Consider the following 104,643-nt stretch of genomic DNA (forward strand, 5'->3'; position numbering starts at 1 on the left):
AGTTAAGAGCTGAATATCGCGTTTAGCTGGCTCTGGAAACCTGGAAACGCCGAATCCCAGACACAGCCTGGCCTTGAATTTCCAGTCATAATGCTGAGCACCACCAGTATCGACCGTTTCATTTTTATTTTGAATTTAGCTCACACTTTGTCAGCAGCTCAAAACAGTAGGTATTTGCAAGTTGAGATGCAGAGGTGAGATTGGAAAGTAAAATCATGTGTAAAGTCTGAGCTGGCTGAGCTTCAGTTGATTGGTTTAACTCATGGAATTCATTTTTATTCATATATTACTTGATGCTTGTTTTCCAGATGTAAGTAATTTAAGTTTGCACTTGAGGATACTGAAGGGTTAAATGACTTGGCCCCTGTTCTAGTCACTGTGCGCTACCTACAGATTATCCAACTTGCAGAATGAAAATACGCTTGGAAGACTGCAAAATGAGGCCTTTTCTAATTAAAGCACACATAGTACTGGAAATATGTAACTGCGCCTTGTCCCAATGTACACCCTGACTCTGCATCTTCAAAGGTAAACTGCTTTGAAATCTGCCCTTCACCTGTGAAACCGTGAATAGCACTTTACCTCTCTGAAAACAGTGGCCCCAAGGACGTGTGCCAATCTAGCCCTACCGTGAGGATGCAGTCTCAGCGACACAAACTTCTGGAACTGTGTACCTAGGCTGACTTCTCAAGCAATCTTGTGCAGTTATTTCTACTTTTTTGACTTCATTCAAAGGTCCCACTTTGGACAGTTTGAAATTTATCCCTTTCATGTGAGTGACTGGCTATGGGCCAGCAGCCCTAGGGCTTGATCGTGGAGCCATCAGGCAGTGGATTGCAAACCCATCCTGGGGTTTTTAGGATGTCCTCAATGAATATACATGAGACATTTGCATAGAAGGGAGGGTAGTATACATGCAAATTTATCTCCTGCATATTCATTGCAGGTCAGCCAGAAAAGGTAATTGGCTAGCTAAGGAATATTAGTGAAATCAGGAAGCCTTGCTGGTGGTGGTAGACTTTTCGCTCAGGTGCTGTATGGTGTCAGCCCAGGCCTTGGGGGTTCTGTTTCTGCAGTAGGCTGTGTAAGATGCTGCCTTTGCTTCTTTTCTCCAGCAGTGAGCAGAGCCATGTTTACAAAGCACATGGGGTTTGGAGAAGCCAGATATTCCTACTGTATTCAGTGTGCTAAGAACAAAAGCAGAGCGATCACCACTCTACATGGTACTTCATTAATCTACATGACAATGCAATGGCACTTCCCCAGCACAGAGCTGCCTTTTTCACTGGGGTGTGTGAACTAAAAGGTCCAATTTTTAAGCTGACACACTAAAAGGTAGCCCAGCCTGTAATGCATCATGTTTTCTCCAGGACCAAGAACCATAAAAAATCTATTTAATAAACCATGTCTGACGGAAATGAGTTTGTGTCTGATGGAGTAAAGTGATGTATGGGTATTTCAAGAGTCTGTATTGGGAACACTTCTTAATAACTATACTGCCAGTCTTTGCCAAAAGACACAGATCAATTAGTTAAGTTAATCTGGAAATGAGTGTGTGAAACCAGGCAGCAGCTATCAAAGCTGTGGCTATGATGATGTGTATTAAAGAGAGAGAAACAAAGAATGAGGATACTTACTGCTTTCCCAGGGATTGGTAGCAGGGAATGTTGCTACTATTTGGTTTTCTGCCAGGTATTTGTGACCTGGATTGACCACTGTTGGAAACAGGATACTGAGCTAGATGGACCATTGGTCTGACCCAATATGGCTATTCTTATCTTCCTACCACTGTGGAAGGGGTTTGTCAGACCACCTTTGGGAAATGTGTTCGCCGAGGACAAGCAGGCTGATATTCTCACGTGTGGGTGACGTCACATCATCCCCCGGAGGATTTTCAGCAAAAATCTGTAGAAGTCTCTTCTGGAGCGTTCCATCACGCGTGGCGTTCGTACTGCGCATGCTCGAACGTAGTTTCTCGCCCACCACGCGGTCATGCTCCTCAGTTTTATCTTTTCCGCGTCTGAGGAGACACAGAGTTCTTGTTAGTGCTTCGCGCTTTCCTTGGCCTTCGGAGTGAAGTTTCTTCGTTGAAGAGTGCTTTCTTTTCGTTTTCTTTAAAAAAAAAACAACAAGAAGAAAAAAAATTATTTCCTTTATTTTGTAGTGTTTTTCGCCCCTTGTTAATAAGTTTCCTTTATTTTTTCGTGCGACCGCTGTTAGGCCGCTCGGTCGGGGTTTTTTCTTTTCTGTGTCCTTTTTCTGACACAATCGCGTCTTTTGATTTCGCAGAGGCTATTTTTCCCGCCATGTCATCAAAGACGCCCAGTGGTTTCAAGCCATGCGCCTGCTGCAACCGGACCATCTCTGGCACTGATCCGCACTCTTGGTGCCTTCAGTGCCTTGGGCCCGACCATCGTCCGGAGAGCTGTAAGTTGTGTCTTAAGATGAAAAAATGCACCCAGCTCTCCAGAGAGGCCCAGAGAGAAAAGCTTTTTGGGTCCGGTACCTCGGCGTTGGTGGCTGCGTGTTCGAATCACGTCGGGGTCACCAATGTTTTAATATGAGGGTTCAGAGACCTCAAATCTGACTCCATCTCTAAATAGCACTAGTACTGAGGTAATCAAGAAGTTGTGAAGTTCTAAAAGGAATTGCCACTAAGAGAGACATTAGGTCTAAGGAAAAGATACCAGCCTTATGACAAACTGGATTTAGATTACAAGTTATACAATGCAGTGAAAGATAGCATGATACAGCAAAAGCATTTATACTTACAGCCTCTGATCATAAAGTGAAGCCCACAGAACATCATTTGGGATGAGGAGTTTATTTGCCAAGATACAAGTCAAATCAGTGATTGACAACAGGCACGTACAATCAATTATAGGAATATAATAATCCAGCTGCAAACAGGTGTTAATTAGTTCCTAATCTTTTATAATTTCTTTTACCAATTAAAGGTTTTACAAGGGAAAGCAATTAGGTAATTTGTCAATTCTGCTGGTCACATTGGTTTCCCTTGGAGAGAGAGAGTGGCAACCCTTCTCTCTAGCCTAAACCAGGAAATACCCTGATTTTTATAGGTGCCCTCAGGATATGGATAATATGACAATAGATATACCTGATTGGATCTATGCTAATGTCAGGGTTACCACTGGTTGGCTCATGCTAATGAGTAGCTTCTATCTTGCTAACATGGTTTTGTCTCTAGCTCGCTTGACCACAAATCTTAAGCAAGACCCTGCATCCAGCTACACCTTTCCTTTCTCACACCATGGCTGACCACAATGTCACTCTGTCCTTTGGACCCCCACCTTTGTGTTTCCTGTTGTTCTCCTTAGAGCTCCAACACTGGGAGTTCAAGCAAGAGTCACTCAGGCCTGTAAGCTTTTCCCTCATTTTAGAGCCTGAACCAAAGTCTAGGCAGGGGACCAAGGCTCATAGCTGTAGCATTTTTATACAGAGACCAGGTAAAGGCTGCCAAAAGACTGATGCACGCTGGGAGCAGTGATGCATCAAGTGGGTCTCCACCTGCCTCAGCGCCTCCTGCTTTGCAGGCCCCCCGGGACCGACCTGTATCGGACCCGGCCCCGAGGAGGCGTGTGGATTCCACATCCTCCTCACCGGTACCAAGGAGTCTCGATGTCGGGCGAAGGCCAAGAAGCACCATCATCATTCTCCTTCTCGACATGGTACCGGGAGCTCCGGGTCGTCGAAGCATTCGGCACCCGAGAAGCGTCGACGCCGAGAGGATCGAGCCACTGAATTCCTGCCATCTGAAGTACTTGACCTGGAAGGTCATTTTCTTGGTGGCTGTTACTTTAGCTCGTAGGGTCAGTGAGCTTCAGGCTCTAGTGGTTCATGCTCCTTATCTTAAATTTCATCATAACAGAGTAGTCCTCTGCACGAACCCTAAGTTCCTGCCGAAGGTGGTGTCGGAGTTCCATCTGAACCAGTCGATTGTCTTGCCAACATTCTTTCCCCGTCCTCATACCCATCCTGGCGAAAGCAAACTGCACACTTTGGACTGCAAAAGAGCACTGGCCTTTTACGTTCGCTGGGTAAATGTCTCGTCGTCCCCCTTCTCCCCCACTGCTAACTCCCGGCTCCGTTCCTTCTATCTCGCTGCTCCCTATGCCTGGAATAGACTCCCTGAGCCAGTACGTCAGGCTCAGTCTCTGGCTGTCTTCAAGTCTACGCTTAAAGCCCACCTCTTTGCTACTGCTTTCGACTCCTAACCATGACTCTCTTACTCATCACCCTCACTTATCACCCCTACCACTGCAATTTCCCCACCCCTAGCTGTCTGTTCGTCTGTCCAATTTAGATTGTAAGCTCTGTTGAGCAGGGACTGTCTTTTCATGTTAATTTGTACAGCGCTGCGTAAGTCTAGTAGCGCTATAGAAATGTTTAATAGTAGTAGTAGTAGTACGTGGAGCGGACAAGCCCCCACAGACAGTCCGCCCAGTTGTTTATTTCTTTTAATCCCAACAAGAGGGGAGTTGCTGTCGGGAAACGCACCATATCTAATTGGCTAGCAGATTGCATTTCCTTCACTTACGCCCAAGCTGGGCTGACTTTAGACGGTCATGTCAAGGCTCATAATGTTAGAGCCATGGCTGCGTCAGTGGCTCATCTAAGGTCAGCCACTATTGAAGAGATTTGCAAAGCTGCGACATGGTCTTCAATCCACATATTCACATCTCATTACTGCCTTCAGCAGCATAGCCGACGCGACAGTCAGTTTGGGCAGTTGGTGCTGCAGAATCTGTTTGGGGTTTAGAATCCAACTCCAACCCTCCTAGGCCCATTTTTATTCTGTTCCAGGCTGCACTCTCAGATGTTTCTTGTTTCAGGTCAATCTCTGTTATGCCCTTGCCGTTGCAAGGTCCAATTGACCAATGGTTATTGTTTTTAGTGAGCCTGGGGGCTAGGGATACCCCACATGTGAGAATATCCAGCCTGCTGGCCTCGGAGAATACCTGCTTCAGGTAAGAAACTTCGCTTTCTCCGAGGACAGCAGGCTGGATATTCTCACAATCCCTCCCACCTCCCCTTTGGAGTTGTCTTTCTTTTTGTCTATTGGATTCAACTGAGGAGCGTGACGGCGCGATGGGCGGGAAACTATGTGTGCGCATGCGCAGTACGAACTCTATGCGCGATGGAATGCTCCAGAAGAGACTTCTACAGATTTTTGCTGAAAATCCTCCGGGGGCCGACGTGACGTCACCCACACGTAAGAATATCCAGCCCGCTGTCCTCGGAGAATACCTGCTTCAGGTAAGAAACTTCGCTTTATTGTAAACAAGGATCAAACAGGGGCTTAGATGGATCAATACTAGAAGGAGAACTGAACTTTTTTTTTTTTTTTTTTGAGAAGATTGGCTGAAGTCCAGCTTTCTTACTTAGCATAAGAGTGGCCATTCTGGGTGAGACCAAAGATCCATCAAGCCCAGTGGCCACTCCAGGACTTAGCAGGATCCCCTCTTCCCAGAGCCTGTGTGATCTCCTATCTATGAGGCGGCTGCTTCACACCATGCAGAAAAATGTAATTGTAGTAACTTCCTGCAGCCCCCACTGTAGCTTCTGCCGCCTTCAGTCACTCAGGCCATATTTCCTCTTCCTTCTAGCCTATGAGTGGGCTGTGTCCTATTTCAGCAGTCAGAACTATGCCTCTGCTAACTACTGAAAGTTTAATGTAAAGAATCATATTATGGGCAAAGATGTGAAAGATTTAATGAAAGTAAACAGGAATATCAAATCTTTCATAAGTATATAAACATTACCATACTGGACATGAAATGAAAATGAGGATATTATAATGCCTTTGTATCGCTCCATGGTGCGACTGCATCTCGAATATTGTGTTCAATTCTGGTCGCCGTATCTCAAAAAAGATATAGTGGAGTTAGAAAAGGTGCAGAGAAGGGCAACGAAAATGATAAAGGGGATGGGACGACTTCCCTATGAGGAAAGGCTGAAGCGGCTAGGGCTCTTCAGCTTGGAGAAAAGGCGGCTGAGGGGAGATATGATAGAGGTCTATAAAATAATGAGTGGAGTTCAACGGGTAGATGTGAAGCGTCTATTCACTCTTTCCAAAAATACTAGGACTAGGGGGCATGCGATGAAGCTACAATGTAGTAAATTTAAAACGGATCGGAGAAAATGTTTTTTCCACTCAATGTGTAATTAAACTCTGGAATTCGTTGCCAGAGAATGTGGTAAAGGCTGTTAGCTTAGCGGAGTTTTAAAAATGTTTGGACGGCTTCCTAAAGAAAAAGTCCATAGACCGTTATTAAATGGACTTGGGGAAAATCCACTATATCTGACGATAAGCAGTATAAAATGTTTTGTACTTTTTTGGGGTCTTGCCAGGTATTTGTGATCTGGATTGGCCACTGTTGGAAACAGGATACTGGGCTTGATGGACCTTTGGTCTTTCCCAGTATGGCAATACTTATGACAGACCAAAAGTCCATGAAATCCAGTAACCTGTTGCCAACAGTGGCCAATCCGGGTCACAAGTATCCGGCAAGATCCCAAAAGAGTAAAACTGCGTTTATGCTGTTTATCCCTGGAATAAGCAGTGGACCTTCCCAAGTCCATTTTAATAATGGACTATAGGGTTTACTTTTAGGAACTTGTCTACTGGAGGAGTAGCCTAGTGGTTAGTGCAGTGGACTTTGATCCTGGGGAACTGAGTTCAATTCCCACAGCAGCTCCTTGTGACTCTGGGAAGTCACTTAACCCTCCATTGCCCTTGGTACAAAATAAGTACCTGAATATATGTAAACCACTTTGAATATAGTTGCAAAAACCTCAGAAAGGCGGTATATCAAGTCCCATTTCCCCCTCCCCTTTTTTTAAACCCTGCTAAACTAACTGCTTTTATCACATTCTCTGGCAAGGAATTCTAGAGTTTAACTACATATATAGAGAGAGGTCTATAAAGTAATGAGTGGAGTGGAACGGATAGACGTGAATCGTTTGTTTACTCTTTCCAAAAATATTAGGACTAGGGGGCATGTGATGAAGCTATAAAGTAGTAAATTTAATACGAATCTGAGAAAAAGTTTATTCACTCAGCGTCTAATTAAACTCTGGAATTCATTGCCAGAGAATATGGTAAAGGCGGTTAGCTCAGCAGGGTTTAAAAAGGGTCTGGCCCGCTTCCTAAAGGAAAAGTCCATGGACCATTATTAAATTGACTTGGGAAAATCCACTGCTTATTTCTGGATAAGCATCATAAAATGTATTGAGCTTTTCTGGGATCTTGCCAGGTATTTGTGACCTGGATTGGCCACTGTTGGAAACAGGATGCTGGGCTTGATGGACCTTTGGTCTGTCCCAGTGTGGCAATACTTATGTACTTATTTTGAGTGAAGAAATATTTCCTCCCATTTATTTTAAATATTCCACTTAGTAGCTTCATTTCATATCCCTAATTCTTGTACCTTTGGGAAGAGTAAAATAAGCACTCTTGTCCACCCATTCCACTTGCTATTTTATAGACGTCTATCATATTCCCCCCCCCCCCCCCTCTACAACTGTCTATTTTCCAAGCTGAAGAGCCCCAGTTTATTTAGCCGTTCATCATTTTGGTTGCCCTTCTCTGTACCTTTTTCAAATTCTGCTATATCATTTTTTAAACTTGGTGACCAGAATTGCACACAATAGTTGATATACAGTCACACCACAGAACAGTACCCACAATGTGTAAATGTTTGTGTTTTCATAAATTGCATATTGTGGAATTTTCCAGCACTTTGACTTCTGAAAATACAGAAAGAATGGGTACAAGCCACATCTTCATTTGCCCAATATACAACTTCCTACATGGAAGGGAGCAGAAGCAGGAATGGATCTGCTTGTTAAACTAGACCTTGGTGAGGTGGCAACACCATGGGGAATGGTGATTTGGATATTTTTCCCCTCATGTTTTTTCCTTCCAATGAATTCAATCAAAAGTTTGTTCTCTTGCTAGCAGCAAAAGAATAATAAATAAATAAATGCTACAAGTTACCAGTTCATATTAAGGTTCAGCTAAGTCACAGGGAACAGAATGAACACATCAACCCATGTAGCAATAAAATATCAGTAATATATTTGACTTGCTTAACTAATGATTTACAAATGTCAGTTTCCATTATGTCCCAAGGATCAGTCCAGACAAATGAGTTGTGACCATCTGCCAGCAGGTGGCGATAGAGAACTCTAATGAGTTGTGCCTCATAAGCTCCTGTGCTTAGCAACAAAGCCAGTATTCTCTGTCGCTGGCAGGCGGGATAGCAGCTCCTGTGTTTTGTGGTGACTTCTATGTGGCCTTCTGTCGTGCTTGCAGGTTCAGATGAGGTTAAGGAATAGATGGGTCACAGTAAGCTCTGGTAGACTAAGACTTGTGACACAGAAGCACTCACTCTCCCAACCTTTGCTGCATTGCATCATTATGATGCTGAAAAAAGAAGTACTGAGGTGGAACCAGAGGCAATGAAGGTAGCACAACCCAAGAAACATCCCCCAAACAATGACAGATTTGTGAAAAGCAGAAAATTCTTACTGCTAGAAGATAATGAGCAGATGCATTAGCTTAGGAACACAGTTCAAGGGTTCCAACCTATTGAAATGCCTGCCAGGATCCTTGGCTACCAGATGTACCGACTAGATACTGAATGTGATCCAAGAAGAGAGCAAGGCTTTAAATACTGATGATGTAATTCACTTGGGGACAAATGACCTCGCCACTAGCAAGTTTACAGCACAGAGAGCATTCCAGAAGCGTGAGGAGGGACTGAAAACTTTGGTTTGGACTGCAACTTTTTCCAAAGTAATTCCTAGCTCTTCTCTTCAGGGTTATCCACTCTATTGGCTAGCTTTGTGTCATCCGCAGAAAGACGAACCTTACCTTCTAACCCTTCAGTAATGTCTCTCACAATATAATAAATAGAATCAGCCCTAGCACCGACCCCAGTGGCACTCCACTATTCACATTCCTTCCCTCTTGGTGAATTGTATTTACCACCACTGTTAAATCAGCCTAAGCCAGAAATTAGTTTAGCCACTGTATTCTGGAGTAGTTGTAGTCAGGCCTTCAACTTGCAGCTGATCGGCGAGTATAAGGAATTGCAGTAATCTACTTAGGGGGAGTAGTGTAGCCTGTGCCAGAGTTATAAAGTCTTCTTTCTGTAAGGAAGACCTGATTGCACAGAGCTGCCTGAGCTTTAGAAATATCTTGCTCAGAGCAGTGACCTGTTTTTTCGAAAGTAAGGTTGGAGTCCAGAATTACTCCCAGTACTTTACAGGACCCTTAAGATGCTAAGACTACAGGAGAGAGGGGGGATCTCTGGGGCACCCCACAGCTGGGGTTTCAGCTGGATGATCTGTCCGTATACATCTTGACACTATATGATCTGTTCCTTAGAAATTTCTTGAAACACTTCAGCACTATTCCTGACAGTCCCATTTCAGATAACTTAGACAAGAGTATGGTATGATTTATGGCATCAAAGGCGGCTAATACATTGAACTGTAACAGCACTGGCCAAAGCCCTGCTGGGCTCGATGAACCCTTGGTCTTTTCCCAGTGTGGTACTTATGTACTTGTGATCTTTGTTGTAAGAACAAGGAGCAGTGTTTCTGTGCTGTGTCTTATGGAAAACATTAAAAGTTTCTACATAATTTTGCAGTTCATTTACTGAAAATTCTAGCAACTTTGCCATCCACAGGCTGCTTGTGACAGGACAGTAGTTTTCTGCCTTGGTCAGATCAGTGCTTGTATATTTAGGTACAGGGGTTAGGGCAATTTCTGTTAGAGAATCTTGGTAGCAATCTTGTTAGAGGTTGACATTAATGAATTCAGTGAGCCAATGTAATATTTCTGGTAGCATTTCAGCCAGCAAATATGAGGGACATATGTCTAAGCTAAATGAGTTTTTTTGAGAGCCTGATCAGGTTCCTTTTAAGAGTTGTTGAGGTGAGTCAAAGACATCCCAAGTACTGAAATGTCTGTTAGTGTGTTGCGGGATGGAATAATCACATGTTCTGAACTGGTTAGTAGAAAACTAATTTTTCTGACTTTGTCCTGAAAAGAATTGTGCTAGTATTTCTGCCTTGGGTTGCAAGAAGCTTGGTATCATCAATATATTTTTGGTATTGGTCATGTAATTTTTTTTTTTTTTTTTTAATATTTATGTTTTTATTGGAAAAATATTAATAGCAACAGAGACAACAGTCATCATATAGCAATCATGAATCAAACTTTCAAGAAACAAGGTCTCAATACAAGCACAACAGTTCAATATCATTCTCTAGTACAACCCCTTCCCCAAAAGCAATTCCCTCCCCGTATTATTGAATGCTCAAGAAAAGATCTGGATTCACAGTCCACAAAACATATGGGTCCCAAGTCTTGTGATATTGCAATAGTTGTCCTGTATGTAAAGCTGTCAACTTCGACATTAGATGAATATAATAGAGCTTCTGCATAATTACTCAAAGCCCTGTTAGGTGGAGGCTCCTCCATGACACTGCCAGGATCAACTTGCTAGCCACAAACATTTGTGAATCGAGGTGGTGAGTATGTTTCTTCACTCCTCGGGGTTTGAAGTGGAGAACACAGTATTCCATTTTTAGTTTATAATTAACTTTCGTTACACTAAAAACAAACTTTAGAACTCTGGTCCAGAATGTTTGGGCATGGGGGCACGTCCACCATATATGGAACATGTCCCCCTCCAACCCACATTGGCACCAGAACAAAGCCGAACCCTGGCGGAACATCTTAGCCAAACATTGAGGAGTGTAATACTAACAGTAGAGTATTTTGTAACCACTTTCCACCAAGGCGTTGGCGGTAGACAGCATTGTTCACAATCATAAGCCACCCCCCCCCCCCCCCCTTGACAGATAATATACAATAGGGTTACGATACATGAGGAGCGCTCTGTAAATTCTAGAAATTCCTCCTCTCCCAGGTCCTGTAAAATTTAAATAAGGTTTCAGTTGGGTTGGCTGAGTTAGTGATTTCTTGGCTATAAAATTCCTAGAAGCTTATATTCCTTTACTTCTTTCAACCAACTCCCATAGACCGAAATGTCCCTAATCCCTCTCCAGGTGTGCTCTGGACACCTGCAAGATTTTTTGGTTGCTAAAGAGTTGCAGAGCCAGGGATTTGCTACCTGTCCACTTTTTTTTTTTTTTTCTCTGACAGGGCCAGGGAGATAAAATTTCTAGATGTAATAAACAACTGCTTCTTGGAGCAGCTGATCCAGAAACTAATGAGGGTGAGCCATTTTGGATTCTGTCCTTAGTGGCGTGCAGGGCCTAGTGTGAGAGGTGGCGCTGTTGGGTCCCCTGGGAAACAGTGATCATAATATGATCAAGTTTGAGCTACTATCTGGGAAGCCCCAGCCTACATGTCTGAGTTAATCGACTTACCACCCAGAAACGCCAAAAGATCATCCCGAACTTTCCTCAACCTCCACTTCCCCAACTGCAAGGGCTTGAAATACAAGATGCTACACGCGTCAACCTTTTCTCACATGAGCACGCAGTTTTGGAATACACTGCCGCGCAACTTAAGAACGATCCACGAGCAAGCTTCCTTCCGCAGATTATTGAAGACCCATCTTTTTGAAAAAACTTACGGAAAGAGCCAAAACACATAAAGTCCACACCTACTGTTCATTAATGCACCATACATCCACTTCTAAACTCTCATCCCCCGTAATCTCACATCACTCATACCTTTACTCACAGAAATATGTATACCGTATGTCTTTATGCCTTAGTATTGCCCTTTAAGCTCCCATTGTCTCCTTCCAATGTTCAATGTTTGTGTTCCATTGTTGCACTCCTTAACGACACTTCGATTGTCTCGCATAATTCTGCACAATGTAATTCATAACCAATTTGTAACAAATTGTACTTCCATCATTCATTTCTTATTGTAAGCCACACTGAACCCGCAAAAAGGTGGGAAAGTGTGGGATACAAATGCAATAAATAAAGGAAATCACTGTAGCTGCACTTAACTTTTGAAAGGGCGACTATAATAAAATGAGGAAAATGGTTAAAAAGAAAGGATCGGCTGCAAAGGTTAGGACACTAAATCAGGCATGAACGTTATTCAAAAATACCAGCTTGGAAGCCCAGTCCAGATACATTCTATGTATTTGCAAAAGTGGAAAAAAGAGAAAACGTCAGCTAGCAGGGGTATAAGAGGCCATTACAGTCAAAAGATTATCCTTCAAGGACTGGAAAAAGAACCCAAATGAATAAGAAGCAACAGAAGCACTGGCAAGTCAGATGCAAATCATTAATAAAGGCTAAAAGAGATGATGAAGAGAAACTGGCCGCAGAGGATAAAACTCACAGTAACAACTTTTTCACATACATCAGAAGCAGAAAGCCTGTGAGGGAATCTGTGGGACCGTTACATCACAAAGGAGCAAAAGGGGCACTCAGGGAGGACAAGGCCATAGCAGGAAACTGAATGAATCTTTGCTTTTGTCTTCACGGAAGATGTAAGAGATCTGCCTGTACCAGAAATGGTTTCCAAGGGTGATGATGTGGAGGAACTGAAAAAAAATCTCAGTGAACCTGGAAGATGTACTGAGCCAAACTGACAAATTAAAGAGTAGTAAATCACCTTGACTTGATGACACATCCAACAGTACTCAAAGAACTCAAGCATGAAATTGCTGATCTGCTGTTAGTAATATGTAACCTGTCATTAAAATCGTCCATAGTACCTGATGTGACGCCAATTTTTTTTTTTTTTTTTTTTTTAAGGGTTTTAAGGGTGATCCAGGAAATTATAGCCCAGTAAGCATGATGTCTGTGCTGGGCAAGATAGTGGAAACGATTATAAAGAATAAAATCATAGAATACGTAGACAAACATGGTTTAATGGACACAGTCAACATGGCTTCAGCCGAGGGAAGTCTTGCCTCACAAATTCGCTTCATTTCTTTGAAGGCGTGAATAAACATGAGCCGGTTGATGTAGTGTATCTAGATTTTCAGGAAGCTTTTGATAAAGTTCCTAATGAGAGACTTGAGAAAATTAAAGTCATGTGATAGGAGGCAAGGTTCTGGTGTGGATTAGGAATTGGCTATTGTACAGAAACCAGAGGGTAGAGTTAAACGGTCATTACTCTCAATGGAGGAGTGAACAGTGGAGTGCCACACGGATCTGTACTGGGACCGGTATTATTTAACATAAATGATATGGAAATCAGAATGATTAGTGAGGTGATCACATTTGCAGCTGATACAAAACTATTTAAAGGTTGTTAAAACACTTGCAGACTGAAATATTGGAGGGAGACATTTGGAAATTGGAAGACTGGGCATCCAAGTGGCAGATTAAATTTAAATATGGGAAAGAATAATCTGAATCAGTTACCTGATGCTGGGGTCCACCTTAGGTGTCAGTGCTCTAGAAAAAGATCTTGCTGTCATTGTAGATAATACACTGAAATCTTCTGCTCAGTGTATGGCAGCCAAAAAAGCAAACACGATGCTAGGAATTATTAGGAAAGGGATGGTGAATAAGACCAAAAATACTATAGTGCCTTTGTATCACTCCGTGGTGCGTCCCCACCTTGGGTATTGCATTCAGTTCTGGTCACTGTATCTCAAAAAAAATAAAAAGATATAGCAGAATTAGAAAAGGTTCAAAGAAGAGCAACCAAAACAAGGGGATGGAACTCCTCTCCTATGAGGAAAGGCTAAAGAGGTTAGGACTCTTCAGCTTGGAAAAGAGATAGATGAGGGGAGATATGATTGAGGTCTACAAAATCCTGAGTGGTGTAGAACAAGTAGAAGTAAATCAATTTTTTACTCATTTCAAAAGTACAAAGACTAGCGGACCGGTGAGTCTTATGTCGGTGCCAGACAAAATGGTAGAAACTATTATAAGAACAAAATTAGAGCATACTCAAAAGCATGGATTAATGAGACAAAGCCAACATCGATTTAGTGAAGGGAAATCTTGCCTCACCAAATCTATCACATTTCTTTGAAGGGGTAAACAACCATATGGATAAAGGTGAGCCGGTTGATATTGTGTAACTGGATTTTCAGAAGATGTTTGACAAAGTACCTCATGAAAGACTCCAGAGGAAATTGGAGAGTCATGGGATAGGAGGTAGTGTCCTATTGTGGATTAAAAACTAGTTAAAAGATAGGAAACAGAGTAGGGTTAAATGGTCAGTATTCTCAATGGAGAAGGGTAGATAGTGGGGTTTCCCTCTGCTTTTTAACATATTTATAAATGACCTAGAGATGGGAGTAACTAGTGAGGTAATTAAATTTGCTGACAGTTATTCAAAGTAGTTAAATTGCTGGAAGATTGTGAAAAATTACAAGAGGACCTTACGAGACTGGGAGTCTAAATTTTAATTTATTATTTTTTTAAAATTTTTGTTATATTTGTACCCCGCGCTTTCCCACTCATGGCATTTGTATCCCGCACTTTAATGTGAGCAAGTGCAAAGTGACACATGTGGGAAAGAGGAACCCGAATTATAGCTACGTCATGCAAGGTTCCACGGTAGGAGTCAAGGACCAAGAAAGGGATCTAGGTGGTGTTGTTGTTGATGATACGTCGAAACCTTCTGCTCAGTGTGCTGCTGCAGCTAAGAAAGCAAATAGAATGTTAGGTATTATTAGAAAAAGAATGGAAAACAAAAATGAGGATGTTATGCCTTTGTATCACTCCATGGTGTGACCACCTCAAATATTGTGTTCAATTCTGGTCGCCGCATCTAAAAAAAAAAAAAAAAAAAAAAGATATAGTGGAATTAGAAAAGGTGCAGAGAAGGGTGATGAAAATGATAAAGGGGATGGGACAACTTCAGACTTCCCTATGAGGAAAAGGCTAAAGCAGCTGGGGCTTTTCGTCTTGGAGAAAAGACAACTGAGGGGAGGTATGATAGAGGTCTATAAAATAATGAGTGGAGTGGAACGGGTAGACGTGAAGTGTGTATTTACGCTTTCCAAAAATACCAGGACTAGGGGGCATACGATGAAGCTACAAAGTAATAAATTTAAAACGAATCAAGAGACATTTTTTCTTCACTCAACATGTAATTCAACTCTGGAATTTGTTGCCAGAAAATGTGGCAAAGGTAGTTAGCTTAGAGTTTAAAAAATGTTTGGCTGGCTTCCTAAAGGAAAAGTCCGTAGACCATTATTAAATTGGACTTGGGGAAAATATTTCTGGGATCAGCAGCATAAAATGTTTTGTACTTTTTTGGGATCTTGCCAGGTATTTGTGACCTGGATTGGCCACTGTTGGAATCGGGATGCTGGGCTTGATGGACTTTTGGTCTTTCCCACTATGGCACTACTTATGTACTTATGAGGAAGTTACATGGAAATATTTTTTCACTCAGTGAATAATTCAGCTCTGGAACTATTTGCTGGAGGTGGTAACAGTGGTTAGCATATCTGGGTTTAAAAAAGGTTTGGACAAATTCCTGGAAGAAAAATCCATAGTCTGCTATTGAGAAAGACATGGGAAGCAACTGCGTGCCCTGGGACTTGTAGTATGGAGTGTTGCCATGATTTGGGTTTCTGCCAGGTACTTGACACCTGGCTTGGCCACTGTTTGGAAAACAGTATACTGGGCTAGATGAACCTCTGGTCTAAGCCAGTATGGCTACTCTTATGCAACCCATATAGGTTTGCTTCTAGATGTATCAATATAAAGAAAGGCCACTGCAGTACAGGAAAGACTTCAGTGTTAACAGCAAAACTGCTGTCTGATACATCATTTGTCAAAAATCTCCTACCTTCCTTTATTATCTTTATATCTAAATATTTTATCATTTTTGCTCTTTTCTTTTCAAAGTCCAAGTTTTATAAAATAACTTAGCTTTTATAAAGCAGCTTTACTCTGCACAGCATAAGCTCTATGGAGCCCCTGTGTTTCATTGCACTTTTCTTCTTCAGAAGCTGCTGGCACCACAGTACTGGTTGTGTGGTTGAACATTGAAATTTGTTTGCTAGACAATTAATATAAAAGTTTAGTTGACAACAAAGTTGCCATGTTCTACATGAACATGTTGGGAGGGTTTGGATTTCTTCAATATTGAGAAGCCACCTGAACTGTCAGTGAGGGTCACATGCCACATTTCTTCCCAGTGAGCAAAACCAAATCGTAGACACCATCAGTTGCTGACTTCATCCAAATGAACCAGTTAACATACTAACAAATCAACTTTCACATACGGAAAGCACTGGACACAGATTTTCAGCACTTTTTATACCACAAGTGATCCCTGAGATGACTATACAGTTTCTCTCAAATTTACTGCCAAAGAATCTGGTAAAAGCAGTTAGCTTAGCAGGGTTTAAAAAGGTTTGGACAATTTCCTAAAGGAAACGTCCATAAGCCATTATTTGATATACCATGTTATAAGGCACCAAAACAGTTTATAATACATTTTCTCTTATATGTAGTTGTAACTACAAAAACAGAATTTTTCCAATTATAACATTTAGCCAAAATTAGCCTTAAAGCCAAGGATAAGGCTTTTTTGAAACTGTAAATAAATTTTCCATCTTCCTCGCAACTGATTCCACAACGACAGGCCAAGATAAGGTACACATAGGAAATCCGCTGCATATTTCTAGGATAAGCAGCATAATACATCCAGTTTTGCCTAGAAATGCTATACTAACAGAAGAGCACCACACAAAAAAAATTAACACGTTTAAAAAAATTTATTACATTTTTTAAAAAGTGATACAAAATTTAGTTTTAAAATTTCAATTTTCACTATTTTAGAAAATTTTCTTCAAGTAAATGTTAATTCTATTGATTTAAAAGAAAAGGCTTCCCATAAAGTGGTTCCCACACCTGGTAACGCAGCTGACACTGTTTTCTGTTGATGTTATTGGCACAGTGGGCAGTCTGTTCACTTTCATTGCTATCATTGAGCAGATGCATAGGCTTAGCCCACATCCAAACACAAAGCAATGTTTAGGCCAGTGGTTCTGAAACCTGGTCCTGGAGGCACCCCAGCCAGTCAGGTTTTGGGGGATATATACATGAATATTTATACAGATATTTGCCTCCACTGCATGCAAATCTCATGAATATTCATGTGGATAGCCCCAAACCCTGACTGGCTGGGGTGCCTCCAGGACCAGGTTTCAGAACCACTGGTCTAAACATTGCTTTGTGTTTGGATGTGGGCTAAGCCTATGCATCTGCTCAATGATAGCAATGAAAGTGAACAGACTGCCCACTGTGCCACTAACATCAACAGAAAACTGTCAGATGCCTTGGCAGCTCAAGCCACAGGGCAAAATGCAACACCCTGCCTGCCTTTCCCTTTCAGGCCCACTCCTACACACCAGAAATGGCACTGTTAGTATGATTAGAATTCCATATGACCTGCATGTAAGCTCCCCATACTCCCAGATCCACTGAAATACATTCACAAGCTGCACTTCTGTGGCTAAGATCCATCTACGGTGTGATATGTACAGGGATTGCCCAGCAGAAGATATTTTTCTTCATATCATCTTGAAGTTCCCACTTCACAACCAGTTTAATCTGTAGAGGAAAAGTAAACAAGCATGGTCTGATTTACATCCATGTACAACACTTAGCTATACCCACCAAGAAAAGAGCAGCTTTGAAAAGGAAGGCAGAACTCAACACCCCCAGAAAGAAAACAGAGCTCATTTAGGCAACACCACCCCCAATATATGTGAAAGAGAAAGGAAGGTAGAACTGAAACAGGAGACATGGAGAAGACAGTTCACATTTAAGGATACACCCAGGGAAGAGTTCACGTACACAAGGATATTCACTCTTCACCGGCAATCTGGTCACATAGCTGTAGCTGTTTCCTGCATGAATGGGGCAGAGAATGCCAGACTTACACCCATCAGCTTCTGGAATGGGAAACGGAATGGCTATGCCAGCCAGAATACCATATACAACAGCTTTACTGGACACACTCTCAACATCTAGAGGAAAAAACAAACACATATATAGAGTCTATACTGCTACTGCATAGTGTCCCCCCCCCCCAAAAAAAAAAAAAAAAAAAAGTCTCTTGCATTAGAAAGATGGTGCTTGTGCAACTTACTGCTGGAAAATGTGACATTGATTGTGTAGTCTGTGCCTCTTACAAGTTGGCAAGGCTCAGTGGGACATGGGGTCACATCCACAGCAACAATCTTTCCATCCACGGAACCTGGATAGGGAGAGAATGCAGTAAAACTGAACATCCCCCAAACATTTACTCAAAGCCCTCTTCTACATTCTGCTTCCATTCAGAGATGGACAAAAAAGGTCCGACATGAAAGCAATATTGACAACAAAAACCAACAGGTAAAATATGAAGTGGTCAGCCAGCAGGAGCCACCCACTCATTTTTTAATTAACTGGTGATCCTACTATTCTACAGCGATACTAGACATACGCAGCGCTCTACACTGGACATGAAGAGACAGAGCTTACAACATCATTAGGACAGACAAACAGGACAAATAAGGGAATTAAGGTGGGAATGATAAAACATGGGTACTGAACAAGTAAGGACTAGGAGTTAAAAGCAGCATCAAAAAGGTAAAATTATGTATAATCATACCTGATAATTTTCTTTCCATTAATCATAGCTGATCAATCCATAGACTGGTGGGTTGTGTCCATCTACCAGCAGGTGGAGATAGAGAGCAAACTTTTGCCTCCCTATATGTGGTCATGTGCTGCCGGAAACTCCTCAGTATGTCGATATCAAAGCTCCATCCGCAGGACTCAGCACTTAGAGAATTACACCCACAAAGGGACACTCTGCCCAGCTCACCACCGCCGAAACGGGGGAGGGGAATTAACCCAGCTCATCCCCACACAAGTGGGGGAGGGGAATCCGTCCAGCTCATCCCCGCGGAGCGGGGGAGGGACACCACACCCGCCGATGCGGGGGGGGATCTGGCTTATCCTGCAACCGCAACCGCGGGAGGAGCTGACTGACCCTAACACCGCCGAAGCGGGAGGGGTACAAAGCTGCCCTACAGCCGCACGAAGCGGGAGGGAGTGCCGGCAGAATTTATGTCTCAATCCAGCCCCGTAAAACGGGGGGGAGAGGAATGCAGCAGCTCACTGTAACACAAACTCGTCTCAACTCTTGAAGAATCCAAGTGAAAAAAACTTGAACACGAAGTCTTTCTGAAGTAACTGAAGACTAAACTTGAACCTGAAATGCAACCAGAATAAAAACAGTACAGATATCTGGGAGGGGCTATGGATTGATCAGCTATGATTAATGGAAAGAAAATTATCAGGTATGATTATACATAATTTTACCTTCCATATCATCAAGCTGATCAATCCATAGACTGGTGGGATGTACCGAAGCAGTACTCACCCAGGGCGGGACATTGAAATCCCTGACCTCAACACTGAAGCTCCAAACCGGGCCTCCGCCCGTGCAGCCACCGTCAAACGGTAATGCTTGGAGAATGTATGAGCCGAAGCCCAAGTTGCCGCCTTGCATATCTCTTCCAAGGAGACGGATCCGGCCTCTGCCATCGAAGCCACCTGAGCTCTCGTGGAGTGAGCCTTCAGCTGGATAGGCGGCACCTTCCTTGCGGCCACATAAGCCGCTGCAATGGCTTCCTTGACCCATCTTGCCACTGTAGGCTTAGCAGCCTGCAGACCCTTACGAGGACCTGCAAACAGGACAAACAGATGATCCGATTTCCGGAAATCATTGGTCACTTCCAAGTATCTGATGATGACTCGCCTCACATCCAGATATTTAAGAGCAGAGTACTCCTCTGGGTAGTCCTCCCTACGAAAGGAAGGGAGACAGAGCTGCTGATTCACATGGAAGCTTGGGCAGAAAGGAAGGCACTGTGCGAATAGTCACTCCTGCCTCAGTGAACTGCAGAAAAGGCTCTCGACATGAGCGCGCCTGGAGCTCGGAAACTCTTCTGGCTGAAGTGATAGCCACCAAAAAGACTGCTTTCCACGTCAGGTCTTTCAGAGATGCCCTTGACAAGGGTTCAAAAGGCGGCTTCTGCAATGCTCTTAGCACCAGGTTGAGATTCCACGCAGGCACCACTGAGTGCAGAGGAGGGCGCAGGTGATTAACTCCCTTGAGAAAGCGCACCACATCTGGCTGCGAAGCCAGGGAAGCACCCTTCAGGCGGCCCCTGAAGCAAGCCAGAGCCGCTACCTGGACTTTAAGGGAACTGAGCGACAGGCCTTTCTCCAGACCTTCTTGCAGGAACGCCAACACTGAAGAAATTGGAGCAGTGAAGGGAGAAAGTGAGCCTGCTTCACACCACGCTGCAAAGATACGCCAAACCCTGGCGTAAGCAGTAGAAGTAGAGCGCTTCCTCGCTCTTAGCATAGTGGCGATGACCTTGTCTGAGAAGCCCTTCTTCCTCAGACGCTGCCGCTCAATAGCCAGGCCGTAAGACCAAAGGGGGAGGGATCCTCCATCACCACGGGACCCTGATGTAACAGGCCCTGCTCCACTGACAGCCGCAGAGGATCGTCGACTGAGAGCCTGATCAAGTCCGCATACCAGGGACGTCTGGGCCAATCCGGACCCACCAGGATTACCCTGCCGGGATGCTTTGCCACCCGGTCTAGCACCCTGCCCAACATGGGCCAGGGCGGGAACACATAGAGGAGCTCTTGTGTCGGCCACTGTTGGAGAAGAGCATCTACTCCCAGGGATCGAGGGTCCCGTCCTCTGCTGAAAAAGTGCGGCACTTGGCAATTGGCCGATGACGCCATCAGATCTAGGCTCGGCTGGCCCCAGCGCTTCGTGATGTCCAAGAACGCCTGAGCAGATAGTTGCCACTCTCCGGGCTCCAAGGTATGGCGACTGAGAAAGACCGCCTTGACATTCATGACTCCGGCAATGTGGGCCGCTGAAAGCTGCTCCAGGTTCGCTTCCGCCCACTGGCAAAGATTCATAGCCTCCTTGGCTAGAGGGGCGCTCTTGGTACCTCCCTGGCGGTTGACATAGGCCACAGCCGTGGCATTGTCTGACAGGACCCGTACAGGCTTCAACACCAGTACCGGGATGAACTCCAAAAGCGCCAACCGAATGGCTCTGAGTTCCAGGAGGTTGATAGACCACTTTGCCTCTGCAGGAGACCAGAGCCCCTGCGCTGTCCTTCCCAAGCAGTGGGCTCCCCAGCCCGACAAAGAGGCGTCCGTCGTGACGACAATCCACTCTGGGGTCACCAGAGGCATTCCCGCAGACAACTTGTCTGTCTGCATCCACCAGCTCAGCGCCTTGCGCACTGCTGGGTCCAAGGGAAGGCGCACAGCATAATCCTCCGACATCGGAGTCCAGCGCCGCAGCAAAGATTGTTGAAGTGGTCTCATATGAGCCCTGGCCCAGGGCACTACTTCCATCGTGGCCGTCATAGAGCCCAACAGCTGCACATAGTCCCAAGCCCGAGGAGGAGAGGCTACTAGGAACTGGTCCACTTGAGCCTGAAGTTTGACAATCCGATTGTCTGGCAGGAACACTCTGCCCACTTGGGTGTCGAATCGAACTCCCAGGTACTCCAGGGACTGAGTCGGGCGCAGCTGGCTCTTCTCCCAGTTGATGATCCATCCCAGTGAGCTCAAAAGAGCAACTACCCGGTTCACAGCTTTGCCGCACTCTGCATAAGAGGGGGCTCGGATCAACCAGTCGTCCAGATAAGGATGGACTTGTACCCCTTCCTTTCGTAGGAAGGCCGCGATGACCACCATTACTTTGGAAAAGGTCCGCGGAGCAGTAGCCAACCCGAATGGGAGGGCTCTGAACTGGAAGTGTCGTCCCAGGACTGCAAAACGCAGAAAGCGTTGATGAGGAGGCCAGATGGGAATATGCAGGTACGCTTCCTTGATGTCCAAGGATGCCAGGAACTCTCCTGCCTTCACTGCCGCTATAACAGAGCAGAGAGTCTCCATGCGAAAGTGCCGCACTTTCAAGGCCCGATTGACCGCTTTGAGGTCGAGGATAGGCCGGACAGGACCTCCTTTCTTTGGTACCACAAAGTAAATGGAGTAACGTCCCTTGCCAAGCTGACTTTCTGGCACCGGAACGACCGCGCCCAGGCGGATCAGATTGTCCAAGGTCTGCTGCACTGCCACAGCTTTGACCGGAGACTTGCAGGGAGAGAGTACGAACCCGTCTTTTAAGGGTCGGCAGAACTCTAGCTTGTAGCCGTCTCTGATGACTTCCAGCACCCACGCGTCTGAAGTTATTGTGGTCCACTCGCCCAGAAACGAGGACAGCCGTCCTCCAACCTGCACTGGGGCGTGGACCAAGGCCCCGTCATTGGGTACGAGACCCTGGGGGAGGACCGGAGGGAGCACCTCCGGGACGGCGGTCTCTGCGAAAGGAATGCTGCTTGGGGGAGAAATTCCTCTTGAAGGAAGAAGGGGCAGAGGAGCCCGCTTGCCCGGGCGGTACCGACGGGCTTCCTGCAACTGTCCTCTGAAGGTACCGGGACGAGTACTAGCCCGAGCCCTGACCTCTGGTAATTTCATGCCCTTAGACGTGCCGAGATCGGTCACGATTTTGTCCACCTCGACCCCAAAGAGCAGCTTGCCTTTAAAAGGCAATCTAGCCAGGCGGGATTTAGAGGCGTGGTCAGCAGACCAATGTTTCAGCCAAAGCCACCGCCGCGCAGAGATTGTCTGAGCCATGCCTTTAGCTGAGGCCCTCAAGACATCATACAGCAAGTCTGCCAAATTGGCTAAGCCCGATTCCAGGGCCGGCCAATCAGCCCTCAAGGAATGATCCGAGGGGGAAGCCCGCTGCACCATAGTCAGGCACGCCCTGGCCACACAGGAGCCGCAAACTGAGGCCTGCAAACTTAAAGCAGCCACCTCAAAGGACGACCTTAAGGCCGCCTCCAATCTTCTGTCTTGGGCGTCCTTCAGGGCCGTGCCACCTTCCACCGGCAAAGCCGTTTTCTTAGTCACCGCAGTGATTAAAGAATCCACGGTAGGTCACAGATAGGCCTCACGTTCACTCACAGCCAAAGGATAGAGGCGGGACATAGCCCTAGCCACTTTAAGGCTCGCTTCCGGGACATCCCATTGAGCCGAAATTAAGGTGTGCATGGCATCATGCACGTGGAAGGTTCTAGGCGGGCGCTTCGTCCCCAGCATAATGGCAGAGCCAACAGGGGCTGAGGGAGAGACGTCCTCCGGAGAGGAAATCTTCAAAGTGTCCATGGCCTGTAACAACAGGTTGGGCAAATCCTCTGGGCTAAAAAGCCGCGCTGCAGAGGGGTCATCCGCTCCATCCGAGCGGGGATCTATCTCCTCCAAGGAATCCGCAAAGGACCGTTGGGAGACCTCAGACACGCTGCCCTCATCTACATCGGAGGCCTGGGAATCAACCCGAGGGCGTTACCTCTGGGAACCTCAACCTCTTTACCAGACGAGGGAGCAGGGGCAGCGTTTTGCATGAGGAAAGCCTGATGCAGCAGCAAAACAAACTCGGGGGAGAAACCCCCCAGACTGTGCACTTCCGCAGCCTGGGCAACAGCCCTAGACGCACCCTCAACCGGCGCTCGCAAGAGCGGGGGAGAGACATGCTGCGCATCCAAAATGGCGTCCGGCGCGACACTCCGCGAAGGAGCCGCGCGGGAAGAACGGCGCTTAACTTTAGCCGCTTTTGTGCCGTCGCCCAAAATAAGGGCGTTCATGGCATTAATGTCTCCAACCTCAAGGGCGGCCCACGAAGAAGCCGTCCGAGCCGCGTGGCCGGCCAAGATGGCGGAGGCGAGGAGCGGGGGATGGGCGTTTATGGCGGGAAAAACCGCCACGCCGGAGGAAGGACCGGGACATTCATCGGTCACTAAACTGTCACCCATCAAGGGCGAATCAGGCTGTAAAACCCCCGCATCCCCTCTAGAAGCGCTCCAGCGATCCGGGGAGCGACCCTTTGCGCCCTCGCCCTCCGACGCCATATGCCACGAGGAGAAGAATCGGGGAACCCCCTGCCCGCTATAAAAAGGTAAAATTACCTGCTTGCCGCTCCGAGCTGTAACGAACTGGTGTCCCAGTGAGTAGCTGCAATGAACGTTTAAATAAACGTCGAAATAAACGCCTTTAAGGACGTTTAAAATTTTTTTTTTTTTTAACGGAGCCAGCGGGAGGGGGGAGAAAAGGAGGGACCTGGCACCACCAGGTTTGCACTTGCTCAAAAGAGCCCTCAACCCCAGGCCTCAACAAAACCTAAGGATTAGGCTTGGAGGCCTAGCCAGAGCTGCTGCTGTGTGTGACCACCACCTGCTGAGATAGAGAACATACTGGGGAGTTTCCGGCAGCACATGACCACATATAGGGAGGCAAAAGTTTGCTCTCTATCTCCACCTGCTGGTAGATGGACACAACCCACCAGTCTATGGATTGATCAGCTTGATGATATGGAAGGTGGCCATTTAGCCTAGCTTTGAAGACGGCCAGAGATGGAGCTTGACGTACAGGCTCAGGAAGTCTATTCCAGGCATATGGTGCAGCGAGATAAAAGGAACGGAGTCTGAAGTTAGCAGTGAAGGAGCAGATAAGAGATTTACCCAGTGAACAGATTTCCTGGAGAGATAAGAGTGCAGAAGTACTGAGGAGCTGCAGAGTGAATGCACTTGTAAGTCAATAAATTGAGTTTGAACGGATAGGGAGCCAATGAAGTGACTTAAGAGGGTAATGAGAATAGTGCCACTGGCAGAATACAAGTTGTGCAGCAGAATTTTCAACAGATTGAAGGGGAGAGAGATGGCTTAGTGGTGGGAGACCTGCAAGAAGCAAGTTGCAGTAGTGTGGATAAGGGTTCTGGCACTGTGCTCAGAAAGAAAAGGGCAAATTTTGCTGATATTATAGAGAAACAGCTTTTAACTAGTCTGTTGAATATGTGCAGAGAAGGAGAGAGGAGTCAAAGATGACCTACTAAACATTAACTGCTAAACCAATAGTATTTTCCTCTAGACCAATTTTTTTGCCAGAACCAACTGTCTACAGTCCTTAAAATATTTAAGTGGTTTTTCAAGTTTTTGGAATACAATTTTATCTGGGGGGGAGGGGGGGGGGGAAGCTAAAAAAAAAAAAAAAAAAATTTAAAAACCTCCTTTGTCCACATCCAGATACTAACCAGTGCATAACGTTTTATATAGATAACATAATTGCTATACTGGATTAAACTAATGGGCCATTTAGCCCAGTATCCTGCTTCCTACAGTGGCCAATCCAGGTCACAAGTATCTGGCAGAAACCCAAATAGTATAAACATTACATGCTACCAATCCTGCGGCAAGTAGTGGCATCCCCCCCCCCCCATGTCAGTAACAGAATGGCTTTTCCTCCAAGAACTGGTCAAAACCTTTTTCTTTTTGAAATTTGTAATATTTATTGTAAATTCCCACTCAACTAAACACTATCTCCCCCACTATCATCCCTTTTATCCGTCATATCCTCAATCTTTCGCTTTCCACTGCGATTGTTCCTGATGCCTTCAATCATGCTGTAGTCACACCGCTCCTTAAAAAAACCTTCACTGGACCCTTCCTGCCCCTCTAGCTATCGGCCCACCTCCCTCCTCCCTTTCCTCTCCAAGATACTTGAACGTGCTGTTCACCGCCGCTGCCTCGACTTCCTTTCATCTCGAGCTATTCTTGACCTGCTCCAATCTGGCTTTCGCTCTCTTCACTCGACTGAAACGGCACTTGCCAAAGTCTCCAATGACCTGTTACTGGCCAAATCTAAAGGTCTCTACTCTATTCTCATCCTCCTCGACCTATCTGCTGCTTTTGATACTGTTGATCACACTTTACTCCTTGATACATTGGATTTCGGGGCCCTGTTCCTTCCTGGTTCTCTTCCTATCTCTCCCAACGTACTCTTAGCGTATACTCTGGTGGTTCCTCCTCCACATCTATCCTGCTAACAGTCGGTGTACCCCAAGAATCTGTCCTAGGACCTCTCCTCTTCTCCATCTATACCTCTTCCCTTGGTGCTCTGATCTCATCCCATGGCTTTCAATACCACCTTTACGCTGATGATACCCAGATCTACCTCTCTGCACCGGATATCTCAGCTGAAATCCAGACCAAAGTATCGGCCTGCCTGGATGTCTCGCCGCCACCTGAAACTAAACATGACCAAAACCGAGCTTCTCCTCTTTCCCCCTAAACCTGCCTCTCCTCTCCCCCCATTCTCTATTTCGGTAGATAACACTCTCATCCTCCCTGTCCCGTCTGCGCGCAACCTTGGAGTCATCTTTGACTCCGCTCTCTCCTTCTCTGCTCATATTCAGCAGATTGCCAAAACCTGTCGTTTCTTTCTCTATATTAACAAAATTCGCCCTTTCCTCTCCGAGGACACTACCAAAACCCTTACCCACACCCTTATCACCTCTCGCCTAGACTACTGCAATTTGCTTCTCGCTAGTCTCCCGCTCAGCCATCTATCTCCCCTTCAATCTGTCCAAAACTCTGCTGCGCGTCTTATATTCCGCCAGAGTCGCTATACTCACATTAGCCCTCTCCTCAAGTCGCTTCACTGGCTCCCTATCCGCTTCGGCATACGGGTCAAACTTCTCCTTTTGACCTACAACTGTATCCACTCCACAGCTCCTCAGTACCTTTCAGCTCTCATCTCTCCCTACACTCCTCCCCGTGAACTCCGTTCGCTGGGTAAATGTCTCCTGTTGTCCCCCTTCTCCCCCACTGCTAACTCCCAGCTCCGTTCCTTCTATCTCACTGCTCCCTATGCCTGGAATAGACTCCCTGAGCCAGTACGTCAGGCTTAGTCTCTGGCTGTCTTCAAGTCTAGGCTTAAAGCCCACCTCTTTGCTACTGCTTTTGACTCCTAACCATGACTCTCTTACTCAACACCCTCACTTATCACCCCTACCACTGCAATTTCCCCACCCCTAGCTGTCTGTTCGTCTGTCCAATTTAGATTGTAAGCTCTGTTGAGCAGGGACTGTCTTTTCATGTTCATTTGTACAGCGCTGCGCAAGTCTAGTAGCGCTATAGAAATGTTTAATAGTAGTAGTAGTAGTAAATCAACCAACAAAGAAGTTCACAACCACTCCACCATGAAGCCATAGGCCCCGCCTGCTTATCCCTACAGTTTGCACAAACTCAAAACCTTTTTTTTTTTTAAAGCCCAGATATGCTAACCACTGTTACCACATCCTCTGGTAGTGAGTTCAAGCTTATTTTTCTTTTTCACTAAAAAAAAAAAAAAGTTATTTCCTCCTATTTGTCTTTAAAGTATTTCCATGTAATTTCATCAAGTGTCCCCTAGTCTAAAAGAAAACAATAAATTCACTACCTGGTTCTCCGCGACTCAGGATTTTATAAACAATCGTATCCCCCTCAGCCATCTCTTTTCCAAGCTGAAGAGCCATAACTTCTTTAGCCTTTCCTCATATGAGAGCAGTTCCATCCCCTTTGAACCTTTTCTAATTCCGCTATATCTTTGAGATACAGTGACCAGAACTGAACAAAATACTCAAGGTGAGGTTGCAGTGATACAGAGGCATTATAATATTTATCACCCCTTTTCTAATAATTCCTAGCATCCTGTTTGCATTTTTTGGCCACTGCCGCACAATGAGCAGAATATTTCAGTGTATTGTCTACACCACCACCTACACTGCAGACTTCTAAGGTGGACCCTATATCAGATAACATATTGGGAAGAATAATCCAGATCAGTTATCACTTCACATTTGTCCACATTAAAATGTCATCGGCCATTTGGATGAGGAAAGACTCAAAAGGTTAGGGTTCTTCAGCTTGGAAACGAAACAGCTGAGGGGGGATACGATTGAGGTCTACAAAATCCTGAGTGGTGGAGAGCGGGTAGAAGTGAATTTTTTTTTCACTCTTTCAAGAAGTACAAAGACCAGAGGACACTTGATGAAATTACATGGAGATATTTTTTTCACTCAAAGAATAGTTAAGCTCTGGAACTCACTGCTAGAGGATGAGTAACAGCAGTCAGAAAAGTCCATTGTCTGCTATTGAGATAGAGATTTTTTTTTTTTTGTTACATTTGTACCCCGCGCTATCCCACTCATGGCAGGCTCAATGCGGCTTACATGGGGCAATGGAGGGTTAAGTGACTTGCCCAGAGTCACAAGGAGCTGCCTGTGCCGGGAATCGAACTCAGTTCCTCAGGACCAAAGTCCACCACCCTAACCACTAGGCCACTCCTCCACTCATGCCACTGCTTGCCCTGGGACTGGCACCATGGAATGTGGCTGCTAATTGGGTTTGTGCCCAGTATTTGTGGCTTGGATTGGCCACTGTTGGAAAGGGGATACTGGGCCAGATGGACCATTGGTCTGATTCAGTATGGTTATGTTCTCATTATTCCTCTGAATCTCAAGCAGTTATTAAACGTTGAACACCATTCCTGACACGGTCCACCTCTGAAAGAATCTTCTGCTTGAGGGGGAGCTCTGTAGCCACTTCATTCCAAACAAGCTTGTAACAAAAGATGCTTAGGGGTATGAAATCTCTCCCTTATCAGTTATTTTGTATAATTCTTTAAGAGCTAATAAAACAAGTTTCTGTACCGTAGTTACTCCTGAAACTGAATTGCATAGGGTGAATAATATTAAAGCCCACAAATATTCAGCCATTAAGTCAATCCTTTGTTAAAAATTGAATACTAGAACTCCTCATTTTTCTATCTTACGACTGGAGTTAAAGTAACAGTTAATGACAGCAGATAAAGTCCTGCAGTATTCATCCAGTGTGCCAAAGCAGTATACATTACTTAAGTTGGGCATGCAATGTGGGGCACAGACCTGCACCCAGAATTGGCCAAATACGTGATTATTGGTGTTATCAAGAGCTAATGGGCAGATAATAGTATAGTTATGCACAGATCTGCCCTACTCCCCTATTCTATAAAATAGACTTCTCGTGTGACCACAGGCATTCCCGGGATTTAGGTACACAGTATTTGCATTTCCACACCTAACAGTAGTTGGGAGCAAGCACTGATACAACCAGCCTTTGGCTGACTTAAGTGCTCGTACCAAACTAGTATTCCAGAAAGACAGCTCCACACAGCACTGCCCTTATAATATTTGTGCATCATCCCAGTAACTAATGATCAGCAACAGTTATGGAAACCCCACTTAAGTGAGTAAAGTGAGATTAACCGGACAGTTCTGCCAATGGGAGACCTTTATGTAATGACACTGGCCAAGGATCTGAGTCACAGTAACCAATTGTTTCAAATCAGCACAGGAAACCGGAGAAAACTCATCCTACATACAGCTGATTCAGCACAATTTCCCAACAAATTAAGCTGCTATAACTGCTTTAGGGGCCTTTTTACTAAAGGGCATTGAGCCATTAATGTAGTTAGCATGTGATGGAATATTTTGCAGTATTTTGCCTGTTTGTGCATTCCTAAAGCATGCATTACTGATTTTTTACAAAATACTTTTGGGACAGGGAATGTCATGGGCAGACAGTGGATGTGAAAGTGTTAACCAGCTAGAGCATTATACTTAACATCTGCTAACACTTCTTTTACATTTTAACAGACTTAATTCCTTGGTATAACAACCACTTAACAGGAGCAACTTGCTCTATAATTTGGGAAAGCTTTCTCTTCCGCTCATTTACTATATATCAATACCTATCTTAGCCATCTCTTTAAACGCTGAACTTGTTGATTCAATAAAATGTTCAGTATCAATCTTTCATCTGCCCCATCACCAGATATTAAAATTTCTCAATATCTGGAACAGATTGAAGTCAAGTCTACAGTGATCTCACCAAATCAATTTAGAAGTTCTTGTACCATTAATGAAGCAGGTCACATTCTGGATATATTATTTGTGATAGATATCAAGTATAGCGTTGTTCTATAGAAGGCCCAAAGATAGCATTTCTATAAAATGTCGCATAAGTATTTGGAGGATAATAAAAGAAAAAAAAATTAGACCTTGCCTGCTAATTGTCTTTCCATTAGGCATCCAGACCACTCAAAACATTTGTATTATGACCCACCAGCAGATGGAGCCTGGAAAACACCAACTCAGAATTGTATAAGAACCCTATACAATCCCCAGCCAGCCAGCTAAAACCCACAGTAACAACTTTCAGGTACATTAGAAGTAGAAAGCCTGCGAGGGACTCCATGAGACCGTTAAGATCACGAAGGAGCAAAAGGGGCGCTCTCAGGGAGGATAAGCCATAGCAGAGAAACAATGAATTCTTTGCTTCGGTGTTTACGGAAGAAGATCTGCCTGTAGCGGAATGTTTCCAAGGGTGATGATGCAGAGAACACAAAGAAATCTTAGTGAACCTGGAAAATGTACTGAGCCAAACTGACAAAGTAGTAAATCACCTGGACCAGATGAAATACATCCAACAGTACTCAAACAACTCAAGCATGAAATTGCTGATCTACTGTTAGTAATATGCAACCTGTCGTTAAAATCAACCATAGTACCTGAAGATTAGAGAATGGCAAATGTGACACCAATTTTTAAAAAGGGTTCTAGGGGTAATCCGGGAAATTATAGACCAGTCTGTGCTGGGCAAGACAGTGGAAACTATTATAAAGAATAAAATTACAGAACACAGACAAACAGGTTCAGCTGAAAGTTTTGCCTCACCAATTTGCTTCATTTCTTTGAAGGTGTGGGGAAGAGGGGTTGGTGGTTCGGAGGCGAGAATAGGGGAGGGCAGACTTTTATATGGTCTGTGCCAGAGCCGGTGATGGGAGGCGGGACAGGTGGTTGGGAGGCGGGAAAAACTGCTGGGCAGACTTATACGGTCTGTGCCCTGAGAAAGACAGGTACAAATCAAGGTAAGGTATACACATGAGTTTATCCTGGGCAGACTGGATGGACCATGCAGGTCTTTTTCTGCCGTCATCTACTATGTTACTATGTTATGTAACATGTGAATAAAGGTGAGCCTGTTGATGTAGTGCATTTAGATTTTCAGAAAGCTTTTGATAAAGTTCCTCATGAGAGACTCCTAAGAAAATTAAAGAGTTATAGGATAGGAGGCAAAGTTCTGGTGTGAATTAAGAACTGGTTATTGTACAGAAAACAGATGATAGGGTTAAATGGTCATTTCTCTCAATGGAAGAGGGTGAACAGTGGAGTGCTCCAGGGATCTGTACTGAGACCAGTACTAGTTCACATATTTATAAATGATATGGAAGGGGGGGTCACGTGATGCTTTAGAGCGAGGCAGACGTGAATCTGGGCTCTCCCGGTCCTCGACTCGAACTTTTGATATAACAGACCCTGCAAACACGAGGTGAGACGAAAACTTCGCTGTTGATTAAATCTGAGAGCTGCATGGACAAATATATGAGCGTCGTTTCAAAGACAATGCCCCCCAAAAGCGCAAAAAAAGAAAAAGAACCGGCGAAGGTGGCGGGGGGCCTAGAGGTCGGAACGTCACCACACGCCTCAGGGGCGTTCACGACAGAGCAATTACAACAGTTGGCAGAAGTGGTGAGTGCCGCGATTGACCCGAAATGGGAGAAAATTGCAGCGCAACTGAACGCATTGGAGTCACTCACCGCAGAAACAACGAAAAGGACAGGGGAGCTGGAACAGCGTACGGCGGCTCTAGAAGATACGCTGGCCCCCACGCAGCAAAGGCTGACCAAGATGGACGCCAAATTAGAGTTTTTTCAGGAGAAGCTTGACGAACTGGAAAACCGCTCCCGCCGAACGAACCTCCGAATAGTGGGGTTTCCAGAGTCCGTGGGAGCCTCAGTACTAATAACAGTGTTGGAGAAGTGGCTAACAACCGAGTTTGCACTATCGGACCACGCGGGGCCCTTGTGCTTGGAAAGAGCACACCGCGTGGGCAAGCAACAAGATGGCCGACGAAACCCCAGAACAGTGATCTTAAAAGTGCATAATTACATTCATAAGGATGAAATTTTGCGGGGATTTCGGCAGAAGCGAAATGAGGTTAAATTTGATGGGCATCAAATACTAATATTCCAGGACTATTCAGCTGGGCTCCAGGAGAAGAGGAAGAAGTACACTCACTACTGTAAGAAACTGTACGAGCGGAAAATCCAATTTATGTTGGCTTACCCAGCGGTGTTGAGAGTGAAAGACAACGGACGATGGAGAACTTTGGGAACCCCTGAAGAAGCTCAGGCATATGTGCAAAATTTGGAAACCCAAGAGCGGGACTCGAATAGCAATGACTGATTGTGAGCTTCAAATGAGGAATTCACGGGAACAGGAAAGTATCCATGTTTGTAGCAGTTAGAGCTGCAGGGTTCATATAATTTGATTTGTGTCTAAGTGAGGGGGGGACCGGGAGAGACAGAAACCCCTGAGACCCATCGAATATGGGCAATTGCTGCGAGGGAATTAGGGACTGGGGAGCAGAAGGGAATTGGGGGGAGAAATGGGAGGTTGGGGGGGAGGGGGGAGACAGACACACAGGCTGTTCTTAAAGCAATAAGGGATTTCTTGACCATACAGGCTGAGTGGTACAATAAGAATAACCTGAGGAGGGGGCGAAATCAAAATGGTGTGCAGACGGGGACCCTTAGAGTGGAGGCTGGGCACTCTGGGGTGACAGATGTTAATATCATTGTAGCGGTTCAGATTCAAACAACCAAGCATGCCCCCAAGTAAAGTCCGCATAATCTCCTGGAATGTGGGTGGCATCACCTCCCCCATTAAGCGAGCAAAGATCCTGGTGGCATTAAAGAGGCATGGGGCGGGAATAGCATGCCTCCAGGAGACTAGGCTCTCTCAGGAAGAACATGAGAAGCTGAAGCGCCACTGGGTGGGAGAGGTGTTCTGTTCCCCAACAACAAATAGAAGAGGAGGGGTTGCCATTTTAATCCACAAGTCACTAATGTGCCGAGCACAAATGGTATTTAAAGATGGAGAGGGGAGGTTAGTGGGGATCAAAATTAATCTGCAAGGTACAGAATTACATTTGGCTTCAGTGTATGGCCCTAACACCCCAGCACATTCCTTTTATGCCCAACTGTTAGCAAAATATAAGACCTTACCAACACTGCCACTGATTATGGCAGGTGATCTAAATCAAACAATGGACATGGAGCTGGATAGATCTAAGAAACAACAGCCGAATCTAAACCCCACTGCCTCCTTGCTACAGATTTTTTGTAGGGAAGTGGGCTTGTTAGACCCCTGGAGGATTTTACACGGGGAAGAGAGGGACTATACACACACCTCCAGAGCACACCACACGCAGTCCAGAATTGATTATATTCTTACAACACAGGACCTCTTTCCCAGGGTCAGGGACGCTCAAATTGGACCAGAAGAGATCTCGGACCATGCTTTGATCTGGCTGGACGTGGAAAATCCACAATACTTTAGGCAGTCCCCAGGGTGGAGGTTTCCAGCCTACCTGTACAGTTCAAAGGAATTTGCGGGTTACCTTCAGAAGAAATGGGAGGAGTATTCGACTAATAACCAGGCCCACAAAGAAGACCCAACTTTATTCTGGTCAGCAGCTAAAGCTGTCTTAAGGGGTGACATAATCGCCTATGTTAGCGCTCGGAATAAACGCCTCTCACAAGGAATAGTGGAACTAGAAAAGAAGTTTAGAGCAGTTAAGGGGAAGTATGCGAGAGCCCCAACCCAGGCAACGTATGAGCTATTGGTATCCACCCGGGCAGCATTAAATAGTTTATTACATGAGAGAATCACAAGGTCCCTGCTATATAGGAAATTTAATTTATACAAATTCGGAGATAAAGTGGGCGGGATGATGGCCAGGGTGGTGAAGGGTTCCCGGAAGTCCCATTTTATCCCAGCTATAAAAAAGCCCACAGGAGAAGTAACAACTAATATGGCTGAAATAGCACAGACATTCCAAGACCACTTTGCCGCATTATACGAGGCGAACAGCAAAACAGGGCAAACTGGGGATGACATAGGACAGTATTTACTGGCACGGGGGCTGGGGAAGATCCCGGCAGACCATGTGGAGATCCTGGATAGTCCAGTGACAGCAAAAGAATTGCAAAAAGCTATAAGTGCATTAAAACTGCATTCAGCACCGGGGCCAGACGGTCTGTCGGGAGAGTTCTATAAGTTATTGAAGATGCAGATAGTGAGTCCTTTGACCGAACATCTAAATACTGTGGTGGAGATGGGTCACTTTCCACAGCACACCAATTTGGCCACAATAAGCTTAATACCCAAACAGGGGAGAGACCCGCAACAACCTGGCTCCTATAGACCTATCTCCCTCATAAACGTAGAAGTTAAATTACTGTCTCGCATATTGGCGGAAAGACTGGCACCCTTGATACCAGATCTTGTTGGGGAGGACCAGGTGGGATTTGTACGAGGACGCCAGTCGGTACAAAATGTTAGGAAACTAATCATGGCCATGCTTGCGGAAGATGAAACTAATGCTGGTAGGATGATTGTGAGCTTGGATGCAGAGCGGGCTTTTGATCAGGTGGACTGGACATTCCTGTTTGAAACACTGGGACAGGTGGGTCTGGGGGGGTGGACCCTACAAGCCATACAGACGCTATATAATCAGCCACGGGCCATGGTCCGAGTAAATGGGGTCCTAACAGAAGCTTTTGAGATAAGCAAGGGCACGCGACAAGGATGCCCTCTTTCCCCACTTCTTTTCTTGTTAACTCTGGAGCCCATGCTAATTGCGATACGGGCAAATAGAGACATTAAAGGCATTCAAGTACATGGGACAGAACTTAAAGTCCTTGCGTATGCAGATGATGTTCTGTTGCTGCTAAGTGACCCTCAGGCCTCCCTAGACAATCTCTTACACGTTATAGACACATATGGCAAATTATCCGGCTATACATTGAACCAGACAAAGTCGCTGGCCCTGCCGTTGGATGAGGGGGTTAGGAGTACCTGGAGGGGGAGGCCCCCGATTCCTTGGACGACTCAACAATTTTGTTACCTAGGAATTACTATCCCAACAGAAATGGAGGCTCTATATGATAGAAATGTGAGACCCTTACTAAACACCACAAAGAGACTGTTACAGCTCTGGAGTTCATGCCCACTTTCATTAACGGGTAGAGTGGGGCTGGTAAACATGATAATAATCCCTAAATGGTTATATAAGTTCCAAGTGTTGCCAATTTATCTGAGAAGGAGAGAGGAAAAAGAATTGCACAGACTAATACAAAAATTTCTGTGGAATCAGAAAAGGCCTAGGCTCCCATTACATATCATCCAGAAGCCGAAGCCACAGGGGGGGATGGGATTATTAAACATACGCTATTTAGTCACCGCCTGTGCCATGAGACATATTAGGGACTGGCTGACAGGTCACCATCACTTTTCGGCCACCCAACTAGAGCTGAGGATGTCCCCAACTGCACACCTGGGATGGGTATTACATGCACCAAGCAGAGCACTCCCTGGGGGGCTGGGGAAAAATCCACTAGTGGCGGCAGCGCGAGCAGCATGGAAATGGCTCTGTAAAAGGTACCACTTTGATTGGATGGCGACACCCTTCCTACCTTTGTACCACAACCCTGACTTTCCGGAGGGCACCTCCTCGAAGACCTTTAATCGCTGGAGAACACTGGGGATCCAATATGTATATCAGCTGGTCTCCGAGGAGGGGGAAACCAAACCATTCACGGAATTACAAACGGAGTTTAAGCTCAGGGAGTCGGATCGCTTTGCCTATCTACAGGTTCGACACTACATCAGATCCCTGGGCTGGTCGAATCTAAGTGAAGACGTTCAGGACACACTGAGTTCAGATTTGACTTTGGGGGCGCAAACGGTGGTGCCCCTAAGGTATCACCACAGATCATTGCAGGACTCGACAGAGAATATAGATTTTCGAGCCAGCGCCCAACGCTGGGCTGGAGATCTGTTAGTAGAAGTAACAGAGGAGACATTAAGTAATTTCATCACTTCTATACATAAGTCTTCTATTTTTACTCGGCATTGGGAAATGCAATATAAATTTGCTCTAAGACTATACATCTCCCCAGATAGAGCGAGGAAAGCGGGCTTCGGTGGAGGTGGTGCCTGCCCATGGTGTGGTCAACAGATGGCCAGACTCGCCCACATGTTTTGGTACTGCCCACGAATCTTGCAACTGTGGACACAAATCTTGAGAGAGATTAAGAGATACTGGGGACGCACAGCACAGAGGCACCCTCTAATGCTTTTTGGAGAATATAAATATGTCAAGCCGGCTCCACCGGGCTTCCTATCTTTTCTACAAAGAGCGATGCTGATGGGAAAGAGAGTAGTTTTGCAACATTGGTGTAACACCAGAGCTCCCACAATTGGATCCTGGAGAATACAAATGATTGAACTTTTGAAGCTAGAGAGACGTGGTTATCTGGACTTGTCTACAGAAGAGGGCAAGAGGTTCCAGAAAACATGGGAGAACTTTTGGGACACGTTACAGCCCCTGGCAAGAAGCAAGATCTTAAACTGAGGGACCGAAATGAGAGATGCCACCCAGATAATTGATAAGACAGCCTGTGTTTGGGAAAGGGAGGGAAGGGGGGGCACTAATGGGAGGGAGGGGGGGATGTTGGGGGGGGGAGGGAGGAGGGGGATAAATGAAAACACTTGGCGTTGATAAAGTTACTGCTAGTTGCTTGCTGTACTAGTGATATTTCTAATGATTGCAAACCTTGATTGTATTCTATCAAGCATTATTTGTCAATAAAAACGATTTAATCATAAATGATATGGAAATGGGAACACGTGAGGTGATCAAATCTGCAGATGATACAAAACTATTCAAGGCTGTTAAAACATGTGTAGACTGTGAAATATTACAGGCAGACTTTAGGAAACGAGGGGCATAATTGAACGCCCATCTCCATGGGCGTCTATCTCCAAGAATGGGTGGGACAAACCATATTTCCGAAAAAATGGCCGCCCATCTATTTTCCAACAATACGTTTTGTGCCAGGCAAATGCATCGGATTTGTGCGGATTTGAGCTGGGTGGTTTTGTTTTTCAGTGATAATGGAAAACGAAGGTGCCCAGCTCAAAAACGAACAACCCCAAGGCATTGGGTTGTGGGAGGGGCCAGGATACCAACCGGGCACCCTAGGGGGCACTTTTACAAATGAACAAAACACAGTAAAAGAGCTCCCAGGTGCATAGCACCCTTCCCTTGTGTGCCAAGCCCCCCAAAACCCACTGCCCACAAGTCTACACCATTACCATAGCCCTAAGGGGGGCACCTACATGTGGGTACAGTGGGTTTTGGGGTTTTTTGGAGGGCTCAGCATTAACCAGCACAAGTGTAACAGGTGGGGGGGGATGGGCCTGGGTCTGCCTGCCTGAAGTCCACTGCACCCACTAACAACTGCTCCAGGGACCTGCATACTGCTGTGATGGAACTGGGTATGACATTTGAGGCTGGCATGCAGGCTGGGAAAAAAGTTGTTAAAGTTCTTTTTTTTTTTGGTGGGAGGGGTTAGTGACCACTGGGAGGAGTCAGGGGAGGTCATCCCCGATTCCCTTCGGTGGTCATCTGGTCATTTAGGGCACTTTTTTGGGACTGGTTCCTGAAAAAAAAAAAAGGGTCCAAAAAAAGTGACCCAAATTCTCGCTAAAAACGGCTATTTTTTTTTCCATTATCAGCGAAAGCCGCCCATTTCTGTTTGGCCGATAACCACGCCCCAGTCCTGCCTTCACCATGCCTCCGACACCCCCCCGTCAACTTTGGCCGTTTCCGCGACAGATTGTAGTTGAAGACGCCCAAAATCGGCTTTCGATTATACCGATTTGGCCGCCCACGGGAGAAAGACGCCCATCTCCCGATTTGGGTCAAAATATGGGCGTCTTTCTCTTTCGAAAATAAGCTGGTAAGACTGTGCATCCAAATGGCAGATGAAGTTTAACATGGACAAATGCAAGGTGATGCACATTGGAAAGAATAATCCAAATCAGTTACCTGATGCTAGGGTCCATCTTGGGGGTCGGCGCTCAAAAAAAAAAAAAAAATCTAGGTGTTGTAAATAACACGCTGAAATCTTGTGCCCAGTGTGCGGCGGCAGCCAAAAAAGCGAATAGGATGCTAGGAATTATTAGAAAAGGAATGGTGAATAAGACCGAAAATACTATAATTGTCTTTATATCACTCCATGGTGCGTCCACACCTCGAGTATGCCGTATCTCAAGGAAAAAAAAAAAAAAAAAAGATATAGCAGAATTAGAAAAGGTTCAAAGACGAGCAACCAAAATGATAAAGGAGGATGAACTCCTTTCATATGAGGAAAGGCTAAAGAGGTTAGGGCTCTTCAGCTTGGAAGAGAGCGAGATGAGGGGAGATATGATGGGGGTCTACAAAATCCTGAGTGGCGTAGAATGAGTAGAAGTAAATCTATTTTGTACTTGTTTCAAAAGTACAAAGACTAGGGGACACAAGTTACATGAAAATACTTTTAACACAAATAGGAGGAAATATTTTTTTCACTCAACGAATAGTTAAGCTCTGGAACTCTTTGCTGGAGAAGGTGGTAACAACAGTTAGCATATCTGGGTTTTAAAAGTTTGGAGACATTCCTGGAGGAAAAGTCCATAGTCTGCTATTGAGGGTATATATTAAAGTATTGTATACCATGTAAAATGAGTATCTTGTTGGGCAGACAGGATGGACCATACAGATTTTATCTGTCATCATTTACTATGTTTACTCAGCGGGAAGATGACTGTCTGCCCCTGCAAGGCTTCTGAACAGCAGCCCACCAGAGACCTAATGCTGCTGGCCACTTAAGGAAGCAGCATTTAACAACTTCAGCCACTACAGCTGACAGCTGGCAAAGATTTAAAGGGGCAGACACTGAAGTACATATAATGCCTCCCAATCCCTGGTCTCTGCCAAAGATGGATCCCCAGCCCATACTGACCTCCAAGGGCAGCCTCCTAGACACCACAGCTGCCGGCCAAACACCCTTCTGCCTCTCCTGTGGGCCTGGAGAAATTTAAGGAAATACCTCCTTACAGAAAAGGTGGTGGACGCATGGAATGGCCTCCCAGTGGAGGTGGTGGAAATGAAGATTCAAGAAAGAATGGGACAAAAGCATAGGATTTCCAAAGGAGAGAAAGACATAATAGATAAATGGATAGGCCATATGGTCTTTATCTGCAGTCATTTTCTATATCCCTTTCATTATATTGACTATTTGCTTCAGGCAAGTCATCTGTGCTCAGCTCTACTGGTGACAGCTGACTCTGAGGCTTTCCACCTTGCTGCACCATTTGTTTAATAGATGTGCTTATATTCCCATCTCTCAATCTTCATATCCTACAAATATTAAACCAAAATGAACATAATAAAATCATCAAAATGCATGCTCTGTCTGGCCTTAACCAAATGCAGTTTAAAATTCTACCTTTTCAGACTCCTCAACTGAAATGCCTATTTTTCTTGACTGGTTAAAATTAAGAAAGCCATCTTAATAGATGAAATTCCTGAAGTCTATCTTGTTCTGCATTTGTTGTATAAGCTGTAAGTACTAGAGGAGAATGCACCATGGACCTGGAATAATATGACAAAAGTGCTAATAGCCTGAAAAAAAAACCAGTTCTGTTTCTTGAACAAGCAGTTTTGTCTTGCTGTGGAGCACTACAAACATATTGCAAAATACCAGAAGTTGCATGCCCTGAAAGGAGATCTTGCAAGCAAACAACAGGACCAAGACCAGCCCCTCCCTGCATATGGGAAAGTCCAATAAACTGGGTAAACTGGGGGGGGGGGGGGGAAGACAAGTAAAACCTGGATCCTCCCTTTTCTAGGCAGTGTCAGCAGATCTTCACCTACACCCCAAAATGAAGCCTATCACTACCAGTGTAAGATGGGGAAAATCCACTGCAGCAGCATAAAATGTTTTCTACTTTTTTTTTTTTTTTTTTTTTTTTTGGGGGGGGGGGGGGGATTTGCTGCTGGGCTTGAGGGACCTTTGGTCTGTGCCAGTACAGCAAACACATGTACTTATGAAAAGCAGCCTCTGCTCTCACTCGCCCTGCAGCAAATGAACCTTCAGAAGAGCAAAGATATTGAAGCAGGTGATGCATCAGCTGCTGCCCACGTCTGTCTCCATAGCAGACTACAGACTTTTCCTCCAGGAACTCGGCCAAACCTTTTTTTTAAAAGCCAGACAACTTACAAAAACTACGTAAGCCACATTGAGCCTGCAAATACGTGGGAAAATGTGGGATACAAATGCTAAAAAAATAAAAGATATCCTGAGTGAAAAAGCTATTTCCACGTAACTTCCTCACTCACGTGTCCCCCATCTGTAAAACATCCATTTCCTTCTAACCCCAAAACCCCTTCCAATGCGCTCTGTTACCACAATCCTTAAAGTCCACCAGCTCCGCCCAGGAAAGAGTCGCCAAAGCCGCCAAGACCAGAGCCCGGAGCGCCATGTTCGCCTCACCTCAGGAAACAAGACGACGATGATGAATGATCATCACAGGACCGACGACCGCGCGCCCAACCACCTTCGCGTCATCCACCGCGACCACGCCCCCAGCCAGCCATGTCCCGCCTTTTCAACTGAAACCATGACTTCAGCCTCAGACTGACACAGGTCTCAGCTAATCAAATGCCGACAGACAGCGGAACGCTTGGAAACCAGACCAATCGTAGCCCTGCATGGCAGAGTTAGCGACCAGAGCGCGTGACGGCCGGGAGGGGACTCACAGGGATTGACAGGTGGCGTTGGCAGTTTGTCTGATCAGCTGAGCTCGTGCTTGCTCTTCCCGCCGCCCGCGTTGCGGAAGATGGCGGCGACGCTGCTGGCGGCACTTCTGCGGCCTCGTCTAGGTCTGAGGACCAGGTACCAACCACATAATAATATAAATAAATAATATAGGCAGCTTTACGTGATATAGATAAATCCACCCTCATATAATAATATAAATAAGATATAGGTAGCGTCTGAAGTATAAATAAATAATATTTATGCACGTTATGTAATATGTAAGTCCCCCATTATATGTGCATTACTGAGTGGCCTGGGGTTTACCCTGGAGTTGCTGGTGGGTGGGAGACTGGGGGGTGTCAAGGGAGGGAGGCCCAGCCCAAGGGGAGTAGTCATAGTAACATAGTAGATGACGACAGAAAAAGACCTGTACGGTCCATCCAATCTGCCCAACAACATAAATTTTCAGGGCACAGACTGTAGAAGTCTTGCCCAGCACTAGCCCTGCCTCCCAAACACCGGCTCTGGCTTCCTATCCGTTTCCGCATACAGTTCAAACTCCTCTTATTGACCTATAAGTGCATTCACTCTGCAGCTCCTCAGTACCTCTCCACTCTCATCTCTCCCTACGTTCCTCCCCGGGAACTCCGTTCACTGGGTAAATCTCTCTTATCTGCACCCTTCTCCTCCACCGCTAACTCCAGACTCCGTTCCTTTTATCTTGCTGCACCTTATGCCTGGAATAGACTTCCTGAGCCGGTATGTCAAGCTCCATCTCTGGCCGTCTTCAAATCTAAGCTAAAAGCCCACCTTTTTGATGCAGCTTTTAACTCCTAACCCTTGTTCACTTGTTCAGAACCCTTATTTTATCATCCTCACTTTTAATATTCTCTTATCTCTTGTTTGTCCTGTTTGTCTGTCCTAATTAGATTGTAAGCTCTGTCGAGCAGGGACTCTTCATGTTCAAGTGTACAGCGCTGCATACATAGAGTGGCCTAGGGGTTAGGGTGGTGGACTTTGGTCCTGAGGAACTGAGTTTGATTCCCACTTCAGGCACAGGCAGCTCCTTGTGACTCTGGGCAAGTCACTTAACCCTCCATTGCCCCATGTAAGCCGCATTGAGCCTACCATGAGTGGGAAAGCGCGGGGTACAAATGTAACAAAATAAATAAAATCTAGTAGCAAATATAGAAATGATAAGTAGTAGTAGCAACACCAAACAACAGCCGGCATGGTTAAAAACTGAGGTGAAAGAAGCTATTAGAGCTAAAAGAAAATACTTCAGAAAATGGAAGAAGGAACCAACTGAAAATAATAAGAAACAGCATAAGGAATGGCAACTCAAATGCAAAGCACTGATAAGAAAGTCAAACAGGGACTTTGAAAACAGATTGCATTAGAGGCAAAAACACATAGTAAACATTTTTTTAGGTATATTACTACTACTACTATTTAGCATTTCTATAGCGCTACAAGGCATACGCAGCGCTGCACAAACATAGAAGAAAGACAGTCCCTGCTCAAAGAGCTTACAATCTAATAGACAAAAAATAAATAAGGTAAGCAAATCAAATCAATTAATGTGAACGGGAAGGAAGAGAGGAGGGTAGGTGGAGGCGAGTGGTTACAAGTGGTTACGAGTCAAAAGCAATGTTAAAGAGGTGGGCTTTCAGTCTAGATTTAAAGGTGGCCAAGGATGGGGCAAGACGTAGGGGCTCAGGAAGTTTATTCCAGGCGTAGGGTGCAGCGAGACAGACGGCGCGAAGTCTGGAGTTGGCAGTAGTGGAGAAGGGAACAGATAAGAAGGATTTATCCATGGAGCGGAGTGCACGGGAAGGGGTGTAGGGAAGGACGAGTGTGGAGAGATACTGGGGAGCAGCAGAGTGAGTACATTTATAGGTTAGTAGAAGAAGAATATTAAAAGAAGTATATTAAAATCAGGAAGCTGGCAAAAGAATCGCTAGATGACTGAGCGGTAAAAGGGGCGATCAGGGAAGACAAAGCCATAGTGGAGAGAATAAATGAATTCTTTGCTTGGGTCTGCACCGAGGAAAACTTGGGAGAGATACTGGTGCCAGAAGTGGTATTCAAAGCTGACGAGTCAGACAAACAGAATGAAATCTCTATAAACCTGGAGGATGTAATCGGGCAATTTGACAAATTGAAGAGTAGCAAATCTCCTGGACCACATGGTATCCATCCCAGAGTACTGATAGAATTGAGGAATGAACTGTTAATAATATGTAATTTATCTTTAAAATCGAGCATGGTACCGGAAGATTGGAGGGTGGCCAATCTAACGCCAATATTTTAAAAAGGTTCCAAAGGGAATCCGGGAAATTATAGACTGGTGAGCCTGACTTCGGTGCCGGGCAAAATGGTAGAGATTATTATAAAGAACAAAATTACAGAGTATATTCAAAAGTACGGATTAATGAGACAAAGCCAACATCCATTTAATGCAAGGAAATCTTGCCTCACCAATCTATTATATTTCTTTGAAGGGGTGAACAAATGTGGATAAAGGTGAGCCGGTTGATATTGGTTGTCTGGATTTTCAAAAGGTGTTTGACAAAGTACCTCATGAAAGACTCCAGAGGAAATTGGAGAGTCATTGGATAGGAGGTAGTGTCCTATTGTGGATTAAAAACTAGTTAAAAGATAGGCAACATAGGGTTGAATACATAGTAACATAGTAACATAGTAGATGACGGCAGAAAAAGACCTGCACGGTCCATCCAGTCTGCCCAACAAGATAACTCATATTTGCTGCTTTTTCTACTTTGATTTGTACCTATGCTGTTCAGGGCACAGACCGTATAAGTCTGCCCCGCACTATCCCCGCCTCCCAACCACCAGCCCCACCTCCCAACCACCGGCTCTGGCACAGGCACAGACCGTATAAGTCTGCCCAGCACTATCCTCACCTCCCCAGCCCTGCCTCCCAACCCCGGCTCTGGCACAGACCGTACAAGTCTGTCCAGCACTATCCCCGCCTCCCAACCACCAGTCCCGCTTCCCACCACCGGCTCTGGCACAGACCGTATAAGTCTGCCCAGCCCTATCCCCGCCTCCCAACCACCAGCCCCGCCTCCTGATCTTGACTAAGCTCCTGAGGATCCATTCCTTCGGCACAGGATTCCTTTATGCTTAACCCACGCATGTTTGAATTCCGTTACCGTTTTCATTTCCACCACCTCCCGCGGGAGGGCATTCCAAGCATCCACTACTCTCTCCGTGAAAAAATACTTCCTGACATTTTTCTTGAGTCTGCCCCCCTTCAATTTCATTTCATGTCGTCTCGTTCTACCACCTTCCCATCTCCGGAAAAGATTCGTTTGCGGATTAATACCTTTCAAATATTTGAACGTCTGTATCATATCACCTCTATTTCTCCTTTCTTCCAGGGTATACATGTTTAGTTCAGCAAGTCTCTCCTCATACGTCTTGTAACACAAATCCCATACCATTCTTGTAGCTTTTCTTTGCATCGCTTCAATTCTTTTTACATCCTTAACAAGATACGGCCTCCAAAACTGAACACAATACTCCAGGTGGGGCCTCACCAACGACTTATACAGGGGCATCAACACCCCCTTTCTTCTGCTGGTCACACCTCTCTTTATACAGCCTAACAACCTTCTAGCTACGCCCACTGCCTTGTCACACTGTTTCGTCGCCTTCAAATTCACACTGTTTCGTCGCCTTCAAATGGTCAGTATTCTCAATGGAGAAGGGTAGATAGTGTGGTTCCCCAGGGGGTCTGTGCTGGGACAGCTGTTTTTAATACATTTATAAATGATCTAGAGATGGGAGTAACTAGTGAGGTACTTAAATTTGCTGATGACATAAAACTATTCAAAGTTGTTAAATCAATGCAAAGTGATGCACTTAGGGAGTCGAAATCCACGGGAGATGTATGTGTTAGGCGGTGAGAATTTGATATGTACAGACAGGGAGAGGGATCTTGGGGGTGATAGTATCTGAGGATCTGAAGGTGATGAAACAGTGTGACAAGGCGGTGGGCGTAGCCAGAAGGATGCTAGACTGTATAGAGAGAGGTGTGACCATCAGAAGAAAGGAAGTGTTGATGCCCTTGTACAAGTCGTTGGTGAGGCCCCACTTGGAGTATTGTGTTCAGTTTTGTAGGCTGTATCTTGCTAAGGATGTAAAAACAATTGAGGCGGTGCAAAGAAAAGCTACAAAAATGATATGGGATTTGCATTACAAGACATATAAGGAGAGACTTGCTGACCTGAACATGTATACCCTGGAAGAAACGAGAAATAGAGGTGATATGATACAGACGTTCAAATATTTGAAAGGTATTAATCCGCAAACAAATCTTTTCTGGAGGTGGGAAGGCGGTAGAACTAGAGGACATGAAATGAGGTTGAAGGGGGGGCAGACTCAAGAAAAATGTCAGGAAGTATTTTTTCACAGAGAGCGTGGTGGATACTTGTAATGCCCTCCCACGGGAGGTGGTGGAGATGAAAACGGTAATGGAATTCAAAAATGCGTGGGATAAACATAAAGAAATCCTGTTCTGAAGGAATGGATCCTCAGAAGCTTAGCGGAGATTGGGTGGTAGCACCGGTGGTTGGGAGGCGGGGCAAGTACTGGGAAGACTTCTATGATCTATGCCCTGAAAATGGCAAGGATAAATCAAGGTCAGGTATACATATAAAGTAGCACATATTGTCAGCTAGCACCCCTCCGTGCTGTCCGCTCTCACTTGAACACCTCTCCGTGCTGTCCTTCTTCGCCCGCCCAATTGGGGCTAATCCTCCTCCTCCTATTGCTGCAAGCTCCTGCTTGTTAGTATTCCACCACAGATCATGCTTCGTCTGCTAAGTTCACCCTAGCCGGCCGCCAGCCAATCAGCTCCAGGCCGGCCGGCCTACCGGACCGGATATCTCAATTCTGTCCCCTGGGCTTTCCCTTAGGAAGAGGACTGCCTCTACTTTGAGCAGACCCAGTATTCTCAGTTTTAGATAAGTCACAAAGTTACTTACTCCCTGACTCCTCTCCAGCCCAGGGGATGAAGCCAAATGCTTCTCTACTAGTCCTGTTCCGGGCACAGGCACCTTCAATCTATTTCCCTACCCCCCCCCCCCCCTTTGAGCATTCTAATTCAAAGTTCCCCTCGCCAGTTCAAATGTTCTTCAGTTCAAAGCTTTCCCTCTACTATATGAATCCACTCCTTGGGCTAGCAATTTCTACTTGCTAACCCTAGGGACCCACCTCCCTCATTTGTCAGCACTGCTTCCTGACAACCACCCACTCAGGTCTGGAATTCATACAGTTTTCCCCTGGACTTACTTTTCTTTAGCCCCTCTCCTGCTACGAGCAAAAGCTGTTAAGTCCATCTCCTCAGGCTCCTCTTCCCTCCTGCTGCTTGCCAGTCCATATGCTCGTTCACTCCCTCCCCCAGCAGGTGTGCCTCATTCCCCTCCTCAGACTTCATTTCCCAATCAGCCTCCTCCCCCCTGCCTCTCTGGGAAGGAAAGTCCTCCCCCTCCTGTTTCCTGCTTAACTCAGGCTTCTGGGGCTTGTAGTCTCTGTAGTCACCCTCTCTCCTCTTGAGCTTCCTATCTGGAAGGAGGGCCCCCCTTCTCCCTTTCCCCTTCTGAGTATCTACCCATTCCTCACATACCCCCCCCCCCCCCCTTAAGTGATTGCTAGCCCGCTTCCTCCTCCTACTCTCTCCTTCCGGGCTAGCAATCCTGCTCAGAACATCTACATGGGGCAGCAACTTCCCTGCCCTATGCTCAATGTGATATTGAAAGGGTTGCAATGCCAGATACCACCTCGTCAGTCTAGCATTGCTATCCTTCATCTGCGCTAACCACTTTAAAGGGGCATGGTCAGTAAACAGCTTGAATGGCCTCCCCTCCAGATAAAACTGACATTTCTGTATAGCCCATTTTACTGCCAGACATTCTCTCTCAATGGTTGCATACTTGGTTTCATGCGGGAGCAACTTTCTGCTCAAATATAGCACCGGGTGCTCTTCCTCCCCGTAAACCTGCGATAGCACTGCCCCCAACCCGGTGCCCGATGCATCCGTGTGCAGGATAAATTCCTTGTCAAAATCCACGGCCCTAAGTACTGGTTCCTCACAGAGTGCTTGCCGCAGAGCTACAAAAGCCCCCTGCTCTGCGTCGCCCCACCTTAACCGATTGGGCTTATCTTTTCTCAACATTTCGGTCAAGGGAACTGCCAAAGTAGCAAAGTGAGGAATGAACCTTCTATAATACCCCACTAGTCCCAAAAATCCCCTCATTTGCTTCTTGGACTCAGGACGGGGAAACAGTTGAATGCTTTCAACCTTGCCCTGCAATGGTCTTATCTGGCCATTCCCCACTTTATAGCCCAAATACTTCACCTCCCTCTGAGCGAAATAACATTTCTGGGGGTTAAGGGTGAGCCCTGCTTCCCGGAAAGCCTTCAATACCTTCCCCACCTGAAGCAAATGTGACCGCCAGTCCTGGCTATGAATGATGACATCATCAAGATATGCGGCCGCATAAGCTTGATGCGGTCTCAGCACCTGATCCAACAGGCGCTGGCAGGACGCCGCAGCGGAATTCAAGCCAAAGGGCATCCGCTTGAACTGAAACAGGCCGAGAGGCGTACAAAATGCTGTTTTCGGCCTGGCTTCAGCAGAGAGCGGAATCTGCCAATAGCCCTTTGTCAGGTCCAGCGTAGACAAAAACCGGGCTGACCCTAGTCTATCCAGTAATTCCTCTATCCGTGGCATCGGATACGCATCCGGGGTAGCGAGGGCATTAACTTGGCGGAAATCAATACAAAAACGCCACGTTCCGTCCGCCTTGGGCACCAGCACAACCGGGCTTGCCCAGGGGCTGTGGGATTCCTCAATCACCCCAAACCTCAACATTTCCCCTACTTGCCTATCCACCTCCCGCTGTTTTATGGGAGACAATCTATAGGGCTTCTGCCTGACCACCTTCCCTTCCTTGGTAGGAATATTCCTAATCAGCTGTGTTTCCCCTGGGTACGGAGTCAGCACATCCTCAAATTCACCCAAAAGAGCCCTTATTTGCTCCTTTTGGTGCCCCTCTAACGCCTCCCCTACGTGCAACTCCCCCTCAGAACACATCTCGGATATCTGGGGTCCTAGGTCCTCCTCCACTAAATCCTCCGCCGTGGCCCACCCCACCTCTCTGATATGCCAAGGTTTAATCAAATTGATATGATAAGTTTGTTTTTTTCCCCTCGCATTCCTCACCTCATAAGTGACAGGCCCCAACCGCCGGACTACCGTCATGGGGCCTCTCCAATTACCACTAAATTTGTGCGGATTGTCGGCGACCATAATCAGCACCTTATCCCCTATCCCCACTTCCCTTTCCCGGGTTTTTTTATCATAGGAAGCTTTCTGGTATTGCTGTGCAGCCTGCAGTTTGCCTCTAGAGTAGACCCCCAACCTCCTCAAGCGCCCCTTTAAATCCTGCAGATAGGATACTACGGTGTTATCTTCCAGCTCAGGGGGTACCCACCGCTCCCTCACTATATCCAAGACCCCCCTGGGTGCTCTACCAAAGAACAACTCAAAAGGGGACACTCCAAGGGAGGCCTGTACACACTCCCTTGTTACATACAGAACAAACGGTAGTAACTGATCCCAATGCTCCAAGTGAGGGCCCAGTCCCTTCCTAAGCAGTGTCTTCAGGGTCTTATTAAATCTTTCTACAAGTCCATTCGTCTGCGGATGGTATGCAGACGTACAAATGGGGACAATACCAAAGGCCTCCCAGACCTGGGCCAGCGCCTGTGATCTAAAATTGGACCCCCTATCCGTGAGCACCTCCCGAGGAAACCCTACTTCACAAAAAATGCGAATCAGTTCTGCAGCAATGACTTTAGCCGAAATACTACGTAAAGGAATGGCCCACGGGAAACGTGTGGCCATATCCATAATTACTAAAATATAAGAGAACCCCCGGGTTGATTTTTGAATAGGACCAATTATATCCATCGCAATCCGACCCAGGGGGACCCCTATCCGAGGCAATGGATGTAACGGTACCCTCCCCGGTCCCTGCTCTGACACCTTCTGACACAAAGGACAAGACTCACAATATTTTTCAACCTCTTTATAGATACCTGGCCAATAAAAGCGTCTTAACAACTGGGAAACAGTATTCTGGGCTCCTTTATGCCCTCCCAAAGGGTGATCGTGGGCTAACCGTAACAGTAGGTTCCTGAACCCTTGGGGCACTACTAACTGTCTCCGTCCATCCTCACCCACCCCCCCAACAATCACCCGGAAAAGCAGCCCTTTGTCCACCACAAAACCAGGTCCCTGAGCCCCTCCGCCCCCTTCCCTTACTCGCCCCCAGGCATATTGCAGCGTGGGGTCTGCCAGCTGCTCCCTCTCAAAAGAAGGGAATTGCTCCTTCAACTCCTCCGCTGCCGCAGGGAAATCAGTCTCCTGTTCCAGTTCCCTCATGGATACCGCTCTTTGGCGCTGAACTGTCTTCTTATGCCCCCCGGTATCTCTGGTTTTCCCTGGAGAACCCAATATCTCCATTTGAAAAGGAAATATATGGGATAAAGCCTGCTCCTGCCCCTCCTCCCCCTTCTGCTGCGCCCGGGTAACTACCAAACCTTCTCTCTCCCTTAAATACTGTGAGAATGGGGCCAGTCCCTTCCCAAGATAAGGGTTTGAGGCAACCTGGGCAGCACCGCCGCCCAGACCCAATGAGCTCCCAACGGTCCTACTATCCTCACATGCCGCAGCGGGTATCTAGTAGAAGCCCCATGTACACACTGTATAGTGACCTCCTGTTGCCTCCTCCCCACCCTCCCAGCTCCTTTCACCCTGATCTGTTCCCACAAGGACTGGGCCATCATGGTCTGATCCGCGCCGGAGTCCAACAGGCCTTCCACCTCCACCCCCATCACTTCCACTTGTTGGCAGAATTCCTGCCTGCCACCCCTTCTCCCTCCGGCCACCAATTGCAATTTAACCACACAGTCCCTCCTCACATGGCCCTTCCTCCCGCACCGATAACACATTCTCTCGTCCCCCTTACCCCCCTCCCAACTCCTCATGGCCTTTCCTTCCGGAGCCCCGCTCCCCTTAGGACTACCCAGACCACCCCCCGGCTGGGCCCCTTTGCGGGCACAATGTTGCGATTCTAGGAAGCACTCCATGCTTTGAATTGCTTCCTCCAGGGTTCCGCAACCTCGTTTAATCAAATCTACTTGAAACCCCCTTGGCAAGGACTCCAAGAACTGTTCAAGAACTAGATCTTCCATTATTTGTTGCATTGCCCTTCGTTCTGGCTCCAGCCACTTCCCCGCCAAATCACTTAATTTCTGAGCCAGTACCCTAGGCGTTTCCCCTTCTACCCACTTGAACTCCCGAAACCTCCTCCTGTACGCATGTTTACTTAGCCCAAACCTGTCCAAAATAGCTGATTTCAGCCTTGTATAATCTGTTATATGTCCCGTGGGTAGGGCCCGAAAGGCAGCTAAAGCCTCCCCAGACAGAGCAGGAGCTAGTCTTATCGTCCATTGCTCCTGCGGCCACCCCGCTGCTAACGCCACCCTCTCAAAGGCCCCCAGATAATCTTCAATATTATCCATTTCAGTCAATTTCCCCCACGGAAGCCAGTTCACCCCCACATGCCCTACCAGTCCAGGAGGTCCCTCGCCCCGCACAGTTGCACCGCTCTCGCCAGGCACCTGCCCTCTGCCGCCGCCTCGTAGGAGTTCCTGAAATAGGTCCAACAGGGGTTGCTGCTGAGCTCTGGAAGCCGCCAACGACTCCTCCATAAGTTTATGTGCCATTTCTTGCTGCTTTTGGAATTGATGTGTCATAAAGGCGAACATCTCCTTCGGATCCATCCCGACTACCTTGACCCTCCACCTACAAGGAAAAAGGAGAGAAAAAACACCAAGTGTGGCCTTTTCACAACACTCTTACTTCTCCCTCCAACCCCTCCCAGCTCCCGATATGCTCACCAGAAGCTGGAGGGTTTTCCGCCTGCGGGTTTAAGCTCCCCAGCTCTCTCGTCTGGCTCGATTCTCCGCCCTCCTCTTCGGCTTACTGGAACCAGGGCTCGACCGATCCCACCACTGCCACCATTTGTCAGCTAGCACCCCTCCGTGCTGTCCGCTCTCACTTGAACACCTCTCCGTGCTGTCCTTCTTCGCCCGCCCAATTGGGGCTAATCCTCCTCCTCCTATTGCTGCAAGCTCCTGCTTGTTAGTATTCCACCACAGATCATGCTTCGTCTGCTAAGTTCACCCTAGCCGGCCGCCAGCCAATCAGCTCCAGGCCGGCCGGCCTACCGGACCGGATATCTCAATTCTGTCCCCTGGGCTTTCCCTTAGGAAGAGGACTGCCTCTACTTTGAGCAGACCCAGTATTCTCAGTTTTAGATAAGTCACAAAGTTACTTACTCCCTGACTCCTCTCCAGCCCAGGGGATGAAGCCAAATGCTTCTCTACTAGTCCTGTTCCGGGCACAGGCACCTTCAATCTATTTCCCTACCCCCCCCCCCCCCCCCCCCCCCCCTTTGAGCATTCTAATTCAAAGTTCCCCTCGCCAGTTCAAATGTTCTTCAGTTCAAAGCTTTCCCTCTACTATATGAATCCACTCCTTGGGCTAGCAATTTCTACTTGCTAACCCTAGGGACCCACCTCCCTCATTTGTCAGCACTGCTTCCTGACAACCACCCACTCAGGTCTGGAATTCATACAGTTTTCCCCTGGACTTACTTTTCTTTAGCCCCTCTCCTGCTACGAGCAAAAGCTGTTAAGTCCATCTCCTCAGGCTCCTCTTCCCCTCCTGCTGCTTGCCAGTCCATATGCTCGTTCACTCCCTCCCCCAGCAGGTGTGCCTCATTCCCCTCCTCAGACTTCATTTCCCAATCAGCCTCCTCCCCCCTGCCTCTCTGGGAAGGAAAGTCCTCCCCCTCCTGTTTCCTGCTTAACTCAGGCTTCTGGGGCTTGTAGTCTCTGTAGTCACCCTCTCTCCTCTTGAGCTTCCTATCTGGAAGGAGGGCCCCCCTTCTCCCTTTCCCCTTCTGAGTATCTACCCATTCCTCACAATATGAGTTTATCTTGTTGGGCAGACTGGATGGACCGTAGAGGTCTTTATCTGCCATCATCTACTATGTTCCTATGAGGGGCATAATCGAACGTTGCCAGCAAAATAGGTCGCCGGCGATCTATTATGGCGGCGGTGCAACAGCTGGCCGGAACCATGTTTTCGAAAAAGATGGCCGGCCATCTTTTTTTTCGATAATACAGTTTAGCCTGGCCAAATGCCAGAGTTCGCCAGGTTTGAGATCGCCGGTTTTGTTTTTCAGCGGTAATGGAAAAAAATGCCGGCCATCTCAAACCTGGCGAAATTCAAGGCATTTGGTCGTGAGAGGAGCCAGCATTTGTAGTACACTGGTCCCCCTGACATGCCAGGACACCAACCGGTCACCCTAGGGGGCACTTCTAAAAATTAAAAAAATATATACAAATAGCTCCCAGGTCCATAGCTCCCTTACCTTGGGTGCTGAGCCCCCCAAATACCCCCAAAACCCACTCCCCACAACTCTACACCATTACCATAGCCCTTATGGGCGAAGGGGGGCACCTACATGTGGGTACAGTGGGTTTTGAGGTTTGGAGGGCTCAACACTTACCACCACAAGTGTAACATGTAGGGGGGGGGGGGGGGGGGGATGGTCCTGGGTCCACCTGCCTGAAGTCCACTGCAACCAACAAAAACTGTTCCAGGGACCTGCATACTGCTGTCAGGGAGCTGGGTATGACATTTGAGGCTGGCAAAAAAGTGTTTTATTTTTATTTGTTTAGTGTGGGAGGGGGTTGGTGACCACTGGAGGAGTATGGGGAGGTCATCCCCCATTCTTTCCGGTAGTCATCTGGTCAATTGGGTCACCTTTTTGAGGCTTGGTCGTGAAAATTAAAGGACCAAGTAAACCCGGTGAAATACTGCTTAACGCCGCTTTTTTTTTTTCCATTAGCCGCGAAAGCCAGCCATCTAGTAGCCACGCCCATGTCCCGCCTTTGCTTCGCTGCCGACACGCCCCCTTGCACTTTCACCGGCACAGCAACAGGAAAGCAGCGATGGTGTCAAAAATGCAACTTTCGATTATGCCGATTTCGCCGCTTTTGCGAAATCGCCGGCCATCTCCCGAATTATGTTGGAAGATGGCCGGCGATCACTTTCAAAAATAAGCCTGTATGTGTTATGTATGTCATCTACTATGTTACTATGATTGTGAAAAGCTATAAGAGGACTTTAAGAGACTGGGCGTCTAAATATAGTGGAATTAAAAAAGGTACAGAGAAGGGCGACGAAAATGATAAAGGGGATGGGACGACTTCCCTATGAGGAAAGTCTAAAGACTAGGAGACTGGGCATCTAAATGACAGATGATGTTTAATGTGAGCAAGTGCAAAGTGATGCATGGAAGGGTTGGAAGGAAAGGTTTGCCTTCTTGCGGATGACACAAAAATAGCCAATACAGTGGATACCCTCCTAGAGGAAGTAGAAACGATGTGAAGTGATCTCCGAATGTTAGAAGAATGGTCGAGAGTCTGGTAGTTAAAATTTAAAGGCAAGAAGTGCAGAAACCCGAAAGAGAGATACCGGATAGGAGGGGAGAGATCAGTAAGCTCGACTCAGGAGAGAGACATTGGGGTGTTGGTGTCTGAAGATCTAAAGGTGAAGAAACAATGCGACAAGGCAACAGCCATAGCCAGAAGGATGCTAGGCTGCGTAGAGAGGGGTATAACCAGCAGAAGAAAGGAGGTGTTGATGCCCCTCTACAAGTCATTGGTGAGGCCCCACTTGGAGTATTGTGTTCAGTTTTGGAGGCCGTAACTTGCTAAAGATGTAAAAAGACTGGAACAGGGGCAAAGAAAAGCTACAAAATGGTATGGCATTTGCGTTGCAAACCGTACGAGGAGAGACTTGCTAACCTGAACATGTATACCTTGGAGGAAAGGAGAAACAGGGGTGACGTGATACAAACGTTCAAATATTTGAAAAATGTTAATCTGCAAACAAATCTTTTCCGGAGGCAGGAAGGCAGTAGAACTAGAGGACATGAATTGAGGTTGAATGGGGGCAGACTCGGGAGTAATGTCAGGAAGTATTTTTTCACAGAGAGGGTGGTGGATATGTGGAGGCCTTCCCGCGGGAGGTGGTGCAGATGAAAACGGTAATGGAATTCAAACGTGCTTGGGATAAACACAAAGGAATCCTGTTTAGAAGGAATGGATCCATGGAATCTTAGCAGAGATTAGGTGGCGACGCTGGTAATTGGGAAGCGAAACCGTTGCTGGGCAGATTTCTACGGTCTATGCCCTGATCGTGACTGAATAGATATGGATGGGCTGGAGTGTAAATTTTAAGGGGTTTCAACGTTAGCTTCAGAACTTAGTACAAGAACAGTACTGGGCAAACATCAACGTTCTGTGCCCTGAGAATGGCAAGAACAAATCAAACTCGGGTATAAAGTATCACATACCATGTAAAATGAGTTTATCTTGTTGGGCAGACTGGATGGACCGTACAGGTCTTTATCTGCCGTCAGTTACTATGTTACTATGCAATATACGTAAAAAAATGTTTACTATGTGTTTTCACGTCCAACGCAATCTTTTTTTTCAAAGTCTCTCTTTGCCTTCCTTATCAGCGCTTTGCATTTGACTTGACATTCCTTATGCTGTTTCTTATTATTTTCATTTGGTTCCTTCTTCCATTTTCTGAAGTATTTTCTTTTAGCTCTAAGAGCTTCCTTCACCTCACTTTTTAACCATGCTAGCTGTCGTTTGGTCTTCCTTCCTACTTTGTTAATACACAGAATATATTTGGCCTGGGTTTCCAGGATGATATTTTTGAGCAGCATCCACACCTGATGTAAATTTTTGACCTTTGCAGGTGCTCCTCTTAATTTTTTTTCTCACCGTTCTTCTCATTTTATCATAGTCTCCTTTTTGAAAGTTGAACGCTAACGTATTGGATTTCCTGTGTGTACTTACTCCAAAGCCAATATCAAATCTGATCATATTATGATCACTGTTATCAAGTGGCCCCAGCACCATTACCTCTCGCACCAGATCATGTGCTCCACTAAGGACTAGGTCTAGAATTTTTCCATCTCTTGTTGGCTCCTATACCAGCTGCTTCATAAAGCAGTGCTTGATTTTGTCAAGGAATTTTACCTCCCTAGCATGCCCTGATACATTAACCCAGTCAATATCGGGGTAATTGAAATCACCCATTATTATTGTGTTGCCCAATTTGTTTGCGTCCCTAATTTCCTTTAACATTTCTGCATCCGTCTGTTCATCCTGACCAGGCGGACGGTAGTACACTCCTACCGCTATCCTTTTCCCCTTTACACATGGAATTTCAATCCACAGTGATTCCAAGAAGTGTTTTGTTTCCTGTAGAATTTTCAAAATTTGATTCAAGGCTCTCGTTAATATACAGTGCTACCCCTCTACCAATTCGATCCACCCTATCACTATGATATAATTTGTATGCCGGTCTGACAGTGTCCCACTGGTTATCCTCTTTCCACCAGGTCTCAGAGATGCCTATTATGTCTAATTTTTCATTTAGTGTAATATATTCTAACTCTCCCATCTTATTTCTTAGGCTTCTGGCATTCGCATATAGATATTTCAAGTTATGTTTGTTGTTCCTATTTACATCTTGCTCAGTACTTGATAGTGTTAATGTGCAATCTTTTGTCTGATTTTTATTTAAGGACACCTGATCAACTATGGTCTGTTTTGCAACCTCGCTATCGGGATACCCTATCTTCCCTGTTTTGGCTATATCTTTGAAAGACACCTCATTCCGAGCCATGTATTTTTGAATGACTGTCGACCTTCCCCCATGTTCTAGTTTAAAAGCTGCTCTATCTCCTTTTTAAATGCCAGCAGCCTGGTCCCACCCTGGTTAAGGTGGAGCACATCCTTCCGGAATAGGCTCCCCCTTCCCCAGAATGTTGCCCAGTTCCTAACAAATCTAAAACCCTCCTCCCTGCACCATCGTCTCATCCACGCATTGAGACTCCAGAACTGTGCCTATCTCTTGGGCCCTGCATATGGAATGGGTAGCACTTCAGAAAATGCTACCCTAGAGGTTTTGGATTTGAGCTTTCTACCTAGGAGCCTAGAACCTCTCTTGCACATTTTCCTATGCCATTGGTACCCACATGTACCAAGACAACTGGCTCCTCCCCAGCACTATCTAAAATCTTATCTAGGTATCTAGGCTGGCAAGTGACCATGCGATCCTCACGTCCACCAGCCACCCAGCTATCTACATGCCTAATAATCAAATCACCAACTACAACAGCCATCCTAACCCTTCCCACCTTGGTAGTAGCTCCTGGAGACATATCTCTCGGTGCACGAGGATATTGCATTCCTTGGTGTTCTGGTCCTGTCTACAGGATTACTTCCAGCTGCACCAGGGTGATGCTCTCCTTTTAGAAGGTCTCCCTTCTCCAAGGTAGCACAGGGGCTGCCAGATTGGTGGTGGGACTTCTCTACAATGTCCCTGTATGCCTCCTCTATGTACCTCTCTATCTCCCTCAGCTCCTCCAGTCTGCTACTCTAGCCTCAAGAGAACGGACTCGTTCTCTAAGAGCTAGGAGGTGTTTGCATCGAGCTCATTCATATGACATCTCACCAAATGGAAGATAATCATACATGTGACACTCAATGCAAAAGACTGAATAGCACCCCTCTCACTGCTGGACTACTGTCTGCATCTTATTATAGAGTTGTTTAATTAAAACTTCTCAAGGTACTAGGGATATCAGATGAATATAATGATCCTTTTGACTGGTGTAATTTGTAATTTATTTAGGGTTTGCTTCTTAGAAACTAATTAAATGTAATTAATTTTTTTTTTTTTTTACATTTGTACCCCGCGCTTTCCCACTCATGGCAGGCTCAATGCGGCTTACATGGGGCAATGGAGGGTTAAGTGACTTGCCCAGAGTCACAAGGAGCTGCCTGTGCCTGAAGTGGGAATCGAACTCAGTTCCTCAGTTCCCCAGGACCAAAGTCCACCACCCTAACCACTAGGCCACTCCTCCACTCCTAATTAAAACTCATCTTGCTGTCCTAATTAGAATAATTGACTATAAATGAATAGTTGAGCTAGGGGTGGGTGGGAATGAGGACTGAACCGGGCCCTTCTGTACCTTCTAGAGTATCTGTTAATGCTGTGGCAGAAAATTCAAGTTTTAAAACTATGGTGACTAGAGTATGGAGACTAGCTAATAAAGTTTGCTTGCTTTTTTATTTTTAAATTCTGTGTTTATCAATATCCTACAGTTCCTCTTTTAAAAATAACTTTCTTTTAGGACAGTTTAAGCTTTGCTAGTATCCTTTTTTTACTCTTGGCTGTTAAATTTCTACCTCTAGAGAAAGGTTCAGTTTAAAAATATAGGGAAAAGGGATTGTACACTATGGAAACTAGTTAATAATGCTTGCTTCCTTGTCATCAAACAGATGAAGCCATTATGTATGGGTTGTGTCCATCAACCAGCAGGGGGAGATAGAGAGCACTCAACTTTTCACAGTGCCTCATGGCCAGCTAGCTCCACTGCCTCTTCAGTATTCTCTATCTCCCCAAGCAGGGTGGCTGCAGCTTCTTCGAGCTCCATCAAAATTCTGCCTGGGGGTGGCTCCTGGCTTGCCAGTTGTTAGCCGGGGTGTTAGAGGCTATAGCAGCTTCACTTTGAAGGCACATAGGTCAGCCCTTTCCCTGCCTTACCCATGCCCCCCGTGGATGTGGACATATTAGCTTGCTTTTCCCTGTCCTTTCCCACTCAGTGGATGCAGGCACATTGGTTCGCCTTTCCCTGCCTTTCCCACTTATCTGAGCCTCCGGAGTGTTTTTATTTACCTCTTTTGCCTCTGCTTGCCTCACAACGTTAAATAAATAAATAAATAAATAATTAAAGTCGTGTCGTGCTTTAGCGCAGCGATCTTGGAAAAGAGGTTTTTTTCTTGAGATTCTTCTGCAGGACCGGAGCTGTGATACTCGGTCTAGTGAGGTAAGAGTGTTTTCTGACTCCTCCGGAGTGGGCCCGCGATCGGGACGTTTTTGGCGCTCACCGCCATTTTTGAATTTTACCGCCGTTTTCGGCGATGGCTGCGGAGACTGTAAAGCGCTGTTCTAAATGTGGCAAGCGCAAATCAGCAGTGGGGCTCTATAATTTGTGCTGTACAGATGGTAGAGCCAGCCCGAGCATGGCGAGCGGCGATCTTTTGCGCTCTGAGCTGGCAGCGGACGCCATTTTGAATTTTCCACATGGCACGGCCTTCGTTGCAACGGAGAGCCCTGAATCCGGGGAGGGGGGCCCCTCTGAGTGAGGCTAATAATAGAGCTGATAGCCCTGGGCAGGATCTGGGCGGTCAGGGAGCGGTTTTCTCCCCTGATTTTGTTTTAATGCTGCATAGGGCGTACATGCTTAAAAGAGCTTTTCCACAGGGATCTTCGGACCCTCTGCCTGCCCCCCCCGGTGGATCCTGGCCTTTTGGAGTTGGCTTTGCCTGTTTCTTATCCTCCTGATAAACGCAGAAGGGCTAATTCCCCTTCTGAGAGGGGTGCACCCCCCCCCCCCCCCCCCCCCCCCCCCCGTGGTCGGTCTATGAGGATTCTGAGGGGTGTGGCAGAACTTCTTGGGCTGAGGAGCCAGAGTTGGGTGCAGAATTGCCACAGGAGCTTGATGATCCGTCTGCGGTGAGGATTTTTCCACCGCAAGGAGCTGCCAGCGCTTATTTCAGATGCCTTACAAGCCCTCTCGATTCAAGATCCTGGGAGTGGCACAGCCTCCTCTGTTAATCCAAGGATGGCTAGTACCAGAAAGCCTGCTCGAGCCTTTCCTTTGCATGACTCCATCCAAGAGCTTATTTCGGCCCAATGGGCTGACCCCGAGGGACCTTTGAAGGTTGCCAGGGCTATGGGGCAATTATACCCTCTGAGTGAGGAACATTTGGCTCGCTTTGCAATGCCTAAAGTGGATGCCCTGGTCACGGCTGTGACAAAGAGAACTACCCTCGAAGGAGGTGTTGCCCTGAAGGATATTCAAGACCACAGGTTTGATTCAGCTCTGAAGCGGTCCTTTGATTTGGCAGGTCTCACTGTTCGGGCGTCTGCATGCAGTTGTTATGCTGCTAGAGCCTGCCTGGCTTGGTTACAGCAGGCAGTGGAACAGCCCGGTGATGGAGCGGAGACCTTATCTGAAGTGGCTCCGCGGATGGAGTCAGCCTTGTCTTTTTTGGCTGGCGACTTTATGATATGGTCAGAGCTTCGGCTAAACAAATGGCTGTAGCAGTGACGGCTCGCCACACTCTTTGGCTACGACATTGGGCGGCGGACATGGCCTCTAAGCAAAGGTTGGTGAAGTTGCCCTTTCAAGGCCTTCTCCTGTTTGGTGATGAGCTGGAAAACATTGTTAAAGGCCTGGGGAATTCCAAACCTCAGCGCTTGCCCGAAGATAGGCCGAAGCCTTCCTCTAAGGGCCAGGCGGTCCGCTCCTCTTACAGACCTCGCTTCCGTGAAGCTAGAAGGTACCGCCCGGGGCGTGCTGCTGGGTTCACTTCGCATGCCCGCTTTCAGCAGAGAAACTCCTTTCGCTCGGACAAACGTTCCGCAGCTGCCGGTTCAAGGCCTGGAGTTCAGGGGCGACCCTCTCAATGATGGTGCGCCGGCCTCCTCCTCGTTTCCCTCTTTTTTGAGGAGTGGGCCAAAATCTCCGCAGATCAGTAGGTCTTGGACCTGATCAGAGACGGATACCGAATAGACTTTGATGCCCCAGTGAGAGACGTGTTTGTGGAGTCCCGATGCGGTTCTGCCGCCAAACGGGCGGCGGTAGAGGAGACTTTGCACAGTCTGTGCCAGATAGGGGCTGTGACCCCAGTGCCTCCCGCCGAACAAGGTCTAGGCTGCTACTCCATTTACTTTGTGGTGCCACGAAAAGGCGGGTCTTTTCGCCTGATCCTGGACTTAAAAGAGCTAAACAAATCCTTAAGAGTGCGGCATTTTCACATGGAAACTCTGCGCTCCGTCATTGCGGCGGTACAGCCAGGAGAGTTTCTCATGTCTCTGGACCTGAAAGAAGCTTACTTGCACATACCAATTTGGCCCCTGCACCAGAAGTTTCTGTGGTTTGCGGTGTGGGGAAAACATTTCCAGTTTCAGGCCTTGCCTTTTGGCCTCGCCACAGCTCCCCGAACCTTCTCCAAGGTAATGGTGGTAGTAGCTGCCTTTCTCAGGCGAGAGGGTATCCGGGTTCACCCGTACCTAGACGACTGGCTCATCAGAGCAGACTCAGAAAAAGAGAGTCATCTAGCTACAGCCAGAGTGGTTTCAGTCCTTCAATCTCTGGGCTGGGTCATCAATATGGCCAAAAGTTACCTGACCCCCTCGCAATCTCTAGAATATTTGGGGGCCAGGTTCGACTCAGCCTCGGGCTATGTGTTTCTTCCCTAGCAAAGGCGGTGCAAGCTTCAGAATCAGGTCTGTCTGCTCCTGAGGATGCTCCGCCCGCGAGCTTGGGACATTGTCCAGCTGTTGGGATTGATGACGGCCACCTTGGAAGTGGTGCCATGGGCGAGAGCGTACCTGAGACCTCTACAGTATTCTCTACTTCAACAATGGTCTCCAGTATCTCAGGATTATCAGTGCAGACTTTCTTGGCTCCCTGCGGCCCGCCTCAGTATGGAGTGGTGACTCTCAGACAGCATGTTGCGTTGGGGAATGCCGCTGGCGCTCCCCGATTGGTGCCTAGTGGTGACAGATGCCAGCCTGAAGGGCTGGGGCGCACATTGCCAGTAGAAGCATGCTCAGGGTCTGTGGACGCACGACGAGTCGGAGTGGTCTATCAACTGCCTAGAGTTGAAAGCGGTGTTTCTGGCTCTTCTGGCCTTTCAAGTGATCCTGGAAGGATTGGCTGTCCGAGTGATGTCGGACAACACAACAGCTGTGGCCTACATAAATCGACAAGACGGCACTCAATGCAGAGCTCTAGCCGCGCAGGCTGAACAAATTTGCCACTGGGCCAAGCTGCATCTACAGTCCCTGTCAGCAGCTCACATTGCAGGTCAGAGCAACGTGCAAGCCAACTATCTAAGCAGGCATCAGATCGATCCAGCGGAGTGGGAACTAGCAGACGATGTATTCCTGCAGATATGTCCCAAATGGGGCAAGCCAGTGATGGATCTTATGGCGACCAGTTCCAATGCCAAAGTCCCGTGCTTCTTCAGCAGACGGAGGGATCCTCGCTTTGCCGGGTTGGATGCCTTGGCTCAACCCTGGCCCATGGGCTTGCTGTATGTCTTCCCTCCGTGGCCCTTGATAGGGCGAGTGCTCCTGCGGATTCGGCTACATCCAGGAGAAGTGGTGCTCTTCGCCCCGGATTGGCCCAGGAGGCCTTGGTATGCGGACCTCCGACAGATGCTGTTGGAGGCTCCCTTTCCGTTACCTCTGGTTCCGCACCTGTTGTCACAGGGTCCGGTGGCCATGGAGGACGCCTGCCACTTTGGTCTTATGGCATGGCGATTGAGAGGGCACAATTAAGAGATAAAGGCTACTCAAATAAGGTAATTTCCACTCTCCTGCAGGCCCGTAAGCGCTCCAATTCCGTGGCTTATGCCAGGATTTGGCGCCAGTTTGAAGTCTGGTGTGTTTCAAGAGCGCTTTCTCCGTTGCGGGCTCCTGTCTCGCCGATTCTGGACTTTTTGCAGGATGGTGTACACAAAGGCTTGACCTATAATTCCCTGCGGGTGCAAGTGGCAGCATTGGCCTCCCTGCGTGGCAAGGTTGAAGGCGTGTCCTTAGCTGCTCATCCAGATGTGGCACGGTTTCTTAGACGGGTGCTTCGGCTCCGTCCTCCCGTGCGGGCACCTTGTCCAGCTTGGAACCTGGGGTTAGTATTGAAGGCCCTTCAGGGGGCTCCCTTTGAACCGCTTCGGCGTGCTTCAGAGAAGGATTTGGCACTGAAGGCCGTCTTTTTAGTGGCCATTACCTCGGCGAGACAGGTATCAGAGCTCCGGGCGCTGTCCTGTAGAGACCCTTTTCTGCAATTCTCAGAGTCAGGGGTCACGGTTCGGACCGTGCCTTCCTTCATGCCTAAGGTGGTTTCAGCGTTTCACCTAAACCAGCCTGTTTTTCTTCCCTTCTTTGTTGAGGAGGAGTTTCCAGATTCATTTGGGCAGTTGCACCTTTTGGATGTGCGCAGGACTCTGTTGCAGTATCTGCGAATTACAAATTCTTTCAGGACCTCTGATCATCTTTTTGTGCTGTTTGCAGGTCCTCGCAGAGGGTCTTCAGCATCTAAAGCCACTATTGCCCGTTGGCTCAAAGAAGCTATCTTTTCAGCATATCTGCTGTCTGGCCGGGCTCCGCCTGAAGCCTTTAAGGCACATTCCACAAGAGCGATTTCCTCTTCCTGGGCGGAAACTGGAGCACTATCTCTTCATGAGATTTGCAGTGCTGCAACATGGGCTTCTAAGCTCTCTTTCGCCTGACATTACAGGCTGGATGTGGCTGCCAGGAGGGATGCGCGTTTTGGAGCACAGGTGCTAGCGTGTGGTGTGGCTTGTTCCCACCCTATTTAGGGATTGCTTTGTTACATCCCATACGTAATGGCTTCATCTGCTTGATGACAAGAAAGGGAAAATTAGGTTCTTACCATGATAATTTTCTTTCCTTTAGTCATAGCAGATGAAGCCATGAGCCCTCCCTGTATGATTGTATTGCAGTGATTCTGATTTTAGGTGCTGTTTGTATAATTATGGTACAGCCAGAGACCCCCCCCTACTGGAATGCTGGCAGGCCCAGTCATAGAGCTCAGGCTGAGTCAGAAATCTGATGGCTGACATAACTGGGAGCTTACTAGAAAAGTATGGCCTAGTTGTTAGCACAGATAGAGGCCTGATGGTAAAGCCAAGTGTAGTTGTCTGGCTTAGGAAAATGCCTGAATGACTTAAATTGGAAAGTTAGGTCAAGGAAAAAATGAAACAAAATGGAAGATTAGAGAATTAAAATGGAAACTATCAGTTACAAAGTGGACTTTTCTCTAATCTAAGTTAGAAAAACAAGTTGAGAAATGAATGCATCATGCCAGGTGCAAGGAAATGATTAAGAAAAAGGGGTGTCAACTTTGCAATTGGGCAAGATTGTGGTCAGCTAGCTTGGGATAAACAACTTAACATGGTAGCTTATGGGCCCCATTACTTAGAATGGAGATATGAGAATATATAAGGTGGGTAGATTTTGGGCGTGCCAGAAGACCTTCTGACTTGCTACACGAAGTGCTGTCCGGCCGTCCACCTATCTGCTTGTATTCCTGATCCTACTGTGTTATTGTGGTAAGATATAATAAAGGTAATTACCCTTGCTATCTGTCTTCTCTCCTTCTTAACTAATGAGTAGCAGGATGCTTAACCTCCTGAGCCTAAATTAGTTATGGGTAGGACCCTTACACATCTACTGATATTCACGGATATCAGGAGTCAGATGAAAGAGGTCATGTTAGAGAAATATATTTTAAGCCTTCTGGGAGACTCCCCTCGTCCATTTGGACACATGTCCATTGTGGGAGAGGGGCAATTCTTCCTGGGATAGAAAGGAAGAATAAAAACATGTTCTTGTTTCCTGAAGTTATATTCCTTCCTTGGGGAGTCGGAAAACAGTCTTCAGGATTCTTGTTACAGTTATAGGAGGATGAGTTCATTCCCTCCAGTTAATGCTTTGGGAGGATGAGTTTATTCTCTCCAGGAGGATGCAAGTATTCCCTCCGTTTATACAAAGTGGAGGACGAGTTTATTCCCTCCAGGAGGATGAGTTCATTCCCTCCTTTTTTGAGTTTATGCCCTTGTTAAGGGGCCATTATTCGCTGTGAGGAAAGTTCATGTTATTCCCATTGCGGTTTGCCATACTGCTTTGGAAGCTTCAAATACTGAAGAGGCAGTGGAGCTAGCTGGCCATGAGGCACTGTGAAAAGTTGAGTGCTCTCTATCTCCCCCTGCTGGTTGATGGACACAACCCATACGTAATGGTTTCATCTGCTATGACTAAAGGAAAGAAAATTATCATGGTAAGAACCTAATTTTCCCTTCTCTCTCTTTTATTTTTATTTTTTCTAAGACTGAACTGGGCCCTACTCTGCCTTCTAGAATCTATCTGTGGCAGAAAATTCAAGTTTTAAAACTATGGAGAAAGGGTATGGAGACTAGCTAATAAAGTTTGCTTGCTTCTTTAAAAAAAATTGGTTTTAATTCTATGTTTATCAATATCCTACAATTCCTATTTTAAACTCTAATCTTTAAGTTACCAAGCACAGAATAAAATAAAGTCACTTACCCACAGAGATGTCCTCTTCTCTCAGAACTCCTCAGAAAGAGAGTTAAGTGGGACCTTTCCTCTCAATATAGTTTGAATTCTAAGGAGGCTGTTTCAATCAAACCCTTTGAAGCTAGCCCAGTAATCAGATTGACCTTAGTAACCTTTGCAAATATTCTTCTTCCTCACACCTTTTTTAACACCTGATTCAGGACAGTAGTACTGCTATGCTACCTTTCCAGCAGGCAAGAACAGAAAATAACTTTCTTTTAAAACAGTTTAAGCCTTGCTACTATCCTTTTTATACTCTTGGCTGTTAAGTTTCTACCTCTAGAGAAAGGTTCAGTTTAAAACTATAGGAAAAAGGGATTGTTCTAGACTAGTCTGGTAGGGCTAAAGGAAAGAAAATTATTGGTTAAGACATAATTTCTCTAGTTCTAAACATGTAAGGGATAAGGGGATCATAAAATAGACATGTGCTTTTTGGCGTGGGAGAGAGTAGGCTAATGGTTAGAGCACTGAACTGAGAACCAGGGAAGGCAGGGTTCTTGGATAAGTTACTTAATCCTCTACTACCTTAGGTTCAGATTTAGATTGTAAACCCTCTGGGGACTGGAAAACTCCTACTGTATCTAAATGTAACTTGCCTTACTATTACTGTAAATGTGTGAGCTAAATGCAGATCCCTTTTCCTTGTTCAGGGTTATGCCTGTGGTGCCTACACCTTCTGTGTTTTAGAATTATGGCAGCAGTGGTCCAGGATTCTGTGAACTTTGCATCATTATTATTGGATCCTTTTGGATTTACAGCTGTATAAAAACACTCTTGTCTTCTGCAGATCAGTGGTGAGAGACCCTAAAACCCTGTCACAAAGTGTTGTTGACATTTGCCAGACCGCAATAAGATGGGAAGGCACATCAAATCCAGGAGAAACAGAGTCTGTACCACTAGGGGAAAGAATCCTCCTAACTGACAGCTGTGCAAAGGTGAGAGTCTGTTGTTTGTTCATTCTTGTTTTTGTTTCTGGCCCACGTCTATATTAGATTGTAAGTTTGAAGAAACAGAGATTCTATATTTGGTTGCACTATATACAGTTAATAATCATCCATAGCAGTGTGCAAGGATTATTTACAGACTGGAGCAGATGCAATGTCATAGGCACTCCAGCGATCTCCATTTGAGCCTCTTAAATGGGCTTCTGAGAAGGATGTGACTCTCAAGACAGTTTTCCATATCATCAAGCTGATCAATCCATAGACTGGTGGGTTGTGTCCATCTACCAGCAGGTGGAGATAGAGAGCAAACTTTTGCCTCCCTATATGTGGTCATGTGCTGCCGGAAACTCCTCAGTATGTTCTCTATCTCAGCAGGTGGTGGTCACACACAGCAGCAGCTCTGGCTAGGCCTCCAAGCCTAATTTTTAGGTTTTGTTGAGTGCCTGGGGTTGAGGGCTCTTTTGAGCAAGTGCAAACCTGGTGGTGCCAGGTCCCTCCTTTTCTCCCCCCTCCCGCTGGCTCCGTTAAAAAAAAAAAAAAAAAAAAAAAAATTTTGAACGTCCTTAAAGGCGTTTATTTCGACGTTTATTTAAGCGTCTATTGCAGCTACTCACTGGGACACCAGGTCGTTACAACTCGGAGCGGACAGCAGGTAATTTTTACCTTTTTATAGCGGGCAGGGGGTTCCCCGATTCTTCTCCTCGTGGCATATGGCGTCGGAGGGCGAGGGCGCAAAGGGTCGCTCCCCGGGTCGCTTGAGCGCTTCTAGAGGGGATGCGGGGGTCTTAAAGCCTGATTCGCCCTTGTTGGGTGACAGTTTCGTGACCGATGAATGTCCCGGTCCTTCCTCCGGCGTGGCGGTTTTTCCCGCCATAAACGCCCATCCCCCGCTCCTCGCCTCCGCCATCTTGGCCGGCCACGCGACTCGGACGGCTTCTTCTTGGGCCGCCCTTGAGGTTGGAGACATTAATGCCATGAACGCCCTTAATTTGGGCGACGGCACAGAAGCGGCTAAAGTTAAGAGCCGTTCTTCCCGCGCGGCTCCTTCCCGGAGTTTCGCGCCGGACGCCATTTTGGATGCGCAGCATGTCTCTCCCCCGCTATTGCGAGCGCCGGTTGAGGGTGCGTCTAGGGCTGTTGCCCAGGCTGCGGAAGTGCACAGTCTGGGGGGTTTCTCCCCCGAGTTTGTTTTGCTGCTGCATCAGGCCTTCCTCATGCACAACGCTGCCCCTGCTCCCTCGTCTGGTAAAGAGGTTGAGGTTCCCAGAGGTAAACGCCCTCGGGTTGATTCCCAGGCCTTGGAGGAATTTGTTTCCTCCGATGTAGATGAGGGCAGCGTGTCTGAGGTCTCCCAACGGTCCTTTGCGGATTCCTTGGAGGAGACGGATCCCCGCTTGGATGGAGCGGATGACCCCTCTGCAGCGCGGCTTTTTAGCCCAGAGGATTTGCCCAACCTGTTGTTACAGGCCATGGACACTTTGAAGATTTCCTCTCCGGAGGACGTCTCTCCCTCAGCCCCTGTTGGCTCTGCCATTATGCTGGGGACGAAGCGCCCGCCTAGAACCTTCCACGTGCATGATGCCATGCACACCTTAATTTCGGCTCAATGGGATGTCCCAGAAGCGAGCCTTAAAGTGGCTAGGGCTATGTCCCGCCTCTATCCTTTGGCTGTGAGTGAACGTGAGGCCTATCTGTGGCCTACCGTGGATTCTTTAATCACTGCGGTGACTAAGAAAACGGCGTTGCCGGTGGAAGGTGGCACGGCCCTAAAGGACGCCCAAGACAGAAGATTGGAGGCGGCCTTAAGGTCGTCCTTTGAGGCAACTGCTTTAAGTTTGTAGGCCTCAGTTTGCGGCTCCTATGTGGCCAGGGCGTGCCTGACTATGGTGCAGCGGGCTTCCCCCTCGGATCATTCCTTGAGGGCTGATTGGCCGGCCATGGAATCGGGCTTAGCCTATTTGGCAGACTTGCTGTATGATGTCTTGAGGGCCTCAGCGAAAGGCATGGCTCAGACAATCTCTGCGCGGCGGTGGCTTTGGCTGAAACATTGGTCTGCTGACCACGCCTCTAAATCCCGCCTGGCTAGGTTGCCTTTTAAAGGCAAGCTGCTCTTTGGGGTCGAGCTGGACAAAATCGTGACCGATCTCGGCACGTCTAAGGGCAAGAAATTACCAGAGGTCAGGGCTCGGGCTAGTACTCGTCCCGGTACCTCCAGAGGACGGTTGCAGGAAGCCCGTCGGTACCGCCCGGGCAAGTCGGGTTCCTCTGCCCCCTCTTCCTTCAAGAGGAATTTCTCCCCCAAGCAGCATTCCTTTCGCAGAGACCAGCCGTCCCGGAGGTGCTCCCTCCGGTCCTCCCCCAGGGTCTCGTACCCAATGACGGGGTCTTGGTCCACGCCCCAGTGCAGATTGGAGGACGGCTGTCCTCGTTTCTGGGCGAGTGGACCACAATAACTTCAGACGCGTGGGTGCTGGAAGTCATCAGAGACGGCTACAAACTAGAGTTCTGCCGACCCTTAAAAGACGGGTTTGTACTCTCTCCCTGCAAGTCTCCGGTCAAAGCTGTGGCAGTGCAGCAGACCTTGGACAATCTGATCCGCCTGGGCGCGGTCGTTCCGGTGCCAGAAAGTCAGCTTGGCAAGGGACGTTACTCCATTTACTTTGTGGTACCAAAGAAAGGAGGTTCTGTCCGGCCTATCCTCGACCTCAAAGGGGTCAATCGGGCCTTGAAAGTGCGGCACTTTCGCATGGAGACTCTCCGCTCTGTTATAGCGGCAGTGAAGGCAGGAGAGTTCCTGGCATCCTTGGACATCAAGGAAGCGTACCTGCATATTCCCATCTGGCCTCCTCATCAACGCTTTCTGCGTTTTGCAGTCCTGGGACGACACTTCCAGTTCAGAGCCCTCCCTTTCGGGTTGGCTACTGCTCCGCGGACCTTTTCCAAAGTAATGGTGGTCATCGCGGCCTTCCTACGAAGGGAAGGGGTACAAGTCCATCCTTATCTGGACGACTGGTTGATCCGAGCCCCCTCTTATGCAGAGTGCGGCAAAGCTGTGGACCGGGTAGTTGCTCTTTTGAGCTCCCTGGGATGGATCATCAACTGGGAGAAGAGCCAGCTGCGCCCGACTCAGTCCCTGGAGTACCTGGGAGTTCGATTCGACACCCAAGTGGGCAGAGTGTTCCTGCCAGACAATCGGATTGTCAAACTTCAGGCTCAGGTGGACCAGTTCCTAGTAGCCTCTCCCCTTCGGGCTTGGGACTATGTGCAGCTGTTGGGCTCTATGACGCCACGATGGAAGTTGTGCCCTGGGCCAGGGCTCATATGAGACCACTTCAACACTCTTTGCTGCAGCGCTGGACTCCGATGTCGGAGGATTATGCTGTGCGCCTTCCCTTGGACCCAGCAGTGCGCAAGGCGCTGAGCTGGTGGATGCAGACAGACAAGTTGTCTGCGGGAATGCCTCTGGTGACCCCAGAGTGGATTGTCGTCACGACGGACGCCTCGTTGTCGGGCTGGGGAGCCCACTGCTTGGGAAGGACAGCGCAGGGGCTCTGGTCTCCTGCAGAGGCAAAGTGGTCTATCAACCTCCTGGAACTCAGAGCCATTCGGTTGGCGCTTTTGGAGTTCATCCCGGTACTGGTGTTGAAGCCTGTACGGGTCCTGTCGGACAATGCCACGGCTGTGGCCTATGTCAACCGCCAGGGAGGTACCAAGAGCGCCCCTCTAGCCAAGGAGGCTATGAATCTTTGCCAGTGGGCGGAAGCGAACCTGGAGCAGCTTTCAGCGGCCCACATTGCCGGAGTCATGAATGTCAAGGCGGACTTTCTCAGTCGCCATACCTTGGAGCCCGGAGAGGGGCAGCTATCTGCTCAGGCGTTCTTGGACATCACGAAGCGCTGGGGCCAGCCGAGCCTAGATCTGATGGCGTCATCGGCCAATTGCCAAGTGCCGCGCTTTTTCAGCAGATGACGGGACCCTCGATCCCTGGGAGTAGATGCTCTTCTCCAACAGTGGCCGACACAAGAGCTTCTCTATGTGTTCCCGCCCTGGCCCATGTTGGGCAGGGTGCTAGACCGGGTGGCAAAGCATCCCGGCAGGGTAATCCTGGTGGGTCCGGATTGGCCCAGGCGTCCCTGGTATGCGGACTTGATCAGGCTCTCAGTCGACGATCCTCTGCGGCTGCCAGTGGAGCAGGGCCTGTTACATCAGGGTCCCGTGGTGATGGAGGATCCCTCCCCCTTTGGTCTTACGGCCTGGCTATTGAGCGGCAGCGTCTGAGGAAGAAGGGCTTCTCAGACAAGGTCATCGCCACTGTGCTGAGAGCGAGGAAGCGCTCTACTTCTACTGCTTACGCCAGGGTTTGGCGTATCTTTGCAGCGTGGTGTGAAGCAGGCTCACTTTCTCCCTTCACTGCTCCAATTTCTTCAGTGTTGGCGTTCCTGCAAGAAGGTCTGGAGAAAGGCCTGTCGCTCAGTTCCCTTAAAGTCCAGGTAGCGGCTCTGGCTTGCTTCAGGGGCCGCCTGAAGGGTGCTTCCCTGGCTTCGCAGCCAGATGTGGTGCGTTTTCTCAAGGGAGTTAATCACCTGCGCCCTCCTCTGCACTCAGTGGTGCCTGCGTGGAATCTCAACCTGGTACTAAGAGCATTGCAGAAGCCGCCTTTTGAACCCTTGTCGAGGGCATCTCTGAAAGACCTGACGTTGAAAGCAGTCTTTTTGGTGGCTATCACTTCAGCCAGAAGAGTTTCCGAGCTCCAGGCGCTCTCATGTCGAGAGCCTTTTCTGCAGTTCACTGAGGCAGGAGTGACTATTCGCACAGTGCCTTCCTTCCTCCCCAAGATTGTTTCTCGCTTCCATGTGAATCAGCAGCTCTGTCTCCCTTCCTTTCGTAGGGAGGACTACCCAGAGGAGTACTCTGCTCTTAAATATCTGGATGTGAGACGAGTCATCTCAGATACTTGGAAGTGACCAATGATTTCCGGAAATCGGATCATCTGTTTGTCTTGTTTGCAGGTCCTCGTAAGGGTCTGCAGGCTGCTAAGCCTACAGTGGCAAGATGGGTCAAGGAAGCCATTGCAGCGGCTTATGTGGCCGCGGGGAAGGTGCCGCCTATCCAGCTGAAGGCTCACTCCACGAGAGCTCAGGCGGCCTCGATGGCAGAGGCCGGATCCGTCTCCTTGGAAGAGATATGCAAGGCGGCAACTTGGGCTTCGGCTCATACATTCTCCAAGCATTACCGTGTGACTGTGGCTGCACGGGCGGAGGCCCGGTTTGGAGCTTCAGTGTTGAGGTCAGGGATTTCAATGTCCCGCCCTGGGTGAGTACTGCTTCGGTACATCCCACCAGTCTATGGATTGATCAGCTTGATGATATGGAAGGTAAAATTATGTATAATCATACCTGATAATTTTCTTTCCATTAATCATAGCTGATCAATCCATAGCCCCTCCCAGATATCTGTACTGTTTTTATTCTGGTTGCATTTCAGGTTCAAGTTTAGTCTTCAGTTACTTCAGAAAGACTTCGTGTTCAAGTTTTTTCACTTGGATTCTTCAAGAGTTAAGACGAGTTTGTGTTACAGTGAGCTGCTGCATTCCTCTCCCCTCCGTTTTACGGGGCTGGATTGAGACTTAAAATTCTGCCGGCACTCCCTCCCGCTTCGTGCGGCTGTAGGGCAGCTTTGTACCCCTCCCGCTTCGGCGGTGTTAGGGTCAGTCAGCTCCTCCCGCGGTTGCGGTTGCAGGATAAGCCAGATCCCCCCGCATCGGCGGGTGTGGTGTCCCTCCCCCGCTCCGCGGGGATGAGCTGGACGGATTCCCCTCCCCCACTTGTGTGGGGATGAGCTGGGTTAATTCCCCTCCCCCGTTTCGGCGGTGGTGAGCTGGGCAGAGTGTCCCTTCGTGGGTGTAATTCTCTAAGTGCTGAGTCCTGCGGATGGAGCTTTGATATCGACATACTGAGGAGTTTCCGGCAGCACATGACCACATATAGGGAGGCAAAAGTTTGCTCTCTATCTCCACCTGCTGGTAGATGGACACAACCCACCAGTCTATGGATTGATCAGCTATGATTAATGGAAAGAAAATTATCAGGTATGATTATACATAATTTTACCTTTTTAGTGGCAATGGCGTCGGCAAGAAGAGTGTCTGAGCTTCAGACTCTTTCCTGTCGGGATCCTTTTCTACAGTTCTCGGAATCCGGGGTAACTGTTCGTACGGTGCCTTCCTTTCTGCCTAAGGTGGTTTCAGCTTTTCACCTGAAGCAGCCTATTTTTCTTTCTTCCTTTTGTAAGGAGGAGTGTCCGGACTCCTTTGGGCAATTGCACCTATTGGATGTCCGCAGACTCTGTGGCATTATCTGCAGATGTCAATTGAGTTTAGGAATTCTGATCATTTATTTGTTCTGTCGGCAGGTCCCCGACGGGGGTTTCCGGCGTCGAAGGCCACTATAGCCCACTGGCTTAAGGAACTAATTTTTTCTGCTTATCTGCTTTCAGGGCGGTCGCCGCCTGAAGTGTTTAAAGCGCACTCTACGAGGGCAATGTCCTCTTCGTGGGCTGAAACGGGTGTCTTTTCTCTTCAAGAGATCTGTCGTGCGGCTACCTTGGCTTTTCAGTTCTTGTTTGTGCGGCATTACAGGCTGAATGTGGCAGCGCGGCAGGATGTGCATTTTGGAGCGCAAGTGCTTGCTCGCAGAGTTGCCTGTCCCACCCTATTCAGGGAGTGCTTTGGTACATCCCATCAGTTAATGGATTCATCTGCTGTTGATGACAAGGAAGGGAAAGTTAGGTTCTTACCTTAATACTTTTCTTTCCTTTAGTCACAGCAGATGAATCCATGATCCCTTCCTGACTGGCTTTAGTTTTTGTACAGATGTTGCATACAGACATTGTGCCTCATCAGGAGTACTTGAAGACAAGCTATCAGAGATACTACATGCTGTTTTTATTGCAGGATGTTGATAACGTCCCTCCTTTGTTTGGTTATTGCTCCGGTTCAGGGGCGTTTGTTCTTTGTGAGGAAAGTCTATGTTATTTTGCCTTTCTTATTCACTCTGCTTTGGAAATTTCATATACTGAAGGCAGAGGGGGCTGGGCGTCCAGGAACACCATGTTCTTTCAGTGTTCTCTATCTCCACCTGCTGGTAGGCAGGTACAACCCATCAGTTAATGGATTCATCTGCTGTGACTAAAGGAAAGAAAATTATCAAGGTAAGAACCTAATTTTCCCATGATAGGGTCCACCTTGGGGGTCAGCACTCAAGAAAAAGATCTAGGTGTCGTACATAATAACTGAAAACTTCTGCTCAGTGTGTGGCGGCAGCCAAAAAAGCAAACAAGATGCTAGGAATTATTAGGAAAGGGATGGTGAATAAGACCGAAAATACTATGCCTTTGTATCAGAGGATGTGGTGACAGCGGTTAATGTTATCTGGATTTATAAAAGGTTTAGACAGGTTCCTGGAAAAAAAGTTCATAGTCTGCTTTAGAGATGGACATGAGGAAGCAACTGCTTGCCCTGGAATTTGAAGCATTGAATGTTGCCATGATTTTGGTTTCTGCCAGGTACTTGTGACCTGGCTTGGCCACTGTTGGAAACAGGATAGTGGGCTAGATGGACCATTGGTCTGACCCAGTATGGGTACTCTTATGTTCTTTGCCTGCCTCTTGCACATGGAACAAGGAGCATTTCTGCAAACATTACCCTGGAAGATCTAGACTTCAGCTTTATACCTAAGAGCCAAAATTTGGCTTCCAGAGCCTCCCTCCCACATTTTCCTATGTAATTGGTACCCACGTACCAAGACAGTCGGCTTTTCCTCAGCAGTATCTATGGTCTGCCACCTTCTCACCAGGCAGGCAAGTGACCAGGCGATCCTCATATCCACCAGCCACCCAAGACAGCCAGCTCTTCCCCTGCACAATCTAAGATCTGCCACCTTCGCACCAGGCAGGCAAGTGACCAGGCAATTCTCACATCCACCAGCCACCCAACTATCTACATGCCTATTGAACGAATCACCAACTACAGCAGCTGTCCTAACCCTTCCCGCCTGGGCAGAAGTTCTTTGAGACATATCTTTGTTGCGAAAAGATAGTGCATCCCCTGGTGGGGAAGTCCTGGCTACAGGAGTACTTCCTACTTCACCAGGGTGATGCTTTCCTTTTCGGTGACCTCCCACAGGTTCTGGAGTAGTCGGAAGAACTAACAGATAGAAAATTATCAGCTAAGACCTAATTTATCCTTTTTCCTTCACACCTGCTGTCATGGAAAATCGCCCCTATGGCCTGGTCTGTATGTTCCAACCGGCCTTTGCTATTCTGTATGGTTGTAATGTGCTGCTTTCCCTTCCGCGGGCCTATCAGCCTTGCCAGTAGCTTCCCTGCCTTATTACCATATTTGTACAGTTGATATCGGTAATATATTTGTGATTTGACTGCTCTCTGGTGTAGCAGCGAGTTCAATGATGTCTGTATTTCTATCAGCTGTTGACGATCTACCTCAGCATGTGACTGCCCAAACTATTGTCAGGTCTTTCGTAGCAATGTTCCCAAGTGTAGCACTTCTTTATCTCGGGATTTCCTCACATAATGCGTATAACTTATAGTTTCCCCCCTTAATACCGCTTTAGCTGCTTCCCAGTAGAGCATTGGATCTTGGATATGTTCAATATTGGTTGCTTTGTAACTTTCCCACTGGCTTAGCAAGCGCTCCTTAAATTTGGGGTCTTTGTATAGCTCTAAGGGAAATCTCCATCTATTTCTACTGTCCCTTACAGGTCCTATGGCCCAGTCCATCCATACCCAAGCATGATCCGATATAGCATAAGGGCCTATCTCCGCACTGCGCACGCTTCCAAATTCTTCTTTGGTTACCAACAAATAATCTATGCGCGCTTGTGTTGCGTGTGCTCTAGACAGATGCATATAATCTTTATCTGAGGGGTGGAGTTCCTGCCAAACATCTACCAGGCCTAGCAAGTTACTCAAGCTCAGCAGGCCCATATTTGCATAGTATGCAGTTTTTTGGGTTGTGGCCGATCTATCCATTACTAGGTTCCAGGCTGCATTAAAATCCCCGCCCATTACTAGAGGGGAATACTCTCGTGTCATAAGTAGACGGTTCAGATAGAATTTCTTTTCGAATTGGTTGGGTGCATACACATTGCAAAAATAGATTGTACAATGGTTGATAACCGCTTGAGCCAATATATACCTCCCCTCTGGGTCTATTGCTATTATCTTCGCTGTCTCCACCACCCCCTTTTTGAAAAGTATATTTAAATCGTTTTTTTAATGACATTAATCAGAAACAGCATATGTTCTTTCAGAACGTACAATAATAAACAAGCATATACCACTGGGTTTACAATTTTTCATTATACATTCCACTTAGGACTGTTTATAACCTTTTAACCCCTGATTAACCAATTTCCCCTATTCACCCTAATTTCCCACCCATCCCTCCCTACCCTCCCCCTTCCTTCAAATTCTAGGACACACTCAGACAGTCAACCGGAAAGTTATTTGTATTAGAAGTTCAACAGATGACTTCTAGAAGCATGGGGTAATGTCTGTATAAATGGATTCCATTTCTTTAAAAATTCCTGAAAGACCAGTTCAGACTTGCCTTGGCACATCTGTCTTTCCAAGCGCATCAAAGCTACCATTTGCATTCTCCACTTCTGCACGGAAGGTCCATCAGGAGAAAGCCAATCTATAAGAATAGTTGCCTTTGCTATGATTATAGATCGTTTTATAAAGGCAATGCATCCCCCTGGGACCGGGGGTCTCAGTTCAGGTTCACCGAATAATAGCAATGGAGAATGACGCCAGACTATGGCCCACAGCTTGGAGACCCGTTCCAAAATGCTCTTCCAGAATTCCTCCACCTGTGCACATCGCCAGAACATATGTCCTAAAGTCGCTCCCTCTCTCCCACATTTGGGGCATGCTCCATCTGGGGAAGCTCCCATATGAAACGCCCGCCGCGGGGGAACATGCAGTCTGAGAGCAAAACGATATTGCATCTCCCAATGCGCCGATAGCAGCGATGTTCGATAGATGATCAGGACGTGCCTTTTGAACACGTCAGTCGTTACTGCTGCATTCAAGTCTTTCTCCCATTCCCCAGCATATTTTGCGTAATCTAGCTCCAATTTATGATCTTTAATATGTCTGTGGTGGTACTTCAAAGGTACCTTCTGCTGGGCGTTGAGTGAAAACGCCTCCGCCACTTCCACCTGAACATCTTCTGTTAGGTCCTCCCATTCCAGGCTAGACACATAGTGTTGCAGCTGCCAGTAATGAAAATAGTCTCTCGGAGTTAACAGTTTTAACCTTTGAAGATCTGCGAATGATTTCAATCTCCCTTCCTCTGTAAGTATTTGTTGAAGGTAAATTATTCCTTGTCCTTCCCAACGCTTGAACACAGCGTATAAATCTCCAGGAGGGAAGTCCGGGTTTCCCCTCAGCGGCAGGAATGGAGTAGCTTTATAAGAGAAATGATGCATTCTGCAAATCCATTTCCAGGTTTTTTGCGCAGTTTGTAAAATGTTAGTGGACTTCAGAACTGAGGCGGTTCTCCTATCCAAGCCATGCAGGGCACTGCTGAAATGAAGGGGTTTTAGTAGGCTTTTCTCTATTTGAGTTGCTGAGAAATCTGTAGTGCCGCGGAACCAGTCATTAATATGTCTCATTGCACACGCTATCGTCATATGCCGCATACTCAGCAGCCCCATTCCCCCATATTCCTTTGGTATCTCCATCACTTCCAATGGTAGTCGTGGCCTTTTCCCTCGCCATAAGTATTTTCTTAACATTGCATTCAGCTGTTTTTCATCTTTACTGGAGAGGTACAATGGTAAAACCTGGAATATATACAACCAGCGTGGAACTATCATCATATTGTAAAGCGCTATACGCCCCATGAGAGAGAGTGGAAGTCCCTGCCAGTGGCCTAGTTTAGTTGCCGTTTCAGACATCAGTTTTTGGATGTTCAGGCTATAGAGCTGGGACAAGTCGCTCGGGATCTGTACCCCCAGGTATTTGATGGCTCCTACTGCTCTGCTTAATGGGGATTTAAACCTTTCCACGTCTTCGGGGCTGGATTGAATATGCATGACACTAGATTTCTCTAAGTTGACTTTAAATCCCGAGATCTTGCCAAAATGGGAGACCCTGTTTATCAGCGCCCTGAGCGATGTTGCCGGTCTAGTGGTCATTATCAGTAAGTCGTCTGCAAACGCTAAAGCTTTCACCATCTCTCCCCCCACCTCTACTCCAGCTATCTCCCTTTCTCTTTTTAGACTCTTCAACAATGGCTCTATCGAAATAAGAAACAGGGCCGGGGACAGAGGACAGCCCTGCCTCGTACCCCTTGCTATGGGGAATTGAGTTGTTCTTGAGCCATTAATTAACACTGCAGCTGTGGGGTTTGAGTATAGAGATTGGATCGCCTGGTATGCCCATCCCTTAACACCCATGTGTTGTAACACTGCGAACATGTACTCCCATCCCACTCTGTCGAACGCCTTCTCGGCGTCCAGGCTCACCAAAATTGCTTCTGTTTCCGCACAACTACATTGTCCCATTGCCAAAAGTAGACGTCTCACATTTACTGCAGCGTGCCTGTTTCGTACGAAGCCCACTTGTTCTGGTTCTATTAGTATCGGAATCACTCTCTGTATTCTATTAGCTAGAAGTTTGGCCATTATTTTTGTGTCTACGTTGATTAATGATATGGGCCTATAAGAGTTTGCCTGTGTGTCCTTTTTCCCCGGTTTCAAAAGTAACGTAATTAACGCTTCATTAGCATAATTTGGAAATTTTCCAAGTTCAACCACCTCCTCATAATATGAGAGCAACGGGCTTACCAATGACTGATTTAACATTTGGTAAAATTCACTGGAAAACCCGTCGGGCCCCGGGGCTGAGTTGGTGGGGAGAGCCTTAATTATGTCTTGTAGTTCCTTCCCGGTTATTGGTGCATTGAGTTCGTCTAGCTCTGCCTCGCCTAACTTGGCCAGGCCTGCCTGCTCTAAATACTGATCAATGGGGCTTGTAAGGTGGGGTAGTGGTGCTGAATATAGATCTTGGTAAAAGTCGTGGAATACCTTCGCTACTTTGTCTTTTTGGTTTTGGATATGGCCTTCCTTGTCCTTAACTGCTACGATTGCTCTGTTTCCTCCCCAGGTTTTAATTATGCGTGCCAACATGCCTCCCGCCCTGTTCCCAAAGCGTTGTAACCGATATTTCCTACATACTAGTGCCCTTGAGGCTCGGTCATGTAGTAGAGTGTTCAATGCTATTCGTGCTGACTGCATTTGTTCTTTAAAATATGTATTAGGGTTGCTGATGTACCTTCGTTTTGCTTTTTGGAATCTTTTTTCTAGGTTGGTAATTGCCCCAGTGATTCGCCGCTCCCTTTTAGCTGTGAAAGCTATAATTGCTCCTCTTAGTACTGCTTTCGCTGCTTGCCAAAACAGGGATGGCTGATTTTTGTGGGCTGCATTAAACTTTTCATATTCCTCCCATCTTTCTTGTATATATCTTGTGAATTCCTTGTCTGTGGCCAGGTACGCTGGGAAACGCCAACCCGCCCCGCCTCTAGATGTTTCTGGGTCCATCAAGTCTATCCATGTCATTGCGTGATCGGAAACCTCTTCCGGTCCTATCACTGCGTCTACTACCATGTGGAACATGCTCTGGTCTACAAGGATATAGTCTATCCTTGACCAGCTGCCATGTGCCCGTGACAAGTGGGTATAGTCTCTTGAGTCTGGGTGTAGGGTCCGCCACGCGTCCACCAAATTTAGTGATTGCATGAACTGCGGTAGCGCTCTCGATCTTATTCCTCCCCTGTTAGCCCGTCTGGGTGCTGAGCAATCTAGTGTAGGGTCTGCTACCAGATTGAAATCTCCCATTATTATTAGAGGGATAGCTCTACGTGAGAGACAACGCTGTGCCACCTGTTCATAAAATGATTTATCAAATAAGTTCGGCCCATACAATGCTACTATCATATATTCTTGGTGTTGGATCCACAAATGGACCATCAGGAATCTCCCTTGAGGATCTCTCTCTAGGACTTCTGATTTGGCTACTAGTCCCTTACGAATCAAAATGGCCACCCCTTTACTTCTCCCCTCAGCTGGGGTCGAGTGAACTTCTCCTACCCATGCCCGCTTCAATTTCTGGTGCTCTTCTGTGGTGAGGCGGGTTTCCTGCAAGCAGGCCACATCCACTCTATGTTTTTTAAGTGCTGCTAAAATTTTTGATCTTTTAATTGGGGATGAAATGCCCCCCACGTTCCACGTAAGGAACCGGATCGAGTTACTCTTAGTCATTACTGTGTCCAGTTGTCATGTAGCGGTGAAATTTCCTAGATGTGCGGAACTCCGGGGCCCAGCTCCACCCGTGTCCCTTCCTATCTAACCAATTGGCTCCTACGTCTTGTTCTATTGACCTTCCCCCCTCTTTGTGTCCAACGTTATGCTGCTCTCTGAGTATGTCCCAAAAGGCTTTGCTCTCTACTCTCCCTTTCCCTACCCCATCCCTCCCATCCCCCCTCCCCCCCCCTCCATCCCCCCTCCCTCCCTTTCCCCCCTCTCTCACTTATCTCCAACCTTGCACTCCCCTCTCCTATCTTAGATCGGGTGTGCAGAGTCAACAATGGTAGGGCCTCCTCCTTCCCCCATCCCCCCCCCCACACTCTGTCAAACACAGCAAACTGTAATTCAAACATGGCCATCTCTCTCTGTAGGGAAAGGTATAGCACTGTGCATTGTTTCATGCATCACTTACAATTCAACATTTAGTTATTCAACCAACGTTCTGCCGTCCAACTGGGACTCAACTCTAGCAAACCAGGCGCTCCTGCTCTTGAAGTGTTATGTTATGGTCTTCAAATTGCCACTTCACCCCTGCTCTGCGCTTTTGTAATCCTGGCTGTGAAGCACTTCTTGGGCTTCTGCTGGTGAATTAAAAGTTCTCCAAGTGCCGTCCATGTTTATTTTTAGTTGCGCGGGGTATAGTAGCAAAAACCGTTGATTTCTCTCTGCAAGTTGTCTGCAGATTGGAGTAAAAGCTTTCCTACGTTCCTGTAGTGCTTGGGAATAGTCCTGAAACACTTTGATATTAGCTCCATCCAAATTTAAAGAGTCCCATTTTAGGCGCGTTCCCCGTAGAATCTCTTCTTTGTGCACAAAGTTATGTACCTTGACAATCACAGCTCTTGGACGGGTTCCGTTGTTAAGTCTCTTCCCCAATCTGTGCGCCCTTTCCAGGCAGAGTGGTCCCATGCTGTCAGAAAGGGCAAATTCTGATTTTAGCCAACGCTCTAATTGTTCCGTCAGGGAGCGATCTGGTATCGACTCCGGTACACCAATAAGTCTCAAGTTGGATCTTCGAGACCTATTCTCGAGATCATCCAGCTTCGCTGCGTGTGACTTCATTTCTTTTTGCATCTCCTGAATTGACGCTGCCGCAACTACTGTGGTGTCCTCTGTCTCCGACACACGTGCTTCGAGCTCGCCCGTTCTTTTTATTGTTTCCCCAAGCTGCGTCTCCACACTTGCCAGCCGCTCAGCGATTTGCTTTAGCTGCGGCTCTAGAGCGGTCTTAACCGCTTCTGTGAGTTGTTCGAGCTGTGCATGGTGGAATCGCGGCACTGAGTCTGCTGCTGGGCTCGGCGCCATCTTGTTTTCGCCGGACCCTCGCTGCTTCTCGGGCTCTTTTTTCGCTGTTTTCCCGGTCATCGCTCTGGTTTCGCGGATAATGTAAGAGTCCATGTGTCTTAGATCTTTTCCTATTAACGCTCCCTTGTTTCTTAGCGATTCAATCCAGTCTATGGAGGGTTTGAGGGAGGGAGAGCCCGAGAGTGAAAAAGCCTGCGACCTCTTCCCTCAGCCCATCACGTGACTCTCTCCCTTTTTGAAAAGTATAGCTACTCCACATTTTTTCCCATGGGATCAGGCTGCCAAACATTCCCCCACCCACCAGGTTTTCAACTTCGTGTGTTTCTTGTAAGAGTGCAATATCAATCTTATTCCTATGTAGGCGTTCTAAATTTTTCAATCTTTTAATAAGTGAATTAATCCCCCCCACATTCCAAGTAACCAGATTCACCATATCTTACTTCTCATCCTGATCAATATTTTAATTTGATTTCCTCTATATGTTGGGGGAGGATGTCCCAGCCTCCATCCTCCACCCCATCTTCCACTTTCCCGCACGTCCCGCTTTCAGATTCCATGATCCCCCTCTCGAAAGCCTCTGACATCCCTCCCTATCTCATCCCCAAATCTACTCCTCCCCCCCCCCTCCCCAAGTTCCAGCTCCTACCATTGGAGCAGTCATGTCTAACGCCCACCTGCCACCCCTACTCCAGCCTCTACACATTCGGCGAACTACCTCTTTCCCTTCTCCGCTTCCCGCTCATGAACAAACCACAGAGAGAAAAGTAATTAGAGAAAAAAAAAAAAAAAAACATTCCAATATTTCAACCCTATTTTACATTACCCCATCACTGAGCCCTCTAATGTGTCCATCCAGGCATTAGTGTCCAATGCTTGTCATAATCCCTTAGGGATAAAAGCAGCCATAATGAAAGTCAGGCTATATAAACAAACGGTAAGAACCCTTCTTCATCCCATTTCCTCCTTCTGCATATCTTAGAGAATCAGGCACTGAAATATAGTCAGCTCATATCTATAACCTCAGGTGGCCCCTGTGGATGTCATCTCCGTCTCCAGGTGCCTCAAGAATTCCCGAGCCTCCTCCGCCTCCACGTATGGACTGACCACTCCATTATACAGTGGGGGAAATAAGTATTTGATCCCTTGCTGATTTTGTAAGTTTGCCCACTGACAAAGACATGAGCAGCCCATAATTGAAGGGTAGGTTATTGGTAACAGTGAGAGATAGCACATCACAAATTAAATCCGGAAAATCACATTGTGGAAAGTATATGAATTTATTTGCATTCTGCAGAGGGAAATAAGTATTTAATCCCTCTGGCAAACAAGACCTAATACTTGGTGGTAAAACCCTTGTTGGCAAGCACAGCGGTCAGACGTCTTCTGTAGTTGATGATGAGGTTTGCACACATGTCAGGAGGAATTTTGGTCCACTCCTCTTTGCAGATCATCTCTAAATCATTAAGAGTTCTGGGCTGTCGCTTGGCAACTCGCAGCTTCAGCTCCCTCCATAAGTTTTCAATGGGATTAAGGTCTGGTGACTGGCTAGGCCACTCCATGACCCTAATGTGCTTTTTCCTGAGCCACTCCTTTGTTGCCTTGGCTGTATGTTTTGGGTCATTGTCGTGCTGGAAGACCCAGCCACGACCCATTTTTAAGGCCCTGGCGGAGGGAAGGAGGTTGTCACTCAGAATTGTACGGTACATGGCCCCATCCATTCTCCCATTGATGCGGTGAAGTAGTCCTGTGCCCTTAGCAGAGAAACACCCCCAAAACATAACATTTCCACCTCCATGCTTGACAGTGGGGACGGTGTTCTTTGGGTCATAGGCAGCATTTCTCTTCCTCCAAACACGGCGAGTTGAGTTCATGCCAAAGAGCTCAATTTTTGTCTCATCTGACCACAGCACCTTCTCCCAATCACTCTCGGCATCATCCAGGTGTTCACTGGCAAACTTCAGACGGGCCGTCACATGTGCCTTCCGGAGCAGGGGGACCTTGCGGGCACTGCAGGATTGCAATCCGTTATGTCGTAATGTGTTACCAATGGTTTTCGTGGTGACAGTGGTCCCAGCTGCCTTGAGATCATTGACAAGTTCCCCCCTTGTAGTTGTAGGCTGATTTCTAACCTTCCTCATGATCAAGGATACCCCACAAGGTGAGATTTTGCGTGGAGCCCCAGATCTTTGTCGATTGACAGTCATTTTGTACTTCTTCCATTTTCTTACTATGGCACCAACAGTTGTCTTCTTCTCGCCCAGCGTCTTACTGATGGTTTTGTAGCCCATTCCAGCCTTGTGCAGGTGTATGATCTTGTCCCTGACATCCTTAGACAGCTCCTTGCTCTTGGCCATTTTGTAGAGGTTAGAGTCTGACTGATTCACTGAGTCTGTGGACAGGTGTCTTTCATACAGGTGACCATTGCCGACAGCTGTCTGTCATGCAGGTAACGAGTTGATTTGGAGCATCTACCTGGTCTGTAGAGGCCAGATCTCTTACTGGTTGGTGGGGGATCAAATACTTATTTCCCTCTGCAGAATGCAAATAAATTCATATACTTTCCACAATGTGATTTTCCGGATTTAATTTGTGATGTGCTATCTCTCACTGTTACCAATAACCTACCCTTCAATTATGGGCTGCTCATGTCTTTGTCAGTGGGCAAACTTACAAAATCAGCAAGGGATCAAATACTTATTTCCCCCACTGTAGGTAATCCTGAGAGTCGCTGGGTAGATGAGGGCGAACTTTATTTTTCGCTCAAACAATTTAAGAACAAATAGCGGAGAAAGCTTTATGTGTAGCCGCCACTCCCGCCGAATAATCTTGGAACACAAAATCCTCTGCTCTTCATAGTGTAACATTTTTCCTCCTCTTGTAGCTTGCACTATTGCTTGTGAGCATAGTTCAGAATTTTCAAAATGACCACTCTTGGTTTAGCCTGACCAGGTTTCTTCTGACCCAGTCTATGTGCGCGTTCCACTCTCAGCGGGCTGCTGCCCACCGGCAGATTTATCTCCTTAGCCATCTTTCTAGGAAGCTCACTAAATTGGCATCTGGTAAGGATTCTGGAAGACCTATCAATCTCAAATTGTTTCTACGGGATCTATTTTCAAGATCCTCCACCTTATCTTCCAGTGCTGCAAGCTTCTTTTGTAGTGAGCCCTGTAACTTCTCCATCTCCGTGACATGGTCTTCCACCTCAGCTGTTCGCACCTGAAAGGCCCCGCACTCCTTCGAGAGCTCCTCTAACTGCGCATGCATACGTCCAAGTTTTTCATCAATCAGGGTCAGTCGGCGCTCCAAGAGCTCTTCCAAGACCACAGTCATTTCGGAGGTGATCTCTGTCACCCATGCCGACGAGACCGAGGGGCTCGAGGGCGCCGCCATCTTGTCTTCTACGGCTTTCCCTCGAATCCTCTCCCTGTTAGCCACCCTCACCGCCATTCTTTCACTTTGCAGCCCTTCTTACTGCGGATACTTTCCCACTCGCCTGGGTTATGTTATTATGTAGATTTGATGCGTTTCGCCACCTTTACATGCTCAGGTGATAGCCAGGGGCTCGGAGGAACGAACTTCAGCATCGTCCCTCGAGCATCGCGTCACGTGACCTCCCAATAAAATCATCTTAAGATCTTTTCTTATTTTAGGCTGTCGAGACTTATATGATTGTAACCTTTCTTTTGACCTGTAAGGCAAGTTATTCTTCTATCATTATTGTTTTTGGTGTTTCTACCTCTGTTCCCTGCCTTGAGCTATGTTAATGGTTAAGCAGGCTTTAAATGTGTCATTAAATTAAGAAAATCATTTTGCATTATCTACTGCCTCACACTCTTCTCCCTATTCCAGATTGTTTATGAATGTAGTAGACAGTATTGTCTCTATATTTCCTTCTGTCTGTATGTTTCAAAAGATTGAAGCTTGCACCTTTCTTTACCTTTCTGCATGAGTAGTTCCAAACATTGTAACATGCATCGTTCCATATCATCATGCTGATCAATCCATAGACTGGTGGGTTGTGTCCATCTACCAGCAGGTGGAGATAGAGAGCAAACTTTTGCCTCCCTATATGTGGTCATGTGCTGCCGGAAACTCCTCAGTATGTTCTCTATCTCAGCAGGTGGTGGTCACACACAGCAGCAGCTCTGGCTAGGCCTCCAAGCCTAATTTTTAGGTTTTGTTGAGTGCCTGGGGTTGAGGGCTCTTCTTGAGCAAGTGCAAACCTGGTGGCGCCAGGTCCCTCCTTTTCTCCCCCCTCCCGCTGGCTCCGTTAAAAAGAAAAAAAAAAAAATTTTGAACGTCCTTAAAGGCGTTTATTTCGACGTTTATTTAAACGTTTATTGCAGCTACTCACTGGGACACCAGGTCGTTACAGCTCGGAGCGGAAAGCAGGTAATTTTTACCTTTTTATAGCAGGCAGGGGGTTCCCCGATTGATCTCCACGTGGCCTATGGCGTCGGAGGGCGAGGGCGCAAAGATTCGATCCCCGGATCGCTTGTGCGCTTCTAGAGGGGATGCGGGGGTCTTAAAGTCTGATTCGCCCTTGTTGGGTGACAGTTTCGTGACCGATGAGTGTCCCGGTCCTTCCTCCGGTGTGGCGGTTTTTCCCGCCATAAACGCCCATCCCCCGCTGCTCGCCTCCGCCATCTTGGCCGGCCACGCGGCTCGGACGGCTTCTTCTTGGGCCGCCCTTGAGGTGGGAGACGTTAATGCCATGAACACCCTTAATTTGGGCGACGGCACAAAAGCGGCTAAACTTAAGCGCCGTTCTTCCCGCGCGGCTCCTTCGCGGAGTGTCGCGCCGGACGCCATTTTGGATGCGCAGCATGTCTCTCCCCCGCTATTGCGAGCGCCGGTTGAGAGTGCGTCTAGGGCTGTAGCCCAGGCTGCGGAAGTGCACAGTCTGGGGGGTTTCTCCCCCGAGTTTGTTTTGCTGCTGCATCAGGCCTTCCTTATGCAAAACGCTGCCCCTGCTCCCTCGTCTGGTAAAGAGGTTGAGGCCCCCGGAGGTAAACGCCCTCGGGTTGATTCCCAGGCCTTGGAGGACTTTGTCTCCTCCGATGTAGATGAGGGCAGTGTTTCTGAGTTCTCCCAACGGTCCTTTGCGGATTCCTTGGAGGAGACGGATCCCCGCTCGGATGGAGCGGATGACCCCTCTGCAGCGCGGCTCTTTAGCTCAGAGGATTTGCCCAACCTGTTAGTGCAGGCCATGGGCATTTTGAAGATTTCCTCTCCGGAGGACGTCTCTCCCTCAGCCCCTGTTGGTTCTGCCATTATGCTGGGGACGAAGCGCCCGCCTAGAACCTTCCACGTGCATGATGCTATGCACACCTTAATTTCGGCTCAGTGGGATGTCCCGGAAGCGAGCCTTAAAGTGGCTAGGGCTATGTCCCGCCTCTATCCTTTGCCTGAAAGTGAACGTGAGGCCTATCTGTGGCCTACCGTGGATTCTTTAATCACTGCGGTGACTAAGAAAACGGCGTTGCCGGTGGAAGGTGGCACGGCCCTAAAGGACGCCCAAGACAGAAGATTGGAGGCGGCCTTAAGGTCGTCCTTTGAGGCGGCTGCTTTAAGTTTGCAGGCCTCAGTTTGCGGCTCCTATGTGGCCAGGGCGTGCCTGACTATGGTGCAGCGGGCTTCCCCCTCGGATCATTCCTTGAGGGCTGATTGGCCGGCCCTGGAATCGGGCTTGGCCTATTTGGCAGACTTGCTGTATGATGTCTTGAGGGCCTCAGCTAAAGGCATGGCTCAGACAATCTCTGCGCGGCGGTTGCTTTGGCTGAAGCATTGGTCTGCTGACCACGCCTCTAAATCCCGCCTGGCTAAATTGCCTTTTAAAGGCAAGCTGCTCTTTGGGGTCAAGCTGGACAAAATCGTGACCGATCTCGGCACGTCTAAGGGCAAGAAGTTACCAGAGGTCAGGGCTCGGGCTAGTACTCGCCCCGGTACCTCCAGAGGACGGTTTCTGGAAGCCCGTCGGTACCGCCCGGGCAGGTCGGGCTCTTCTGCCTCCTCTTCCTTCAAGAGGAACTTCTCCCCCAAGCAGCATTCCTTTCGCAGAGACCGCCGTCCCGGAGGTGCTCCCTCCGGTCCTCCCCCAGGGTCTCGTACCCAATGACGGGGCCTTGGTCCACCCCCCAGTGCAGATTGGAGGACGGCTGTCCTCGTTTCTGGGCGAGTGGACCACAATAACTTCAGACGCTTGGGTGCTGGAAGTCATCAGAGACGGCTACAAGCTAGAGTTCTGCCGACCCTTAAGAGACGGGTTTGTACTCTCTCCCTGCAAGTCTCCGGTCAAAGCTGTGGCAGTGCAGCAGACCTTGGACAATCTGATCCGCCTGGGTGCGGTCGTTCCGGTGCCAGAAAATCAGCTTGGCAAGGGACGTTACTCCATTTACTTTGTGGTACCAAAGAAAGGAGGTTCTGTACGGCCTATCCTCGACCTCAAAGGGGTCAATCGGGCCTTGAAAGTTCGGCACTTTCGCATGGAGACTCTCTGCTCTGTTATACCGGCAGTGAAGGCAGGGGAGTACCTGGCATCCTTGGACATCAAGGAAGCGTACTTGCATATTCCCATCTGGCCTCCTCATCAACGCTTTCTGCGTTTTGCAGTCCTGGGCCGACACTTCCAGTTCAGAGCCCTCCCGTTCGGGTTGGCTACTGCTCCGCGGACCTTCTCCAAAGTAATGGTGGTCATCGCGGCCTTCCTGAGGAAGGAAGGAGTACAAGTCCATCCTTATCTGGACGACTGGTTGATCCGAGCCCCCTCTTATGCAGAGTGCGGCAAAGCTGTGAACCGGGTGGTTGCTCTTTTGAGCTCCCTGGAGTGGATCATCAACTGGGAGAAAAGCCAGCTGCGCCCAACTCAGTCCCTGGAGTATCTGGGAGTTTGATTCGACACCCAAGTGGGCAGAGTGTTCCTGCCAGACAATCGGATTGTCAAACTTCAGGCTCAGGTAGCCTCTCCTCTTTGGGCTTGGGACTATGTGCAGCTGTTGGGCTCTATGACGGCCACGATGGAAGTAGTGCCCTGGGCCAGGGCTCATATGAGACCACTACAACACTCTCTGCTGCAGCGCTGGACTCCGATGTCGGAGGATTATGCTGTGCGCCTTCCCTTGGACCCAGCAGTGCGCAAGGCGCTGAGCTGGTGGACGCAGACAGACAAGTTGTCTGCAGGAATGCCTCTGGTGACCCCGGAGTGGATTGTCGTCACGACGGACGCCTCTTTGTCGGGCTGGGGAGCCCACTGCTTGGGAAGGACAGCGCAGGGGCTCTGGTCTCCTGCAGAGGCAAAGTGGTCTATCAACCTCCTGGAACTCAGAGCCATTCGGTTGGCGCTTTTGGAGTTCATCCCGGTACTGACGTTGAAGCCAGTACGGGTCCTGTCGGACAATGCCACGGCTGTGGCCTATGTCAACCGCCAGGGAGGTACCAAGAGCGCCCCTCTAGCCAAGGAGGCCATGAATCTATGCCAGTGGGCGGAAGCGAACCTGGAACAGCTGTCAGCGGCCCACATTGCCGGAGTCATGAATGTCAAGGCGGACTTTCTCAGTCGCCATACCTTGGAGCCTGGAGAGTGGCAGCTATCTGCTCAGGCGTTCTTGGGCTTCACGAAGCGCTGGGGCCAGCCGAGCCTAGATCTGATGGCGTCATCGGCCAATTGCCAAGTGCCGCGCTTTTTCAGCAGAGGACGGGACCCTCGATCCCTGGGAGTAGATGCTCTTCTCCAACAGTGGCCGACACAAGAGCTCCTCTATGTGTTCCCGCCCTGGCCCATGTTGGGCAGGGTGCTAGACCGGGTGGCAAAGCATCCGGGCCGGGTAATCCTGGTGGGTCCGGATTGGCCCAGACGTCCCTGGTATGCGGACTTGATCAGGCTCTCAGTCGACGATCCTCTGCGGCTGCCAGTGGAGCAGGGTCTGTTACATCAGGGTCCCGTGGTGATGGAGGATCCCTCCCCCTTTGGTCTTACGGCCTGGCTATTGAGCGGCAGCGTCTGAGGAAGAAGGGCTTCTCAGACAAGGTCATCGCCACTGTGCTGAGAGCGAGGAAGCGCTCTACTTCTACTGCTTACGCCAGGGTTTGGCGTACCTTTGCAACGTGGTGTGAAGCAGGCTCATGTTCTCCATTCACTGCTCCAATTTCTTCAGTGTTGGTATTCCTGCAAGAAGGTCTGGAGAAAGGCCTGTCGCTCAGTTCCCTTAAAGTCCAGGTAGCGGCCCTGGCTTGCTTCAGGGGCCGCCTGAAGGGTGCTTCCCTGGCTTCGCAGCCAGATGTGGTGCGTTTTCTCAAGGGAGTTAATCACCTGCGCCCTCCTCTGCACTCGGTGGTGCCTGCGTGGAATCTCAACCTGGTGCTAAGAGCATTACAGAAGCCGCCTTTTGAACCCTTGTCGAGGGCATCTCTGAAAGACCTGACGTTGAAAGCAGTCTTTTTGGTGGCTATCACTTCAGCCAGAAGAGTTTCCGAGCTCCAGGCACTCTCATGTCGAGAGCCTTTTCTGCAGTTCACTGAGGCAGGAGTGACTATTCGCACAGTGCCTTCCTTCCTGCCCAAGATTGTTTCTCGCTTCCATGTGAATCAGCAGCTCTGTCTCCCTTCCTTTCGTAGGGAGGACTACCCAGAGGAATACTCTGCTCTTAAATATCTGGATGTGAGACGAGTCATCATCAGATATTTGGAAGTGACCAATGATTTCCGGAAGTCGGATCATCTGTTTGTCCTGTTTGCAGGTCCTCATAAGGGTCTGCAGGCTGCTAAGCCTACAGTGGCAAGATGGGTCAAGGAAGCCATTGCAGCGGCTTATGTGGCCGCGGGGAAGGTGCCGCCTATCCAGCTGAAGGCTCACTCCACTAGAGCTCAGGCGGCCTCAATGGCAGAGGCCGGCTCCATCTCCTTGGAAGAGATATGCAAGGCGGCAACTTGGGCATCGGCCCATACATTCTCCAAGCATTACCGCTTGACTGTGGCGGCACGGGCGGAGGCCCGGTTTGGAGCTTCAGTGTTGAGGTCAGGGATTTCAATGTCCCGCCCTGGGTGAGTACTGCTTCGGTACATCCCACCAGTCTATGGATTGATCAGCATGATGATATGGAAGGTAAAATTATGTATCATACCTGATAATTTTCTTTCCATTAATCATAGCTGATCAATCCATAGTCCCTCCCAGATATCTGTATTGTTTATATTCTGGTTGCATTTCAGGTTCAAGTTTAGTCTTCAGTTCCTGTTCAGGAGGACTTCGTGTTCAAGTTTTTCAATGGATTCTTCAAGAGTTGAGACGAATTTGTGTTACAGTGAGCTGCTGCATTCCTCTCCCCTCCGTTTTACGGGGCTGGATTGAGACTTAAATTCTGCCGGCACTCCCTCCCGCTTCGTGCGGGTGTAGGGCAGCTTTGTACCCTTCCCGCTTTGGCGGTGTTAGGGTCAGTCAGCTCCTCCCGCGGTTGCGGTTGCAGGATAAGCCAGATCCCCCCGCATCGGCAGGTGTGGTGTCCCTCGCCCGCTCCGCGGGGATGAGCTGGACGGATTCCCCTCCCCCACTTGTGTGGGGATGAGCTGGGTTAATTCCCCTCCCCCGTTTCGGCGGTGGTGAGCTGGGCAGAGTGTCCCTTTGTGGGTGTAATTCTCTAAGTGCTGAGTCCTGCGGATGGAGCTTTGATATCGACATACTGAGGAGTGTCCGGCAGCACATGACCACATATAGGGAGGCAAAAGTTTGCTCTCTATCTCCACCTGCTGGTAGATGGACACAACCCACCAGTCTATGGATTGATCAGCTATGATTAATGGAAAGAAAATTATCAGGTATGATACATAATTTTACCTTCTTTTATTTATATTTTCAGAGATTATTAGAGATCACGCAAGGACAAGAGTTCCTGAGGCTGCAGGTTGAGGGAGGTGGCTGCTCTGGTTTCCAGTATAAATTTTCCCTGGATACAGTAATAAATTCCGATGACAGGTAAGAAAGCAGACTCCATCCAAAGCACAGGAAGTAATATACAGCCTCTGCTCTGCAACTTTCTGTCTATCACTTTACCTCTTTCTCCTTATTTTATTTATTTACTAAATTTTCTTACTTCCCAAATACTGAGACACATTATCAGCCCAACAACAATAATCATAGCTCAAATGATACATAAAATAAAATAATTACCATAAAACCTAAACAAAGGAATAAGTCTGGTATCAGGCCACGTTATAGTACTGAGACTGTCCTGGCCACTTTAGTCTCTGAGTTTAGGAAAAACAATTTGCTTACAGAACAAGGTTCTGGTTATGCAGTTTGACATGTCAAGTGCTTTTGATGTGCTGGATCATGATCTCCTGTTAAATTTATTAGACCAATTTGGGCATTGTGGGAAAGTCATGTCCTGGTTCCAGGGTTTCTTGGTCTTACAGAGTAAAGATGTCAGGTGCCTTATCACTGTCTTGGTCTCCTGACTGTAGTGTACCGCAAGGCTCTCTATCTCCAGTACTATTTAATGTCATAATCGCTCCGCTAGGGGTGGAGACTAGAGTCTATGATATTCAATCCTTTTATTTATGCTGATGATGTCACTATTTACATCCCCTTTCGTGGTGGCATTCATGGCATTCTCCATAGATTTAAATAGAGCCTTAATTTACTGGATTCCTGGGCCTCTGAATTTAAGCTAAAATTAAATCGGGAGTAAGACTAAATTTTTGGTATTAACGAATCTGTTTGACCATGATCCCTGCAGCAATTTTAGCATTGGCTGCATTACTTATCCCTTGGAAACCACTTTTAAAATATTAGGGTTGTTATTGATCGGCACTTAACCTTTGAATCTCAGGTGTCCTCCGTAGTCACTAACCACCCCCCCCCCCCCCCTCTTTTAGAAAGTGGCATGGCAATGCCAACACAGCCCATTCACTCTGAATGGACTGTGTCAGCATTTCTGCACTGGCAGCCACTAGTGTGACTTTGTAAAAGAGGGTCTAAATCTTTTAAGGTACTGTGGAACTGAAGCGAATTAGGCCCTATTTTTCAATATATATTTTCAGGCTACTTGTCCAGTCTCTAATTTGATTATAGTAATTCTAACTATTCTGGTTGCAAAGAATGCGTTTTAAAGAAGCTTCAAACTGCCCACAATACTGCAACCAGATTAGTCCTGCATGTGCCATGCTTTGGAAGGACTACTCTACTGCTGATACAAATTTCACTGGCTTCCTAGTTGCCGTAGAAGGCAGGCCAGATTGTGTCTCCATATATCAGGGATCCCTAACCAAACTCTTGTCCAGTTACCAAGTAGAAGGTCCAATTTGATTTTTGGTTTTCACCCCTTCCAACAACATTTTGTAATTTCCCAATGTAATATCCGGAGATCATGTTTCATCACCCACAAGGGGAGATACCTAAGAACATAAAGCCGCCAGGGGAAAACAATCATGCTGAATAGACTAATGCGAGCTTATAATGATAAAGGCAAATTATTCCAGATAGTCAATTGTTGTGCTGTGTGTTGTAGCAGGGTAGTAGTAGTAGTAGGGATGTTAGTTTCATATAGGGACTTAGGATTTGCTGACAGATAGATTCCTAGATATCTAAAGCCCTCTGCTGCCGATTTTAGGGGAAAGGCTCCCGGAGATAACGTGAAGTAGATTCACCCTCAGACATCCACATTAAGTTTAAAACCTGAAAATGCGAGACTTCCGGTGACGTCAGCAACCTCGATGGCAGCCTGAACCCGTCGCTCCGGCTCAGCCCCGCTAAAATCGCTACGTTTTCGCTATATAACCGGCGGACTTTACCGCGAAACGAAGGCAGGAGGAATATACAAGTGGTAGTCACAGAAAAGAAATGTCACAGAAATTGAAAATCGCGGATGCCAAAGCAGGAGAGCGTGGCAGCCTCCGCAATGCTAAAACCGCTAGCAGCCATGCTTCATCTCGGGAGGAGGAGGCCTCAGATTTTGATTCAGCTCACTCCGACGAAGATACTGGTAACAATAAGGATTCACAGTTTACCAAAGTGCTTCGAGACCTCCATAAAGATTTAGCTCGCATGAAATCGGACATTGTGGAATGCATTGAAAATGTGCGAGGTGAGATCAAGGAAATTGGTAATCGAGTGGAGGATCTTGAAGGCCGGGTGGACGAACACGTGGAACTGATGAACCAAATGAAAGAGAAGGAGGTGGATTTTGCTAACCAAATGGAGGAATTACAATATAAACTTGATGATATTGAGAACAGAGGGAGACGAAATAATTTACGATTTAGGGGCATTCCAGAGGCTGGAGATCAAGAAGATGTTCCCAAACTAGTACATGAACTGTGTAAGCATATTTTGAAGGGAAATCCAGACCAACAGGTCCCGGAAATTGAACGAGCCCATAGAGCGCTAGGCAAGTCGCTCCCTAATAAACCCAGAGATATTGTGGTTCGCTTCTGGAAATACTCAGAGAAAGAACACCTATATGGCCTGGCTAGGCAACAAAAGGACTTGTGTTTTCAAGATACACCTATTTCTGTATTTCAGGACTTATCAGCCTATACTTTACAACAAAGACGAAATATGAAACCGATTCTGGAGGTATTGGGGCAACATAACATAAAATACTGATGGGCTTTTCCCTTTGCAGTATGCTTTACTATTGCTGGTAAGCTACACAAAGTTCGCTCCCCAGAGGCGGCACAGCAGATTCTACAAGCAGCAGGTATGATGGGGCCGACTACAAAACTACACTTGGAGACTACTGTTGACAAGAGAGATAAAGTGCGACAATGGCAACAAGTTTTTAATAAGGCAAAGAAACCACGGCTGACTATGCACAATACTTGACTGTAATATTGCTCCAAAATGAGGCTGTTGAAAGAGTGAACGAAGGTTGACATTTTCTTCTTCATTTCTTTATGATCTATATTTACAGCGGAGATAAGTCTGGCGATTATATGGATGATGTCATGCAGGGTTGGGCGGAGGTGGTGTGGGCGGGCTGTATACTGTGGGGGTTGATCTTGCTAGGAAGTGAGTAAGTGGACTCCTCGGGGGAATTCTATTTCTCATGGAAGTTTGTTACTCTACTTATGAAGGGGATAGGGGAGAACGGGAGGTGGGAGGCTAGGGGGGGATGGGTCAAGGGGAAACGGGAGGGAGGGGCATTACAGTGTTCGCAGGTGACATTTAGACATGTAAATGATTTTTCTTTTTTTTTTTTTTAAATATACTCTATGGCATCTACTTTAAAGATTATGACTTTCAACGTCAAAGGCCTAAATGCTCTTAGAAAACGACAGCTGATTTGACAAGAGATAAATAGACATAGACCCCAGGTGGTTATGTTGTAAGAAACCCATTTGAAAAGGGCACATGAATACTTGTTTAGACATGTTTATTATTCTAAGATTTATTTTGCCTCAGACATATCTGACAAGAAACAAAGAGAGGTAGCGATATTGCTCCAATCTGACCTGCCTATACAAATCCATCAGGTGAAAAGAGACCCAAAGGGCAGATATCTTCTACTTAGGGGGACATTTGAAAATCAGGAGGTTACTTTGGGATCTATATATGGACCAAATACTAATCAACCATCCTTCTTTCAATTACTTAAGAAACAAATACATACAGTGCTGGGAGGTCAGCTTATATTGGGTGGTGATTTCAATGCCACTCTATGCCCCGAAGTGGACAAATCGGGACGCAACTCTGGTAGTGACAAAGTCTTAGCCAAACACTTTACTACTTTTGTCTGGGATATGAGACTTTTTTGACTCTTGGAGAGACATGCACCCTACTGAGCGTGACTATTCTTTTTATTCTCCAGTACATTCTACATATTCACGGATTGATTACTTGTTGGTTGATAAGTTATTAGGAGATCAACTCACAAAAGCACATATAAATAATATTACTGTGTCTGATCATGCTAATTGTGTGATACAACTGGATTGGCAGACAGGAAAACAGCGGGTAGGGCACTGGACATTAAATAACGGCCTGTTAAAACAGGAAGCAGTTTGTCAAGAATATGTAAAGGTCCTGAAGGAATACCTGTCTTTTAATTTAACCTCAGGGCCCTCGATTGCTATAGTATGGGAAGCCCTTAAAGCAGTATCCAGAGGTCACTTTATTAAGGTAGCCGGAAAGCTTAAGAAACAGAGGTTGCAGGCCACCTTGCAGCTAAGAGAGAAAATTGAGTTCCTAGAAAGTAAACATAAAGTCACAGGCTCTCTTAAGATATATAGAGCTTTGCAAGCTGCCAGAATACAACTAGATGCCTTGCTAGCTCAAGACCTTGAATATATTAATGAAAAACTAAAGCTTCACACATATACCACCAGAAATAAGATCAGTAGGCAGTTAGCTATTAAATTGCGAAAACTAAGGGCAGATCGTAATATCTATCGTATTAAGGGACCCAAAGGAGAGGTGCTCCGAACATCTCCAGAGATTAGAGCCAGTTTCAATGAATACTATGCTAAGCTTTATGCCGGAGATGGGGGTATACAGGAGGAGAGTATTCGGTCATATTTGCAAAAAATGGCTTTTCCAACCTTAACACAAGATCAACAACAAGTGCTAGATGCCTCTATTGACATGCACGAGGTACTAGCAGCTATAAAAACCTTGAAAACAGCCAAATCATCGGGATTGGACGGCTATATGGCTGAATTCTATAAAAAAAATTGCCCCTTATTTGGCACCTGTTTTAATGGATGTGCTTAATGCAGTAGTGAAAGGTGATAATATTCCGCCAACTATGAAAGAGGCATGGATTGCAGTGATCCTGAAGCCTAAGAAGGAGATGACTGAGTGCTCTTCTTACCGCCCCATCTCTGTGCTCAATGTGGATGTCCGCATCCTAGCTAAGGTATTAGCAAGTAGATTAACAGAAATTCTGCCGACCTTAATACATCCAGATCAGGTGGGTTTTGTCGCCAATAGACAGGCCTCAGACAATATTAGACGAACTCTGAATGCTATATATATTGCCAGGCAGAGTAAAACACCGTATTGCCTATTAAGTGTGGATGCTGAAAAAGCATTTGATAGAGTGCATTGGCCATTTCTACACCAGGTTTTGCAACAGTTTGGATTTGGTTCTAATTTTAGGGACTGGATTAAAGAATTATACACTCAGCCGAAAGCAGGGGTAAAGATTAATGGGCAGATCTCCGCCTTCTTTGAGCTGAACAGAGGAACACGCCAGGGGTGTCCTCTATCGCCACTTTTATTTGCTTTAGTAATGGAACCACTGGTGTGGGCTATTAGGAATCATCCAGGGATAAGGGGAGTGAGGGTGAAAGATTGGGAATCAAAGGTGGCATTGTTTGCAGATGATGTCCTCTTAACCCTTACCTCGCCTTTAGATTCTATACCCCAGGTTATATGTGAATTGGAAACTTATGGACGGGTGTCTGGATTTAAGATTAACTATGAGAAAACGGAAGCAATGGCAGGTGGTATGACAGAGGAATACTATCAGCGTTGTAAGCAATTATATCCTTTGAGGTGGGTGACTAAGGGTCTTAAATATTTGGGGGTTTTCCTTACTGCTTACAGGGCATTACTGAGGCCAATTATACACCGTTATTGAAAGACATCAGAGAGGATTTGGAGAGATGGGAGCCCCTTGGTTTGTCCTGATTTGGGAGAATAGCTACAGTGAAAATGAATATATTACCGCGATTACTGTATCTTTTCCAGGCCCTGCCACTCCCTATTAGTGACCATGTGCTTCACTCCCTGCAGATACGATTGCAGAAGTTTATCTGGAAAGGAGGCAAATCTAGAATCCACCCCTCCATAATGTATACAGACCGTAAGACCAAGGGTGGTTTGGGGATCCCTAGAGTGGATTTATACCATAGAGCGACTCAGGTTAAATCCGCAGTGGAATGGTTTCAAGAAGCACCTCACAAACTTTGGGTAAAGATGGAACAATATATACTACATAGCCCTTTGAAGTTAGGCCATTTACTCTGGCTGCCACCTAAACATCGTTGTTTGGGGGAGGAGGTGAGCCCGATCATTGAGTTTACTCTATCTTGTTGGGATAAAATGGAACGTTTAAAACGAATCTATTGTTCTCGGTTATCACCTATTGCTTGTAATTTAGCATTTCCATTAGGCTGCTCACGCTCAGTTTTTACTAGATGGAAAAGGCAAGGGTTAGATCTATGGGGACAGTTGATCAATAAAGATACTTTTATATCATTCCAGGAATTGGCAGATACATACAGGTTACCTTCAACAGATCATTATGCCTACACTCAATTGATTCATTTTTTGTCATCAGAAGGCAGACGTGCCTATTTATTTGGTGACGTGACCTTTTTAGAAGAACTCTGTGTTCAGGAACAAGGGACACGAGGCCTTATCACTTTGATTTACGGGCACTTGCGAGATAACCTGTATGTTAGCCATAAGCACAGGGTGCTGTGGGAGAAAGAATTAGGGGTGAGTTACTCAGCAGAGGAGTGGCAGAGAATGGAGAGACGTTCCATACGCATATCTCCAGCCGTAAATGTTCAAGAAAATTTAACAAAAGTACTATACCGTTGGTATCTAATCCCGGTAAGGTTAAATCATATGTTTGGATCGGCTTCCCCGACTTGTTGGCGTAAATGTGGCCAACGTGGACATGTTACAAAGTAAAAGCCTTCTGGAAAGCTGTCCAGGCCCGGATTGGATATTGGGTGGGAGTTGAGATACCATATGACCCTGCTGTATTTCTGTTTCATAAAACTATCCTGGGGGTGAATGACTATGGTCAAGTGTTAATCAAACATTGCTTATGTGCGGGCAGATTGCTTATTGCTCGCTCATGGAAGCAAAAAAATAGCCCATCTGTAGTCCAATGGATGACCCTATTGCGGAACATTGCAGAGAGAGAACAATTGATGGCAAAAGAGAGACACCAGTTGTTGAAATGGACTAAGATCTGGGAACCTTTGGATATACCGAAGACTTAATGAGCTATAGAGAAACATCTGATATGTTGAATTACTGTTGTTACCTTAGACACTGTAAGGGGGAGGGGGATTTGGAGGGGGTTTTTGATCAATAACGTGGAAATGTTTTGATGCAGATTGTACAGGGGGAAGAAGGGTGAGAAAAATATGTAAAACAACAAGAATACTGAATGTTTTATTACTCAATGGATGAGTATTGAAGAAACAAGGTCCCAGTTTTACAGTATATACTAGAGCCTGTGAGCTTAATGTTGTGGCTGTATTCACATTTTGTCTTACTTGTTCAATAAAGATTCTTGTTTAAATTAAAAAAAAAAAAAAACCTAAAAATGCACCAAATTCCGTGAAACTTTCTCGGAGTACCAGCAGGGAGTCCATAGGATTAGACAGTTGAACCAAGATGTCACCTGCAAAAGCTGAAATCTTGAAATCAGAATGCCCTATCTTAATGCCAGTGATTTCAGAGTTGGCAAATATCTTCCAAATAAGTGGGTCCAACTTCAACGCAAAGAGCAGCTGAGAAAGTAGACAACCCTGCCTCATACGTTGAAATTTTGGAAAAGGAGCTGAGGTGACACCATTCACAGATACCATGGCAGTAGGGGCACAGTACAAAGCCAGAATAGCGTCTTCAAGGAAACCCTCCATGCCATATTTATATAGCACTTTAAACATAAAATCCTCAACCAACCGTGTCAAAAGTGTTTTCAGCATCGAAGCTGATTAGAAGGAATGGGATATTAGATGCATGGACTACCTTTAAGGAAGCTATCATTTGTCAGATATTTTTCACTGCTTAGTGTTCGCAAATAAACCCCACCTGAGATTCTGCTATAATAGTGAGAAGTATCTGAGCTAAACAATTAGATAATACCGTAGTGAGAAGTTTAGCCTCATAGCAGATCAGCAATATGATCCTGGAAGAGTATGGTCCTTTCCCGGTTTAGAAAAAACTATTATACTCACAGATTCCAATGACCAGGCCTGTTGTTTGTCTGATAGGATGACATTGAACATAGCAGTAATGGGCTGGGCTATGTCAGACAATAATAGTTTGTAAGACTGGGCCATGGTGCTTTATAGGGAATTTTTTTTGTAGGGCTTACTTTACCTCATCTTTCCCAATGGGGTGGTTCAGTTTTATGGTTTGAGCCATGGAAACCTTGGGTCATTCTAAACTCTCTAAATAGGTATCAGGGTCCAATCCCTCAGAGACTTCAACATTGTAGAGATGTTGGTAGTATTCTTTAATTCTCCGAGGGCAAGCAGGCTGCTTGTTCTCACGATTGGGTCGACGTCCACGTCGGCCCAGGATCGGAGGTTTTACTAGCAAAAAAAATCTTTCAGAGCTTTCTGGCGCGCACTGCGCATGCGTGGACTGGTTTCCCGCCCATCGCGTAAGTCCCTCAGTGCTTTTTTCTCCGCATCTGAAGTGACATGGTTTTGTTTTTCGCCATGTTCCTCTCACACCAGGAAGAGTCAGTGCGTGATTGCTTCTTTTATCTTGTCTTTTTCATCTTTGAACAAAATTTTTAAAAAAACTACAGTAGAGTAGTTCCTTTAATTTCTTAGTTTTAGTCACTTCTTCTTAAGTTTCTTTTCTTTTCGCCGCAGCCGGGTTTGTTTTTCCCCTTTTTGTGCCTTTTTAATTGGCATAATCGCGTCCTTTGATTTTGCAGACACCGTTTTTCCGTCCATGTCATCAAGGACTCCCAGTGGCTTCAAACGTTGTACTCGGTGCAACCGGACCATTTCGGGTACCGACCCCACCACGCGTGGTGTCTCCAGTGCCTTGGGCCCAATCATCTACCAGCTGCTTGTAAACTGTGTCCTTTGATGAAAAAACGGACCCAAGTGTCACAGGAGCCTCAACGGGAAAAACGTTTTGCTGATTGGTCTGGTCCTTCAACAGTAATGAGGTCGGCGACGTCGAGGGAAACATCGACTTCGAGAGCACAGGTAATGGCTGCCGAATGACCACATCGCGCTGGGAGCAGCGAGGCATCGAGTGGTTCTCCACCTGTCTCAAGGCCTACTGCTATGCAGGCCCCCCGGGACCACCCTTCGTCGGACCCGACCCCAAGGAGGCGTGAGGATTCCATGTCCTCCTCTTCGGTACCGAGGAGTCTCGATGACGGGCGTCGAGCCAAGGCTAAGAAGGACTGTCATCGATCTCCTTCCTTGCGCGGTACCGAGAGCTCTGGGGAGCCGAGGGATTCGGCACCCGAGAAGCATCGGCACCGGGAGGACCACTAACCCTTTATACAGGAGGTGCCAATGCGTCGGTCTTCTAGCAGCCTGGTACCGGCTCTCAAGCCCCGTCAGATTCTGCCACCGGCTCCTGCACCGGCCCCGCAGCCTTTTCCGATGGAGGCTTTCGGCGAGCGCATCAGGGCCCTTCGTCCAGAACTTCTGGAGGGATTGCTGCGCCACTTTACTTCGGTGCCAGGGGTGCTTGCACCTTCTGCACCATCTGTTGAGGCGGCATCTGGTCCTTCGCCTGTGGTGAGGTCCCCAACCTCGGTGCCGCTTGTGGCATCGGCGTCAGCTGCCATCTGGGTCGACTCTCCTTCGTCGTCGTCGAAGGAAGCTTCGCCGTAGACTTCTCGACATCCCCCTCGACGTCAAGACAGGCTCGGGTTCGGGCTGCTCTTAGCTTTTGTCACAAACACTAAGATGGAGTCAGCAGTCCAGCAGCGAGAGGGGTGCTATCCAGTCTTTTGCATTGAGTGTCACATGTATGATTATCTCCCAGTTGGTGAGATGTCATATGTGTGTGCCCTATGCAAAGAGCTCCTAGCTCTTAGAGAACGTGTCCGTTCTCTTGAGGCTAGGGTAGCAGACTTGGTGGAGCTGAGGGAGACAGAGAGGTACATAGAGGAGACCTACAGGGATGTTGTAGAGAATTCCCACCTCCAGTCCGGTAGCCCTTGTGCTACCTTGGAGGAGGGAGGTCTCCTAGTAGGAGAGCATCACCCTGGTGAAGTAGGAAGTACTCCTGTAGCCAGGACCTGCCCACCAGGGGATGTACTATCCTCTTGCACCGAGGATATGTCTCCAAGTGCTGCCCGGGAGGGAAAGGTTAGGACAGCTGTTGTAGTTGGTGATTCGATCATTAGGCATATAGATAGCTGGGTGGCTGGTGGACATGAGGGATCGCCTGGTGACTTGCCTGCCTGGTGCGAAGGAGGCGGACCTCACACGTCACCTAGATAGGATTTTAGATAGTGCTGGGAGGAGCCAGCTGTCTTGGTACATGTGGGTACCAATGACATAGGAAAATGTGGGAGAGAGGTTCTTGAAGCCAAATTTAGGCTCTTGGGTAGAAAGCTCAAAACCAGATCCTCTAGGGTTGCATTTTCTGAATTGCTACCTGTTCCACGCGCAGGGCCAAAGAGACAGGCAGAGCTCCGGAGTCTCACTGCGTGGATGAGACGATGGTGCAGGGAGGAGGGTTTTAGATTTGTTAGGAACTGGGCAACATTCTGGGGAAGGGGGAGCCTATTCCGAAAGGATGGGCTTCACCTTAACCAGGGTGGGACCAGGCTGCTGGCATCGGCATTTAAAAAGGAGATAGAGCAGCTTTTAAACTAGAAATGAGGGGAAGGCCGACAGTCGCTCAAAAGCACATGGTTCGGGATAAGGTATCTTGCAAGGATACCTCACAAACAGGGAAGATAGTGTTTCTGGATAGTGAGGTTGCACAACAGACCGTGGTAGGCCAGGTGCCCTTAAATACAACTAAAGATCAGACAAAAGATGGCAAATCAATAGTGTCAAGTACTAAGCATCATGCAAATAGGAACAACAAACATACTCTGAAATGTCTATATACAAATGCTAGGAGTCTAAGAAATAAGATGGGAGAGTTGGAATATATTGCACTAAATGAAAAATTGGATATAATAGGCATTACTGAGACCTGGTGGAAGGAGGATAACCAGTGGGACACTGTCATACCGGGGTACAAAGTATATCGTACTGATAGGGTGGACCGGACTGGTGGAGGGGTAGCATCGTATATTAACGAGAGCCTTGACTCAGATAGATTACAAATTCAGCAGGACAGAAATCACACCTTTGAATCATTGTGGGTTAAAATTCCATGTATAAAAGGGAAAAGGACAGTGATAGGAGTGTGCTACCGTCCACCTCGCCAGAATGAGCAGGTAGACGCAGAAATGATAAAAGAAATCAGAGATGCAAACAAAATGGGCAATGTGATAATAATGGGTGACTTCAATTATCCAAATATAGGCTGGGTAAATGTAACATCGGGACACGCTAGAGAGGTACAATTCCTTGATGAAATCAAGGACAGCTTTATGGAGCTGGAGCCGACGAGAGGAGGAAACATTCTAGACTTGGTCCTTAGTGGAGCGCATGATCTGGTGAGGGACATTATGGTACTGGGGCCGCTTGATAACAGTGATCATAATATGATCAGTTTTGATATCAACCTTGAAGTAACTATACACAGGAAGTTAAATACGTTAGCGTTAACTTTAAAAAAGGAGACTATGATAAAATGAGAAGAACGGTTAAAAAAAAACTTAGGGAGGGCAACTGAGAGGGTAAAAACTGTACAACAGGCATGGACGCTGTTCAAAAATACCATCCTGGAGGTCCAGGCCAAACATTCCGCGAATTAGAAAAGAAAGGCGGAAGTCCAAAAGACAGCCGGCATGGTTGAAAAGTGAGGTGAAGGAAGCTATTAGGGCTAAAAGAAACGCCTTCAGAAAATGGAATAAGGAACCGTCTGAAAATAACAAGAAGCAGCGTAAGGAGTGTCAAAGCAAATGCAAGGCGCAGATAAAGAAGGCCAAGAGAGATTACGAAAAAAAAGCATTAGAGGCAAAAAAAACATAGCAAAAAATTTTTTTGGTATATTAAAAGCTGGAAGCCGGCAAAAGAATCAGTTGGGCCGCTGGATGACCGAGGGGTAAAAGGGGTGATCAAGGAAGATAAAGATGTAGCGGAGAGATTGAATGAATTCTTTGCTTCGGTCTTCACCAAGGAAGATTTGGGTGGGATACCGGTGTCGGAAATGGTATTTCAAGCAGACGAGTCGGAGAAACTTACTGACTTCACGGTAAACCTGGAGGACATAATGGGGCAGTTCAGCAAACTGAAGAGTAGCAAATCTCCTGGACCGGATGGTATTCATCCTAGAGTACTGATAGAACTGAAAAATGAGCTTGCGGAGCTACTGTTAGTGGTATGTAATTTATCCTTAAAATCGAGCGTGGTACTGAAAGATTGGAGGGTGGCCAATGTAACGCCCATTTTTAAAAAAGGTTCCAGGGGAGATCCGGGAAATTATAGACCGGTGAGTCTGTCGTCGGTGCCGGGGAAAATGGTAGAGGCTATTATCAAAAACAAAATTACAGAGCACATCCAAGGACATGGATTACTGAGACCAAGTCAGCACGGCTTTTGTGTGGGGAAATCTTGCCTGACCAATTTACTTCAATTCTTTGAAGGAGTAAAGAAACGTGGACGAAGGGGAGACGGTTGATATTGTGTATCTGGATTTTCAAAAAGCGTTTGACAAAGTACCTCATGAAAGACTCCAGAGGAAATTGGAGAGTCATGGGATAGGAGGTAGTGTTCTATTGTGGATTAAAAACTGGTTGAAGGTTAGGAAACAGAGAGTGGGGTTAAATGGGCAGTATTCACAATGGAGAAGGGTAGTTAGTGGGATTCCTCAGGGGTCTGTGCTAGGAACGCTACTTTTTAATATATTTATAAATGATTTAGAGATGGGGGTAACTAGCGAGGTAATTAAATTTGCTGATGACACAAAGTTATTCAAAGTCGTTAACTCGCTACAGGATTGTGAAAAATTACAGAAGGACCTTACGAGACTGGGCAGCTAAATGGCAGATGACGTTTAATGAGAGCAAGTGCAAGGTGATGCATGTGGGAAAAAAGAACCCGAATTATAGCTACGTCATGTAAGGTTCCACGTTAGGAGTTACGGACCAAGAAAGGGATCTGGGTCTCGTCAATAATACACTGAAACCTTCTGCTCAGTGTGCTGCTGCGGCTAGGAAAGCAAATAGAATGTTGGGTATTATTAGGAAAGGTATGGAAAACAGGTGTGAGGATGTTATAATGCTGTTGTATCGCTCCATGTTGTGACCGCACCTTGAGTATTGTGTTCAATTCTGGTCGCCACATCTCAAGGAAGATATAGTAGAATTGGAAAAGGTGCAGCGAAGGGCGACTAAAATGATAGCAGGGATGCGACAACTTCCCTATGAAGGAGGGCTAGGGCTTTTCAGCTTGGAGAAGAGACGGCTGAGGGGAGACATGATAGAGGTATATAAAATAATGAGTGGAGTTGAACAGGTGGATGTGAAGCGTCTGTTCACGCTTTCCAAAAATACTAGGACTAGGGGGCATGCGATGAAACTACAGTGTAGTAAATTTAAAACAAATCGGAGAAACTTTTTCTTCACCCAACGCATAATTATACTCTGGAATTCTTTGCCGGAGAACGTGGTGAAGGCGGTTAGCTTGACAGAGTTTAAAAAGGGGTTAGACGGTTTCCTAAAGGACAAGTCCATAAACCACTACTAAATGGACTTGGGAAAAATCCACAATTCCAGGAATAACATGTATAGAATGTTTGTACGTTTGGGAAGCTCGCCAGATGCCCTTGGCCTGGATTGGCCACTGTCGTGGACAGGATGCTGGGCTCGATGGACCCTTGGTCTTTTCCCAATGTGGCATTACTTATGTACTTATGTCTGTCCTAATTAGATTGTAAGCTCTGTCCAGCAGTGACTGTCTCTTCATGTTCATGTGTACAGCGCTGCGTACATCTAGTAGCACTATAGAAATGATAAGTAGTAGTAGTTGTTCTGTGGGGTTCATGGAAAGCTCTATTTATGATTGTTGAGTGAAGTCTTTTTGAAATTGAGGTGCACATTTTTTTTATTATCAATAAAAACATAAACTGATTGTGTAAAACAGCAAGAGAGTGATTGCTTCTCTTTTCTGTTTCTCTTTGCAGACTGTTTGATCAAAAAGGTGCCCGTGTGGTCGTGGACTCTGAATCTTTGCAGTTCGTAAAAGGAGCCACAGTAGATTTCTGTGAGGAGCTGATTCGAAGTTCCTTCCAAGTGGTGAACAACCCTCAGGCTGAGCAAGGCTGCTCCTGTGGTACATCCTTCTCTGTGAAATTCTGAGGAAGAAATATGGCTCCTTTTAGTTTCTAGCACTGGAGAAGTGGCCCAGCATTTTCTACTGCTGGATGTATTTCATAGCAGTTTCTTTGCTGGTCAGATGTGATTGGAGGAAGAAATGAGGGTGCATCATTGCCAGAGAGGCACATTCAGCAAGGTTCAACAGGGAAGACCTGTGGAGCAGGAAGCACTTCTCAGCAGCCTGTATGGCAACACATGCCCTTGACTTCCTCATAGTACTGTGATTTCAGGCTTTAGGGCTGCTCCCTATACAAATTCTTCTCCACGTTTTGTGGAAGAGAGTGACGATCCTGCTATAAGGTGTCTTCTTTGTAAGCTATCTGGACAAATTGTATGTTACTTTTATTATAGTATAAATATTATTTCGTTTAAAAATACATATTTGAATCGTTATTGTTCACATCTGGTTTTAAATCATTCTCTTGCGTGGATAAGATGGAGAAAGTGGAAAGAAGAACTTATGAAAGGTCCTGTAGCATGTTATGAAAGCAGAGCCACTAGTCACAGGTATCTGAAAATGCTATGGATAGGGCTTCTGTTCCCAGGTATTTATGGGGGGGGGGGGGGGGGGGGTTGATGGTACATAAAAAGATCTGTGTCTTCGCACTGTTGCTGAATAGCTTTTCCAGTGGAATCAAACAGGTAGGTTTGTGTCACTTATTTATTTGTTGCATTTGTATCCCACATTTTCCCACCTATTTGCAGGCTCAATGTGGTTTACA

General features: G+C 47.0%; 2 protein-coding genes across 2 annotated transcripts; one reads left to right on the plus strand and one right to left on the minus strand.

Annotated features, from left to right (window-relative positions):
• Positions 1-16,708: 16,708 nt before the first annotated feature.
• Positions 16,709-40,461, minus strand: NPC2 (NPC intracellular cholesterol transporter 2). Its single transcript, XM_030214994.1, has 4 exons — positions 40,327-40,461; positions 18,107-18,214; positions 17,812-17,984; positions 16,709-17,565 (listed from the first exon to the last, which is right to left on the minus strand). Exons 1-4 carry the CDS (start codon positions 40,400-40,402, stop codon positions 17,479-17,481), a joined length of 444 nt encoding a protein of 147 aa, XP_030070854.1. The 5' UTR covers positions 40,403-40,461; the 3' UTR covers positions 16,709-17,478.
• A 202-nt stretch (positions 40,462-40,663) lies between these two features.
• ISCA2 (iron-sulfur cluster assembly 2) lies at positions 40,664-104,298 on the plus strand. Its single transcript, XM_030214268.1, has 4 exons — positions 40,664-40,815; positions 64,902-65,049; positions 89,606-89,721; positions 103,729-104,298. The coding sequence occupies exons 1-4, from the start codon at positions 40,760-40,762 to the stop codon at positions 103,901-103,903; spliced, it is 495 nt and encodes a 164-aa protein (XP_030070128.1). The 5' UTR covers positions 40,664-40,759; the 3' UTR covers positions 103,904-104,298.
• Positions 104,299-104,643: the final 345 nt, after the last annotated feature.

This window comes from Microcaecilia unicolor, chromosome 9 (genome assembly GCF_901765095.1).
Source record: "Microcaecilia unicolor chromosome 9, aMicUni1.1, whole genome shotgun sequence".
Lineage (NCBI taxonomy): Eukaryota > Metazoa > Chordata > Amphibia > Gymnophiona > Siphonopidae > Microcaecilia > Microcaecilia unicolor.

Excerpts from the sequence above, each read along its gene's own strand:
- NPC2 (XM_030214994.1), bottom strand. The coding sequence starts at position 40,402 with ATGGCGCTCCGGGCTCTGGTCTTGGCGGCTTTGGCGACTCTTTCCTGG. Across the intron at positions 18,215-40,326 it reads GGTGGACTTTAAGGATTGTG|GTTCCGTGGATGGAAAGATT; the intron begins GTAACAGAGCGC and ends CTCCCTATCCAG. Across the intron at positions 17,566-17,811 it reads TGAAGAGTGAATATCCTTGT|ATTAAACTGGTTGTGAAGTG; the intron begins GTACGTGAACTC and ends TTTCCTCTACAG.
- ISCA2 (XM_030214268.1), top strand. The coding sequence starts at position 40,760 with ATGGCGGCGACGCTGCTGGCGGCACTTCTGCGGCCTCGTCTAGGTCTG. Across the intron at positions 65,050-89,605 it reads TAACTGACAGCTGTGCAAAG|AGATTATTAGAGATCACGCA; the intron begins GTGAGAGTCTGT and ends TTATATTTTCAG. Across the intron at positions 89,722-103,728 it reads GTAATAAATTCCGATGACAG|ACTGTTTGATCAAAAAGGTG; the intron begins GTAAGAAAGCAG and ends TTCTCTTTGCAG.